Genomic DNA, 144,179 nt, shown 5'->3' on the forward strand with positions numbered 1-144,179 from the left:
CCATGACGGCGTAGAGGACTTGCAGGGAGCGGAAGCACTACTAGAGAGCTTCGGGAAGATGTCGGGCCTGAAAGTTAACTGGCCAAAGACGAGCTTGTTCCCGCTGCAGGAGGGCGCTGCCCAGCCGCAACACCGATCGGAAGCAGCTTGGGAGCCTGCCTGTATTAAGTACCTGGGGGTCCAAATTTACCATAAGGCGGAAGACTTGCTTGAGGGCAACCTGGGGTGATGTGTGCGTGGATTGAGGGGCTGCATGACCTTCTGGGCCACGTTGCCGTTATCGGTGGCTGGCCGGATCTCCTTGCTGAAGATGGTTGCACTGCCAAGATTATTGTATTACTTCCGGACGCTCCCGATCTGGCTACCTAGCTCCTTCTTTAGACTACTTCAATCTCTGATCACGACGTTTATTTGGGGAGCGGGACGATGTAGAGTGGCGCTGGCCACGCTCTCTCGCCCGAAAGATGAGGGGGGATTAGCGGTTCCGGACTTCGAGCTTTATTACCTAGCGGCCCAACTGCAGATCTTCACGCAGGAGGTGGCACGGGTGTTTCGGGGTCCGGAAGACGACATCTTGCGGGGAACGCCCAGGCACGTCCTGGCATATATCACTCTCCAACAGCGGCTGGACAATAGGGACTTATCGCTTGAGCAGCGCACGTACCGCCAATGCTGGAACCGGGCACAGAGGAGAGCCGGAATTCGGTGCCTGTATGCACCGGAGATCCCTCTGGGCATGTTAACAGCCCTACCGCATGGCGGGGACTGGTCGCATCTGCAAGGATGGGAAGAAGCGGGAGTGCAGGTGGTGGGGGACCTATACGAAAATGGCGCGCTGCTCCCGTTTCAGGAGTTAATGGAGCGCTTTGACATCCCAAGAGGGGGATTTTTGCTTCATGCAGCGGTAACCAGGGCAATGCAGGCCCACTGGGGCACGGGACTTGAGGAGCCTGAGACGGCAGCAGCGTGCCAGTACACTATGATGGCGGCGGGAACACTCAAGGCGGTAACATGCCTTTACAACCGGTTGATAAGAGAGAACATTCCTCCTCTTGCATCTCTGAAAGCCAAGTGGGAGGCGGACCTGGGCAAGGACATCCCAGACACGACATGGGCACAGTTGATCCGAAGGGCCCGCAACAGCACAAGAAACGCTAGATTCCAACTAATCCATTACTACATATTACATAGAGCATACATGACCCCGGGTAGGATCAGGCGATATTTTGGCGCGGACACAGCGTCCTGTCCCCGGTGTCGAGATGAGGGGGCCGAATTAGTGCACATGCTGTGGGCGTGCCCGGCCCTGCGGGGCTACTGGCAGGAAATAGGGGTGGTACTGAACGAGGTGACTGAAAGGACCATAGACTATGGCCCAGCGGAATGCATCCTGCACTGGTTTCCCCATACCCCCAAAAACAAACTCACGAGCAAGTTCATTGATATGGGACTGATGGTGGCTAAGAGGGAGATCACTAGGAACTGGAAGGCGACGGTGGGGCCAACTCCACGGAGGTGGCGGCAGGAATTCTTGAAGTGGGCGGCGGCTGACAGCTCTTACAGGTACCAGCGGCAGATACAGCGACCTCATGGGAAGTAATGGTACAGGCACTCAGGGACAGCGAGGAGGATGAGGATGAAGAGGCCCCCGAGGCGGGAAGGGCGACAGACACTAGCTGAGGCCCCGAGAATATCAGATAAACAGGGGAACAGGCACTAGTACTCCAGGAACGAACGCTATAAGTGCCTTAGACGGGTGGTGGTGAATGGGGTGGGATAAGGGGGGGAGTTTTAGTTTTTGCGCAGGGGTGGGAGTTGGGGGGTTAGCGCATAAGTTAAGTAGGACTGTAAAAGTAGTCATGTACACGATCCGGACACCGATTACTCCTTTGAACTGACCGTCAGGCATGTGAGCACAGAGATATCATCGCCGCCCGACCCCCGGGTTGTGGGCATAACGGCTGTGTACTGACCACCAATTACTATTGTATGCTTGCTCGATTTTATGAAGCTACTTGCACATGTATGGGCCTGTACAGGCATGACTGCAATAAAAATTATTTTAAAAAAAATCAAAAAAAAATGGGGTTCGGAATCACTCGACTCTTGATTAGCCGGCAACAGTGTTGCTGGATTCAATACATTGCATCTTTTGATCTGAATATGACTCGCTAGCAATGTCAGCTCGTAGCCAGATAATCTCGCACTAGTAAGGTATTGTGTCTTGGTTCTGTTCATGAGTGTATCCACAGCATGAGGAACCATGACCACTAGCATGTTATTCATCACCAAACCAGCAGATTGTTGAATGGAAGCCGCAGCTGCCGCTGTAGCTCTCAAACAACTAGGTAACGCTCTAGCTACCGGATCTAATGTTGATGAAAAATACGCACAAGGGCGTTGTTTATCACCAAATTTCTGTGTCAGAACACTCAACGCGCAACCTTCTCTCTCGTGAACATAGAGCGTGAATGGCTTGCTGTAATCGGGTGTGCCCAATACAGGAGCTGAACAAAGTGCATTTCGTAACTCAGAAAAACTCTCCTGACATTCAGCAGACCATGGCACCGGACTCGGAACATTTTTGCCAGTCAAAGCTACCAACGGTTTTGCTAAAAGAGAAAAATTTGGGATCCACTGCCTACAGTACGAGGTAATACCTAAAAAGGCACGTACTTCTCTCTGTGTGCGAGGAACACTCATCTGCGTAATTGCTTTTATTCTTTCTGGGGTCAACTTCCTTCCCTCCTTTGACAAGAGATGACCTAGGTAGGTCACTTCTTGGCAGCAATATTGCATTTTCGAAGGTGACACCTTGTGATTTAATTTAGACAAATGATGCAATAATGAAATTGTAGCTGCTTTGCAAGTTTCCTTGTCATCGGCAGCCACTAGAAGGTCATCTACATACTGTACTAGAGCAGAACCTGGAGGAAGTACAAAGGAATCTAACTGACTTTTTAATGCCTGACTGTAAATTGATGGGCTCTCACAATAGCCTTGTGGAGCGCGTTTAAATCTGAAGCTTCGACCTCCTAGACAGAAGCCGAAAATATCTCTGCTTTCCTCGGCTATCGGAATGCTGAAAAAGGCATTTTTCAAGTCAATGACTGAAAACCATGTGGCTGTAGCAGGAACCAATGTTAACAAGGCAGTAATATCTGGAACCACAGGAAACTGCGGAACCACAATTTTATTAACTTCTCTGAGGTCTATAACAAACCTATATACTGGAGGCTTTGTAGGATCAGTACGTTTCAAAATCGGTAATACAGGACTGTTACAGACATTTCCTCTAGTTTCTTCAACCACACCCTTCTTAATCAAATCTTGCACAATCAGTAAAAGTGCACGTTCACCTTCATTAAAGATCTTGTATTGAGGAATTCGTGGAAATTTTACATTTGCTTTCAAAGTGACTACATATGGTGGTATTTCTAAAAGGCCTACATCATTAGGACCAGTCGCCCAAAGAGTATCAGGGAGAGAACGCAGCTCTGGCGGGAGTGCATCCATTGACAAGTACATCGGAGAGGTGATTCTTTTACCCAACATAAGCTGTACTCCTTCCGGAGAACAGTACAATGTCGCATATAGGCGTTTTAACAAGTCTAAACCAAGCAGATTTTCATTACAACCTGTCGTCAAAATCAGGGGTGCTTTCAATTGACACGGTCCAACAGAAATAGACAAAGGACCAGATACAGGGTTGTAAACAGGGGCGCCTGAAAAACCTACAGAAACATTTGTTAAGCCGGACAAAGGTGCGCCAGGGAGTTTCGCATGCATGATCGAACTTTTTGCGACACTAGTATCCAACAGAAACGGTTCGACTACACCTGATGTTGCTACTGCGACATAAGGCCCACTCTGATCCACTGGAACTGATACTACTCCCTCTCTCTGTCCATGGCTGTCCTAGTACTCACTTTGTTGAAATCCCTCATCATTTTAACAATAGTCTTCAACATGGTACTGTTGAGATCTATTTTGTTGGGCAGACTGTCCATTTCGTTGATCAAAGTGATTGGAAGGGCGATCATTTGTCTGTGGAGGCATAGCACCTCGTCCTCGACCTCTAGAATTCTGCACAAAACCACCACGACCTCTCTGAGCTGCTGCTGCGTTATTTTGCGCTAAGACTGGACACTCATTTTTATAATGACCTTCTTTCTTACAATATGCACACTGATTCCACTGGTATTGTGGCCTAGGTGAACTATAATCTGTCCTTTGATACGATCCTTGCTGTGTATTAGTCTGATTCATGCGAGGCGGATATGCCTGTTGCAAAAGGACTTTAGTCTTTAAGTCTTTCGTCTTCTTATCTGATTTCTCTTTCTCCTCTTTATCCCTATTTTCATAATACTGTGCAGTTGCAAGTATTTGCGCAGTTGTAGAGACGGCCCACCCACTCTCGGAATCTTTTAATTTATTACAGAGCTCTGGTAGCAAATTGTGTACAAATTTATCGACAAAAAGTCTCTGTCCTCCTTCTGTGCTCATATCCTGACCACTATGATCTACAAAAGTCTCTTGAACCTCGTGAAAAAGTCGGAGACACTTTCGTCTTTCTTTTGCCTGCATGCGGACAACTTGTCCCAATTAACACGCAATGCGGGCATCAGAGTCTTCATTAAGTCGATTATTCTACCTGGAAGATTAGCAATTAGAGGTTCGGGCTTGGAACCACCTATTTGCTGACCATCCGCTGCAATGATAGCTGCCCAATCACCACCTAGGGCAACTGGATGATTCTCTTTACGAATTTTAGCCCAAATTGGTTGCGGAACTACATTCCCAAATAACATGTCAATGTCCGCCAGATTCATCACACAAGCCTCAACTGTTTGCGCTAATTCCTTATAGTATCCAGCAGGATTCTTACGCGGGTCTGGCAAGGCCTGCTTCACTGCTAACACTTCGGCTCGCTTCCACGGAATGTGTATCCACACTCTTTGGAATTGCGCCGGAGCGGCTGCAATACCACGGACTGCATCAGCTTGCACAGCATCGCGCCAAATTGGAGGAACCTCCCTCATTGGATATTGCCGATTCTGCTTCGTACTACCTTTCTCTAAGTCTCTCGGTGAACGAAGTGATAGATCATTCCTATAACTTAAAATCAGTTCCATCGCTTCTTTTATATTTTGACCTACTATCATTCCTGCAGCAAACTCTTTCTGAACCTTAATTAAGTCTTCTAAATTCAATTCAGAGTCATCTTCTTCTAGTTCCTCACGTAAAAGAGAGCACATCTCGTCAAAGACATATCGTTGCGTTGGTTCATTCCACTGCATAAATGTATCTAGTACATCTCTCGTGCTATATCTCCTACTTTTCGAAATCCATCTGAGAGCCGTGGAATCTAATATTCCCCGTTCCTCAGTACTTGGGAGCTGACTACGTCTTTGTACAGAGTCAGAAGTAGGAGTCTTAATTAAAGATTTATAGAAAGGAGATAGAATGTTAGAGACAGAATCGGTGATTCTTCGACGAACAGAAAGCGGAGTCAACATACTGGCAGATGCAGAGAACACAGTAGCAGTTGGAACAGATAGCAGGACAGTAGGAGTATCGTGGAAGATAGCTTGTGAAACAGTAGGTGTAAGCGATACAGGTATAGGTAGAGAAGTCGGCAACCCAGGAAGAGGAGGTGCCGTAGGAACATTTACATTAACCATAGGAGGTACAGGAACTTGATTCTGAGGGGCAGGATCAGGAATACCAGGTTGTCCAGCAACCAGCAATTGAACATTTGGTACAGGTGGAGCCGTAATACCCTGTGCATACGGTGGTGGTGACCGTAACAAGTAAGACAACAGAGGATCGTTTTTGGGATCCTCTACTATCTTAGTCGTACTCGATGGCAAGGCAGGATAGCACTTATCTATCGCTAAGTTACGCTCTCTAGTGGCTATCTCCATTGCCTTCTCAGACTCGTTATCTTGCAGCTGCTTAGCCGCTTGTTCTAAAGTTAACTCTTGCTCTTTCTGTTCTTTTTTCAACCTTTTAATCTCTCTCTGTTTAGATTCTTTTCGCCAATAACGGAAAGAATCAAACATTGCCGGCTGGGCTTTCTTCTTAAACAGTTTCACTTCTAAATTGTCAAGGATTTCGGGTTCAAAACTACCATGCAGTGGCCAACTAAGGACACCGTCCTTCTCAGTGTATCGGACCCATACCTCATTATACGATATAGGACCCACACCATGCTTACAGTAAAGATCATATAGAGGAGTCCCAATCGGAGGAACCAGACATGAGTCCTCCAATCGTTAATCACTGTTGCAACCAAAACACGACAACATACAATTTTTCCGACTTACCATTTTGTAATCCGGAACACAGAACAAACAACACAAACAAGAATGTGCACTTGAACCAAGAACTTAGGCCTACCAAAAGCGAACAAATGTATCGATACCCAAACTAAACCAAATAGATTATCGTAACCAGAACAACCAGTGATAATCTTACGAAACCAAACCAAACTAAGAACCAAAGAAGGATTTTAACAACCCTCACGAAATAACCAGCTAGCAACCACTAAATACTTAACTGAGGCACTGAAGACGTCACCAAGGAGAAACCCGTCACGTTTCGCCGTACTAAGGACTGCACCTCGGGTCCAAGACAGGGCGACGGTCAAGGCAACGGCCCACTGCAGCCGTCCTGAACGGGAACCCTCGTGGAAGAGAACGTCGGGCCACTTTTGCGATATGCCGGGATTGATGAAGTGGGGCGCCTCCCTCAGGAATCTTCACACGAAGCTTCTCGAACTCTTCAGGCTTTTGGACCGGTACCGAATGACGTCGCCCCACGTTGGGCGCCAATTGGAGTTCTGGACTTTTTGGTTCCGTCCAGAGGTGTCAGGGAACAACACCCGAAGACCCCGGAGTTCCACCTGTCTTGGTGCACAAATAAACAGAAACACGGGCTTCTCGATGGTGGCGTCAAAGACCAAAGGTTTATTACTGCAGGGACACAGAAGTCACAGAAACTACGCATGGGCAGTGTCTAGGAGCCTGTTCGATTTGTACAAAGAGGGTTGCTCCTTATATACTAAAAATTGGGCTTCAGGCAAATTCTTCACATGTTAGTACATTCCCAAACCTTTGTGTCCTAAACAATAAATATTTGGCGTTGCACAGGAATCGTCGACAATATCTGATGTCAAAACGTTACGAACGAGGGGTTCCCACTTTTCCATCATAATCTCATGTCAACTTTTCATTCAAGACCCGGACCGCCTCATCGTAAATTTCGTTACCTCCCCCTAATAAAGGCCCAGAAGGAAAGGAGCAGAGCCAGGTGCAGAAGATAGAAAAGCAGGATAAGGGATGTTTGTGGGTTGTAAATGGGCAAGGCTACCGGCTTCGGCCGCCTAATCGTGATCAGGCCAACGACCACAAGAACCAGTATAGCAGGACTGGCCTCGGGCAGAGGAGGCAGCCTTTGTCGAGTCATGCAGCTACAGCGTGTTCTGTTCCAAGGTGCACGTGTCACTAAAGAGGTGAATCACCGGCTAAGGCTACGTGTCCTTAATCGAAATGAAGTGATCAGAGGTTATTGCGTATGTGAGGGCAAGAAACACAAAATGGCTGCCATGATCTAAGATGGATGCCATGGGTAGATCGGAAATGTGTTTGTTACAGGAGTACTCTTGCTCGTAGCGTAGCGAAAACACCAGGATATGCTAAATGGATCATTTGCGGTTCGCTGATACCAATATTATGTATTTCCGACAATATTGAAAACACGGGTTCAAATCGTCACGGAACCTCACGCTCTTTCGCCCCTTCTATTCAATCTCTATATGCAACCTCTTCTAGCTTCCCTCCGTCACACCCCAGTTACCATCTTTAACTATGTGGATGACTTACAGTTAATTTTCACATTAGGAATTATTTATGAGCAAAAGTGAACAGTGAATAAGTGAGTAGCGCCATCTAGTGGGTAAAATCAGTATACATATATCTAATTAAGAAATAGGAGAGAATATATAAACCTGACTAATAAGGTGTTATTTCACTTTAGGAAAGAAGCTTTACTTTGATACAAGTTCACAGTTTGGGTGCACTCATTAACCAGAGCAGAGAGGTATTTTAATACACATAACTAAAGGTTTTTCATAACATTTTCTGAAAATCAAAATAGAGAAATGAGTATTGTCATGTTCTTTTGTTCTGTTTAGACATCACAGTTCAAGAATTCAGGCTGCATGAAGAAAAGCAACCAGTGAGGCTGTGTTTTGTTTCTCTGTTTGTTATTTTCTCCACTTCCCCCTTCCCTTGGGTTTCTTGATATCTTTGCACTGTTCTCATTCAGTGCGGAGGAGCAAGATATTCAGGGGCAGGTTAGAACTGTCTTCATCCTCCCAACAGAAGAACAGGATACTCAGGTAAACAAATTTTGACAATTGCAGAGAGGTGTAAAAAAGGGGGTGGCCTCATTACACCTCTCTGCAATGCAGCCCCCTGGCGCATACTGGAGGTTCCTGGTGGGCTAGTTGACACCCATGGACCCCCAATATGCAAGGGGATTTAGTTTATCTTCTGCAAACGCGCCCGGGAGCTGCATTGCAGAGAGGTGTAAAAAGTGGCGTGGCCTCATTACACCTCTCTGCAATGCAGCCTACTGGCGCATACTGGAGATTCCTGGTGGGCTAGTTGGCCCCCAGGGACCCCCAGTATGCAAGGGGAATTAGTTCTCCCTCTGCAAACACACCCGGGGACTGCGTTGCACAGAGCTGTAAAAAGGGGTGTGGCCTCATTACATCTCTCTGCAACGCAGCCTTCTGGAACATACTGGAGGTTCCAGGTGGGCTAGTTGGCCTCTAGGGGCCCCCAGTATGCAAGGGGACTTAATCCCCCAACTTAGAACACTCTAGAGGGCGCGTTTGCACAGTGGTGAAGGTAGGGGGTGGGGCTTGAGGTGATGTGAGTGCAAACATGCCCTGAGGCGCGTTTTAAGTTGGGGAATTAATTCCTGTTCAATCCAGAGGGTACCTAGGGGCAACTAGTCCAACAGGTATCTCCTACAGGTATCTCCAGAGCTGTGTTGCAGAGTGGTGCATACTGGAGGTACCTGGTGGGCTAGTTGGCTCACAGGGGACTTCAGGATTAAAGAGGAATTAATTCCCCAATCTAGCTCACTACTATTCCTGAAAGGTAAATTTAACTGACTAACCAGTAACTTGAATTTCCTTCCTTAGGATATCATTGCCTGATATACAAAACATTAAATAAAAAAAATAATACAATTTCAATATTTTTACAAACTTTTTTTTCAATTTATTTTAAAAATATGTAATTTAATGTAAAAAATAAAATATCTAAAAATAAATAATTAAAAAAAAATGTAGTAAATCAGTATAAAAAAATATAAAAATTAATACATTTAAAAATTATCAATTCAACACAATAGCTTTATTCGACAGGTGTGTCATAAAAGCACAACATAGACATTACAATCATACAGAATAAAATACATAAATATTCCAGACCGAAAAACATTTTTAAAAAGTATTAAACATTTGATAACTGCCGAATAAAAATAATCTGACAACAGTATTTTTGTTTAAAATATACAGTTCCATAAAAATCAACATTGAGCCATCAACAATTCATAACTCCAGTTTATTACTAATGATACAGGGTAACATTACTGATAATCATTTGGATGGGCCTAGGGAAACGCACTAGATTGGATAAACCAGGCCCAACCTAAAAAGTTGGCCATTGCGATTTATTTTGGTAGTGTTGGATCCGATGTAAGGACTCTCAGCGCCTCTTCATGCCTCCTAAAACCTAACAGCTTGCAAATGGGTATAACCCACATACAATGAGGTTTCTTGTATAATGGGCAAAAAAACAACAGGTGACTGATCTTCCTTGTCTATCTTGACACCTTGGGCATACATTCTCGGCGGCGCCAAGGCATTTGCTAGTGAATGCCCTAACAGGAAGGGTACCAACCCTCAACTCAATCAATCAGTAAAATGTGTATAGCGCGCTACTCACCCGTAAGGGTCTCAAGGCCCGGGGGGGGGGTCGCTACTGCTCGAACAGCCAGGTCTTGAGTTGTTTCCTAAGGAGAGATTGCCCAGGGTCAGCTGTAGGTGAGTGGGGAGGGAGTTCCATGTCTTGGCTGCCAGGTAGAAGAAGGATCTTTCTCCGACGGTGGATTTGCGGATTCGTGAGACGGAGGCGAGGGCGAGGCTGGCGGATCGGAGGTGGCGGGTGGGTGTGTAGAATGTGAGGCGGCTGTTGAGGTACTTCGGGCCCGTGTCGTGGAGAGCCTTGTGTGCGTGGGTGAGGAGTCTGAACGTGAACCTCTTGTTGACGGGGAGCCAGTGTAGGTCTTTCAGGTGGGCAGAGATGTGGCTGTGGTGAGGGATGTCCAGGATGAGTTGTGCTGAGGTGTTCTGAATGTGCTGGAGTCTTTTCTGGAGTTTGGCTGTGGTTCCAGCATAGAGGGTGTTCCCATAGTCCAGACGGCTGGTGACGAGGGCCTGGGTGACCGTCTTCCTGGTTTCGGTGGGGATCCATCGGAAGATCTTTCAGAGCACGCGCAGGCTGTTGAAGCAGGAGGACCAGATGGCGTTGACTTGCTTGGTCATCGTGAGGGAGGAGTCCAGGATGAAGCCCAGGTTGCATGCGTGGTCTGTTGGCTTGGGTGCGGTGCCCAGGGCAGAGGGCCACCAGGAGTCGTCCCAGGCAGAGGGAGATGGTTCGAGGATGAGGACTTCCGTCTTGTCTGAGTTCAGTTTCAGACGGCTGATCTTCATCCATTCCGTGACGTCTTTCATTCCTTCCTGGAGGTTGGCTTTGGCGATGGTGGGGTCGTTGGTGAGGGAGAGGATCAGCTGGGTGTCGTCGGCGTAGGAGATCATGTTGAGGTTGTGTTGGCGTGCGATGGCTGCGAGAGGGCTCATGTAGATGTTGAAGAGGGTGGGGCTGAGTGAGGATCCTTGCGGAACGCCGCAGATGACTTTGGTGGCCGCGGATCGGAATGAGGGGAGGCAGGCTCTCTGGGTTCTTCCGTCGAGGAACGAGATGATCCACTCCAGGGCCATTCCTTGGATTCCGGTGTTGCTGAGGCGCTGTATCAAGGACAGGGTGCGGTGGCATACGGTGTCGAAGGCTGTTGAGAAGTCCAGGCGGATGAGGGCAGCAGTTTCCCCCATTGTCGAGCAGGGACCTGATGTCGTCGGTGGCTGCGATGAGGGCGGTCTCGGTGCTGTGGTTTGCTCGGAAACCGGACTGTGAGGGGTCGAGGGATCAGTTGGTCTCGAGGAAGGCGGAGAGTTGTCTGTTGACGGTCTTCTCGATGTCTTTGGCTGTAAAGGGGAGGAGCGAGATGGGGTGGAAGTTCTTGAGGTCCGTGGGGTCCGTGGTGGGTTTCTTCAGGAGGGCGCTCAGCATGGCATATTTCCAACTCTCCGGGAAGGTGGCGGATGTGAAGGAGCTGTTGATGATGTTCCGGAGTTGGGGTGCGATGATGGAGTCAGCTTTGTTGAAGATGTGGTGTGGGCAGGGGTCGGTAGGGGAGCCGGAGTGGATGGGGTTCATTAGGTGGGTGGTTTCTTCCGTGCTGACCGGGGTCCAGGTGCAAAGGGTGGTGGTGGGGGCGCTGGTTCAGTGGTTGGGTGCATGGTCTGTGCGACAAAGCTGTTGTGTATGTAAGCGATCTTGCGGTGGAAGAACGAGGCAAGTGAGTCACAGAGGTCTTGCGAGGGTGTGATGTCGTTGTTGCAGGCGCTGGGGTTGGAGAGCTCTTTAACGATGCTGAAGAGTTCCTTGCTGTTGTGGGTGTTGTTGTCCAGTCGTTCTTTGAATGTTGTCTTCTTGGTGGTGCGGATCAGCTGGTGGTGTTTGCGGGTGGCGTTCTTGAGGGCGGTCGTGTGTTCTGCTTTCTGGTCGTGGCACCAGGCTTTCTCGAGGGTGCGGCAGGTTTTCTTGGAGTTTTTGAGGTCGTTGGTAAACCACGAGGCTTTCCTGATGCCGGGTCTGCGGGAAGGACTCTTCAGTGGTTCGAGTTCGTCGGCGCAGTTGGTGAGCCACTGTGTGAGGTTGTGGGCTGCTTCGTTGGGGTCTGTCGTGTTGGTGGGCGGGTTCTGGCTGAGGGCGGTGGTGAACTGGTCGGCCTTGCTCTTGCTCCAGCTTCTGCGAGGAACCTGTAGCGGGTGGTGGTGGGTCATGGTTCCCCTGAAGTTGAAGTGGATGCAGCTGTGATCTGTCCAGTGTAGTCCGATTGAGTGGCTGAAGGAGATGTGCTTGCTGGAGGAGTAGATGGGGTCAAGCGTGTGGCCGGCGTAATGGGTGGGGGTGTTCACCAGTTGCTTGAGTCGGAGGTTGGCGATGTTGTCCAGCAGTGCGGCAGTGTTGCAGTCCTTGTTGTTCTCCAGGTGGAAGTTGAGGTCCCCAAGGAGGATGTAGTCTGTGGAGGTTAGGGCGTGCGGGCTGACGAAGTCTGCGATGGCTTCGCTGAATTGTGTGCGTGGACCCGGGGGTCTGTAGATGAGAGTGCCTCTGAGGGTGGTCTAGGGGTCGGTGTGTATCTGGAAGTGAAGGTGCTCGGCGGCGGTGAGGGTGTCGTCGGAATTGGTTGTGATGCGGATGGTGTTCCTGTGGACGATGGCGATGCCTCCTCCGGTTTGGTTGATGCGGTCCCTCCGGGTGATCTTGTAGCCCTCCGGGATGGCTATTGTAATGTCGGGGGCTGAGGAGGCATTTATCCAGGTTTCGGTGAGGAAGGTGACATCTGGTGATGTTGTGTCGAGGAGGTTCCAGAGTACGACGGCGTGCCTGCCGACGGAGCAGGTGTTGAGCAGGATGCACTTGAGGCTGTTGTTGCAGGTGCTCAGTTTGGCGGTTGAGGTGCAGGTTCGAAGGCAGGTGAATTTGCAGGCTTGGCAGGTGAAGGGTCCGTGGGTGCTTTTCGGGGTGGCTCTGTAGCCGACGGGGTTCCGGCTGGCGTTGAGTGCGTGGAGGGTGGTGGCATCGTAAGTCCGTCGTGTGGGCTAGCTTCGTCGAGAACCAGGGGTCCTGGTGCTGGGCGCGGTCCAGGCGTGGACGGGCGTAGACGGGCTTGCCTTTGGCGCACAATCGGCGCACCCGCTGCACGTGAACGCTGCGCGTACACGTGGGCTCCCCCATAAATGGCGAAGTGGGAGGGAGGAGCAACTGGGAGTCAGGAGCGGGGCGGCGAATGGGGAGGGTTACAGAAAACCAAGGGGCGGGGCCGCAGAGGAGCAGCCGCGGAGAGCGGGGTGAAGAGCGAGAAGACGGAGGCGAGGGGGCAGTAACAAAGCAAAATAACAGTCACGGGCAGCAGAAAAAGTACAACAAAAAGAAACAAGCACAGCACAATAACAACCCAATAATCCTCAGCTGCAGGAGCAGCGGCGAATCATGGGCAGTGTAGACACGGAATACCGGACCCAGAATCCTCTGCTGCGGGCAGCGGCGAACTCGTGGCAGTAGCGGGGGACCTTGGGCACACTCACGGGGGTCTGCGCAGTGTGTGGAGCGACCTGCCCTGAAGCAGGGTCAGGGGTCTGGAAATACAGCTTCCTGTCAAAAGGTTTCTCAATGGCATACCAGTACTGTTCAAATGCCGGCCTTGACTTAAATTCTAAAAATCGGAATGTCAAATGCTTTACTGAACCACTAGAACATGCTATAACCATTATCAAATCCCAGTACATCTCCTTCAAAATCTTCTTTGAGGGAAAAGAAGCATTAATGGGATCATTCCATAGTTCGCTCAGGCCCAGGTTCACCAACAACAACCTAATCTCTCTCAGCCATTTAACCTTATGGAAGCGATCTGCATCCATTACATCTTTGATGCCCTTAGCATAGTGTGAGAGTTCAGCCGTACACCACAGTCTTCGCCAATATAAAAGGGGGTGAAGTTTCGCTAAATCCTTTACTGCTTTCCTACCCAGGTCTAGCAGTAACGGGCCCATTGGTGTACTTTTTGGAACACTTGTAACCTTCCGCAAAAAAGAATTTTTAGCTGCAGTTAGGGTGGATATGTTCGTAAACCCCCATAGCTCGGCTCCGTACAGAGCGGAGCTTAAAACCTTCATGCCATAGATCTCCATCAATGGGCTTGGAGAGGGAGGATTTGAATTTAGCTGCAAGGATCCCAGCCTGTTGTTTATGCTTTAATGTGGCCACATCAATTTGGTTTGACCACCTCATGTCTGCCTGTAACGTAACTCCCAGGTAGGTGAAGGCATCAACTTTTTTGAGAGGAGCATTATTCATGTATACCTTAACCTGAAATGATCTATGCTCATTAAAAGACATGAACTTTGACAGAATTCCTCAAACCTGCTTAAGGCTTTTCGCAGACCACTGGGAGTTTTGGCAATTATCAAAGTGTTGTCCGCGAACATGAGGATCGGTATGAGTTCTTCCACCAGCAAAGGGGCATTGGAGGGGACCACCAAGAGGAAATTGGCCATTCCGTTTACGAAGAGTGAGAACAGGGTAGGTGCAAGCACGCATCCCTGGCGCACTCCCCTGTTCACGGCAAATGACTCGGTAACCTCACCCCTGGCCCCCCACCGAACACGTGCATGGTTACCCTCATGTAGGTGGACAATCAAGGATAACAATTCAGAAGACATCCCCATCTCACTTAGGACACGCCACAGCCTGCATCACGGCACTAGGTCAAAGGCTGCCTTCAGGTCCACAATTACCGCATACAGGGCCCCTTTCCCCAGAACAATTGTCTTCCAGTAGATATTAATAAAACTGAAGACCTGGTCGATAGTGCTTGTGAGGGGTTGGCAACCCGCCTGCGGTGGGGTAAGGATATGCTCATCTTCCATCCATGACTGAAGTTTTTGTAAAATCAGTCTACCCATAATCTTTTGAATGGAGTTCATGAATGAATGAATAATTAGCTGCTACAGATTTGTCACCCTTCTTAAAAACTGGAATTATCTCAGCTCCTTTCCTGGAAGCGGGATTGGAGCACCACAAGCAATTGCATTCGCTATATGTCTAATATACAAACGCCAAGATTGCTTATGGTTTAGGAAAACATCCGTAGGGATGCTATCAGTTCCAGGGGCACGTCCTGGTGTGATGGTATCTAGCGTCCTATCCATATCCACTAGTGAAAATATCCCACTGGTAAAAAATGTATGTTCGAGCGGATCAGTGTTCCGCTCATCATCCAAGGAAACATACTGGGGTTTGAAGTATTCAACCCATAAGTGGTGGGCAACATTATACTGCGGGGGTTCTGGGCACTCCCCCTATCCCACTGATACATATCCCAAAATAATTTAGGGTTGCGAGACTTGCATGCTTCCTTCATCTCCTGCCATCTTGCCTGGTCCCAGAGTTTTTTGGCTTCCTTGACTGCTTTTCTATACGAGTCCCGTGCCAACCTTTCACTTACTGGATCCCCAGCACCTAAGGCTTCCCTCAATGCCCTCTATGAGTGCCGACATTTCACATTAAACCACCCCTCAGCTTTCTTGTTTCTGCCTTTCCTAGAATTAGCAGGTTTATAAAAGAATAGCTTTAATCGGTCAAAGAGCGTGGTATGCCTCTCGGTTATATAGGACAATGGGGCCTGGCTACCCTCACTAATTCCCCATGCTTCTACTACCTTGTCTACCTCATTATTCATAGCTAGCAAAGTTTCCGGATGTTCTAAAACATTACTCCATTTCAGATTGCGAGAGTCATTAGACAGTACCAAATAACTGGCCCCTGCCTCTACCCTGTTAGATGGGGCTTCTCCAAACAACCCAACCATTGTAACAATAAGTGGGTATGATCGCTTTCCACACGAGCGATAACGACCATATCCCTTAAAAACTGCCACAATGATAGACTCACTAGCACATAATCAATAGGGCTAGACCTGGGGCCGTTATTAAAGGTGTCAGCCCCCATCCTATCGGACAATGTTCACCCATTTGTGGCCCTCATCTGGTGACCTATACACATCCCCTTCATTTGAATGGTCGCCTCTGACCATTTTTTTATAAGCTCAATCATGAGGATAGGTATACCTCATTTTACATCTTCATCCTTCATGAAACACTGATCCTCGAGCCCTAGTGAGTCAAACATAGTGTTGAAGTCCTCCACGACTATCGGACCAATTTTCCTCGACATACCATCCAACAACCTCTCCACGTCAGCTAGAACTTCTGAACGTCGCCCACCAATAAGGCCTCTTGCATAGACATTAAAGATATACAAACTAGGACCCTGCTCTGGGATAATTCAAATCACAAGAATATCAATATTGTTAGTGGGAATTAGGGATACTTTACACAGCAGAGCCTGCCGTACCCAAATCACCAAACTCCCCATTGCACAGCCCTTTGCTTGTTTTACCGCTGGAACCTGGAAGGTAAGATACCCTGGGCCAAACACGGGCTCCACCGCCCATGTCTCTTGAAAGAGACATATGTCATAAGTTTCGGTGAAGTCTGACAATGCAGGAAGTGCTAGTTTAGAGCCCAGCCCTGCGATATTCCAGGATAAGAGTGACACTGTGTTAGACCTTTGGGTATAGAAATCTGCTATCAAAGGACAGCCTTCCTGGGTAGGGGGCAGTCCAGGGCTCAAAGTCAACTCCATGGTCAGTAACAGTTCATTAGCCCCAATTCTACCAGGAGATATTAAACTACCATCAACAGGGACTTTATCTGCATTCACTATACAGGATATGGTCCTGCTGGGTGGGAGATTGTTTGAGCTAGGATCACCATATACCAGATCATCCAATCTTTGACCGAAATTAAGGGGGTTCTCAACTTTCGGGGCACATACAGGAACCTGATGGTTGGGAGTGATTTGGACTGATGGAACAGGAACAAGATAACATAGGAGAGAAACCATAACATCAGAATACTACACTATGTGCTATTCAATTCTGCAGCATAAAAGACCTGATGCTACATCTGTGCCACGGCTCAGATGGGTAGTGTTAGATGACTATAAATGAATACACTTTCTTGAGTAATGAGCAAAGCAAGTTGAATTGCCTGTAAGAAATGCTAGAAATATTGTCCGCAACACAGGCACATAATTATTTCACTCAGAATCTCACAATTTAATAAAGTGGGGAAGCTGGGATTTATACATAACTATCCGGCTGCTTCCAGGGCATATAACTTTGTGCATTAACTGCATCTTCCACAATTCCACTTGTCAACTTTCCCTAGCATGACTGTTGTCAACCAAGAGCCTGTAGCATCCCATGTACCTAAAGTGAAGCCATGGCAAATAACAAAAGGCTAGTGCAACCCACAGATCCATGAGAGGACATTGCTCGATCATTATTTTATTTATTTTGTATACACCACGTGGCTGCTCTGAGACCATGAGGAAGGAAAGTCCGGACTGGGCTGAAACCCTGACCCGGGTCCTTAAAACCATAAATTAAACTACAAAGACAACTAAGTTTTAGCAGAACCATTTGAGAGATTAAAGAGACCACACTGTCTTTGAGCAGCCGGTACAGGTAGCACAGCGAATGTAGTCAATGGCAGATCAAGTGATGTAAGAGTGTCATGTGAGGGCGGGGGCCTACCAATGAGCATGCGAGACACTTATTCTCATCTCATGCTCCTTTCATGCTTTTCCCAGCAAATGTGGTCCCCAAAGAACCCCAACAGGCGGAAATGGTGCTGATTCCAGGCATGCTTTTTCTAGGGGCCGCATAGAATGGCCTGGCAGGACACATGTGGCCCGCGGGCCGTACTTTGATTTCTGCCAGTTTAGAACATCAGCCCGGAAGACAATCGTTTAGCTCAGTTGAATTAGTGGATGATATTGAACTTCAGCTGCAACAGTCCAATGTTTGCTCAATTTGTATCCCCATTTTTAATTTAGAGCATTCTACACACAATGGGTGGAACGTTCTAAGGCCATTCTAGTCCTGCTTTGGGCTATACCATTGATAAAAGCTCCATTCTTACTTCAGGTTCAGGGCATTTAACACCTTGGCTGCTGCTCGAATTCAGCTGTGGTGCTGGACATTCCATTCGCGGGCGTGACTTGGACGGCCCCCGGCCATCGTGTGCACACGCCCACCGTGACCAATGACGGCCGGGAGCCGTCATGAGCACGGAAGGGGTTAATAATCGATATAGCCTTCGACATCAGGCTACCATTCTATCTATAGTAAATGGTGTCTTTGATGCACCACATGAAAGTACATGGAACTACTCAAAGGTAAAGGGTAACATAATTTACAGTATCAAGTTCACAGTGTCTGACTAAACACAGAAGGAAAGGAGGATCAAGCTACTGCTCACTGACTGCCAATGTGAGGGAGAGTGTTTATTTTGTTTGACAAAAGTTCCCCACAGACTAAAATGCAATATCAGTTTTTAAATGCATTAATGAAAATAACCAACAATGTTATTATCATCCATCATTTACTTACATGTTCTATTATTGCATTTCTCATTTTTCTAGATATAATAATGTCAATATTATTTGTTTTTATCTGATTTCCAATTGGCGGTAATTTTGCATTTCATTAGGGAAAAGCTGTAACATTGAAAACTTTCTATTTAAAAATATAAACCAGCCTCTCCATTATTTTGTACAGTACATGCAGCACAAGCTAAGAAACCTGCTTGGTTGGACAAAACATTTTCATATGTGCACACATAAAATCTTGTGGACGAGTTTCTATGACAAAGGATTCTTTTTTGTTAATTTCAATATAATTTTTATTTTTTTTAACAACATATAACAAGTAATCTTCAACTCTTTGTCTTTACAGGGTAGCAGCCCACAATGGCTGAGTTAGTGGTGGTACAGTTACAGATTATATATGCTTGGCTGGCCCCCTATCCACTGTCACAGTAAGAGGAAGGGGAGGAGTGAAAGGGGAAGGGGTAGGAATTAAGGTAGAGAGAAAAAGTGCTAGCATACAAGAAGTTTACTTTCTTCTCGATAGTGTCTTGATTCAGTTGGGTGTGTGATTCCGAGCCGCTTGTTTTGTTTTGTTAGTACTGTTCAAGGAGGATCGTATGGGTCTAGGGCTCCCGGTTTTATGGTATATTTTTGTTGAGATTTTCACCTGATTTAATCCATATTTCTTTTTCTTATTTTACCTCTTTTCATCCTTGTTTATTTTGAAATTTTGTGAAAATTAAGTTGAAACTAGTATATTTCCACAATTATTTAAATGGCAAAAGTGCATTCATGCTTAAATTCCTGACACGTTTCAATTATATGAACACCGGCAGAAGATAGATGAATGCTCTTATAATAAAACATGCACATTTTTGTACCAGCCTGTGCATATTTACTGCTATGTATGCCTCGTTAACAAAATTACTTTCTTTTTTATATACTTTTCCACTTGCCAATCCACACAGCTATTGGCTTTGCAGTCATGACTGACAGCATTTAGAAGCAGTAAAAACAACCCAATTTCACTTTTTCACTTATTTAAAGTCAAATAGAAACACAAACATCAATGGTTTTCTGTCTGTATTTATCTATAAAAAAATCAGTAAAAACGGACAACAGGGAACCTTAAACCTATTGGTAAGATACACATCTCCAATCCACAAATATTTATAGTGGAACAAACGTACATACAAGTGAACATACATGTACTGTATTGTTCAGGCAATTTGGTAATGGTAAGAAATAATGTCATAATAGCTCCCAAAATTGTCACTCTTTCTGCAGTGTGAATTCCTGTTCTTCAGTGGGTGCTCTTGTCTGAACAAATGAGCTTCTGTACCCTGATTACCTAAATCACATACATCTTTCACTCTGTGTTTCAACTTGCACTAAATGGTGGGAATATCGTTTAACTTTGCTTTCAGCTCAAACAAGCAGTAGCAATGAAGTGGAAGTCATATATGCCTCTCGTGACTGCACAATGGAGATCAGAAGTGATCAGGTGGGCGCAGGCGTGAAGTAAGGACCACTGTACAGAGGAAAACAAAGCCCATCAATCAATCAATCTGGATTGGTAAAGCAAGGCTAATCACTCATGAGGGTATCCAGGCGGTGAGCCCATAGAAACGCCCCCTTTTGATTTATTGGGACACGATCTTTTACAGAACATACCAAAGAGGATGCCTGATCACTTGAGACATTTAGGATAGGTTGTTCATTATTTCTCCTAACATGTTCTAGGATCATTGGGGCATGCCGCCAGCTTTTTACCCCGCCATCTATACCACATTATACTCTTCTGCACTCCGATGATGCCCCGGGAGCTTCCCTGTGCAGCTTTTAAACCTTTGTAAATAATACACAAAATGCAACACATAAAGTATACACCACATGCAATCAATATTTTTGAGACCTGACAGTGATACGTGGTATTTTACAGAGCCTTTTGCCATTTAGTTCTGGGAAAACACAATAAACCTATTTGAGAGACATCATGATAAAATGTAATGGAAACACACGTTAATTTACAACACATTATAATTGGCCCATCTCCCAGGTTCAGGCCCTCAAACAAACTTTAGGCATGCAATCCAACGTAAGTTTGCTACAAATAAACTTAGCATAGGAGTTTCGTATGCGATAATTCAATGAGTGGAGCTACTGACAAAGTGCCTCTATAATGAAAGATATAAAAGACACGTTTGGCACGAGAAAAGATAATATATTCACTCACAATGTTTATCATAATCTCTCAAACCTGATAACTCCCAGATGTGTTGGTGTTTTATCAATCCTCGTTGTGGGAAACATAGTTGGCTTAGCCACATGGCTCACAAATGAAAAAGAATTGTACTGGCAGCCTGCGATGAATGTTGACACGTCTTCTAACAGTTGTCACAAACCGATATCCAGCTGAACAATTGCGTCATCCAATTTTGAAAGGGAATGCTCACAATCTGCGATGGACAGGTTGACTTCAGTCAATTAATAATTGTCCACTATTGTAGAGGTGCCCAACCAATTCTCCTTAGGGGGTGAGGGAAATATTGTGTAAGACCAAGACAGCAGGGGCCCGTGGGCCACACTGCAATCCAGCTACCTTCAAAGAAGCATCCTCTTTATTTCTGGAAAATCCAGTTAACACCTTTCTTTCGCTCATGTCGTGAGTCATTTATGATACTCTATATAAAACGGGAGCCCACTCCAATAAATAAAAATACTGATCCATAGCCTTACTAGATGTTGGTATGAAGTTGTCTGCCAGGGCCTCACTAACAGAGCTGGAGGCATGGGTTGAAAAAATGCCATCATCCTTTTATATCTGAGGGGCTTCAAACCTCAATGTGGTAGCATTGATAACATGCTAAAAGACTCATTGCATATAAGAGGCAAAACATACCGAACACAAACCTTTACTCCTGTTAATAGATTACAAATCTTTGTTTTGTGGTATGGTTGCTCTTCTCTGGGGAAAACTCAGTGTTTGTGGTATCCCGGGGGAAATAGCTAGAACCACTGAGACATTGAATATAGACACCTGGACCAACCTTAAGCTGGGCAAGGGGAACACTGTTTCTGAACAAATTGTAGCAAGAATGGGCCTAAAGAAAGGTTGTGTTTTAGCCCCCTTCTGTTCTGCCTTTATTCCCCCCCACATGTCAGCAAAAGGGCCATGCAAATACTCCAGTAAGCAGATTACCTTATTTTAGACAGTACCCACCTCGGTGTTCTTTATTTATTAGGTGCTCATCAGTGTAGCATTGCAAATAAGTTATAGGCCAACATGACCTAAACTAACATGATAACTTTAGCAGAACATGTGTTTTAATAAATAATTGATACCTGGGTAACATGGTAATTTCTTATTCTTCATCTTAAATTGGTTTGTGAGATGATTAATCTATGCTCATAGCAAATTTAAAACTTTATAGGACTTCATTAAATCCCATTTTAAATGTCTTCAGGACCAAGATGCTTCTATTCTTATCCTATGCTTTGTAAGCCTTTCTAGTTAGAGCTGCTCATATTCTTGTCATAATGTAGTGCTCTGGCTCTCAGGCAATCTTCACTCTTCCCAGGAGCTCAGCACAACGTAAAATGTGGTTGGAATTCGGGGCTACTAGGCAAGACCTGGCCTGTATAGCATATTTGTAACATGTTGCTTTCATATTAAGAGGGCGGAGCCATACACTTAAAAATATCTTCCTATGGACATTTTTGTCCAGTGATTATATCAATCGTGCGAATAATTGGGTAAAATATTTCAGTCTAGCTCTTTAGGAAATGCACTTGTTTCATTATGGCAACATTTGACAACACCAAGAAGTACTCTAGGAATGATGTATCATAAAGGGACTGCCTGTCTGATCTATCCCTGGTGTCTTAAGCAGATAACATTTCATTTTCATAGGATAAAAGACTGCACTTACCAATAGGTTGGCTTGCTTCAACATAGGGCTTCTCCTCACATTAGTCATTTTTCTACCACTGTGGCTCCTATCCTTAATTACGGGGAACTCTAAGGGGTCCATTAGATGAGTGTTGTGTCAGCCACCTTCTGCCATTTATTCCATTAAGTGTCATTCAGTGTCAATCATGTTTTGGATGAGACAACACAGCAAAGTGGGCAATGGGTAAATTCCAATTCAACCATTGTGTTGTTCACTGATTCACTTTTATGATTGCCTCCGCCAGCCACAGTCATTTGATGAATTGAGTATCAGGCATCATGAGTGTCTCAATTCGCTGCACAGTTAATGTTTTTTTATTGTTATAAAAAATACTTTATGGCACACACAACTAAATACTAAACAAGCAGCTACAAATACAGAATAGCAAGTGGCAATCAGATGAGATAGCCCTTTAACTGTACTCTCTACCCACAGCGCTAGTGGAACCTCTAACAGTCTGCGCACTAACATGACCTCAACCCTAAAACAACAATGCTTCCCCTGTGCTTAACATAGTGTAGTGGGTGCAGTTAACAAATGTAAGACTACTGGTTTTATCAGGGTATCAACAACATAAGATCATTTTAAGGTCAATCGTAAAAAATCAATCTGAAAACATTTCAGGATGGTACCACCTTCCAATGACATTTACTAATGTGTGCACCTTTACTACTGTTACGGCCAATACATAATTCACTGTTGAACACTGTGCAGCGTATATGCATTTATTCTACCATTACATATAGTGCAAATTCCAAAGTAGCTGCAAGACCTAGAAACAAAGGTCCCTGCACCCCTCAATCTTAAGACAAAAAATCCTAGCTTCACAGGTTCTTGCAAATATGCTTAAAATTCTCCCCATGCACTCTTGTAGCTTCTTATGAAACTTAGGGTTACGCAATATGTAATATGGCTCCTTAGGGGGTCAGCTGCAATAACTGGCAGAAACCAGAGTCAACAAACACTTTCCAGTTGTGCCTCTGCCTTCCTGGGGCACCACCAAGTTGGCGTGTTTTTTTCTTTTGCTTAAAGTAAATACGCGCACGGGCAACTTCTGATTTATTTTTGTCCAGGTTCCCTGTCCCCAACCAAAGCAGTCGTTGCAGTTTTGCTGGAGGCCTTGGGAGGCGCCACACAGGGTACAGGATGTGCCGAGGAGAATGCCGACTATCTTCACTCTCCTGCCCACATCTGTGGAGAGGGGTATCGAGCCGTGTGTGGTCCCTTCTCTCCAGGGCGTGGGCATAGGGAGAGGAGGAGGTACATATCAATGCTTGGAGGGCTCTGGCCTTCCTGGGAGCATAAGTAAAGGCACCGGGATGTCGCCTGCAGTAACCCCCTGGGTCCCTGGGGGTGATATTGGCAACAGTGAATGTACTCTGGGAACCATGCTTCTAAACTTCTCTTGTTGGTTTTCCCGGGGTGCTGGCATTCTCCTGGGGACTCATTATTTAACCGCAAAGCACGCTGGTAGAATTGGTTCCCTGGGGTGCTGGCATTCTCCTGGGGACTAATTATTGTCTGTGTGCAGTTTTTGAATACGTTATAAGAATGCTACCGGCTACAGCAGCGGGCATTTAAGTCGTGTCTGGCAGAAAAACACTCATTGTTGTATATTTTTTCTAGAAAGCTGAATTCAAAATCCATTTTTTTCCTGCTAATATGTCCCAAAAATGAAAAAGAAAACTTGCTGGAAACTGTTCTGACGTCGAAGCACTTAATTACCCGGATTTTACCTCACATTGCCAGGGTCCCAAGTGAATGAATGGCCTCCCTCTCCCACACTGTCTCACGTGAATGCTGTCCTGGAAGAAGCTGGGGACTTGGGAACAATTTGGACACCAAACATGATTTCTCTTATTGGACAGAGACATAAAGCACAAAAGAGACCGGTAATCTGTGGTGATGCAGATTACTAGGAGCTGCTGTAAGCAAGGCTCCAGGGGCCTTATTTATGAAGGCCTTGCGTCAGTTTTGCGCCGCTGGTGCGTCACTTTTTGTGACGCACCAGCGGTGTAAAAAATGCGCCTTGTTGCGCCATATTTAAAAAGTGACGCATCTAGGAAGATGCGTCACTTTTTAAACCCCTGCGACACATTATACCTGCGTCAGGTATAATGTATGCAGAGGGGGCGTTCCACCGCAAAAAGCCTCGTAATAGTGACGCAGTAAAATCTATGAGATTTCACTGCGTCACTTTTAGGACGCTGTTGCGTCAAAATCTTGCGCCTGCCTCACAGCAGGCGTAAGACTGACGCAGGCCCTTTCACATGGGGATTGCCCCATGTGAAAGGAAATATTGCTGGAGTTGCGTCACTTTTGTGACACACTCCAGCAATGCGATACTTTTGAGCTTACAGATACGTCAGAAATACTGACGTATCTGTAACTCCTTGCGACATGATGCGTTATACATTAAATATGACGCATCAGGAATGTCGTAAGGAGTGCGCAGTGAAAAGTGACGCATTGCTGTTTTCACGCAGCGATGCGTCACTTTTCATAAATGAGGCCCCGACCATTTACTCACATGTAGAGCAAAGAGGGAAGAATAGAGAAAATAGCAAAATATCTGGCTGAGAAGAGGAAGGGTTCACTTAGGATGTTAAGCGAGGGTGGCGGAATGCAAAGCATAAGAGGTAAAACAAGATCTGCTGGGCAGCCAAAGGGAATGGAAGGGTGACGGAGATTAGTGTCAGGGCAACTGGGATTCCATTTTCACATCTGGTCTAGAGAGATCTTCAGCATTTGACCAACCTAAAGTAATTTAAAAAATAATGCATCATAATTATACAAATAATAATCACATAAAAGAGCGTTATGCTTCTCTAACCACTGGAACGTTAGAGTATCAATCAAAGATCGCATTAGCTATACTTGCATGTGGATTTGTCAGTCCACGTTATTCATTAGTTGTTTTGACACTTTCAGTCCACAGTAGGGCAGGTATCAGTAAGGTGGTCGCACTTGAACTGTGGACAGGATTGTAGAGTATGATGTTAAAGTAATTGTGAGTTTTTATTTGTATGCAATTATTGATGGAAACAGAGATGTGCAGTCATCTAAATGTCTTTGCTAATGGGTGTACAGGTAAGCTTTGAAACCTGGATTTATATGAATCAAATCATTTCACAAAATCTTTTTGGTGTTGCATTACATGCCTTCAGTTTTACAAACAAAGCACTTGAGTAGTTTTTCAACTTTTACTATTATTTTCTTATGAGGGCACACCTTTGCTCAGGTCCCTTTGCTTCATGTGAACATGTTCAGCAGCTCATTTTGTAACTGAATACATGTATTTTGACATTATACTGTAAGACAATCAACTATTAATTAGAGTCAATAAGTAGTCCACCACAAGTAATAAAGTCACTTATCCGTTAGGTGCAGGCAAAGGTTACAATAATTTAAGTCTTAGCTCAACTCATGGTAGCTATGGCACAGAGACGGAAAACTTAACTTAGAAAAATGTGTAAAGCATTTCTGAGTATCAAAACAGTTAAGAGGTACAAAACACAACACAATAAAAATCCCATTTCAATTTATACATAAGGGGGAAAAATTGAATAAGCAAATTGACCCTAAAATAACAAAAGGTTAAAAAGTGGAACCAGACTTATGAATTTTTAAAGATGTATGAGAAAAAGCAGCAATCTGTAATCTCTGTTCGCAGGTAACTGCAACCTAGGCCCTATTTGAGGTCGACTGCAATGGAGCATGGGTCAGATACACCTGTAAGGGTTTTCCCAGTCAATGATTTTACCTTAGCACTTAGGGGTATATTTGCAAGGGCACTGTGCTACAGGAACGTCACTTTTCACGCTGTTCAAGTGGCGCAAGGCGCTGCTCCATATTTGCAAAATGACGTAAGCCACTTTTTGCGGTTTAAAACTACTTTGCATAAATTGTGCCCTTTCAAGCAGGTATCTGCATGAAAGGAGTGTGCAAGGGGGGACACAGCCGTGAGGGAAACGGCGTCCAGGCAACCAGGGACCGCAGAGACTCCAGCGCCGCGATAGATTGCTGCAGGGTCCGCCACCGTGCCGTGAAGGCAACGGCTAGCGGACTCCAACTCCCAGGTGCCCCGGCGGCGCACCTGTGACGCTAACAACAGTGCCCGAAGGCGCTATAAAACAGCGGGGCTCGCTGAGCTCTGTGGGGGACACAGCCGTGAGGGAAACAGCATCCAGGCAACCAGGGACCTCAGAGACTCCAGGGCCGCGATACATTGCTGCAGGGTCCGCCACTGCGCCCTGAGGGCAACAGCTAGCGGACTCCAACTCCCAGGTGCCCCAGCGGCGCACCTGTGACGCTAACAACAGCGCCCAGAGGCGCTACAAAACAAAGGTGCTTACCCCGCCATGCGGGACGCGCGCGGGCGGCGCCGGGAGAAGCCCGGGACAAGGGCGGGTCAGACTTCGTCAGTCATCGGCAGGAAGAGGCAGGGCGGGGCCACCCCCTTTGCATCCGACCAGATCATGGGTAAGCGCAAAAACACTACCTGTACTGATGCTGGGGGTAAAATACTGAAGGTGGCTAGACATTCGGAAAATATCATTTCCTATTTGACATCTGCAGTGGGGGCCCTATTTAAAGAGATAGAAACCGCACAACAGGAACTGGGATTACAAGTGAGTGTACCATTATCCCCAGAAACTAATCCTTATCAAGGCGCCCCCTTGGAACCTGAAATAATTATATTAAAACCACCATCAACATCAGGGCAAATAGATCCACAAGTTAGCAGTACACCAGCGAACCCACCTATTCCACCCACCCTGTCAATTAACCCGGCCACTCAAACTAAACCAACATCTAGAAAGAGGAAGAAAGGAGATGGGGTTCCCACCACTAAATATATTTCAGAGGACACACTTAAAGAACACCTTGAAGCCCTCTTTGAGGAACGGATTGAACCCCTCTTAGTGGGGATTGCTAAGGACATTGTCGATACCATGAACACATGTTTGGAAGGGTTATTAAAGAAATGTGTACTTATTGATAACTTAGTTAAGAAACTTGATACACCTGCTCCCTTACAACTACCGACATCCATGGGTCCTAGGGGTGGTACTCAATCTGCCCCTAAGCCTCTGCTAACTATCCCTACAAATAGATCTATGACTGTGCAGGGAACAGGGAGGAATATGGGCGAAAAGATCTGCAAAGTAGGCACCGGACAACCTTCTACAGTTATATCTAATAAAGCTGCAGAGCCAAAAACAATTGCATACTCTAAAGCACATCTACATCTCCCCCCGCTGTTGTACCTTTTGTAGCGGTTTTTGTAGGGGTACCACCACTATCTGAGGGGGAAGTAGAATCCACCAATAGCTTAATTGAAAAGGCAAAAGAATGGTGCGTAAACTATAGCTGTGGGGGTATAAATATTTCAAACAGTGTCATCTTTGCAAGAAGGGTGGGGTGGGTGGGCCGCCGATCAAAATCTGTGAGGGGTGACTGCGTGGTGGTAAATTTTGATAACATACAATGTGTAGATAGACTCCTTTGGGACGGATCAGAGATTCAAGAAGATGACATTATAAGACCAGTCCCACTAGGTTTCTTCTACCCACCCCACAAAGGCAGTTTTCCCCTAAGTACACAGCCACATTTATTCCCGAAGACTAGTAAAGGTGGTACTTCATGGCAAACGATACCCTTTAGGCGACAACAGGAAAGACGCGTTACTGAAAGTCCGCATTCCAATCTGGTACTGGCAAATAGTTTTACCCCCTTAGTGGACTTAGACCTAAATGACTGACAATCAACACCTATTCAGCCACCGTCACTAGTTTCACTAGGGGAAGGGGCACCCACCCCATGTCAGTTCCTTAGTTGGAACGTGGCGGGCACTAGAGCCAAAAGACTAGACCCCACCTGGATAGATTTTCTAACCAGTAACCACGTAATTGCACTTCAAGAAACATGGGATACTTCACCAACCTTCCGGGTCGATGGCTTTTCAAGTTTTACTATACCAGCAATACCAAGTAGTGCAGGAAGAGCGAAAGGGGGTCTAGTTCTGCTTTTTTCTCTTAAATTGGCAGGGACGTTTAGGCAACTAGAGTCTGGTTCCCCAAATATTTTAATTATAGAGTGGACTATTTCACCAGGTCGCATCCTTGTGGTAATACATTTTTATAACTCATGGGTCAGACAATCAGACACAGCCCACGTGGACCACCTGGAAAACGTCCTTAATGACTACAGTCAAAAAACACGCACTAATTTCGAACTTATAATATTAGGTGATTTTAACACCCACAAATGTGTTTTAAAATGTAACTTAGGCAAACAAGAGGGTCAGACCGACACTGGTAACCTACATTTTGCACACACCAAAGCGGGGGAGGCGCTTGATTTTTTCTTGCCAGCCTTAATATGTTTGAACCCCACAGCACAGGAAGTGGCAAAATGTTGCCCACTTACAAAGGCTCAGAAAGTGGGTCCGTGATAGATTATATTTTCATTTCTCAGGGACTAACCTCTAAGGTGAAAAAATACGAGGTAATTGCCTCACCACATAGTGACCACAACCCAGTGTCCGCTCAGAGTCACTGGAGTGACTTATGGAGCAAACACCTGGGTTTTCCTAGGGCTTGCACATCGACGGTGCCCAGTGATCAGGGCAGACGGCTCAAGTGGGGCAAGGTGGTCCAGGAAACCTATATGGCATCCCTGCTGCCCAAGATAGAGGAACCCATGTGTATCTGTCTAGACCAAAATGCCACCAATAGTGAAAATATTTTAGCCTTTAACTTTATTTGCTCGCAAACAGCTAAAGAACTCACAGTTCCCCAATCCCGACTGCCACTTAAGCCCCATAAATGGTTTGATACTAACTGTTCTAGAGCCCATAGAGACCTGAAAAATGCACTAAAAACAAAGCCGAGGGATAAAACTCTAATCTCCAAATTAAGACGGGATTATAAACTAGTTATTAAGACAAGAAAAAATACAATTAAAAATAATGCCTGGAATGACTTACTTGATGTGGATGTTCTACGTAATAGTAGGAGATTCTGGGACATTATAAATAACCAATTCTTCTCGGGGGAGATTAATATAATCTCCGATTGCATCATCAGTGATGAGAAATGGGTTAACCATTTTAAAAATATATATAGTAGTAATGACACTGCGGATGAAAATGGCAGAGGGTTAGGTTTGGGGCTATCGGCAGTAGAGTTTAACGAGGAGGAGGTGTATAAAGCTATAATGGACTTCACCAAAAATAAGGCTCTGGGACCAGATGGAGTCCCGGTGGACTTTTTCAGATATGCCCCAACTACCTGGTCCAAAGTCCTCACCAATGTGTTCAGGGCGACAAATGATGGATGCTTCCCAGATACTTGGGCAACATCTGTCATAGTGCCCATTTTTAAAAAAGGAGATAGGGAGGATCCGGGATGCTACCGACCAATCTCTTTAATAGACTCTGCCTTTAAAATCTTGGGCAGAGTACTATTAACTAAATTGAGAGCAAACCTGGAGCTTTGTGGGGGCCTCGCAGAGATACAATATGGCTTCAGGGAGAAACGGGGTACCCTGGAGCAATACTCAAACCTACATCTCCTAATATCTAAGTACACGGTGGCCGGGGAGGGTTCACTATATTTGGCTTTTATGGACCTCTCCTCGGCTTTCGACCTGGTAAATAGGTCCACGATTTGGTCCACATTCTGTGAGCTTGGTATTGAGGATTCCTTGGTGGCACTCATAGCAAGCTTGCACCAGGGGCTCTCTGCGAAGGTCCGGGTTTCTAGGGAAGGGGGATGCTCAGACAGCTTCAGGTCAAAGAAAGGGGTGCGCCAAGGTTGCATCTTGGCCCCCCTTCTATTTACTATCTATATAAATGCTTGGGGAAGTCCTTGTCAGAAGGTAATGCAGATGTCCCTCGGGTAGGTGGGAAGCAGATTCCGGCTCTCCTTTATGCAGACGACGCCGGTCTCATCGCCCGCACGGGCATTGGTCTACAGACTCTTTTGGAGCTATTTGGCTCTTTTATCGGTAACTTAGACCTAAAGATCAATCTAACCAAATCACATACAATGATTGTGGGCCCACAGAAAAACAAATTACACACAAAAACTTTTACTTGTAAGGGTGAGGTTCTCTCCAGGGTCTCTGTTTTCCCATACATAGGGGTCCTGTTTGATGAGAAAGGCTCCTGGGTCCCGCAGATTAAGGCCAAGAATATCGCTTTAGCTCGGTCCACAGCAGCCCTGATTGCCTACACGAAAAGATTAGGGGCCAAACCAATGGAAGCTGTGTTGAAAGTTCATAAAAGCAAATGCGTTTCCATTGCTTCATATGGTGCAGCTCTGTGGGGGTACGTTAATTTGGATAGTATTCAGAGGGTAGAAAACAAGCTTATTAGAGGAATTTTATCTGTCCCAATTTCTACACCTATCTACTCTATACATGAGGAAGTTGGCCTACCCTACATCACAGATGGACTGAAATTGGCTCCTTTACTTTTCTGGGCTAATATCTGGTTAAATACAGAGTTGTCTTTAAATCACAATATTCTTAAAGAAGTGACTGCAAGGGAGGGGGCAATGAAAATATTATGGCTGAAATACTTAAAGTTATCATTCACTGCCCTCGGGAGACCCGACCTATATACAACACCTTCAAATATTAGGAAAGCAGACATTGCATGGATCAAGAAGGAATTCCAGGGGAGGGCACGTTTAAAGAGAGAGGAGCTTGAAGTCAACAAACCATTAGTAAGAGCACATTTGGTCCTATCCTCTTCCCCCTCTATGGAACCATATTTGCAATTTGTCACCAAACCCTTGCATAGATTTGTATTAACCAGATTTAGAATGAACCTGATCCACTGCTCACTAGGTCCCTTTCCTGTGTGGGAAAAACCAGAGCATGCACCACCCTGTGAGTGCGACCAGTTCTCTAATCAGGACACTCTTCATTTTATGTTTTTCTGTGGGCTATACAATATGGAGAGGGGAAAATATCTAATACCTCTCCTGAAAACTATGGGCTTCATACAAGTGAGACCGGCCTTACTTTTCCTTCAACTGTTACCAGATGCACATGTCACTTTTTGCGTTGCAAGTTTTCTTACAGCCGCCTATAGAGGAAGAAACAAAATAATCCCTAGAACTGTATTATCTTAAACTAAAAGTGTACTAACATATTAATTTTTAACCTTCTTTTAACATATTATGGTGTTTAAATAACTGACTTTTTTAAGGATGATGTGTAAATAAATGTATTGTGGGTATTTTTAAAATGTTTTAAATGTATGTATTATCTTTGCCTTTTATGATTTTAACAAAAATAGAATAAAGTGTATTTTGACTGACTGACTGAGTGTGCAATGGGGGTCGCTGTGGCCAGTCCACAGCACAACACATTACTTTGTGGTGCTGCCCCAGATATATAAAGACCTGTAAATCTGAGGCAGCACCTAAATCTAATGCTATGGAAGAGCAGGTATTCGAATCCTTGTTTTTGCTTTTTCTATGTGTGCTGTATTCTGCAACACACACAGAAAGAGCCAAACACCATCAGTGATTGTTTATGTGCATGAAGATGTCTCTTCCTGCACATAAACAGTCATTAAATATTGACGATTTGCCACTTCTATGTGTGCTGTATTCTGCATCACAAATAGAAGTAACCAATAGCCGTTTTGGATTGTTTAGGTGCAGGAATGGACACCTTATTGCACATAAGTAATTATACCCTGCGAAGGCAGTCACCCCTGCACTATGGTGCAAGAGTGCCTGCGTTGGCGCCAGCCAGCTAATTGTAGTGGTAGTAGTAGGGAAAATACAGGGGTGCACCATTATAAATACGGCACATCCCTGCATTTTGGATATGTCGAAGCGCAGTGCTGCCAAATTTGGAGCAGGTCTGTGCTCTGACATTTTGTTGTAAATAAACCCCTTAGTCTCTGAAACGTAAGTCAAAATGTTCCAGAAGGGCCAGATTGCAGACTTGATCAAAGCAAGTACTCTCTAAGCAGGATAGTGGTTGAACAGCATCTCACTAAAGCTGTTGGTTTTTGAGGGTAAACTTCAAAGTGGGAAATCTCACATCAAGGGAAGTCCTCCCTTTGGTCAGTATTCTACATTTGGATATAGCTTTTTTTAGGAGTGTGGAATCCTCTTATGGGGTATGGGTGAAGGCTGTATCCAAAGATGAATGCCACAAGGCCATATACCTTCTCATTGAGGGCCTGCTGAAAAAGATGTGCTGCTGCAGAGAAGCTTCAAGTGGAAGAACCTTGGGGCATATCATCAACGAGGCGATAAAAAATGATCGCCGCTTTTGCGTCCGTTTTCGGGCAAAAAGCGGCGATAATTTTATTGCCTAACCAGCAAGGTCACGCTATTGGGCGAAACTTTGCATTAGCGCCTGTTTTCTGAGCGCCCAGCTTTGCATCTCTTATGAGATGCAAAGTGGGTGTTCCTGCCCTGACATAACTGGAGAAATGTCGCTAAGTGACATTTCTCCAATTATCAATGGGCACGCTAACCTGCAGAGCGACAAGCAAAGTACCAATAATCTCTGTTATCGCTACTTTCCTTACGCCTGCTTCAAGACTGACTTAGCCATGATATCCTATGTAAGGTGAATATCATGGCAAAGTATGCCTTGCCCTATCATCGAGCAATCACCAAACTTTGCGAGATTATCCCTGGATTTCCAGCGATAATCTCACATTTGGCAGTTAGCGCTTGGAATTTTATTGCTTTTGAGATAAGCGTTCTAATAGCACGCTATCTCAGCGATAAAATTCCATGTTACCCGGCGATAATTATCCTAGCGCTAAGTGCGCTTAGCGATAATTATCACTGGTCCTTGATGATATGCCCCCTTGTTTCTTCCGCTCAGAGATGTCTTACCTGATCAGCTTGGGTGATTGATCCAGGACGTTTGGTGGCTGCAAGTCTGACTTTTTCTAACACCCACAGGTTTTTCAGAAATTGTAGGAGAACTCCAGAAAGACACAGCCATGAACCCCAGGACCTAGGAGACAGCACTTAGGTATGGATCCTTTAATGCATAGGCCATCAGCAGGGTTCAGTCCGGGTCCAGTTGTAACTGGATAGATGTGCACATCAGGAAAAGACCTCTGGCAGCTTGTTCTGTCCCTTTAGCCAAAGAAGAGGTGAGCCAACTGACCCTTGGAATTCAGTTATTTTTCCTGGATAGAAGTGGGAGCAGGTTCAGACCTTCTGGTCTCTTTTCAGGTCTCAAACAGCAAGTGTAGTCCTATTTCTGTTCTCACACAGGCCCACAAAGTGTGCTGAGGAGGGTGCCCAGGAGTGCCACATTTATGTGCCTAATGGCTTACTTTTATATCCCACTTGATTTTCACTTGTACATAGTTGTTTTGTTTGATCTAATATAGAGAACTACAAATAGGTAACTTTAAATTAAAGGAATTGTTTTTACAAAGTGACATCAAGTAGACTACTAATGTAAAGCTCACATTGTCTATGATGTTTCTCAAAATCCAGAGATGAAAAACATTTCTGTTATTCACATTTTAACCATTTGTAGTTGTATATTTTATATGCAACCACCAAAATTATCGGCCCCTGATTCAAACATATAAGCAGGGGCAGAAGTGTAATGGGCAAGCCATAGATAGCATTTAAAACCTGGCCTCCGGCCATCCACCCCTACCACATGCAACATTCAGCCTATCAAATTGAAAAGAAAATACATGACCTCCTTCTACCTACCCCTGCCACTTTCTGACAAAAGACCACCCCTGAACAAACCCAAATGTAAAGAATAAATACCTGACATCCTGCCGCCCAACCCCTCTCACAGTAAGAGTGGTAAGCCAGCACCACACTGAGAAGTGGTTCTCATAGAACTGCTGTTAGCATAGTGGGCCTGCAGAGACCCGCACTGACAGGAGAAAGATCAGTTGGTGCAGGCACACATTACGCGATGTTTCCCTGCCTCCCTCGCTTTTAAGGAAACCCGGGAGAGGCGGAAGAAGGCAATGACACTACCAACCCCAATTCCGCTGCAGTACTCAGGTTTCTGGAGACCAGTGTGAGGCAATGGATTAAATGGAAAGTGAGTTCTTCCTGTTGTGTTGACACACAAGTATGTAATCACTTTAGCTGTATCACTGCAGAAAATAACCACATGTCTATCTGGTATTCACAACGGAGGCTTCCTATGGAGGCTACATATCATTACATTAAGTTTGTCTAGTAACACATTTCAATACTATATACCTATGGATTTCCATTGATCCTTTTCTCACAGTGCATGATGTGATTTTCACAAAGAACATTTTTCAGTCCCATAGCATTCTTCACTGCTATGAACCTTTGGCATTGCTTTCATATCATGTATGATGTCCACTTCAACACCTGATTTATTTGTGACACAATAAACAGCCTCACATTGAGAACTGTGATATTCACTAAGAATGCACTTCATTCCTGTTGCATGCCTCATTGCTACGTACCTTTTGGCTGGTTTTCACAGCCCACTTGATATCCACGTCAAAAGCATCTTTTGCAGTAACGTAATCAATGTACCCTCATAGTGTGCACAATGATTGTGATTACTCTCACAGAATGCGCAGTAATTTCACTAATACCTCTCTCAGTTGTGTTGCTCTTTTCATTACTATTACTTCCAGACTTGCTTTTAAACGCCACTTGAAGTCCACTTCTAAAGCAACTTTATGTGCAACCGAATAAACATGTCCCCACAGTCCGCACAGTGACTATCACTCGCAAATCATACTGCATGCAACACTTCATCGTGCTTATGGGTTTGCTTTCATATTGCTCTTGATGACCACTTCAACTGATAGCTTGTTGTGTGACCTCATCAATATGTTCTCACAGTGCACGCTTTCATGTTTACTGTACTGCACTGCTCTATGGTTCCCACAGTGTTCATCACAGAAGTGCAGCGCCTATTAGGCTGAAAGGGATTTAGGGGCGTATTATCAAGGACCGTTGTTAAAATTATCGCCATTTTTACGGCAGGAAATGGCCTTGATAATACGCCCTTGTTAATTCCCATAGAAGCCCATGTTAACACCAGAACATGGGCTTCTATGGGAATTAACAAGGGCGTACTATCAAGCCCATTATCGCTGTTTTATCTGCAGTTTCCTGCCGATAAAACAGCGATAATTTTAACACTTTTCCTTGATAATATGCCCCTTAGCCTCCCTCCCCCGTCCTCTGCCATAACCCGGTCTGTGGAGTGACAACAAAAATAGGGGCATATTATCAAGGAACTGAGTTAAAATTATCGCCGCTTTAGCGGCAGAAAACTGCAATCACACAGCTCTAAGTACACTCACACAGGTTCACCAGTCATCCTCCGCTCACAGGTTGATATTTTACTCTCCCCATCCACTCAGAAGAGCACAATGGACACCTGGGGGCATATTATCAACAACTAGCAATATTTATCGCTATATGAGCTCACCATCATTTTTTTTATCGCCGTGCATCGCTGGATTTTATCGAAGCGATAACGTACTATTAAAATATCCGGCTATAGCAGCAAAATACGTGAATATCGCTTGAAATACAGCGATATTCACGCATTATCGCTAATAGGGACTTAACCTGAATACCCAACTCCCATTTGATACACAGGCTAAGAAGTGGTCTGAGCAGGCGTTAGGTTTTGGCAATATTCTGGCTTAGCGAAAAAAAATTAATCACTGCGCCTGCGTTGATAATAGGTGATAGCGATGTTACTGACTGCTTTCAGTCGCTAACAGGTTGGGTACTCCCACTTTGCATCCCATTAACGATAAATATCGCTAACCTGCCCCAAACCGCTCGCTATCACTTATAAGCTGTCGCTAACTGATGTTAGCGACAGCTTGCTAATAAGGCGATGAAATTATTGCCGCTTTGCGGCCGAAAGCGGCCACAAAAGCGGCAAAAATTTAATTTCGCCTGCCTTGATAATATGCCCCAGAGTTCTCACACAGGCACACCACTCACCCTGCACTCAAAGCTCTCACCCTGCACTTACACAGGCATTCCTTACACCCTGCACTCACACTGTTCACTCTGCACATTCCCCACTCGCCATCAATCAGCACTTCTAGGTCACACTTCTAATACAGCAAACATTAAACTACTGAACACTTGTGAACATGAAAACATCTACAAATGCAGTCCCAGAATATCTGTCCTTCCAGCAGTACTAGATGCTTATTCAGTTCAGTTCCATCTGTAACTGGGGCAATGCAAGAGGGGGAAGTGTACTAAGAATGTAGGATGTTATGGTAAAGGAGAGTGAGCTGGGGCTGTCGGGGCTTGTGTGGCAGGTGGAATCAGTCTTGGGCTGTGGGGATCAGCCACAGGGAGTGATGAAAACAGGTAAAGGCAGCAGGATGGGGAGCTGCACAACAGGCTTGGGATGAAGCACTGAAACTGAGTCTGTGAGCTGGTGTTGGAGTTGACTGGGACTGTAGGCTAAGTGTGTGGTGAAAGTGGGGAAGAATTTACAGCTAACGCAGTACTTGTTGGCTTGGTAAATCACCTTCACAACAAAACTTTAATTCTGCATACCTTCACTCCGCATACCATTATCACAATAGTACCATTACTCCGTAATACTATAATAACGCATGCCATTACATCTTATATGCTTTTACCAGGCATGCTTTTACAACGAAATTCGTTGTAAAAGCATGAATGGTAAAAGCATATCTTTTTAATATTTAAGTCTAAGGTAAGTATATGGTTTCACTTTGGGGGTGTAGGGGTATAGGTTTTGAGGTTCAGGGGTATTTTAAGGGTTGAGGGTGTGTTTGGGTTATGGGGTGCACAGGGTATTTTTAGAGTATGGTGTCTTTAGAGTATAGGGTTGGTTTTGGGGTGCTTGGTTTTTTAGGGTTTAGGGGGTATTTAGGTTTTGGGGTGCAGGTGGTATTTTTAGGGTTCAGGGTGTGTGGAAGGTTTTGGGGTGCAGGGGGTATTATTAGGGTTCAGTGTGAGTTTTAGGGTGATGGGGTATTTTAAGGGTTAAGGGGATCTTTAGGTTTTGGGGTACAGGGGCATTTTTAGGGTTATGGGTGGGTTTGTGTTTTGGGGTGCAAGAGATATTTTTAGGGTTCAGGGATAGTATAGATTTTGAGGTACAAGTGTTTTTATAGTGTTCAGGGTGGGTTTAGGCTTTGGGGTACTGGGGAATTTTAATGGTTTAAGGGGAATTTAGTTTTTGGGGTACCGGGGTATTTTTAGGGTTTAGGGTGGGTTTGGGTTTTGGGGTGCAGGAGGTTTTTTGTAGGTTTCAGGATGTGTGGAATGTTTTGGGGTGCAGGGGGTATTATTTGAGTTCAGTGTGAGTTTAGGAATTTGGGGTGATGGGGTATTTTGAGGGTTAAGGGTTTTTTAGGTTTTGGGGTACAGGGGCATGTTTAGGGTTCAGGGTGGGTTTGGTTTTTGGGGTGCAGGAGATATTTTTAGGGTTCAGGGATAGTATAGATTTTGGGGTACAGGTTGTTTTTATGGGGCTCAGGGTGGTTTTGGGTTTTGGGGTACTGGGGTATTTTTAAGGTTTAAGGGGAATTTCGTTTTTGGGGTACTGGGGTACTTTTTGAGGTTTAGGGTGGGTTTGGGTTTTGGGGTGCAGCAGGTATTTTTCGTGTTCAGGGTCTGTGGAAGGTTTTGGGGTGCAGGGTCATTTTTAGGGGTAAGGGTGGGTTTGTTTTTTGGGGTAAACGAGGTGTATTAAAGGTTGTGGGTGGATTTAGTTTTTGGGGTACAGGGGCATTTTTAGGGTTTAGGCTGGGTTTGGGTTTTGGGGTGCAGGATGTATTTTTAGGCTTCAGGATAGGTTTGTGTTTTGGGGTGCAGGGTGTATTTTTAGGCCTCAGGATGGGTTTGGATTTTGGGGTTCTGAGGTTTATTAAGGGTTTAGAGGGTATTAAGGGAGCAAGGGTATTTTAAGGAGTAAGGGTGGGTTAGGTTTTTGGGTGCAGGGGTATTTTAAGGGACCAGGGTGGGATTCGTTTTTAGGGTGTACAGCGTAATTTAAAACATAAGTCAAAATAAATTAATTCCCCTTAAAAACAACTAAATTCAACATTCCAATAAAAGGAGCTACAGGAAAAAAGGACTAAACTCAAACACCACAATTATGAATTTTCTTTCTTTCTTGTTCCAAAATTCAGCTTTTTTCCTGTAGCTCCTTTTATTGGAATGTTGATTTTAGTTGATTTTACTTAACATTGTTTCGTCCTGTATATGTTTCCCTATTTTTTTATTTTTTTATTAAATGTGATGCATGTTAATAAACTGTCCAAAGATTTAATTTTACCAGAGTGTTTTCACGTGTATTGAATTTTTATTACCTTCATTACTTCCTTGTTACGTTGTTACGTTGCTATATTGTGAGTTTATTGTCCAACTGCTAGTGCTTATGTGTTTTTGCTAATTCGCCCAAGGGGAATTAATTTTTTTTGACTTGTGTCAACTTTGGAACCCTATCCCTTTGGTTTTGGGGTCCCTCTGTCTTTTATTAGTAATTTAAAACATATATATAAAAACAATATATATATATATATATGTATATATATTTATTTATATATACACATATTTATAAAAATATATATTTAAAATATTAATATCTATATATATACATATGTGAACAAAATTGTTTTATTTAAAAAAAATATATATATATAAATCTGCATATATAATATGTGTATATATATATATATATGGTTTTTTCAGTGAATTTCTAAGGTTTTTTAAATGCTAATTCCTAACTATAACGTGCCTGAAACCTATGGTTTTTTCAGTGAATTTCTAAGGTTTTTTAAATGCTAATTCCTAACTATCACATGCCTGAAACCTATGTTGTTTTCAGTGAATATATATATATGTATATATATATATATATATATATATATATATATATATATATATATATATATATATATATATTACCTACTGGCTATCGCTTTATTCCCTATGGGATTTTTGAAAATTCTATGTCTAATAACTTTGGCGTTTGTGGACGGAATCGGCTGAAATTTTCAGGAAAATGGCACATTTTGTTTCTGGGCAGCCCTTGAAAATTTGGGGGGGTTTTGTCGAGGGGGGGCCGAGAAAAAAGGGGGGTCCCAAAACGCATTTTTCCCATGTTAATTTCCATAGGGCGGTTGGACTCACTTTTAGCTCGAACGGCTGAATGGATTTGCACGAAACTTGGCAAAATTGTAGGGACTGTTAGCCCGATGTGCCTTTGCTAGGTCTCAATATATGTGCTCCAGTAGTTTTTGAGAAATTAACGTTCAAAACAAGATATATATCTGTAACAGCGCTCCGGACTGCTCTCCGGTTCGCTTACTTTTCGCGAAACGTAACTTTGCGCGCAGAAAGCTGATTGGCTCTCCGGTGTCTGTCAACATTCTAAACAGTCCGGAGCGGCCGCCATCTTATCTCTCGGTAGGATCGAGAGAGAAGAAGAGGTGAAAAACGAAGGGGGAATTTAATGAAAGGGGGCAAGGTATACCCCTCTTGACCCCCTAGGAATGTTGTTGGGGTTATTAAAGGGTCCCGTGGGGAAAATAAAAAAAAAATGATTTTTCACGGTAGAAGCGCTTCACGGGGCGCGAACTGGGCCGCAAACTGGTAGCGAAACGGGAATTCGCCATTTTGTGCTTCGTTTTAATTAAATTACTAGGTATAAGGGGGTGCGGGAGACGTATCCTAATCCCCTATGTTTCCTGAGGGTGGCTGAGGAGGCTCATATATGTTGATACATCTCTTCCAGCGGCTGTGCGTGAGCTTTTTTTTTTTTTTGCTGCGTGACGTCTGTTAACGTTCGATTCGATGGAAATCAGGAAGTGTTGACCGCCAATTTGTCACTGCGATAAAATATTTTGTTATAAATGAATCCTTATTGATAAACATTGTCTGCCCCATCTTGCCTTTTTTCCAATGCCACAATTTTGTCGTGCACGGCAGCCATTTTAGATGCCAGGCTGGTCCCAGGCTATCACCTACCCCTGCGCATGTAGTTTATGGCCCCAGCTGTAGAGAATCCAGACATGCCAACCCTCCCGATTCAGGCGTGAGACTACTGATTTCAGTGCTAGTCTCCCGCCTCCCGATTTCTGCAAGCAAAAACCCGGGGGCATATTACCAACAACTAGCGATAATTTTTGTCTCTAACTTGTTTAGAGACAAAAATTATCGCCGCACATCGGCGATTTTTATCGCAGATAAACCTTGCTATTAGCAAGGTTTATCGCAAATGCGATAAAAACGGCCGCAATGCATGAATATCGCAGAAAAGTCAGCGATATTCATGTATTATCGAGCAAATGCTCTTAGCCATGTTATCCACCTCCCATTGGATAACATGGCTAAGAACTGCTCGCAAATGCGGAAAAAAACGGCCGCAAGGCATGAATATCGCTGAAAAGTCAGCGATATTCATGCATTATCGAGCAAATGCTCTTAGCCATGTTATCCACCTCCCATTGGATAACATGGCTAAGAACTGCTCAGGTCAGGTGTTAGCTTTTGGAGATATTCGCGCTTAGCGCGAATATCTCCAAAAGTTGGTAATAGGAGATAGCGATGTTAGGGACTGTTTCCAGTCGCTAACATTTTGGCACGCCCACTTTGCATGTCATTAGTGATAAATATCACTGACATGCAAAGCGGGGCCCAAGATGGTCGCTATCTTCTTTTAGCTGTCACTAACTGGTGTTAGCGACAGCTTGGTAATAGGGAGATAATTTTATTTCCGCTTTTTGGCTTTTAAAGCCAAAAAAGCGGAGATAAACCCCCTTGATAATATGCCCCACGATTCCTCGGGGGTTTCAGCTGACAAGGCTTGGTATTGTGTTACGTGGTAATTCTTCCAGGAAACGTCAGAGGGTCGATGCAGGGGTTCTAGAAGGGGTGATAAACCATTTAAGCCTCATGAACAAGCGCATGGTCTTTTAAAGATCTGTGAAGTACTCGGGGCGGCGGTGTGTGTGTGTCCTCTTTCAGGAGCGGGCGGGGTGGGGGGGGCACTGCCAGCAACTTCCAGGCCAGGCAGTGTTCAATAGTTGCATCACCCTTTCTCTGCCTGCTATTGCGCTCCATGCTTCGGAAAGGTAAGAAAAAGAACGTGCATTTGAGTTTGAAATGTCCGATCCTGTAGCAGTACACTTGCAAAGCCCACACATGACAATAACCAGATTCAAGGCCCCATTCACCCGTTTTTAAAAAAATATATAACACTCCAACTAAGTAGGATTATAAAACTTTATTAACTTTTAAATATAACGAACGGAACAAAAACTGTAAAAACATTTAAACATTTTTCACAAAAAAAGCAACAATGGTCAGAAGCTGTCTTTTGTGCGAATAGTCCCAAGGCAGCACAACGTGCTGAGTTCTGGACGGCACCCAGGTGATGTCACCTGGGTGCCGCACTGGTTTTTGGGATCCTACAATGCAGCAAAGAAAAACAGCGTGGGGCGTCCAGGGTGGTGCGGAGGGAGGCCTCGTCAGTAGCGGTCTGTTGTGCGAATAGTCCCAAGGCAGCAGAACGCGCTGAGATGTTGATGGCACCCAGGTGATGTCCAGTAAACTGCCGCACTGGTTTTGGTATCCTACAATGCTGCTCCGAAAATTGGCGTGGGGCGGCCCGGGGGGGGGGGCGTGGGGGAGGCGGCGTGAACGGGCCTCCCTAGGAGGCGGCCATCCAGCTGAGTTGCGCCCGCTCTTGCGGCTACAGCGTCTCGCTCACCATGTTGTTGAGTTGCTCCCACTCTTGCAGTGCAGCGATAGGCGGCTGCCACATGACTCTTAATATGGCGGACGGCTCTTCGGTTTTGGGCCTGGTCCACTAAAATGGCCCTGGGACACCTTGGAACTCGGACGCTTGCCTGCTAGGGCTTGGGCTCCATTCTCGAAAAGCGTCCCCTCAGCCGTGAAGATTCTACAAAAGTCTTGGGGGCCCTCGACTCCTGCAGGCTTCCGGTGGGGAGCGGCTGCCATGATTGCTCGCGGAATGACCACGACGGAGCCACGAGATGGTGGTGCTCTCATGCTGACGCCAGCTTCAGTCTGAATCATCCAGAAACAAGGTGGGGCTTTCATCGTTTGGGAAAAAAAAATGTTCTAAACCAATGAAAAGTGTTATTTTTAGGTCATATGACCAAGCCTTCCATCTTTAGGAAACCAAAAGTAAAATGAACCAATGAAAAGTTTTATAAACAAGTCACATGACCTGTTATGCGGCATAGGGCCACAAAAAGCGTAGAAAATCCGTTGGCACGTGAGGCGGCGTCAGTAGCGGACCGATGTGCGAATAGGCCGAAGGCAGCACAACGCGCCGAGATCCGGATGGCACCGAGGTGGTGTCCAGCAAATTGCCGCACTGGTGTGGCCATCCTACAATGCTGCGCCGAAAGACGGCGTGTCCATGTGAGTTCCGGTCACTCTTGCGGTACAGTGACTCGAACGCGCCGAGATCCGGATGGCACCGAGGTTGTGTCCAGCAAGTTGCCGCACTGGTGTGGCCATCCTACAATGCTGTGCCGAAAGTCGGCGTGGGGTGCCCCGTTGGCTTATGAGGTGATGTCAGTAGTGGACCGATGTGTGAATAGGTCGGAACCAGCACAAGGCGCCAAGATTCGAATGGCAAGTCCTGGATGTTGAGTGCCATAGTTGAGAGTTCTGAGCAGTGCTTGTAAGACTATCTGAAGCTTATTTGCACCTGCTGCAGCTTCACTATTGCCCAAGGTGGTGTCCAGCAAATTGCTGCACTGGTGTGGCCATCCTACAATGCTGCGCTGAAAGAGGGCGTGTTCAGCTGAGTTCCGGTCACTCTTGCGGTACAGTGACTCGAATGCTCCGAGATCCGGATGGCACCGAGGTGGTGTCCAGCAAGTTGCCGCACTGGTATGGCCATCCTACAATGCTGCGCCGAAAGACGGCGTGACCAGCTGAGTTCCGGTCACTCTTGCGGTACAGTGACTCGAACGCTCCGAGATCCGGATGGCACCGAGGTGGTGTCCAGCAAGTTGCCGCACTGGTGTGGCCATCCTACAATGCTGCGCCGAAAGTCAGTGTGGGGTGCCCCGTTGGCTTATGAGGTGATGTCAGTAGTGGACCGATGTGTGAATAGGTCGGAACCAGCACAAGGCGCCCTGCACTGTTGAGCTTTTTTCAATGCCTGTTTTTTGTTGTTTCCCCTCCATCAAAAACAAAAAAATATATAAAACTGTGCAAAAATACAAAAAAATGTTTAGAAAAGCAGTGCTTGTAAGACTGTCTGAAGCTCTTTTGCACCTGCTGCAGCTTCACTATTGCCCTGGTGTGGTCAAAGATCGCCCATGACATAGGCGGCCGGCTCCCGAGGTCCGGCGGAACTTTTTTCCTTTTCCTTTCTGCTTCTTGTCCCACAATCCGTTTCACCTGAAGACACGACCAGGTTCCTGAATGTGTGCAGGGGGACGCTATTGATTGAATGAAAATGGCGGCTTGACACAAAGCTGACTCAAGCGTTGCTGTTGATGCTATACAGACAAAAATTGGTTTTCAGTTTGTACATTCTTCAGGATTTTTTTTTCCATCCAAGGCTGATTGAGAGTTTGTAGAAAAATGGCTTCAGATTTTCCACATATTACTCTTCAACATTCTTCCTAAATGTAACAATGTGAGACTCACTAGGAGAACGGCTGTTTATCTTTCCTTTCAAAATGCTGCCAACAATATTTTCTGAATGGAAGACACCATCTTGTAGCATAAAGGGCCGAAAGGGGTTCTGGTCTGGCCGATTGTTGGTGGAGACATTTTGACTATATCTTGGACCTGCCCGGCCTCGCCCAAAATGGCGCCGGTATAAATGGGACTCGTAACTCCTTGCCCGCAAATGTATATCTAGAAAATTTTATTGTAAGTGGCCCTGTCTTATTTTAATTACAAAATGTACGTCCACCAATTCCGCAACTGTTAGACACCTTAGTTCTTGCAACCTAATGGCCCGCTCGTTACGTTCCTCTACAGTGTAAATGTCTCCTCATCATATACGATTTCAGTTTGCTCCGTGGCCAGCCCACGTGGTTATAGGCCCGTATTTGTATACTGACATTTTCACAATAAAGGTTTTTAAAACAAAACACGGTAGTAGTATTTACATTGGTAAAGTTTTTACTTTTAGTCACTGTTTTCGAATCAGTAAAAGGCAAGTGAAATAAAGCAGTCCAATTACATGACGGATAAAAGGTATAATATGTAGGAACGTAGTAAAGATAAATGGTCAAGGGCAGTTGTGTTTTCCACTCCTGCAACATAAAGTGATCGATAAGAATCTGATAATCAGGCGTATCGGCGACTAAGACAGCAGGCCGAGTCTCTTTTACTCAACGGCTCCGTCATGGAACGAAGAAACGCCCTTTTTCTCGAAAAAGGAATATATTTTACTTGCAGGACAGTTGTAAATTTTCCGGGAAAGTACATTAGCCTGGAATATTATAACATATATGTTTAAAAAAAAAAATGTTCGAAAACAATAAAAAGCGTAATTTTTAGGTCGTATGACCAAGCTTTTCATCATTAAAATAACAAAAGTAAAATGAACCAATGAAAAGTTTTATTAACAAGTCACATGACCTGTTATGCTTACGTTACGCGCTGCGCACCGCGCCCCGGATCACTTCCGGGTGCGCTAACGCGGCGTGTCATATAACGCATTACGCGACAACGTAGGTCAAGAATATAGTCAAAATGTCTCCACCAACCAGCGTTCGGAACACAACCCCTTTCAGCAGTCCAAAAAGTTCTGTTAAATGACAACAGAGGGGACAGGCAACAAGAACCATCAGTCAAAGAGGGGAGGGCAAGTTCTTCTCTTCCGGGTCATGTTGGGGCGCTACCGGAACTGATCGAATTGGTAGTCTACAGTGTTTCTGGATGTTTCAGAATAAAGCTGGCGTCAGCATGAGAGCACTACCATCTCGTAGCTCCGTCGTGGCCATTCCACGAGCAGACATGGCAGCCGCTCCCCACCAGAAGCCTGCGGGAGTCGGGGGCCCCCAAGACTTTTGTAGAATCTTGACGGCTGAGGGGACGCTTTCGAGAATGGGACCCAAGCCCTATCAGGGAAGCGTCCGAGTTTCAAGGTGTCCCAGGGCCATTTTAGTGGACCAGGCCCAAAACCGAAGAGCCGGCCGCCATTTTGAGAGTCCTGTGGCAGCCGCCTATCGCTGCACCGCAAGAGCGGGAGCAACTTAACTACATGGTGAGCGAGACGCTGTAGTTGCAAGAGCGGGCGGAAAACAGCTGAATGGCGGAAGAGGCACAGTGTAGCAAAAGCGGGCGGAATGGCAACTAAAACGGTAAAGGGGCGCCCCACAACAGCGTGTCTTCAGGTCAAACGGATTGTGGGACAAAGTCCAGAATAGAAGAGTCATCAAAAGGCAAAAAGTTCTGCCGGACCCCGGGAGCCGGCCGCCTATGTCGAGGGCGATCTCAGGCTACACCAGTGCTATAAGACTTGGGGAGGGGGTCGGAGACAAGCGTCTTCTCCGAGTCCGTGCCATCACACCGCCCCTCGGGGGCCTCCGTCAAGCGGTTTAGGGAGGTACCATATAACATTGTTTTCAAATGCAGTCAGGTCCACAAACGACCCTCACTTACTTTGAGAATAGTAAAGCTGCAGTAGGTGGAAATAAGCTTCAGACAGTCTTACAAGCACTGCTTTTGTAAACATTTTTTGATTTTTTTGTATTTTTGTTGTTTTATATTTTTTTTTTGTTTTTGATGGAGGGGAAACAACAAAGCACAGGCATTGAAAAAGGCTCAAACTCAGAACTCTGAACTATGGCACCCAACATCCAGGACTTGCCATCCGGATCTTGGCGCCTTGTGCTGCTTCCGACCTATTCACACATCGGTCAACTACTGACATCATCTTATAAACCAACGTTATGTAAATAGTTATTTAATAAAATGTTTTACCCTGTTTCTTTGCTGGTGTGTTGTCTATATTTTTAATATTTGCATAGGGTTTGTCGTTATTTTGGGCGGGATGGGTGACGAAGCCGAGCTGTCTTGCAGCCCTCATGGTGTGGAGCTCAGTTCATCTCACTATTTTCGTATTTCTCATGAAGGGTTGTTTATAATATTTCTATTTTAGCGAGGTCAAAAAGAGATCCAATTAGTGGCCTACTGATTTTGCTCGATTACTTTTATTTTTTTACACGATTTTTCACGATCTGCAAAGACTAAACAGAGTATTGCGACTTTGTGCTTGTTTGTAAATAGAGAATGAACCAAAGAGAATCAATTGTAAAACAGTAAATGCTTGGATAATAATCAATCAAATGGAGAGACAAGCAGGCAGGACGGATTACAACGGGGGTAAAGGCCTGCGTTAACTACTCTTCACTATCTGCAAAGAGAGAGTACTACTAAGAGAAAAGAGGGGAGGGGGGCAGCGTTCAAAGCACATCAGCGTGCATAAACACGAAAAAGTTTTTATCTATCACGTACTTGACATTTTAAAGCTTTTCATATTTGCTATTAAAAAACCATTGAAATTCACTGAAAAAACCATAGGTTATAGTCGATATATAGTTAGGAATTTGCATTTACAAAACCTTGAAAATTCAATGAAAAAACCATTGGTTTTAGGCCATATATAGTTAGGGATTTGCATTTACAAAACCTTATTTTACTCGCATAAAACCATTGAAATTCCATATATAGTTAGATGCGCTAACTATATATCGCGCACCCGCAATCCACTGCTGATGATGTCACATATTACATCATTCATGACATGGTCAGTGACATCACTGATGACATCACTGATGACAACTCAAATGACATCACTGACAACATCACAGATGACATCATTCATGTGTTAATACGATGAACCTCTACAGACTCTGATATAACCTTAGATACGCTCAGTGAAAACAGACACTCACAGATTGTCACTCATCCATGGAGTTACTCATACACCTAGACAGTCATGCAAAGAATCAATCACACCTCCAATTCCTCAACTATACAGTTATACACACCTTACTTATTGAAACATATTCTAACACATATTTACTCTCTTATACAATCACTGATACAAGTTTTCAATGATCCATGCAGCTACTCACACATTCACTGGCTCTTAAACACAGTAATTTATATATGTCAACTCTCGCATGTACTGTGTTTTACATATGTACTTACTTTGACATGTAGCATTGAGATATCCAATCACTCACCAATACACTCATGCACACAGTCAACCACCCATACAGCTGTTTCCACATGCAGTTTTGAACCCATACATCTAGTGAATCAGCTGTTCACACATCTATGCACAGAGTCACACATTTCCCAGCCACTCACACACATACTCAGTCTCCCATACAAATACTTGGGCAACCAATCAATAACCCATATAGTTACTCATATAGCTACTGATCAACACATGCAGCAGTTTTCAGAACAACAGATATAATGATGCACAAATTAATACAGTTTAATCACTAACCCATGCACTCAGTGAGACACATTTAATCACTCCCTCATACAATCAGTTGCACCTACTAAATCCTTCATCCAGACATTTATACATCCACTCATTCTTCAATATGTAAGACATATTTTAACTTTACAGAAACATACAGTCACTGGATGTTGTCATCAGTGATGTCATCAGTGATGTCACTGACCATGTCATGAATGATGTAATATGTGACATCATCAGCAGTGGATTGCGGGTGCGCGATATATAGTTAGCGCATCTAACTATATATGGAATTTCAATGGTTTTATGCGAGTAAAATGAGGTTTTGTAAATGCAAATCCCTAACTATATATGGCCTAAAACCAATGGTTTTTTCATTGAATATATATATATATATATATATATATATATATATATATATATATATATATATATATATATATATATATATATATATATATATATATATAATATATATATATATATATGTATCCAGCCCGTCTACACCAGTGCTTAGCTGCACAGAAAGGCACACAGACCAGGAATCAGCACGCCCAGGCGAAATTCAGGTATCCAAAATGCTTTATTTTAATTCATCGTGCAGTGGAAAAGCTGCCATCAGACGCGTTTCGGGCAAGCCTGTGCCCTTGCTCACTGACAGTTTATAACTACAGAAGATCACATACGACTACATAGGCAGATCCATAACTCTCTTACTCAGCAGTAGTGGATCACATTGAGTTCTACACAAACTGTCAAGATACGAATGTTCTCAAACTGTGTGTAATCATGCCTGCACACTTCAGTACTAAACGCGCAAGTATAAGAGATGCCACAGCTGCATATTTCTTATGGCTCAAACGTGCGGTACAAAAGGGGGTGGAGATGGACGGAGCATCTGAACCAATCAAACACTCACACCCAGTCAACAGATCTGGGTTTAATCCATCACAGTTCTTTAGCCCACTCTGCCACCCCAGTTCAGACATGGCCATATGCAAATCAGTCTGACCCTGTGCCTTATGGGAACAGTCCAGCCCGAACTGCCAAGCCATGCCTTCCCTGGACCAGAAACAAGCTTCCTAGGACCGGTTTCTGGCATTCCAGCCGTCTTCAGCCAGGCTTGCTTAAATCCAGTGACAAAGTGAGCAAGGGACTCACGTCTGAGCATACCCTGCCAACTTATGGCGAACAAAGCGGTACAAAAGGGGGTGGTGATGGACAGAGCGTCTGAACCAATCAAACACTCACACCCAGTCAACAGATCAGGGTTTATTCCAACACCGTTCTTTAGCCCACTCTGCCACCCCAGTTCAGACATGGCCATATGCAAATCAGTCTGACCCTGTGCCTCATGGGAACAGTCCAGCCCGAACTGCCAAGCCATGCCTTCCCTGGACCGGAAACAAGCTTCCTAGGACCGGTTTCTGGTATCAAATGTGCGAACGTCATTCCGAATAACACACACAGTATCCAACATAACCTTGATGTTTCATGCTCTCACTATACACACTAAAGTAGCGAGACAGTCTACAAATGTAGTATATCAAATTATTCTCATATGATCAAAGTACTCAGCCTTCTCTAAATAATATTGCAAGTGCGTGTTGTGTACAAAACAGAGCAGGAAAACAAAAATGGCGTTTAAGGTTCTAATAAACCCATGCTAAATTAACACGGTGTGAGTGCAAGGCTCAGCTCACGACACATTTCCTTGACCAAAGCACATAATGTAAACGTGGGCAAATTACGAACGCAGACTCCAAGCCTAAAAGGCAGAGTCAAGTTGAATTTTGCAAAAAAAAATATTTGATCTTTGATAAAAAGCAGTAACTAAATAATAAAGAATAGGTAGAAAAATCAAACAGTCTTATTCCACCAGCATATAAGCACAGTATGTAGCAACAGCCTCCAACAGGAACTCATTGTTCTCATCTCAAAAATTTCAGCCATCCAATTCAATAGTGGGAATGAACATACATGTTCCGCAACAACCGGAGCCTCTATCAACATCGGAGGAAAACTCAGGTCATCTTCAATGTAACTGCGTGCCAAGAAGTCATGCGCCACTGCAAAAACATTCCAACATCCCATTATTCCATGTGTCGCTGCTAAGGCCATAATGCAGCAGCCAGAACAGAGCAAGTCATGAACCACTGAGGGGCTCATGAGCTGGTCATAATCCGCGTTGGGAGACAACGTACTGCAGAGACACAAATCCAGGGCCCAGTCGAAATCGCAGATCATTGCATGGAAGACAGGTTGAACGCATGTGAAAAATGAGAATCGAAACGATAATCCATAAGCTGCACTCAACGTTTCAAGAGGCAGCAATCCATAGTAAGTAAGCATTCGGTTGCGGACCAGCAACAACTGAGAAATATTGTTGTTTGCTGCAAAATGTGCATCCATATTTAAGTAAACAAATTAATACAAGCACACCGGCAACTAATGTGAGCATTAAGCACAATTCACCAAATATGCTGGAAAAAATCGAAGGAAAAACACCGACAAGACACCAAATATAGTTTCTACAGAAGTCACAAGGCCAATGCTTATAACTTTAAAAAAGTAAGCAAACCCCCTACTCGAGGACGCATTAAAGATAGTCTAAATTAACTCCCTAAAATTCCGGGGCACGTCTGTATTTAATAAAGCATACACTTCTGTGCGGGTGTTTACTACATGAAGGACAAATGTTTCTCTAGCAGATGTAAGAGCGACCTCTTTTTGAGACAATAGCGCTCTTATACGGCTCATTTGGTTGACTCTTCTTTCAAGGTCGGAATTGACAGCCAGATGGAAACATCCAGCTTCCCATACAGAGGACTAAACACAACTTTTTTATATATTAAACCACACGCTAAGTTACCGTAATCATGTAAGCGATGCCTGCTAACATCGCACAATAAGCCACACAGCTGAATCGGACCTCCAATAAATGACTACTTCCAACTAGTCTCATAGCGAGCCCTGTGCTCTGATTTGACAGAGAGAGAGTGATCGCACCATAGTTTCTACTGCTAATCATTCTCAGCATACTCTACGAATACGATAAAATGGCGATCATTTTAACACCGGTCCTTGATAATATGCCCCGAATTTCGTAGCTCGCCCTGTATAGCAAAATGTGATGCAGAGCACGGAACGAAGGGGCATATTATCAACAACATAAGGCGATACATTATCGCCAGTTTTATCGGCAGGAAACTGCAGATAAAGCGGCGATAATGGGCTTGATAATAGGCCCTTGTGAATTCCCATAGCAGCCCAGGTTCTGGCGTTAACCTGGGCTGCTATGGGAATTCAAAAGGGCATATTATCAAGGCCATTATTGCCGCTTTATCGGCAGTTTCCTGCTGATAAAACCGGCGATAATGTATCGCCTTATGTTGTTGATAATATGCCCCGAAATGTGTTTTATTAATTTAATTGTTTGCTTTCCTACAATCATCTAGAATGCGTTGTTTATCAACCCCACCGTGCCCCTTCCCCGCCACGCCTGTCCCACCCCAACTCCCTCCACGGGCCGCGTCTGGGCTTGATAATACGCCCTTGTAAATTCCCATAGAAGACCGTGTCAACACCAGAACATGGGCTTCTATGGGAATTTCAAGGGCGTATTATCAAGACCATTTTTGCTGTTTTATCTGCAGTTTCCTGCCCATAAAACGTCGATAATTTTAACACCGGTCCTTGATAATATGCCCATCAGTGCCATATTATCAGTAAAGGGCGATACATTATCGCCACTTTTATCGGCAGGAAACTGCAGCTAAAGCGGCGACAATGGGCTTGATAATAAACCCTTGTAAATTCCCATAGCAGCCCAGGTTGGAGAAGTGTGGCTCAATGATTAGAGCGGCAGACCCAGATGCAGAGGTCTAGCCCGGGACCAGGGTTCAATTCCCCACCTCGGCGGGTCTTGGGCTCAAAATTCCACGGACCTGATAATTCTCGCCTCGGTGCCTATTCCAATCATGGAGTCCTACTCTGCAACTCTGGGCAACAGCTTGCTTAATCTCCACAATGGCCCCCACAATGCTAAGTATGCCTGGCCTCCACCTTGGGGGTGCCCAGGAGTGGACGCCTCACAGGGAAAGCCAGGATGGGCTCCACAGCGGTATTCGTACAAGCGCCTTTAGACCCTTGCGGGTGAGTAGTGCGCTATACAAGTATCAATTTACAATTTCTTTTTACAGGTTCTATTGTTAACCTGGTCTTCTATGGCAATTCACAAGGACATATTATCAAGACCATTATCACCGCTTTACCGGCAGTTTCCTGCCGATAAAAGCTGTGATAATGTATCGCCCTTTATTGATAATATGGCCATAATCCCTTAATGTACAGAGACGCACAAACTGATATTAAACAAAAAAACATAACAGCAAGCATTATAGCAAAACACATTTACTACTATAAAACGTTTGACAACGGATGAATATAGGGGTATATTATCAAGACAGGCTATGACATTATCACCGCTTTATCAGCAGTTTTCTTCCCATAAAGCGGCAATAATATAATCGCCTGTCTTGATATACCCCATAATTCCTTAATGTACAAAGATGCACTGCACACACTTCCATACAACTTATCAACTCGCCTTTCAAATTGATTTGTAGATTAAGAAGAATACCACTCACACAGCGGATATTCTTGTACAGAATCTCTCTAGTTCCGTGTTTGCAGCAGAACCGTCAAATGGAACCAATCAATCAATCAGTGACACTTGTAGAGCGCGCTACATACCCGTAGGGTCTCAAGGCGCTGGGGGGGGGGTGCCGCTACTGCTCGAACAGCCAGGTCTTCAGCTTCTTCCTGAAGGAGAGGTGGTCTTGGGTCAGGCGCAGGTCGGTCGGGAGGGAGTTCCAGGTCTTGGCGGCCAGGTAGGAGAAGGACCTTCCTCCTGTAGTCGCTCTTCGGATGCGGGGGACGGCGGCGAGGGCGTGGTTGGCTGATCGGAGGTGGCGTTTGGGTGCGTAGAAGTTGATCCGGCTGTTGAGGTAGCTCGGGCCTTGGTCGTGTAGGGCTTTGTGTGCGTGGGTGAGGAGGCGGAAGGTGATTCTTTTGTTGACGGGGAGCCAGTGAAGGTCTCTCAGATGTCCGGTGATGTGGCTGGTTCGTGGGATGTCGAGAATGAGTCTGGCTGAGGCGTTCTGGATCCGCTGGAGTCTCTTCTGGAGCTTGGCGGTGGTACCGGCGTAGAGGGCGTTGCCGTAGTCCAGTCGGCTGGTGACGAGGGCCTGGGTGACGGTCTTCCTGGTCTCGGTGGGGATCCACCGGAAAAACTTCCGTAGCATGCGTAGGATGTTGAAGCACGCCGAGGAGACGTTGTTGACTTGTCTGGTCATGGAGAGGGAGGAGTCCAGGATGAAGCCCAGGTTGCGTGCATGGTCTGTCGGTTTGGGTGCGGTGCCCAGGGTGGGGGGCCACCAGGAGTCGTCCCAGGCTGAGGGGGAAGAGCCCAGGATGAGGACCTCCGTCTTGTCCGAGTTCAGTTTTAGGCGGCTGGTCGTCATCCACTCGGCTACCTCTCTCATTCCTTCGTGCAGGTTGGCTCTGGCAGAGGCGGGGTCGTTGGTCAGGGAGAGGATCAGCTGGGTGTCGTCGGCGTAGGAGATTATGCTGAGGTTGTGTTTGCGTACGATGGCCGCGAGGGGGCTCATGTAGACGTTGAAGAGAGTGGGGCTCAGAGATGATCCTTGAGGGACGACGCAGATGACTTCGGAGGCCTCTGACTTGTACGGTGGTAGGCGGACTCTCTGTGTTCTTCCGTCGAGGAAGGAGATGATCCATTCCAGCGCCTTGTCCTGGATTCCGATGTTGCTGAGGCGCTGTACTAGGGTGCGGTGGCAGACCGTGTCGAAGGCCGCGGAGAGGTCTAGGAGGATGAGGGCTGCTGTTTCTCCATTGTCCATCAGGGCTCGGATGTCATCAGTGGCGGCGATGAGGGCGGTCTCGGTGCTGTGATTGGCTCGGAAGCCGGACTGTGAGGGGTCGAGGGATCCGTTCGTCTCGAGGAAGGCGGCCATCTGCTTGTTGACGGTCTTCTCGATGACTTTGGCTGGAAACGGGAGGAGCGAGATGGGGCGGTAGTTCTTGAGTTCGGTGGGGTCCGCTGTTGGTTTCTTGAGTAGAGCGCTGAGTTCGGCGTGTTTCCAGCTCTCAGGGAAGGTGGCGGTGTCGAAGGATGTGTTGATGATGTCTCGCAGGTGGGGTGTGATGACAGCGTCGGCCTTGTTGAAGACGTGGTGAGGGCAGGGGTCGGTCGGTGATCCGGAGTGGATGGAGTTCATCGTGCGGATGGTGTCTTCGGTGCTGATCGGGGTCCAGGCGTGGAGGGTGGTGGTGGGGGGTGGTTGTTCGGTCATGGTGTGCGTTGGATGGTTGTTGAAGCTGTTGTGTATGTCCGCGATCTTGTTGTGGAAGTATGAAGCGAGGGAGTTGCAGAGGTCTTGCGATGGGGTGATGTCGTTGTTTCCTGCGCTGGGGTTGGAGAGCTCTTTCACGATGTTGAAGAGTTCCTTGCAGTTGTGTGCGTTGTTGTCCAGCCGTTCCTTGAAAGCTGTTTTCTTGGCGGCGCGGATCAGCTCGTGGTGCTTCCGGGTGGCAAGCTTGAAGGAGGTCCTGTTGTCCGGTGTAGGTTCCCTTCTCCAGACTTTCTCGAGGGCTCGGCAGTTCTTCTTGGAGCTCTTGAGTTCGTCGGTGAACCAAGGGGCTTTCTTGCTGCTGGGTCTGCTGGGCGGGGTCCTCAGCGGGGCGAGCTCGTCCGCGCAGATGGTGATCCACTTCTTGAGGTTGTTGGCGGCCTGGCTGGGGTCCGCTGAGCTGGCAGGAGGGTGCTGGCTCAGGGAGGTGGCGAGCTGGTCTGCTGTGATCTTGTTCCAGCTTCTGCGGGCGGCCTGTTGCTGGTGGTGGTGGGTCGTCGTTCTCTTGAAGGTGAAGTGGACGCAGCTGTGGTCCGTCCATTGAAGCTCTGTGGCGTGGCTGAAGTCGATGTCTGTGCTGGATGAGAAGACTGCGTCGAGTGTGTGTCCGGCGAGGTGGGTGGGGGTGGACACCAGTTGCTTGAGTCCCAGGTTGGCGAGGTTGTCCAGTAGGGTGGTGGTGTTGCGGTCGTTGTTGTTCTCCAGGTGGAAGTTGAGGTCCCCCAGGAGGATGTAGTCAGAGGAGGGGAGGGCAAGCGGGCTGACGAAGTCGGCGATGTCCTCGCTGAATTGTGTGCGTGGTCCAGGGGGTCGGTAGATCAGGGTGCCTCGGAGGGTGGTGTTCGGGTTGGTGTGGATCTGGAAGTGCAGGTGTTCGGCGGTGGTCAGGGTGTTGTCGGTGCTGGTCGTGAGACGGATGGTGTTCTTGTGGATGATGGCGATGCCTCCTCCCATCTGGTTGGCGTTGCGGTCCCTCAGGACGATCTTGTAGCCCTCTGGGATAGCGATGGCGATGTCGGGCGCTGAGGAGGCGTTCATCCAGGTCTCCGTGAGGAAGGCGACGTCAGGGGCTGTGGCGTCTAGGAGGTTCCAGAGTTCGATGGCGTGTCTGTGGACGGAGCGGGTGTTGAGCAGGATGCACTTGAGGTGGGTGCTGCTGGTGGTCGACTTGGCGGGTGCTGGTGCGGGGCAGGTCCGGATGCAGGTGAACTTGCAGGCGTGGCAGCTGAAAGGTCCGTGGGTGCGTCGTGGGGTTGCTTGAAGGCATTCTGGGAGTCGGCCGGAGTTGAGAGCGATGAGGGTGGCGGCGGAGTACGTCAGGCGGGTCGGTCGGGGTCTTCGGGGGCCAGGGGTCCTGGCGCTGGTCGCGATCCGGTCGCGGACGGGCGCAGACGGGCTTACCTTTGGCGCGCCTTCGGCGCACAATCGGCGCGCCCGCTGCGCGTGACCGCTGCGCGTTCGCACGGTCGCCATATAAAGGCGAAGTGCGCGGGTGGGCGGAGCAGCTGGGAGGCGGGAGCGGGGAGGGAACAGAATGAACATATTCCCCTCTCATTTTACACATACATACATATTCCCCTCTCATTTTACACATACATACATATAAATAACCATTTAAAATCCTGCACACATTCAGTCAGTCAGTCAAGGAAGTCTTTATTCGATATTTCATCATAAAAGACATGCTACACAACATGCTACATAACCAATAATATATCAAAATTACATATAAAATGTACAGATAAAAAAACTGTGTGCAGTGTGTTAAGACAATAAATAAATATACAATAAAGTACAAGCTAAGAATAGTATTAAATCACGGGCATCAGACTTCATTAACATGATAAAAATCCAGTTAGAAACCAGTTTAAAAAAGACAATATCATTCAGTGGCACAACAACTGCTGTTCCAAGTAGCAGTTTACGCAGCAGTCAAAAGAGACTTGATCAGCCTTGCCCGTAGGATCCATGCCCAGCCCAGGAATTTCGCAACTCCAATTACAACCGGTGGTGATGTATCTGTTTTTAAAATTCTACTGGCTGTTTTTGCTGAACGTGTGCCCAGTATTCTACATACTGGGCGTAACCACTTTGTCTTAGTGCATTGTACAATGGGCAGACAAAAAGAAGATGATCAACTGTTTCGCCCAACCCTAGACACAGTGGACAGTCGCCTAACCCACCATGGCTCCAAGACATTCATTCAAAACAAAACGCACATTTCTATTGATTTAACATTCCAAACCTTTCCAACTGACATGCCTTTCCACCCTACCCCCAACAGATCATGCAAAGTCAACTGTCAACCGAGGTCAAAAGTTCAGCACTGTATAAAACACTGCTCCTCAACAAATTTAGACTATGGATAAGAACTTACTGATAAGTACCAATAAAGCAAAAATGTCTCATTACAAGCAACAAAGATATACACACATAAACTTGTTAAATATTTGTAAAAGATGTATTTTTAATTCATTTTTCTTGCTTACTACGCTTATGGAACAACTTTCAAAATTCACATTGTACGCGCACAATAAATATACTGTAAAAAAGAAAATAGCATACATCACTCATTTTTTACAGTCACCGGACCGCCCATCCACCAAGCCTCAAATATAACGTTCAAGACTGTAGGTAGAGCCCCAAATCCACCACGGTACCAGCCGCCTCCCTGCATCATTCGGGAGCCGAAATTGCTTTTGGTCAGAGTAACTACCTTACATACTGCTCTCCAGGCCCGTTTCTAGCGGGTGGGCCGGGTGGGCCAGGCCCACCCAAACATTGGCCTTGCGAACCCAAACATAATCCTGGGCCCTGGCAGTGACGTCAGCAAGGCAAGCGGAAAATGGCCAATGCAATTTAAAACATTCTCTGAGCGTTATTTTTCTTCTTTCTTTAGGAGTTGTGTGATTGGGCGCTGGGCATGCACCCCCAATCACGTATCTCCTATTGGGAAGGTGGGCTTTGTCTCCGCCCACTCGTTCAGGTACAATTGGGGCATGGCGAAAGGGACAAATCCTTTCGTTGGCACTGGATTTATGGACCGTCCTGCTGCGTGGATACTTCATTCTTTTCAGCTGGTGGAGAGGACTTTGTTTTTGCCGATTCATTTTCCTGACCTTCCTGAACCCTTGAGCTGTTTATCTGATTGGGCTGTGCAGAGTTCGTAATTAGTAGGTAAGAGACTGTGTGGCTATTGTTGTGTTTTTAAACCTGTGAGCAAGACACAATCTTTGTGTGCATCGTATACTTCATTGTTTGTTTAAATCGTATCAATATCATTCATGACTTGTTCTGCCAAGGATGCACGGAAACTAAATGTCCAGATACCTCTGGGGATTAATATACTGCTGGCGAGCAATCTGTTTGTAGTTTTTAAATGCAGAGAAACTGCAGTTAACGTGGATAGCTCAGTGGGTTACTGCCTTTGTCACGGAGATCCTTTGATTATTTGCAGTTCAGAAGTTACAATCCTAACATAGGACAGTGACCTATGGACTGTCATCAAAGACCTGCATTCAAACCAGAATGGTATAATAAGATTTTTTTTGTTTGTTTTTGTATTGCTAGTTAGTTTGAATTTTCCCAGTCTTTCATTATTCTAATGTTGCAAAAAAGAGTTTGGCACATATACATTCTAATCAGTAAAGCCAACCATTGGGGTATGCTTTAAATCCTGTGTATGTGCTTCTCCAGACCCAACCCTCTTAAACATATTCCCCAGCAGCATAGATGACAAGTGATTCTTACACCTGCTAATCCTTATGTGACATTCCCTATAGGCTGATTTACATATTTTTATGAATCATTGTCCCTGCATAGTGTGTGTGATGTACAGTACTGTGACACCCTACACTATGAGTAGCACTATACAACAAATAAAATGCATATGAGAGAGGGGCTACAGAGAGATGATGGGCACAGTTGGAGGGTGGCAATTAAGGAATCCGAGGGGGACATCATGGAGGTGGGGCTTTGGAGAGATGAGGGGCACTGGTGGAGGGTGGCAATGAAGTAATGCCAGGAGGAGGTCATGGGGGGTGGAGATACGGAGAGATGAGGGGCACTGGTCGAGGTTGTTTGTGAGGGAATCTGAGGAGGGAGTCATGGGAAGGGGCTTTGGAGTGATGAGAGGCGCTGGTGGAGGGTGGTAGGGAGAGACTCTGAGGAGGAGGGGGGACTCTGATTAGAAGGTCATAGGGGAGAGGCTATGGAGCAATTAGAGGGGAGGGGCTTTGGAGCAATGAGGGGCACTGGTGGAGGGTTGTAGGGAGGAAGTCTGAGGAGGAGGTCATGAGGGGAAGGTCATGGGAAGATTTGGAGTGATGAGGGGCACTGGTGGTAGTGGGGGAGTCTGGGAGGAGGGTGGCAATGAGGGAATCCACAGAGGAGGTCATGAGGAGGTGTTGCTTTGGAGCGATGAGGGGCACTGGTAGAGGGTAACAGTGAGGAAATAAGAGGAGGAGGTCAATGGGGGAAGGGGCTACGGCGGGATGAGGGGCACTAGTGGATGGTGGTAGGGAGGAAGTCTGAGGAGGAGTGTGGCAGTGAGGGAATCAGAGGAGGAGGTCAATGGGGGAAGGGGCTATGGAGCAATGGGGGACGCTGGTAGAGGGTATTTGTGAGGATGTCTAAGGAGGAGGTCATGGGGAGGGGCTTTGGAGAGATGAAGTACACTGTTGCAGAGTGGTAGTAAAGGTGTCTACCGAGAAAGAGATCAGTGGTTGGACGCCAATAAATACTTTCGCACCATCGCTAAAATAGACCCTGTAATGGCCTTTCTGTTTTTGCTTATTTAATTAGCAGTTGGGTCATTAGGGCCACATTGTAACATAGTGTGTGCTAATTATATTTACTGCTATATTCACGGTTTTGAGTTTTAAGGTGATTTTACTAATGTTTATTTAGTGGGAAAAAGGAAAATGAAGCCGGGTGGTGGCTGATATGGGGCTGGGGACCAAGGTTAGCTGTGAGATAAGGTGCACGGTAGAGGGATGGTAGAAAATTGATAATCCGGCCATGAAGGGAGTGTGCTGGAGAGTGTGGGTCAGGTGGATGTATTAATGAAGAGAGATTATCTCTGAAGTCTGCCAACGAGGGAGGCTGAGTAGTGTTACTTGCCTGATACTCCCACCTCAGAAACCTCCTCTTCCCATCAAAGGGACCTTACATGGGGAACAAAACACTTTTTGACAGTGTTAACTATTAGAAAGATTTGCAAAATAATGCATTTTACTGGGCCTTGTAAGACTAAGGAGAGATAAAGAAGGGCCCTGAAGTAGGCCTTGCTAGATATATGGGCCCATCTCTAGGGGTGGGTGGGACAACAAATTAACAGGAAGAGCCGAGGCAGTTGAGCTATCTGTTTGGCTTGGTTCAAAGACCCTGGCAACAAGCCGAGAACTGAAAGTTTGCACTGTAAATTGTACAGCATACCGCCTGTGAAATCTCTTCAATATTAAAAAAGTCCATTCTTAAATGTTGAAAAGATTTTCCAGAGGGGTAACATCACTTCTCTGGAGGAAATACGTTCTCTGCATAGAGAGTACCAGCACTTCTAAGGAGCAAATAGGTTCTCCGGAAAGAGATTACTGCATGTTCTCAGGAGCAAATAGTTACTCTGAATAGAGAGAGTACTACACTTCTTTTGGGCAAATAAGTACTCAGAAAATAGAGCTCCTGCACTTCTAGATTCTTGAGCTCTTACAATGCATCTTAGTCCCGATTTGCAGCCCTGCTATTTCTGCATTAATAATCACTAAAGTCCTTTACATTACATTTAAATGGTGAATTGTAGTACTCCTGCTTTGCCGTCTTGAAAACTGCCTCCAGGCTGATTATTGCCCTACTGTTTTTGAACGTTTAAATACTCACATGTTAAACCTCACTCACAGTTCACTCGGTGCACATCAACTAGGATTCGTGCCATTTCTGTAATAATCAAATCTGAACTAAAAGGCCAGCTGTTATGTGTGACCTACTTGTGGCTTAGATTCTTAGTGTAGAAGAAGCATTTATAGTATACTAAATTAAACAGAAAAGGTGTTTTCTATGGTGCACTGCTAGAACACATGTATTTCAAGGTGCACTCTTATGTGATGATGAATAAAGGAGGCTGTTGGAAATAAATATTTGGCTCGGATCACACAATTGGGTCAAGCATGGAAGCCAGGATTGATACCAGGTTTTGTAGTTTCACATTTTTCAATTCACTCAATAGATAGGTGTCTCACTCCCCTGTTTTGCATTACAGATTAATGCTTTACCTTTCATACTTGGCATATGACATTACAGCCTGGGCAGCGGGCAGAAGCCAAATGAAAGCTAGGCTTGTTTTGGAGCACTAGGTTCAAAGAGGACATTGAGCTGAACCAGGCATCTGGCTCAAACCTTAAGTGACTCTTGAAGCAGAACTAACTGTTTCAAAACCATTGTTACAAAAGAAAGTCCCAGATGGTGCAGATGTTGCCACCATTTGTGAACTAGTACGTCATTATGCTGAAGCTTTCCCAGCACTTCATGAAATGTATGTATCTGCGCTGGTTATACAACTTTCAACCGCAGCCTGTGAGAGCTCCTTTTCAAACCTATCACCTTTCCGACGCACAATGAATCGTGATTGGAATCAGAATTTGACTATTTTAGCACATGAGAAAGAGCTCATGGCAAACCTATGTATGCATGAGTTTGTAAGGGAGTTTTCAAAGAACAATAGAGGATTACCTCTGACTGGAACTGGCAGTTTTGAAATGGTCGGTGTGAATACTGCTGGCAGTATTCAAAAATACTCCTTTCTCTTTTTTCAAATGTGTTACTGTTTTTCAAGAATTTTTATCTATGCAAAAAAATGACAAGAAAATAAAATGTATTAAGTTACATTTGTGCAGAGAAATAAGTGTTGGGCAAATTGCAACAAGTAAATTGCCAGCCTTTCTAGTGCAAAGGTATCAAGGCTTTCGTGTAGTAATAGGGACTTTCTTAATCTTGAATGCTTCATAATATGCTTAGCATTCAAGTACTTGTGTTGAAGCCAGGGAGCTGGAATTCGAGGGTTTGCAGTTAGGTCCAGAGATTGCTCTTACTCCCTGGCCAGCTGGAATTCGAGGGTTTGCAGTTAGGTCCACACATTGGTCTTACTTTCAAATAACTCTCCACATGCTCTGGGTACACACAGAAGCAATCCATTGTTCCATGCTGCCTGTTTGCAAGTGCATATGTTGTAATCTAGGGCTTGTAGGCTACCTCCCTCCCAATGAAATGATCTGCCATAGAATATTTCAATTTTTTTAAACATTTCTGGTTATTTATTAGAATTTCTGAATTTTAGTTTAGTTGGCATGTGTAATGTTTTGCCGATTGTTTAAGGTAGATTTTTGTATTTGTTATAAAGCATGCTCTTTTATTGTTTTGGTGTATTTTTGTGGACCTCCGTTGGAGTTCCGTAACAAATAAACAAATTGACTTGACTTGACTTGACTTGACCTCCAGAAGCGACAAATTGGGCCTGCAGTGGCCCACCCGAATGCGCCCTTGGCCCACCCAAATAAAAATTCATGTAGCCGGGCCTGCTGCTCTCTCAGACGAAAAACAATCTGCTTTCCTACTTCAAAGAGAACTCTCGCCCAACCATAGCAAACAGCAGACTCCAACAAATAGGCACCCTATAACACTACAAGAGCCGGCCCTCAGAGACGGTGCTCCCCAGGGCCATCAAAGGCTCAACAAAGGCCATCAAATATTTTGAACTTGGACATCATTGTAAATCCCCCTAAGCAGTCCTACGGGATCAGAAAATCCTATAGCAAATAGCAAACTTTTCCGATCAAACTACACACACAATTTACACACATATACAAATAAATAAAAAAATCAAATTTATTCCCACATTAAATTCAAAACGAAACACATTTATATTGCTTGAACTTTTGCACCCTTTCCAATTGACAAAACTTTGAATCCTTCCTCCATTCCACAATCTGCCAGTTGCCATAGAAACACTTCAGGGAACACCTAACTCAGCAGACAGGTGAAAAGTTCATCATACATTGTTGCAAATTAAAACAGGAAGTATGCTTCACTTGAGAATATACCAGCTTATTTAATGTAACGTTCTTTGCTAACACTTATTCTTAACCAATAAAAATCAGCCTTTTAAAACACAGAAACATTCATCATAGCTTAGTGCAGAATGTTCTCGAACAACTAATCAATCCTTTTCTTTTTTCAAAACTGCATGTTGTCCACCATTTTAGAAAAAATCTCACTTTTCAAACTGCCACTTCATTTACAGAGACATTCATAGTGCATCCAGACCTCTCTTCAAGATGCTTACAGTGTGGATTCCGAGGACCCCATCCCCCGGGGATCAAATCTAACGTTACGGACCGTGGGAACAGCCGCAAGGCCTCCACGATCCCAGCCGGCTCCCCACTTTCTGCGGGAGCCGGCATTGTTATTCCTCACAGAGAGCAGCTTACATGCTTCCATTCTAATTTCAAACATGATTTCAACAGTTTGTTATACATTTTATAAAATAATATAGTACTGCACGCTAAAGCAGAAAAGTCAGCACAATTCTGATAGAATAGAAAATAGAAAAACATATATATATTTCTACACTCAACAAACTCGTAACCAGAGTACACAGTTTAATTTAAAAAGCACCCTACCACAACTAGTTTTTCAAACGCATTGTACAATAAAATGCGTCACAAAATAGGTCACATACATGGTGACTCTATAACATCACATAGAAAAAAGAAGGCCACTCTTACGCTACCAGGAAAACACAACAAAAGTACAAGGCCCAAACTTCCATTGTAGTGATTTCTTAGTTGCAGGTCTAGTTGTCAGATCGACACACACACTACCTCATGGCTGGTATACACCCACACCACACCCATTCAGCACATCCATCACTACACACGTGACCCTATGTATAAAAAAGATGGAGCGCACGTGTTGTACGCCATTTTGGACTTGTTCCCAAAGCACCGAGCAAAGGGCCCACTACCACATGCGTGGCCTCTTTCATCACTGAGTTAGTAGTGCCCGAAGCACTGAGCGGGTGAAGAACCTGCGATGATGATGATGATGGGAGCAGGAGTATGTCGTGAGCCATAGAGGTATCAAGACTCGGCAACACATATGAGACTTCTTATTTGAAGATCGTTTCCACAAAAGGTGAGAAGTGACACTTGAGTACGCATAAGAAGGAGTCAAAGGGTTGTAGCTGTCTACATACAAAAATACGACCTAATATTTTAGACGAACACACTTCTATATAATGTATTAATTTACATATTTAAATTTTTTTCCCAATAGCAGTAACGTTTTTCTAATTGCTGAAATGTCCGTGATATATTCACGCAACTCAGTTTACGATAACTAATCAAAATGTCCTTTTGTTTCCTTCAGCAAACATCCTTCAGAAGCAACCACGGCCTATAGAGCAACAGCAATGGAATTGTCTGCAACGTATTGAATATACTTTGACGTTTAAAAGCAGAGTTCAAGTCGAGTGGTGAACTGTGGTTGCTGCACTTTTTATACAAGGTAAGCACAGCAGCCTACATATACAATGCCATCATAGCAATGCATTAGAAATAAGTCGGCATAACGGGCGTCAGTAACGCAGTAGGCACTTCCATATAGACACCAATTGAACGCGGCACTATAACAAGTGAAGGGTACCAGGTACACTGCACTCGTAAAACTGTAGTGTTACCTTTATTTGTGAAAGGAGAGAGGGCCATATTTTCAAGCCTTGGCGACAAAATTATCGCCACTTTATCAGCAGGAAAGTGCCGCTAAAGTGGCGATAATGGGTTTGATAATATGCTCTATGGAATTCCAATTGAAGCTCAGGTTAGATGTCCTTCACATCTAACATGAGCTTCGATTGGAATTCCATAGAGCATATTATCAAACCCATTATCGCCACTTTAACGGCACTTTCCTGACAATAAAGTGGCAATACTTTTTTTGCCCAGTCTTGATATTATGGCCCAGAGTGGGTAGTGTACAGCAGCTTCTCTGTAAAATCTATATTTACCTCCGAGTAGCGACAACAGATAGGTTAAAGTAAGTCTGACAAACAGATCCACAACCTTATTACGCCTCTTTTGAGTCACTTTTAACATGGGTAAAGTGAGGTAAAGAGCTTGTAAATCTACGTCTGACTTTTCAAGAAAAAATCTGAACTCCAGACTCTGCGACACAGTTTTAATGTTATTTTCTCTTTCTTTCTCTCCCTCACTCTCTGACATAATTTCTCTTTCTCTCTTAAACTTATAGACACTGCTGTCTGCTTGGACGTGTTGAAGAATTGTTCAAAAGAAGTTGTGGAATTAACTGGCCGAAGAGTTTGGCCGCAGTGTTTAAACAACGGTAAGCACAGAGGCCTAGATCTACAAAGCCTTTATAGCAATGCATTAGAAATAAGTCGGCATAACGGGCGTCAGTAACGCAGTAGGCACTTCCATATAGACACCACTTGAACGCGCCACTATAACAAGTGAAATGTACCAGGTACACTGCACTCGTAAAACTGTAGTGTACCTTTATTTGTGAAAGGAGAGAGGGCCATATTATTAAGCCTGGGCAACAAAATTATCGCCACTTTATCGGCAGGAAAGTGCCGCTAAAGTGGCGATAATGGGTTTGATAATATGCTCTATGGAATGCCAATCGAAGCTCATGTTAGATGTGAAGGACATCTAACATGATCTTCGATTGGAATTCCATAGAGCATATTATCAAACCCATTATCGCCACTTTAGCTGCACTTTCCTGCCGATAAAGTGACGATAATTTTGTCGCCCAGGCTTGATATTATGGCCCAGAGTGCGTAGTGTACAGCAGCTTCTCTGTAAAATCTATAATTACCTCCGAGCAGTGACAACAGATAGGTTACAACAGTATGACAAACAGATCCACAACCTTATTACCCTACTTTTGAGTCACTTTTAACATGGGTAAAGTGACGCAAGGAGCTTGTAAATGTACGTCTGACTTTTCAAGGAAAAATCTCAACTACAGACTCTGCAACACAGTTTTAATGTTCTTTTCTCTCTCTTTCTCTCTCTCACTCTCTGTGACATTATTTCTCTTTCTCTCTTAAACTTATAGACACTGCTGTCTGCTTGGACGTGTAGAAGAACAGCCCAACTCAAGTTGTGAATTCAACTGCCTGAAATGTTTGGCCGCAAGGTTTATACAATGGTAAGCAGAGAGGCCTAGATCTACAAAGCCTTCATAGCAATACATTAGAAATAAGTCGGCATAACGAGATTCAGTAATGCAGTAGCCACTTCCATATTGACACCACTTAAAGCAGCAGTATAACTGTACTGAAATGTACGAGGCACACTGCACACGTGAAACTGTAGAGTAACCAAATCTTTTAAAGCTTAAGCTCATTTACTGACATCTACATAATTCTACACTCTAATTTTCATTTTTGTTTTGCAGATTACGAATCGGACATCTTTTGGAGTCCATTTAACAATTTGTTTATAATGTTGTTTGTTGTTAAAGTTATTTTTCTAGTTGCTTCTAATATAGTTATAATTCAGTTTCGTTTCTATTATTGATTTAATAAAAGTTAATTAAAAAAAACTACATACTTTCTTTTATTTTGTGGGGGAGGGGTATGACGGTCCACAATAAAAATAATGTTGAAATACTATAGTAAAATATTCGAGACTAGGATTAAAAACTACTGAGTTCTAAGTAACAGATATAATAAAAATAACGATGAAAAGCTATTAAAATGGTGGTGGACGGAGTACGTAATCAACGTGTGGCGCGTCAACGCTACCTTTCAAATAAAAATAGAAAAAATATGATTATTAATATATTACAAAAGTACAGCAGAGGAAGACACACACGACCCGGGAAAAGAAAGCCACAAATGTACTACCTGAAATAAAGAAAGGTTTGCTTGTTGAACTTGAAGAAAAAGAAAAAAACGTGGGCTTCGAAACGAGGCTGCGCATGCATAGAGAGTACAACTGCTACACAAAAAAAGGAAAGTTTTACATACTATAATAGAAATTTAGGGGCATATTACCAAAAAAAGGCGATACATTATCCCCGCTTTTATAGGCAGGAAACTGCAGATAAAGCGGCAATAATGGGCTTGATAATAGGCCCTTGTAAATTCCCATAGCAGCCCAGGTTCTGATGTTAACCTGGGCTGCTATGGTTATTCACAAGGGCATATTATCAAGCCCATTATCGCCGCTTTATCGGCAGTTTCCTGCCTATAAAAGCGGCGATAATGTATCCCCTTTTGTTGATAATATGGCCCATTGCTCTTTTTTTGACCAGTAAACTTAGGTGCATATTATCAAGGACCAGTGTTAAAATTATCACCGTTTTATTGGCGGAAAACTGCTGATAAAATGGCGATAATGAGCTTGATAATACAGCCTTTTTATTTCCCATAGAAGCCCATGTTAACACCAGAACATGCGCTTCTATGGGAATTAACAAGGACATATTATCAAGCCCACCCTCCCAACATTAATAAAAAACTCCAGACAATGCAGGCATCCGGAGCTGGAAGGTCATTTTACATATTACTGCCCTAGAAAGGTGGCGTCCCCGCGACGTGTAGGGGGAGAAAGAGAGAGAGAGAGAGAGCTTAAAACATATTTTTTTTTAAAAAAGACCGAGGGGTGCCGCTCCCCAAGACTGCAGGGAGTAGGACCGTAACATCCCCTGCATACTTCAAAATAAAACCAGAGGAGTGCCGTTCCTCAGTGCTCGGGGCACCTTACAAGCCCCCATTATGCAAGAATAATTGCCCCTGTAATTTGCCCCCTCCCCAGGACCTAATGAATAAAACCGACTTCTAGTTTTTTTTCACCTTTTCCACCGCATACAAGTACTGCATGAGTACCCCACCATTTTTTATTTATAAAAATTGAGCCTAAACATCCATGTACGACCCCCTGAGCAAGCCTAGAGGTCCAGAATGTTTCTAGCCTGCCCCCTTCCCTTATTTCTCAACTTTGCTTTACTGTTTTCTTGTGGCTCGGGTTCTTCTGACGCACAAGATGGCCACCAACACTTCCTGGTTTTGAGTGTTGACAGACAGTTCACAGCCAATCAACATGCAGCTCGCGCTCGTAATTGAACCGATTTCTGTACGCGTGCTGCACTCCATCTCTAGATATAGCTATGATTTTACTTGTCATTTTCTCAGAAAATACTGAACGGATTTACACCATTTAACAAAAAGCACAATCTGCGAACCAAAATCTATCTCTCTGCCAAATTTCGTGTAATTCCGTTCAGCCGTTCGGGCTGTAGCCCTGGCTAAAAGTCCCTATGAAAAATTGCATCGGGAAAACACGTTTTGGGACCCCCTTTTTTCTCGGCCCCCTCTTGACGAATCACCCCCGAACTTTCGGGGAAGAAGCGGAACCGAGAAGGCCATTTTCTTGGAGAAATTCATGAATATTTGTCCACTGGTGCCAAAGTTATTCCAAATAGAATGTTGTGTATTTCCTATGGAAACTAGGTATAAATACCTACTAGCGAACGGCAGTAGGTAATATATATATATATATATATATATATATATATATATGAATTCCCGTTTTCTCGTTCAGAGAAGTTTTTTGCCTCATGCACTCCCGTGTCAACAAATAAAGTGCCAGCCACAGTGGTTTCACTCGATTGTAGTTTTAATCAGCAATCCGCAACCAGCAACACCTTACGCGTTGCGGTCTCAACGGAGACCTTGCTCACAAAACTTCTCTGAACGAGAAAACGGGAATTCATTTAACTGTAGCGGGTCCTGCTGCTCCTCGCGTGCACCGCCGGAGAGCACCCGGGAGCCTCCGACTTGGGCCAATTTTGAATGCATATATATATATATATATATTACCTACTGGCTATCGCCAGTAGGTATATATAGTTAGGATTAATTCCCTATGGGATTTTTGAAAATTCTATGTCTAATAACTTTGGCGTTTGAGGACGGAATCGGCTGAAATTTTCAGGAAAATTGCACATTTTGTTTCTGAGCAGCCCCTGAAAATTTGGTGGAGTTTCGTCAAAGGGGGGCTGAGAAAAAAGGGGGGTCCCAAAACGCGTTTTTCCCATTCATTTTTCCATAGGGCGGTTGGACTCACTTTTAGCTCGAACGGCTGAATGGATTTGCACGAAACTTGGCAAAATTGTAGGGACTGTTAGCCCGATGTGCCTTTGCTAGGTCTCAATATATGTGCTCCAGTAGTTTTTGAGAAATTAACGTTCAAAACAAGATATATATCTGTAACAGCGCTCCGGGCAGCGATCCGGTCCGCTTACTTTTCGCGAAACGGAACTTTGCGCGCAGAAAGCTGATTGGCTCTCCGGTGTCTGTCAACATTCTAAACAGTCCGGAGCGGCCGCCATCTTATCTCTCGGTAGGATCGAGAGAGAAGAGGTGAAAAACGAAGGGGGAATTTATTGAAAGGGTGCAAGGTATACCCCTCTTGACCCCCTAGGATTGTTGTTAGGGTTATTAAAGGGTCCCGTGGGGAAAATTAAAAAAAAATTATTTTTCACGGTAGAAGCGTTTCCCGGGCCGCGAACTGGGCCGCAAACTGGCAGCGAAACGGGAATTCGCCATTTTGTGCTTCGTTTTAATTGTTTAGAGACAAAAATTATCGCCGCACATCGGCCACAATGCATGAATATCGTTGAAAAGTCAGCGATATTCATGCATTATCCAGCAAATGCTCTTAGCCATGTTATCCACCTTCCATTGGATAACAGAAAGCTGATTGGCTCTCCGGTGTCTGTCAACATTCTAAACAGTCCGGAGCGGCCGCCATCTTATCTCTCGGTAGGATCGAGAGAGAAGAAGAGGTGAAAAACGAAGGGGGAATTTATTGAAAGGGGGCAAGGTATACCCCTCTTGACCCCCTAGGAATGTTGTTGGGGTTATTAAAGGGTCCCGTGGGGAAAATAAAAAAAAAATGATTTTTCACAGTAGAAGCGCTTTACGGGCCGCGAACTGGGCCGCAAACTGGTAGCGAAACGGGAATTCGCCATTTTTTGCTTCGTTTTAATTGTTTAGAGACAAAAATTATCGCCGCACATCGGCCACAATGCATGAATATCGTTGAAAAGTCAGCGTTATTCATGCATTATCCAGCAAATGCTCTTAGCCATGTTATCCACGTTCCATTGGATAACATGGCTAAAAACTGCTCTGTGCGTGAGCTTTTTTTTTTTTTTGCTGCGTGACGTTTGTTAACGTTCGATTCGGTGGAAATCAGGAAGTGTTGAACACCATTTTGTCACTGCGAGTAAATATTTTGTTATAAATGAATCCTTATTGATAAACATTGTCTGCGCCATCTTGCGTTTTTTTCCAATGCCACAATTTTGTCGTGCACGGCAGCCATTTTAGATGCCTTGACCAGGGCCACTCTCTGCACGCCGCCGATTCTCAGCATGGCTCCCCACCCTCGCACGCATCTCCCCCACGCAATGGTCACCCCCGCTCTCTCTCTCATGCATGGGCCATATACTTCCCCCATCTGCGCTGCTCTTCTCTGAGAATCACACCCTGTGCCCGCTCGACACCTCCCTTTCACCCTATTCACTACCGCACCCTCTGACACTCCTCTTCCTCTGTGTCCGATTGTCCAGGCCGGACCTAGGCTATCACCTAGCCCTGCGGATGTAGTTTATGGCCCCAGCTGTAGAGTATCCAGACATGCCAACCCTCCCGATTCAGGTGTGAGACTACTGATTTCAGTGCTAGTCTTTCGCTTCCCGATTCCTGCAAGGAAAAACCCGGGGGCATATTTCCAACAACTAGCGGTAATTTTTGTCTCTAACTTGTTTAGAGACAATAATTATCGCCGCACTTCGGCGAATTTTATCGCACATAAACCTTGCTATTAGCAAGGTTTATCGCAAATGCGATAAAAAACGGCCGCAATGCATGAATATCGCTGAAAAGTCAGCGATATCCATGCATTAGTCAGCAAATGCTCTTAGCCATGTTATCCACTTCCCATTGAACAAGCGCATGGTCTTTTAAAGATTTGTGAAGTACTCGGGGCGGCGGTGTGTGTGTGCCCTCTTTCAGGAGCGGGCGGGGGGGCACTGCCAGCAATTTGCAGGCCAGGCAGTGTTCAACACGTGCATCACCCTTTCTCTGTCTGCTATTGCGCTCCATGCTTCGGAAAGTTAAGAAAAAGAACGTGCATTTGAGTTTGAAATGTCCGATCTTGTAGCAGTACACTTGCAAAGCCCACACATGACAATAACCCGATTGAAGGCCCCATTCACCCGATTTTTAAAAAAAATATAGTACTCCAAGACAGTTACATTTTAAAACTTTATTAATATTTAAATATAACGAACGCAACAAAAACTGTAAATATATTTAACCATTTTTTGAAATTAACCAGAACTATAACGATAACAACAACAACAACAATAATATAACTTTTATGCCTAAATTACGCAAACATTTAGCTAATCTGCTAAAGGGGGGAGTCGCCATTTCTTTACAATAATCAATAATGAAAAATCCACATCAATAGGGTTGCCCGTTTTCTCGATGCAGCACTATAGTGCAATATACACAGCACCTGGGGTGTCAAGAGTGAACAGGTCTTTCTTTGTTCCTTAAGATGTTATCTCCGAGAATGCTGATGCATTGGTGTCTGTACACTTCTTTGTCAATTCTGTCAAGATGATAACTGCTTTATAAACAGACGATATCTTTGTTTAGTCATTAGTGTTAAGTGTGTCTGAAACTACAGTGCCCTTCTGTTTTTTTTTCTTCAGGCTCTACAGAGTTTTGTGTGTTGTTCTTTTGAGCGACAATTATTCCAGAGGTTTCAGGTTCACTTGTTTTGTTCTGCAGTGAGTTAACAGCTTTAGAGAGTTCATGTTTATTTGCTATGTCCTGCTGTTCGTCAACTGCTTCAGAGACGTCAGCCTCATTTTTTATGTTTCAGTAGATCCTGGACCTGCCCGGCCGCGCCCAAAATGGCGCCGGTGTAAATGGGACTCGTAACTGCTTGTTCTGTACTGGTTGCCCAACCTTGATATCACGAGATACATATGCAGTTTTGAAGCACATGGCGGAGGCTTGTCTGCTGTAGTGGGGCGCCCCTTTATCGTTTCAGTCGCCATTCCGCCCGCTTTTGCTACACTGTGCCTTTTCCGCCATTCAGCTGTTTAGCGCCCGCTCTTACGGCTACAGCGTCTCGCTCACCATGTAGTTGAGTTGCTCCCACTCTTGCGGTGCAGCGGTAGGCGGCTGCCACAGGACTCTTAAAATGGCGGCCGGCTCTTCGGATTTGGGCCTGGTCCAGTAAAATGGCCCTGGGACACCTTGGAACTCGGACGCTTGTCTGCCAGGGCTTGGGTTCCATTCTCGAAAGCGTCCCCTCAGCCTTGAAGATTGTACAAAAGTCTTGGGGGCCCTCGACTCCCGCAGGCTTCCGGTGGGGAGCGGCTGCCATGATTGCTTGCGGAATGGCCACGACGGAGCTACGAGATGGTGGTGCTCTCATGGTGACGCCAGCTTCAGTCTGAAACATCCAGAAACAAGGTGGGGCTTTCATCGTTTGGGAAACAAAATGTTTTAATCCAATGAAAAGTGTTATTTTTAGGTCACATGACCTAGTCTTACATAATTAGGAAAAGAAAAGTAAAATGAACCAATGAAAAGTTTTATTAACAAGTCACATGACTTGTTATGCTTACGTTACGCGCTGCGCGGCGCGCTCTGGATCGTTTCCGGGAAGCTGCGCCTTGCGCACCGGAGCACTTCCGGGTGCGCTAACGCGTTGCGTCATATGACGCATTACGCGACAATGCAGGTGCAGAATATAGTCAAAATGTCTCCACCAACCAGCGGTCGGAATTCCACCGCTTTCAGCAGTCCAAAAAGTTCGGTCAAATCTTAAGAGCGGGAGCAACTCAACTACATGGTGAGCGAGACGTTGTAGTCGCAAGAGCGAGCGGTAAACAGCTGAATGGCGGAAGAGGCACAGAGTACCAAAAGCGGGCGGAATGGCAACTAAAACGGTAAAGGGGCGCACTACGACAGCGTGTCTTCAGGTGAAACGGATTGTGGGACAAGGTCCAGAATGAAAGATTCTTTAAAAGGGAAAAAATTCCGCCGGACCCCGGGAGCCGGCCGCCTATGCCGGGGGCGATCTCAGGCCTCACCAGGGCAACACGACTTGGGGAGGGGGCAGGAGCCAAGCGCCCCCTCTCAGTCCGCGCCATCTCACCGCCCCTCGGGGGCCTCCGTCAAGCGGTTTAGGGAGGCACCGTATCACATTGTTTTCCAATGCAGTCAGGTCCACAAATGGACCCCACTTACTTTGAATAGTGAAGCTGCAGCAGGTGCAAATAAGGTTTAAACAGTGTTACAAGAGCTGCTTAGAACTCTGAAGTATGGCACTCAACAACCAGGACTTATGCCATTTATGTAAGGCAGTGACATGGAAGCAACTCAGGGACAAAAAGCATGAACGAACATTCACGTATGAAAATCTTATTTGGAGAAGGGGTAGAATCCAAACGCCCCCTGCCAGTTCGCGCCACTACACCGTATGTGGAAAATCTGAAGCCATCATTCTACAAACTCTCAACGCTTGTTATCAGTGCATGACTTTCATGCTCGATCGATTGAGCTAGCCGGATCGGGCAATAAAAAGTATAAAATAGTTATGTAAATAGTTATTTAATAAAATGTTTTACTCTGTTTCTTTGGTGGTGTGTTGTGTATATTTATAATATTTGCATAGGGTTTGCCGTTATTTTGGGCGGTGTGGGTGGCGGAGTCGAGCTGTTTTGCAGCCCTCATGGTGTGGAGCTCGATTCATTTCACTATTTTCGTATTTCTCATGAAGGGTTATTCCTAATGTTTGTATTTTACCGAGGTTAAAAAGAGATCGAATTAGTGGTCTACTGATTTTGCTCGATTACTTTTATTTTTTTACACGATTTTTCACTATCTGCAAAGACTAAACAGAGTATTGCGACTTTGTGCTTGTTTGTAAATAGAGAATGATCCAAAGAGAACCAATTGTAAAACAGTAAATGCTTGGATAATAATTAATCAAATGGAGAGACAAGCAGGTACGACGGATTACAACAGGGGTAAAGGTCTGAGTTAACTACCGTTCACTATCTGCAAAGAGAGAGTACTACTAAGAGAAAAGAGGGGAGTGGGGGGGGGGGCAGCGTTCAAAGCACATCAGCGTGCATAAACACGAAAACGTTTTTACCTATCACGTACTTGACATTTGACAGCTTTTGATATTTGCTATTAAAAAACCATTGAAATTCACAGAAAAAACCATAGGTTATACTCCATATATAGTTAGGAATTTGCATTTACAAAACCTTGAAAATTCAATAAAAAAACCATTGGTTTTAGGCCATATATAGTTAGGGATTTGCATTTAGAAAACCTTATTTTACTCGCATAAAACCATTGAAATTCCATATATAGTTATAAGCGCTAACTATATATCGCGCACCCGCAATCCACTGCTGATGATGTCACATATTACATCATTCATGACATGGTTAGTGACATCACTGATGACATCACTGATGACATCTCAAATGACATCACTGATGACATCACTGATTACAACATCCAGTGACTGTATGTTTCTGTAAAGTTAAAATATGTTTTACATATTGAAGAATGAGTGGATATATAAGTGTCTGGATGAAGGATTTACTAGGTGCATGACTGACTGATTGAGTGAGTGATTAAATGTGTCTCACTGAGTGCATGGGTTAGTGACTAAACTGTTTTAATTTGTGCATCATTATATCTGTTGTTCTACAAACTGCTGCATATGTTGATCAGTAGCTATATGAGTAACTGTATGGGTTATTGATTGGTTGTCCAAGTATTTGTATGGGAAACTGAGTGTGTGTGTATGGGTGGCTGGGAGGTGTGTGACTCTGTACATAGATGTGTGAGTAGTTGATTCACTATATGTATAGATTCAAAAGTGCATGTGCAAACAGCTGTATGGGCGGTTGACTGTGCATGAGTGTATTAGTGAGTGAATGGATATCTCAGTGCTACATGTCAAATTAAGTACATATGTAAAACACAGTACATGTGAGAGTTGACATCTATAAATAACTGTGCATAAGAGCCAGTGAATGTGTGAGTGGCTGTATGGATCATTGTGAACATGTATCAGAGATTGTATAAGAGAGTAAAGTAAATATGTGTTAGTATATGTTTGAATAAGTAAGGTGTGTATAACTGTATAGTTGAGAAAATGGAGGTGTGATTGATTTTTGGCATAACTGACTAGGTGTGTGAGTAACTCCATGGATGAGTGACAGTCTGTGACTGTCTGTTTACACTGATTGTATCTAAGGTTATATTAGAGTCTGAAGAGGTTCATGGTATTATCACATGAATGATATCATCAGTGATGTTATCAGTCATGTCAAATGAGATGTTTTCAGTGATGTCATCAGTGATGTCATTTGAGATGTCATCAGTGATGTCATCAGTGATGTCACTAACCATGTCATGAATGATGTAATATGTGACATCATCAGCAGTGGATTGCGGGTGCGCGATATATAGTTAGCGCTTATAACTATATATGGAATTTCAATGGTTTTATGCGAGTAAAATAAGGTTTTCTAAATGCAAATCCCTAACTATATATGGCCTAAAACCAATGGTTTTTTCATTGAATGTTCAAGGTTTTGTAAATGCAAATTCCTAACTATATATGGAGTATAACCTATGGTTTTTTCTGTGAATATATATATATATATATATATATATATATATATATATATATATATATATATATATATATTTAAATATATAAAATATTAATTCCAAAACCTCCAGGTATGGTGAGAAGGAACGAAGCAAACTCCTCTTTGCGGCAAAAAAAATATTTTTATTTTATCTCTCAACTGCCTGCCAAGGCGGTTACCAGTAGGTAGTTATAGTTAGAACCTATTATCCATAGGAAATCCGGAACATTCTATTTCGGGTTGATTTATCAAGTGGGGGCCGAGGAAAAATTGGGGGGCCCAAAACGTGTTTTCCCCCTGCAATTTTCCGTAGGACCTTTAGCCACAGCTACAGCCCGAACGGCTGAACGGAATTACGCCAAATTTGGCAAGGAGGTAGTCCTCAGTTCCGACTTGTGCCTTTTGCTTATATGGTGTCAATCTGTTCAGTAGTTCCTGAGAATATTACAGTTAAAATCATTTATATATCTAAGGGCGCGGTGGATCCGCAGAGGATGAGAGGATTGTCATCGTACCATAAGCGCACCGTACTGATCATGCGCTGAATGCTTATTGGCTGTCAAGTGGTTGTAAGCATTGAAAACCAGGAGCTGTTGGCAGCCATTTTGTGCGTCGGTAAAAGCGAGGCTGAGGAAGTCAGTGGAATATGTGTGCAAAACGAAGAAATGGGGCAGGGTAGAAAATATTTTACCCTCTAGACCTGCTTAGGGGGTCCCAGAAGGACCCCCAGGGCCCACAATTATTTTTTTTTTTTAAACCCGACAGGTGCGTGTAGGGTGCGCGGGCTGTGCCATAAAATAAATAAAATTAAACAGAGGTTTTTTTTATAATTAGTCCCGGGGACGTTAAATACCAGGGGCAAAATGTTTAAATCTTATGTGGGGCCCAGAGGGGCCCCCGAGTCTCGGGGATCATCACCCCCAGGGCTAAAAAGGAAAAAAGGGTGCGGGGAGGGGTCAAAGGTCCTCAAAGCTGAAGGGACCACCACCCCCTGGGCTTTATGTGTTGTGGGTAGGGGACTGCATGGCCCCCCTCCTGGAGCACTCGAGGGCCCCATCACCCCCCAGGACTACACAAAAAAACATGGCTGGGGGGCTGCAAGGTCTCCAAAGGCCCGAGGACCACCACTCCCTGGGGCTTTATGTATTGTGAGAGGGCCGGCTCCTGCAGTGTCCTGGGGTGTCCATCCCGCCCTCACATAGCAAGGAAATCTGTTCTCTCTTTCAAAATCTAAATCAGATTGCTTTTCCACATGAGGAGCTGCATTTTAGTAGCTCCCCATGTGGAAAAGTAATGCCGGCACCCAAACACATAGAAGTTGTGCACCAAAGGCGCTGGAGTCAGGCACCCTACAGATTATGGGTCGTGCATCCAGCGCGTGCACACCAGGGGGCCGCACTGAGTGCTGCACGACTTTTACAGTAAAAAAAAGCCCCTATCGGTCATTTCTAATATTCCCCGGCACTGTATCCCCCGGGTCTTATAAAAAATGTTGGGGACCGTGGGGGGAGCCACAATGCCCCCATGGTCCCGCCAGGTCCAGCGTCCTTCGGGAACCACCATTGCTTTTCTACCTGGGGAGATGTTAACTTGCATGTGGAAAAGTTATCTGGTTTGGATTTTGAAAATAAGAATAGATTTCAGTGCTCTGTCTTTCAAAATGCAAACCAAGTTCGCTATGGGAGGGCGGAAGCTGCGAGACTCCTGCCCTCTCATAGCAAACAGTAATGTCCCAGGGGTAGGCACCCCAGGACACTGCAGGAGCTGGCCCTGGGGGGTGGAGGTCTCCAGGGCCCTTGAGGGCTCCATCCAGGTGGAGGGCCACGCAGCCTCCCTCCCACAATACACAAAGCCTCAGATTGGTGGTTCCCAGGGCTTGAGGGGGGTCTTTGGGGCCCTTCCACTTCTAATTTTGCAGGTGGGGGGGGGCCTTGGAGTCCACTCCAACCATTTATTTTATAGCTCTGGGGGGTGGCTCTCACTGTTGCATAGCAAACAGCAATGTTGAGAAAATCTTCCGGTAAGATAACAAAGGATTTTGAAGTCCAAAAGTCCAATTTCAGCATTTTTGTTATAGGTTGCAGCCGTTAAAGCAGCAATAATTTTAACGCCATGTTTGTAAATATGCCCTTACGTTTTGTAATGTTGACAATCTTGACTCCCATTTAAATAGGCATGAAGTATTTTTTTAAGTGGATTGTGAATCATGAAGCAATACTGTCTAATTGTGATCGATAAATAATTGAAAGAGTTGTGTACTTCTTTTGCACATAATGTGCATAGGGGCAGATGTACAACTTCATTGCGTTACTGTTGCATCATTTTTAAGATGGGAAAAGTGACGCGAACGTGGCTCAAGGGGGTCGTAAATCTGCTACACAGTGTTCTGTCTTACTTTGCTTTCCTTTCTGTAGGGTAGAGGATCCTGGGTAAATATAACGGTTTCTGTACAGCCAGTACCTTTCAACCCTAACCCCAAACTGCTTACTGCCTGGTACCATAGTAACAGTTCATGGAACATTTAAGTGAGCTCAGAGGTTAGAAGTTCACCCCACTATGTTGTTTATCAAAACAGTTACTAAGCTGGAGTTTTAAAAGTTTTCCATAGGAACCGTTAGTCGTAGAAGAAGTCAGTGGAAAATATAATAAAAATAATAACGGGGGTTTACTGGGGCCACCACAGTCCCGGGGCTTCACTCATGTTGGGAGGGGGGTGCAGAAGGCTGTGTAAATTATATCGGGAAAACAACAATGCAGCCTATTGGGGCCTTTCTTTGATATAATGTGAAATAATGTTTATTTATTAGGCAGTGTTCACTTTTGTTACGGATAGAGTCACTTTGTTACAGGAAATGTTTTAATATGTAACACGGCGTGTTCTGTATGTGTGCGTGGAACAAATTTAATGTTTAATTGGCTAAGGTGTTCCAACAACATGCTTAATGTTCATTGGGTGTGAACTATTGAAAGTAGAAGGGTTTTCTACATTTCACATCTGCCCTGGAGAGTAGCAAGGACATCTGATTGGCTTACATGTTGTAATGAGGACTTTCCTGAGCTTTATGTTGGTTTGTTGCGAACTATTGAAAGTAGAAGTGTTTCCAGCTATTCACTTCTGCTCTGCGAAGTAGGAGGGACATCTGATTTGCTGACGTGCTCCAAGAAGGACTTTCCCAAGCTTAATGTTGTTTGGCTGTAAACTGTTGAAAGTAGAAGTGTTGTCAGCGATTTCTTCCCTCTTCGCGGAGTATTAGGGACATTTCATTGGGTAATGTGTTCCAAAAGGGACCTTATGCTTAATGTTCATTGGCTATGAAGCATTAAAAAGAGTAGTGTTGGCAGTCATTCCTTCCTCCTCTGTGGAAGAACATGGACATTTTTTGGCTGAAGTATTTCGAGCACAAGTTTGCTCCTTATTGGGTGGGAACGGTTCACTGTTGTGAGTGATTTTGTGACGCACTTCCGAAGTAGTATGGGGAAAGATAGTAGTAGAGGGGAGGTTAGGAACACTATTAACTCTGTATAGTGGTCACAAGGTGGTGGACAGAGATTGTGAAGGTAAAAATTGTTTTTATATGTTTTAAGGGCCATTTATATAATTGCCGTGTGCTGCACAAATCACGACGGAAAAGTGACAGTGTCTTGCGGTGTTTTTTTAATCAAGTTTGTGGGTGGGATACTTCACAGGAGCACTATTTACTTATAATGTGGTGTTTACTTTTCTGATGGGGAGGTGTGGTTACGCAGCAAAAATTTCAGTCTAGGTTTGAAACAGTTTTTATTTAGCAAATCCAAATAAACTTCCTTCAGAAACTGACGCTGCATATATATGAAAGGGGGTGACAATTAAAAATGCAATTTCAGAAAATATCAGTTAAGCGTGGCCATACCCTCCTTTTTTCTGCTATAGTTTGTAAAAGTGTTGCCCCATATTCTTGGTAATGTAAGAGGGCTTCAGTTACTTTTAGATAAAGTAGAATAGAAGTGCTACAACAATCACTCCTCCACTACATTATCTGAGATCAGGAGAACAAGTAAAAACAGTTAAATACAAGTGACTTCATGTTACATAGAAATGTATGCATTAATATTTTTCAAATGTGTATTCATAGAATTCAGGAACGTTCTGTAGTAGTGCTTAGTAACCCTGGGCGGAGTTCGCGGAGTGGGGCTTCGCGGAGCTACGCAAAGTGGGCGAGAAACTACGCCCACCTCCGCACTCCGCGTAGCCCCACTCCGCAAACACCACTGGCCGCCAGCCCCGCCACCCGCCTCCCTCCCGCCCTCCCTAACTACTTTGAAATAAAAGAATCAAATAATTTAAAAAGCACTTACCTTGCCGCCGCTGCCCGCCGCGTCCCCGGGGCTCACTATCTTCCGTTATCTATACTAATGCGCATGCGCGGGCGGCCGCGCATGCGCATTTTCTCGTGAAAATGCGCATGCGCGGCCGCCCGCGCATGCGCATTAGTATAGATGACGGAAGACGGAAGATAGTGAGCCCCGGGGACGCGGCGGGCAGCGGCGGCAAGGTAAGTGCTTTTTACATTATTTGATTCTTTTATTTCAAAGTATTTAGGGAGGGCGGGAGGGAGGCGGGTGGCGGCCAGCTACGCTCCGTCTGCGGAGCGTGCGTAGTGCCGCCTGGCTCCGCCAGCTCCGCAAAATGCGGAGTAGGCGGCACTACGCACACTCCGCAGACGGAGCGTAGCTGGCCGCCCACCGTTAGTGCTTAGAGGTCGCACACTATTCCGCTAACAAAGCACATTCTCAGTTAAGAATATATAGGATGGTACTATTATAATATACAGAACTGGTCCTATATATTCTTTAGGGAGAAGGTGAATAGGAACCGCAAATGAGAAGGATAAAATTTAGAAAATAACATTCAGAAATGTAGGGTTTATCAAATATTTAAAGTAACAAAGTATGTATGAAAGCTATATTTTTTATTCTGCAATTTCATAAAATATGCTCCCTGAAAAAAATATCTGATCAAGTATGTTGTTGTTTCCTAATATGTATTACAGATGGAGCCGAAAAATCTCCTATTCCTTCTTCTGTAACGATTGATACCATTGTTACAGTAAAAAGAAAATGAAAATAAAGTTATCTATTTAACAGAACATCCATAACGAAATACTTTCGAGCGGTAATTATTTTCTGAGCTTCTTTTATCCAGGAGGTCAAAAAGGTTGATCTTCGTGGCAACGGGTCATAAACTCCTCTGAGATCATGACTGTGATAATTATAATATATATATTCACAGTTCATTTTTGTCTTTATTTCGAATAAAATTCATAAAAGACAGCATACATGATATAGCAATAAAAAACATTTTAAAATAAGTACCCAATATAAAAGGAGTGTGACACAATCAATATACAATCATTCCAAAGTGATTAAAAAGGAGTTTTCAATTTCTTTGCACGGATCAGCCATGCCCACCCCAAAAATTTAGCTACACAGATCACAGAGATTTCAACACGTAAATCGCGTAATTTCAGCAGGGCTTCACGGTTTCCCCCACAATTCAAGGTTTTACAAATAGGTTTCAACCATTTCAGTCGAGGCAATCGATATGCTGGGCATGCAAAGAACAGATGACCAATACTTTCGACTTGGTCAGGACAAAAAATACATTTATTATTACTTGTCTTCTTCGCCCACTTCTCAGTGAAGGAGTTGGTTGGCAAAGTACCCACCCGAAACTGGTGATACAGCTTGTGGTCGAGGGTTTTGCAGATCAAGTCCCAATAAGGCTCAAGGGACGGTGTTACCTTATGTATTAAAAAGAGTCCCGTTAAGCTATTTTCTGACGACTGAGAGACCAGAGCAAATTTCTTTGCAGCCCAGAACTGATCTTTAAATTCTTGTTTGGATGGGAACCCAGAGCATTCTGGATGTAACCATAATTCGGGGAGGCCCATTGAATACAAGATTTCTTTAACTTCCCGGAGCCATTGGATTTTATGAGCGCCCCACAACAATTTGACCTCACCCAATTCATGAGCAAAAAGGCTAAGCTCTGGGGTCGTCCAAAGGCGACGCCAGAGAGCTACAAGACGATACTGCGCCATCTCGTTCAGAGGTCTACAGCCTAGATCTAAAAGCAATGGTTTTATAGGTGAGGATTGTGGAAGCCCCACCAGGTTCCGCAAGAACCTATTCTGTGGTTAATGCTGACAGATCTTTGTAGCCCCATATGTCCGCTCCATACAGGGTAGCAGCATTGGCCTTGGCCTCATAAATTTTAACCGCTGGTGTAATGCGTTTGGTCAAGGTTTTTTTTGTTCTTGCAATAGACATCCTGTAAGGCGAACAAATTTAAGTTTTAAGACCTCCAACTGGGGGCTCCAGGTGAATTGGTGATCGAGAGTCACACCCAAATAGGTCATGACTTTGACCTGTTCAATTGGGGCACCATTTAATGTTACCGAACTTTTGATTGGTTTGTTTTTAATTGTACAAAACTCAGCAAACCTATTCAGGGCTACCTGCAACCCGCTCCGGGTTTTAGAAAGGAGCAGGGTGTCGTCGGCGAATATTAACATGGGATACTTTGAACCCCCCAGGGTAGGTGCGTCTGTTTGCAGATCCCTAAAAATGGCAACCACCTGGTTGATAAACAGGAGAAACAGGGTAGGGGCCAACACACAGCCCTGTCGCACTTCTCGTTGGACTGGTAAGCTGTTGGTCACCTGACCCTGCTTCCCCCATCTTACCTGGGCAAAAGTATCCTCATGTAAACGCCTGACTAGCTCTAAAAGTTCAAGCGGGAGACCCATAAGTCTAAGGGCTTCCCATAGTTTTGCCCTAGGGACCAAGTCGAATGCCGACCTAAGATCTACAAAGGCGGCATAGATGACCCCACCGCCTAAAAAAACCACCTTCCAATACAGCATGGTCAGTCGGAAGACCTGATCTAAGGTGCTGGTGCCTGATCTAAACCCTGCCTGCATGGGGGAGAGTATGTTATTCTGCTCGATCCACCCCTGTATTCTTGCCAGGGCCATTCTTGATACAACTTTTTGAATAGTATCGATCAGGCTAATGGGGCGATAGTTTTTCGGTAATGACCGATCCCCTTTCTTATAAACTGGAAGTATCTCAGCACCTTTCCAGGAATGTGGTACCCTAGCCCCTGCTGCAATAGAATTTGCTAGGATTGTGATATATGGGACAGTATATATATATTCACAGTATATGATCAAAAGGGGAGAACAGGCTAAAAATCAAAAGCTGGTGACGTTGCTTACATATCTTTACTCTTTGTGAAGACGGGTTATGAACTCCACTGAGATTAGCATAACTGTTAATATTATAATATACATATTAACAGTATATAATCCATAGGGGAAAACACACTAACAAATGGAAGGTGGTGACGTTGATTGTAAATGTTTAGGGTTTGTGCCTACGGTTCAACAAAACCTCTGAAGCGAAGTATAATGTCAATATTATAATATAGAAAGTCACAATATATAAGCTGAAAGGAGCCAGAAAAGGAGCAATGTTTGTTGTAATCTATCTGTGTCTGAAAGCAAGCTGCTGGCGTTACAGATAAAAAGGGGAAACATGCAATAACACTTTTTTCTAGATATAAATATTTAAATATTGACAAATAGCCACAAATTATAACTATCTACTATGCTATAATGAAACAACGAACAACTCCGGAATATGTTTGTTGATGCAAAACAAGAATCCGATGCTAGAAAAGAGAACCTGCATCACATATTGGCGACGCAGAAATAACTTGCGAAAATAAAACTAAGCACACAATAGGTGTGGTTTATATAGTTTTTGGTTGTTTAGTAGTCTATGGAAGGAAGATTTGGCTCCGCCTATGTAGGTGTCACGTTTTACAGTTTACACATGCTCACATTTTAACTGTTTTACTTGTGCATGTGTTGGGAAACGTTACCAACTGTGAAGCTGTAAAGGTTTTGATTTCCATAGTATCACGTATAAGGTCCTTATTATCTACATACGTTGGAGAGTTTAAGAAGTGTTACCCGGTAAACTGTGTCCTTTGCATTGTCATGATTAAAAACATCTAAATAGAAGATATAAAAAAAATATCGATTACAATAGAAGAATAAAGTATTAATATTTGTTATCACTATGCTTTTTAATTAAAAAAAATTCAGCATTTGAAAAGCTTAAAGCTACCCCTGGAAAGGTGTGCTGGGCTTGGGGCATTAGGAACATTAAGCAAAGTGTTATCTACAGTGAGATAGTGGTGGGCTAAGATGCTGATGGACTTCGGAATCGAACTGAACGTTGTTCCTGAAAGTCAGGTATGATAGATGCTGCGTCGTACTTTTACCACACTTATATGTTAATTACTGCTAATTAAGTTGAAAATATTCTTAAATTACAAGTAGGGCTCCTTGATTTCTGTTTTTACTGATTTTTACAGATAAATACAGTTAGAAAAGTATTTATTTTCATCTCTGTATTTATTTTAAAGTCTGGGTAAATACAGAAATTGGGTTATTTTTGGAGCTCTTGTAAATGCTGTCAATGATGAGTAGTAGGTCAATAGGTCTGTCGTTTTAAAAGTAAAAGGGTAAAAACAATAAAATACTTTTAGTAAAGAGCCTTAAAGAGCAATATATATCCTCATATAACAAAACTTGCACATTTTAATATGAAGGTTGTGTATAGTTTATCATCTAAAAGTGTTTATATGAGTGAAAATGGTCAGTCTTTCAGCCATGAGTGCATATTTATCAGTAAAATGAATGTGAAAATATACTAATTTCATATTCATTTTTTAAAAAATCCGAAATACATATTGGTAAATACACATACAATTATTAGGTTATACTAAGGAATTATCTTTTAAGAAACCTTTGAAATTCACTAAAAAACTATAGGTTTCAGGCACGTTATAGTTAGAAATTAGCATTTAAAAAACCTTTTCTAATTCACTGAAAAAAACATAAGTTTCAGGGGTTTTATAGTTAACTGGACATTTTACTCATACAAAACCATTGAAATTCCTCTGGTATAGTTGACCAGATCTGATGAGTCAAATGCGGTAATTAAGGCAAACATGTGGGAGGAGCCACTCTGAAGGTCGTGTGTCTTAACGCTTTTGTTGCTGGGGACGTAATGGTTAAGTCCTCGGCAGTGGTTCTGCTGTGCAGAGGGAATTAACCTTTACAGCCTGATAACTACCCACTTGACTTCTCTGGGGATGGCACCTCAAGCCCCTCTACCGATCTGATGACATGCGCGCGCTCATGTCATCAAGTCGGGGACACGCTGGAAGCTATTTACTTCCAGCACAACCAGGGAGAGGATGTCCTACTCTGGGGGGAGTGGTTTCAGGAATACAGTAACCATTAAGGTTATCCAAAAGAGCTGGTTTGGAAAAAAACTTGTGAATTGACAGTACAGTGCCTTGGGTAGTGATGAACTTCTAGCTGTGAAATTTTCAGACAGGATAGATGTCTGTATTCTGACTACACTCCATGATGAAAGTACTTCCCCTGTGAGGTGTTTGAAGTTAGATTGCTGAAGTGCCCAAACCTGTGTGCATTTTAGACCACAATAAGCACATGGGTGGTTTAGATGGAGTAGATTAGATGTTGGAACCTTACACTGCTGTTCATAGGGCATATGTTCGGTATAAGAAGTTGTTTATCCATTTATTCCATTTAGCAAGCTACAATGCCTTTTTTGTATTTAAAAATTGCTCTTCGGAGTCAACGATGACATTTGTTCAGTTTTAGCAGTCTCTCATAGGCATCTTCGTTTTAGTGGGACAGGCAGGAGTTCCTAGAGAAGCAGTGGCGGAGGATGTGGCTAGATTGAATGATAGCCACTTTCCGGATCACCTTCCTCCCATGGCCAAAAAAGACTTTTCCACGAAGAAATGGAGGAGTTTCTTACAACAGAATGGAGAAGTATGGCATTAAGCAGACATTGCTAATGCCACACTTTTCCATTCTGAAATTCAGGGATGCAACATACTCACAAGAATGTGGTGCACCCCTGCATTTCCCCTAGCGCATGGATTTCAGCTGCCTAGCGCCCATGCAGGCACCCTTGCACCACAGTGCAAGGGTGGCTGTGTTGGGGTAAATTATTGTTTATGTACAGGAAGGTCTCCCTACCTGCACATAAACAATCATTCATGACGTTTTGAAACGTCTATGTGTGTTGCTTAATGCAGCAAACATAGAAGTTACAAAACTTCAAATTTTTGGGATTCTTTATATGCTGAAGGATCACCTTCCTGCATATAAACAATTGTTGGCAATTTGCTGTTTCTATGTGTGCTACATAAGGCATAACACATGGAAATAGCAAAAATGAAAAGAAATAAAGCATTTTTCCTAGTTTTGCCTGTTTAAGACCAGGTTTTCCCTGGTCCTAATATTGGTGCTCTCTTTTATTTACACCACCCTTGTAAATAGGGGGCCGGGTCAAAATCAATGGATATTGCTGTGGAATGCCTACTGCAACACCCATTGCCCTCCCCTTTCGTGCTAAGTACAGCGTGAAAGGGTGCCTTATTTACAAGGCAGCATTTAGCCACGTTAACTGGCTGAATGATGCCTTGTAAATAAGGTGAAGTCGCTATCCCCAACACAACATTACTTTTAGTGATGTTGTGGTGGCAATAGAGGCTTGTAAATATTCCCTGTAGAGTCTGTTCCCGGAGAATTGTGTTGAAGGAGAGTTGTCTGTACAGTCCCTATTATCCTCTTAATCCTGGGGAGTGTGTTCCCACATGTTTTAAATTGTACCACACACAACTGAGTTTTTGGTTGCAACAGTGAGTATAAAGAAAACTGACTGGTCTGTATCATTTTATATTTTTGTTCAGATTTCATGCTTTGCATAAGCGTGATGTATTTAGTTAGAGCTGTTGTGTTCGTAGTTATAGTTTTGTTTCTATTGTCAATTTTGCATAGAAATGCTATTGCGGTGTGTGTGGACTGGCTTTTGGTGTTTTGCTTGAACTTGCGCTTGGCTGGCGGTGTGAATGGACTTGCACTTTGCTGGTGGTTTGTGTGAACTGGCGCTCGGTTGATGGTGTGCGTGGACTGGCACTTGGTTGGCGGTGTGTGTGGACTTGCACTTGCCTGGCAGTGTGTGTGGACTGGCACTTGGCTGGTGGTGTGTATGGACTGATGCTTGGCTGACAGTCTGTGTAGACTGGTGCTTGGCTGGTTGAAACATCGTTGACCCTTAAGCGCAACTCTTGGCGTACATCAAATTGACAGTTTTCTATAATGTTTGTAACAAATTATTTTGAACCAAAATGTTCCTTCTTGTATATATTGTAATTACTGTATATCCTGTGCCACTCTCCGCTGCCTCACTTGTCCCATGCGCTGTTCACCTTGTTTTTCACAAGCACATATGTGCACTAGCTTTGGTACTGGTTACTTTCACATTAGTTGTATGTAGTTGTAAATAGTGCTGGAACAGCTCTTTTTTCCTTGTTTGCTAAATAAATACAGTGTGCGCCTTGCACGCTTTAAACCGTTAATCAAGTCCCCCTGTCTCCCCTTCTTGAGCAATTTTTGTGCATGCTTTATTTAACGGTCCTTTAGATAATTCCTGTTGAGACACTGTTATTTATTAAAACCGTCATGATAAGCATTGCCTTCTACTAATTTTACAATGCTAAAGTGGTCAGGTTTTGGACTTGTAGGTACAGGAAATGGCAGTATCTGGCCTCATTACCATGTACCATGTGCATATGAAGACAGATTCTGAACAGTGATGCTGTGTACACATGGAATGATACACATGGTCCATCACGTACTCCCTGGGAATTGTCATGCAACATGCAAAAGGTCTAAATCTGTGGCCATTCACCTATGTTAAATGAGTGATGTGTAGCAAGTACACATATTGTGCTTCAACAATGATTCAGTGGTATGGCATAGACACAAAGTCTACACATATAGCAGCATAGATTGGCTCTTTGCCAGTTAGTTTAACCACTTCCATGCTAATGACAAGGTCAACTCGTCATGGGTTTTACCTGCCCTGTGCTTATGGCAGGTTGACCTTGTCATGAACAATGGGAAAACTCATAGTCCAGCACCGGGGGGGGGGGGGGGAAACGCCTTAGCATCCAAGGTTTTAAACATAAATGGAGTGTGGCTAGCTACCTCCATTTAACAGACCTGTTGGGAACGTCTCCAAGAATGACACATGGACATACTTGGAATACTTTAACATATACCACATAATGAAAATAAACCAAGAGCATGTCGTCCTTTACATACCCAATAGTCTGTACATACATTTCTGTACGGATTATTATATAGATGTACATACTTAATCCATGTGATAACACTTCTCTGGACTCCCCCAGGTGTCTAGTTTTCAAAAATTTCTTTCATTGGTAGGTTTCCCTAGCTGGCCTCCGAGCCTGGGACCAAAAGCGCATGTGCCCCCCCTTGCAAAACCAGGTTGTTTTGTGATAGGGAATTTTGATGTTTTGGGCCCATGCCTGTTGTGGGTACTTAGCCCACACACAGAAGTCTGGTACCATTTTTATCAGGAGACCTCGATGAATGCTGGGTGGTAGGAAATTTGCGTCAGCCCAGTGAGCTCACAACTTTCCCACAAAGAAATGTGAGAATAATGTGATTGTTTTCAGATAAATTTGAGGTTTTCAGGGAATTCTGGGCAGAAAAACTTTGGGGGAGCCACACAAGTCACACCTCTCTAGTCTTCCCCGGCTGTCTAGTTATCAGAAATGTCTGAGATTGGTAGGTTTCCCTAGATGGCCGCCAAGACTGGGATCAAAAACATAGGTGACTCCCTTGTAAAACAAGATTTTTTCATAATCAATAATCAATAATTTTGAAGTCTCCACAGTGTGTTTTAGGGTATTGCCTGTCGGGGGTACTAGGCCTACCCACACAAGTAAGGTACCATTTTTGTTGGGAACTTTGGGACCCTTTGGGTAATGCTGGGTGGGTGGAAGTTTGTGGATCCATGTAGAATCCATAACTTTCCATCACATAAATGTGAGGTTAATGTGTTTTTTAACAAAGTTTGAGGTTTGCAAGGGATTCTGGGTTACAGAAACTAGTCAGAGCCACATTAGTCACACCATCATGTATTTCCCCGGGTATCTAGTTTTTGGAAATTAATAGGTTTGCTAGGTTTCTCTAGGTGTCAGCTGAGCTAGTGTCCAAATTCTACAGCTAGGTACATTGCAAAAAAGTGTCAGTTTTCACTGAAAAGATGTAATGTGTCCACAGTGTGTTTTCGGCCGTTTTCTGTTACAGCCCATATGGGATATACCCCCACGTACCATGGTTGAGGTATTATCTGCCCTAGCAAAGCTACAACCTAATAAAGCACCAGGATTGGATAGAATCCCTGGGAACTTGTACAAAAACGAACAGGTAGTGTGGGCCCCATATCTATTATTACTTGTTAATGAAGTTCTTCAAGGCCTTCCAGTCCCGTCTACATGGTGCGGAGCAGAGATCATTCCGATCTATAAAAAAGGGTCCCCCATCGAACCTGGAAGTTATAGGACAATTAGCCTCATTGATGTTACACAAAAAAATTTGCAAGGATGTTACTAGGAAGATTACAGGATTGGATGGAAGACTGTGATGTTTTAACCCTGTTGCAAGCAGGCTTCAGAGCCAAAACTTCAACTGTAGACCAGTTGTTTAGGCTTCAATTGATCTATTAGAAGCATGTGGTTCTGGAAGGTGGGAGCCTGTATCTTACCTTCGTGGATTTGAAATCAGCGTTTGATATGGTTGACCGTGACCAGCTGTGGAGTATCCTGTTGGACATGGGTGTCCCACCATATCTCTGTTTCCAGCTTAAATGCGTCCACGAGGGTGCATACGCTAGAGTAAGGTATGGCAAGAATGGGCAACTAACGGCTCCTTTCCCGGTTTGTAAGGGGATGAGGCAGAGTTGCGTGCTTGCACCGACCCTCTTTTCCCTCTTCCTAAATGAACTAATTGAAGATCTACTTGCCGTCAAGGATATAGACTCCCCCAAAATAACATTCCATAAATTCCCCGCACTAATGTTTGCGGATGACACCCTGCTCCTCTTGAAATCACCAATGGGGTTGCAGCGAGAGTTAAAGGAATTTAGCCAGTTTTGCAAGAAGAGGAACCTTGCAGTAAATATTAATAAAACAAAATACATGGTTTTCAATGCCAATTCCACTAACTGCCACCATCCAATGATGGACGATAGGCCTCTCGAACAGGTACATATTTTTGATTATTTGGACCTTTCCTTAAACAACAAAAGGGGGTGGGGTCCCCAAATGAATAAGACCAATTTAAAGCTGACCCAGGCAATTGGGGGAATTCAAAAAGTCCATCACAGTTGTGCTTTAAAGGTTATAAGCCCACCGCTTGAAATATACAGTGTACAAGCCCGGTCGGCTTCATTACATGGGGCAGAATTATGGGGGCACAGTCCATCTAATGTCCTGACCCTAACTGAAAATATGTTTATTAGACAAATCCTGGCTCTCCCAAAAAAAAGACCCCTAGTACCTCTAAGGATGGATTTGGGTATCCTCCCAATGGTGGATCTCATCTTATCACGTCCACTGCTTTAATGGCGACGGCTGTAGAGTACACCAGAGCTGAGTCACTATAGGGAGGAACTAAAAGCAGTAATGTCATCACTGGGGCTGGGGGTAGTATACCCTGTTTGTCTTTTGTTAGGGATCATTTCTGTGCAATGGGTTGGGAGGATTTATGGACCACTGCTGAAGAATCCTGCTTAGGTATCTCTAAAAAAGCACTAGCTAATGCAGTGAAAGAGTTTAAAGTGACTAGTTTACTACGGGTAGTCAAACCCATGAGTTCAACATACGGGTTCTTGGATTTTAAGTCACAATACCAATTTGTGCATTTGTTAGATTCAATACAACCGCCATCAGCAATGAATTTGTTTCTGCAATTCAGATATGGGACGCTCCCGCTTTATGCAATAACCAATAAGTGGGGGGGCGCAACCCATTCCCTTTGCCCTGGATGCTTAGTGGAGGAGGAAACAGTAAATCCTGTATTATTCTTCTGCTCGGCATACAAACAGGGTAGGTTTAATGGGTTATACAATTATGTAGAAATTTGGGTATTAGGAACTATCGTGAATTCTTTAGGATCCTAAAATCTGATACTGACCCAGTTTATGTTGCTGTAATTTCGAAATTCCTCTTTGCTATGTGGTCTAAATGAAGGTATTTGTTAAAAACTGATCTGACCTCAAGTATCATTTAGTTGTGTACTTCTTTCCTGCTGTGAATATCCATTCTGTAATAATTAATCCCGTAGCTAGGCATCGGGTGCTAACCCTATGTGAGAGATAGAGTTACCTCTATGATGGCTGGTGCATTGACCAATGGACATTTTAAAAGATATCCAACGTGTTTAATTATGTTCTTATATGCTTTTACTGTAAATTATATTTTTAATGTATGTCTTAATATTATGAATATCGCTCCTATGACGATTTTGTACTTTCCAAATTTTACTGTGGTTTGTGTATCCCTACATTTGTATATTATCAGTGTCCCCTACGATTGTGTATCTTATCCCTCTGTCATGTATCTTATTTTATTGTGTTGTAAATTTAAACGTGCTTTTATGGCTGTAATAGCCGAAATAAAGTCTTTGATGATGAAGATGATGATGATGTTACAGGGACTAGGTCTACCAACACAAGTGAGGTACCATTTTTTATCAGGAGACTTTGGGGAATGCTGTGTGGGTGGATGTTTGTGGGTCCACACAGATTCCAGACCTTGCCATCACTGAAATAATAGGGAAATGTGTTTTTTAACAAAGTTTGAGGTTTGCAAGAGATTCAGGGTAACAGAAACTAGTCAGAGCCACATAAATCACACCATCCAGGATTTCCCCGGGCGTCTAGTTCTCAAAAATGTATAGGTTTGGTAGGTTTCCTTAGATGCCGGCTAAGCAAGGGTCGAATATCCACAGCTAGGCATATAAAAAAGGGTCAGTTTTCACGGCAAAAATGTGATGTGTCCATGTTGCATTTTGGGACGTTGCCTCCCACGTGCACTAGGCCTACCCACACAAGTGAGGTATCATTTGTATTGGGAAACTTTGGGGAATGTTAGGTGGGTGAAAGCTTGTGGATCCTCCCAGATTCCAGAACTCTCCAGCACAGAAATTTGAGGAACATTTTTTTTTTTACAAAGTTTGAGGTTTGCAAGGATCTCTGGGTAACAGAACCTGGTGAGAGCCACACACCACAAGTCACCCTATCCTGGATTGCCCTGGGTTTCTAGTTTTAAAAAATGTATAGGTGTGCAGGGTTTCCATAGGTGGCGGCAGACCTAGGGTCCAAAATCCACAGATAGGCACATCACGAAAAAATGGTCAGTTTTCAGTTGAAAAATTTGATGTGTCTATGTTGCATTTTGGGACATTTCCTGCTGTTGGTACTAAGACTTTCTATACAGGTGAGGTACCATTTGGAAATGCTGGATGGGTGGAAGTTTGTGGATCCACACAGATGCCAGAACTTACCATCACAGAAATGGGGTAGAGAAGATGATGAGAGATACACAGGGCACCCCATACTAGATTTCCCTGGTTGTCTAGTTTTCAAAAATGTATAGGTTTAATAGGTTTCCTTAGTTTTTCGGCAGAGCTAGGGTCCAAAACCCACAACTAGGCACATTGCAAAAAAGGGTCTGTTTTTACTGGAAAAAGGTGATGTGTCCAAGTTGTATTTTGGGCTGTTTCCTGTCGTGGTTACTAGTCCTACCCACACAAGTGAGGTACCAATTTTATCAGAAGGCTTTGCGGTATACTGGGTATATGAAATTTTGTGGCCACCCTCAGATTCCAGAACTTTTCATTACAGAAATGTATGGAAAATGTGTTTTTGTTTTTAAAAAGTTTGAGATTTGCAAGGGATTCTGGGTAACAAAACCTACTGAGAGCCGTACAAGTCACCCTACCCTGGATTACCCATGGGTGTCTAGTTTTCAAAAATATATAGGTTTGCTAAGTTTCCCTAGGCGCAGGCTGAACTAGGGTCCAAATTCCACAGCTAGGCACATTGTAAAGAAAGGGGTCAGTTTCACTGGAAACTTTTGAGGCATCCACATTGTGTGTTGTGCTGTTTCCTGTCGCAGACACTAGGCCTACCCAAACAAGTGAGGTGCCATTGTTATCAAGACACTTAGAGGAACACAGAACAGTATAACAAGTGTTATTACCTATTGACTTTCTTTGCATTTCTGCCTGCCAAATGTAGGGCAATGTGTAGAAAAGAAGTCAGTTTTACAAAATGTCCTCTAATTCACTTGCTTCTATTGGTACCCACAATTTCAGAGATATGCTAATAACCATTGTTTCTTAAGTCTATATTTTGTTCCCATTTCATAAATGTATAGGATTCCTTAGTACCTATTTTCCAGTATTTAAATGTTACCAAAGGATTTGCTATATAACCGGTACACAATGAAAAATCATTGTCAGATGCAGCTCGATTACTGGTTCTACGCACCTTGGGTTCTTGGTGAACCTACAAGTTCTATATATCCCTGCAACCGGAAGGAACCAGTGGACATACTGGTATATTGCTTTAAATAATCTGCTATACTTAAAAGGAGTTACTGGTGAAACGCTGGCACAAATGGCTGATCTTTCCAACTCAATTTCAATTTGTTTTTATTTCAATTGTACGTTTCTATAGAAGAATCTTTAAGGATCTGCACAAATGACCCCTTGCTGAATTCAGAATGTTGTCTACTTTTCAGTAATGTTTAGTCCCACAAACCCTTTGTTGATACCTTTTGCGGGGAAAAACCAGAAGCTTTCTTCTGTAGTACTTTACTATTTTTCCTAAAAAAAAAGAATTAGCTGTCTTTTGGCCAATGTATTGGTCACCTCCAGGGAAATCCACAAACCCTGAGTTCCCTTTAGAACTCTCATGATGTTGAAAGAAAAGGATGGAAATTTGGCATTGATACCTTATGTGGACAAGACGTTACAGGGACCTAAGCACAAACTACCTACAATAGCCCGGGTGAGGCACAGCAGCGAAGGGGTTAACAGGGAAAAACCCCACAGAGGCATATGTAAAAGGAGTTAATGCCGCCATAGCATCAGTTTTCTGACACTCCGGCTTCTTTTTTTTTGTTATTGCTGTATTTACAAGTTGCAGCTAACCGCGTTAGCGGCAATTTACTGGCAATATCGTCCGTTTTACTGATTGCCACTACTTTTAGCGCCAAAATTCAGATGCACTAACCCCACTTCGCGATCTTTTACAATGATCGCCCCGTCCGGCGATAGGTTAAAATAAACAGCAGCTAAGGTCTGTTAGCAACTGGTTTCTAAGACAAGAAAAAAGGTGGTCTTAAAAATGGAGATAAAAAAACAGTACATAAGGGCGAGTAGCCCAGAACCACATTTGACAAGCTACTGATCCCATCGTGGTTCTACTCATGCAGCTTGGATCACCAAGTAGACTCCAACAACCACCGCCACCGCGGAGGCAGGAACACTACAAAGGCAGCGCCAAAGAAGACAGCTGGTCTATCGTTAACGCATCACCCTGATAGACCTAACGCCAGAGGATGTGATAGCTGAAAAGCTGAAAAGGTTGGCCTCAGGTACCTTGCCAGCCAACCACTGCTAGAGTTGGGGGAGTCTCCCAGTCACCCTTTCAAGGTTCATCCCAAATGTCTTGGATGCCATCATCAGCCTGAGGATACAGCACCTATGCTCCCCCAACACTGCTCAAGAACAGCTTGAAACCAAACAAGGCTTCTATGCCATTCCTGGCTTTCCCCAAGTGTTGGGGGCAAATGACTGCTCCTATGTCCTACTTGTGCCTCTTGCGGACACTGCACACATTTACCGGAACAGGAAGCACACACACTCCATGAACTTTCAGGCAATCGTGGACCACCTTGGCTTGTTCGCCAATGTCATTGCCAAGTTTCCAGGGAGTGTGCATGTCTCCTACATCTTCCGGCAATCCATCATCAGCCAGTGGTTTGAGAATGGCACTTATGGAAATGGACTGCTTGTAGGAAAGTACCAACTGAAAACACCACATACCTCAAGTCCGCAAACATGTAGCTAACACATGTGAGAATGAACATGTAGCAAATGTCATACAACATGCCTTATAATATGTCCATCCACCACACACAAGAACCCAAGGGACTGCGGTCACTGGAGGTAGCCTTGTAGACAAACTTCAATCCAAGGTCCTGCTCCTCTGTCACACATCTGCAAATGATGGGAGAGGTGGGAACTAAGTAGGTGTGATGGAGGGACAGGACCTATGAGGAAAGTGTGGACACAATCACGAGTGTGGTGGCGGTGTTCTACATAGTCAAGAGCTTGCGGAGCAGAGACTGTTTCATGCCCATGCAGAGGGCTGTCTGTATCCCAGCCTGCTGTAAATTAGTGCATTGGTGACTGTCTTTTTGGACTTGGGGGGGGGTCTATTTGAAGCTCTTACAGAGGATGTGGAGGGTGTTGAAGTAGCTGGAGGTGACGGCGGTGACCTGCGGGTACATGGAGAGGGAGGAGTTGAGTACGATGGCCAGGTCTCTGGCATAACCGTGTGGGTTGGGGGCTGCCGAGGGCGGTGGGCCACCAGGGGTTGGTACATGCTGCTATGGTGGTTCCAAGGACGATGACTTATGTCATCTCTGCTTAGAGTTTCATGCAGATGTTGCTCATCCAGGTTGCAACTTCCTGCATTCCTTCCTGGAAGTTGAGTCTGGTGGTGGAGGGCTCCTTGGTGAGGGAGAGGATGAGATGGGTGTCCTTGCTGTAGGATGCCATTCTGAGGCTGTGTTGTTGGACGATGGCAGCGAGGGGGGCCATGTGGATGTTGAAGAGTGTTGGGCTGAGCAATGATCCCCGGTGCACTCTCCAGTAGAATTTGTGTGGGTTCTGAGAGGAAGGGTGGCAGTCTGATCCCTTGGCTCTTGCTGGTGATGAATGATCGGATACAGTCAAGAATGGTTCCTTGTATGCCTGCTTCATGTAGTCTGCCTGCTAGTGTGTGGTGGGAGGCGATGTGGAATGATGTTGACAGGTCAAGTAGAATCAGGGCTGCAGTGTGGCCTTGGTCGAAGAGGGTGTGGATGTTGTCCGTGGCAGCGAGTAGGGCGGTGTTGGTGCCGTGGTTGCTTGGGAATCCGGATTGAGACGTGTCCAGAATGGCGTTGTCCATGGTTTATCCATTGGGGGTCTTGGTGAATTCATGGATGATGTTAAAGAGGTCTTTGAAGTTGATGGAGTATGCGACTATATTGTTGTGGATGAAGGTCCTTTCAGTGCTACTGATGTGTTGGTGGTATTTGGTCATGGTGTTCTTGTATGTTTTAAAAGTTTATGTGTGTCTTGCAGTTTCTTCTGTTCTTGTCCAGGGGTCTGCATGTGCATATGTAATCTTTGAGTTTGGTGGTGAACGAAGCGGCTTAGCTGGTGCATTGCCTGTTGGAGTTGCGTGGTGGGGTGAGTTTATCTGTGCAGTTGGGGATCCATGTGTGGGATTCCCTGGCAGCGCGTTTTGCATCTGCTGCAGCGTTGGGGGTGTTGCAGTTGAGGGTAGATTTCAGCTGCTCATCTGTGACTCAGCTCCAGTTCCTTTGCGTGGTGTGGTTTGAGGTGCGTGTTTGGCTGGCTTGGTTTTGTTGCCATGGAAGTGTACACAGTGGTGGTCAGTCCATGGCTGTTGTGTTATGTGGCTGAGGTGTATGCTGTTGTGTCTTGCGAAGATGGGCTCCACGGTGTGTACTGCCTTGTGGGTCAGTGTGGTTAAGAGTTGTTTCAGTCCCATGTTGGTGAGCTCTTCATCCGGAGGGTAGTGGAGTTGGGGTCATTGGTGGTGTTGAGGTGGAAATCCAGGTCTCTGAAGAGTATGTAGTCTATGGATGCGATGGCTTGGGGTGCGATGATGTCATTGAAAGTGATGGCGAAGCGGTCCAGGTATCTGGAGGTTCTGTAGGCAAGTGTGCCGCAGAGTGTGGAGTTGGGGCTGGTCTGGACCAAGAAGTGCAGGTCTTCTGTGGCAGGTAATGTGTTGCTGGAGGTGGAGAGGCAGAGGGAGACTTCATTTGCGATGGCGAGGACTCCTGCTGGTTGTTTGGGGCAGTACTCCCTCTGGATCTTGTATTTGTCTGGGATTGTGAGAGCAATGTCAGGGGCAGAAGAGTTTGTAGTCCAGCTGTCCGTAAAGAAGGTGATGTTGGGTGAGAGTGTGTCCCTGAGGTACCACATTTCCACGGTGTGTCTGTGCATGGAGCACATGGTGAAGAGGATGCATCTCAGTGCGTTGGCAGTGTTGGCGGCCGTGGCAGTGGTGAAGGTCTCGAGGCAGTGGTGGCAGGGGAACTTCCCATGGGTCATGTGCAGTGTGGCCTGTTGTCAGGTATATTTCCTTCTGGGGTTGAGTGCAAGGACAGCAGATGAGTCGTAGTGGTAGACATTATGAGATCCAGGGTCCCTGGCACGGGTTGTGGTTGGGGCACAGACAGACGTGTTCTGCAAATAAAAATATATATTATATATATATAGTAGTAAATCGGGTGTAAATATACCTTACATAAATCACCCCACGTAAAGTAAAACCAATCCCCCAGTCACTGAACTTACCCGCAAAGGGTATCACTCCAGTCAGTCAAAAACGGTGTTCTACACGGCCACCATATTAGACTTCCTATATATAGTACAAATCCATGAGCGCCATCTTGTATATAATTTTATTTGCAGAACACGAACATCTGTTATGGCAAAATAGAATTTTGGATTACGGGAGATATTACTGAGGATTTACGAGATATACATATTAAATTGAGGTGAGAAATGTTTATTCATTGTAAACCCCCTAGACTTATTGGGTACTTTGGTGTGACTCGACATGGTGTGCTGAATAGTTGGGGTCATTCGTGACCTTTTGATGACAAGGGATAATGGAAAAGATGGGAGGGAGACCAGTCATAGAGTGTGGGATTTGACTTATGTGATATAAAGAATGGATTGATTGTTACTTCTGTCTAGAGTAGTGTATCTCTATTACTATTCATATGGAGTTTTTGCACATGTTTTATAGATTTGATGATTATGGGCCAGCCCACTTGAATATGCTTACCTAACTTGACTTCAACTGTAATTTTATTGAGGTTGGAAGTTGGTAGTTGTCTCTAAGCATGTATTCTACTATACTTATTTATTATATATTTTCTCTTGAATTTGTGGATTTCTTCTTTTTAATAGTAATCATTGGTTTTACACATACTTGGGTGTACCCAGTTGGAATTTGGTGTGGCTCTATCTTTCTTTTCTTTACTATTGCACTGATGTATGGTGTGGTTTGAGGGTGTATCCCTTATTGGAATTTTATAGTAACTTTGTGGTATAATGGTATACCACATTATGTATTATTATTGTTTTTACTTTGCCTTATACTTGTTATTTGGGTTGCAGCCCTGAAGAAGTTGAATGTCGTATATTGACTAGACGAAACACGTGTTGGCTGTGCTTGTTTATTGAACTGAGCTGGATCATATTTTCTTTGGAGGAATAAACTTGGACATTTCAACTGACGATTAACAATTGGAGGACTTCCATTTATTATTACGGACTTGAAAAACATTTTCTATATTGTGTAACTCACCTTCGTGGGTTAAGTTTGGGGTTGTGGTAACCGACCCTTATCTTCTTGGAGCACCTTAATTTACTCTCGCAATATTGACTACCTTGATTTGCTGTGCGCTCTATTTCTAGCAACTGTTACCATTTGCTATTGGCCTTAGGAATGTGTCACACAAGTCGTCCATGCAAAATGTGTGCATGTGCAAGCATGATTGTCTTGTTTGGCCTAACTCTGCATTATCATGTCTTGTGTGAATAACAGACAAACTTAACACAATCATGTATGCAGCATGAACTGCAACAGTACAGTTACAGAGCATTGACCTTGATGGTGATGAGTTTGATGATGAATAGGACACATGCAAATTATTGTTTTGGTTACCAACACACGCTTTGTTTTATGTCTCACAACTGGAAGACCACTCATCACACAGGGGGAATATTGACCCCTTCAGGGACCCGCAAATATTGTCAATGTGAGATGTGATGAATGTCTGGATCAAATCATGTCCTTAGTACTTTGCAGTATGGGTGTGTATCACAAGTACCTTGACTCCAGTGTGATGGGGTTTTGTGGAAGTGTGAAGGGTGTACAAATTAGTAAGATGGAGGAATGCATATGTCTTCCAGATTTATGTTTGCACATCCCCAGTCAGTGATACCCATGCAATAAATATCAATGTGTTCTGTCAATACAGCACATGCATGGGGATTCCAGAGTGTACAGAAAGAAGTAGAGACATGTGAGTGGTGTTGGTGATGAATATGACCAGACATGGAATGTGTGTACATCCTTGACTGAAATTACTGTGCAAGTGGGCCAGTTAATGTACAAGTAGGTAGTGTTTTTCTGGCTATGCGGTGTCAGACACAGTTCTGGACAGTACTATCGTAGGTATGCTGCATACCGTCTTTCACAAATTACCAGTGCCTAGCTTTAAGCCAAGGCTACCAATGGCACGTTCACCCACCACCTACCAAAGATGGGCCTATGTATGAAATTAGCATTTTTTGGCACTGCAATGGTGTTGTCAAGCCGTCTCCTTGGGCTCATTCCACTTATTTGACTCATGGTCAAATGTTCAAGCCCCTCTTGCCCAATATGTGACGTTACCACACATTTATTTTCCACGCATGCTTTTACTTCACATGTTTTACTACACAATACCTTTTACAATGCAGGGCTTTACAACAATATGCCGATCAAATGTGCACAGCACAAGGCAGAACACAGTTCTGCAGAAAACAGGAGGGGAAATAATTCATTGATCCCTATGGTGCCAGTGCCATACCCACTTTTCCCAGCTGTTTTTTTCACAGCGCTTTATATAGCGTGAACTTGACCCGGTACCGGGTATCAGAGCGCTTTACATGGCACCAGTTGCGTTACATGAGGACACATTAATTTTTGTTAGGCACAGGGAGATTAAGTGATTTGCCCAGAATCACAGGATGTTCAGGGTCATTGCCGAGACCTAAACCCGGTTCCCCAGATTCGAGGTCGGCCGCCCTAGCCGTTAGGCCAACTCCTTTCCCCAGCTGTCACTTCTGTCATTTCCTAATAGTGATTCCACACTTGAAATAGTGGTACAGCATCTGACTATGTGCTAAGGGCAGTGCACTAAACATCCCTGGACACATTGCCCTATCCTTTCACAGTGACCACAGCATGAAAGGGTTCCTTATTTCCAAGGCATTGTTAAGCCACAGGAAGTTTATGACTGAGGACTTGCACTTTAGGATAGGTCCCTAATACCACCACAACTTCACTGAAAGAGACATTGTGATTCCAATAGCGGCTGGTCAATACAAATCTTCATCTATGTGCATATGGTGTGCTCTATCTTGGAATGTGACATGCAATGACCACCATCACAACAATCTTTGGCCACCCCGTGGAGTATGAGTAGATCTGTAAAGTGAGCATTGTTTTCAAAGCTAAATAGAGACACTACTTGTGGCATGCAACAGAGTTGGACCTATTTCCACACATGCCTATCGCCATCATGTACGGAGGGTAATGTTGGGATGTTGCTAGTAGGTTGTATTTGATCAATGAGAGCACAGCTAGTTCTCACACTCCCAGTCATCTCACTGCCTATCTGTGACACAGTTGAACATGAACATTTGTCATATGTCCCTCGGAGTACATTTTTATGGATTTACTGCTCAAACATTATTGAAGACTTCTATACCTAAATGGTCATGAGATAGGCACATCAATGTAAATTAAAGTTTTTAATGTGCATGTGCATTGACTTTGGTGAAGACTGACACAGTACTTGGTAAAACAACCCCCACATTGCATATATGACTGGTGAAGGGCTTGCCAGAGTCCTTTGGGTGGAACAAGTCCAGAGGAAGAAGCAGAGTTCAGTCAGCAGGCTGATTGCAGTGTCTTTAGGAACAACACAAATTATGGCAGTCCATGTCGAGGTCCAAGATGAGTGTTGCAGTGTGTAGCTGAGGACATTGGAAGATGTTGTTCCGGGGCATTATGCTAAACACAGATCCAAGGCAAAACAGTCCATTGTCATAGATAAATTCTACTGCTTTCTTCTTAGCAATAATGCTGAATCATCAACATCTTCATCCTCTGATGTGTCATGTGCCTCCTGTGTGTGTGGTGGTAGATTGTCAGTGGCACTGAGAGGCACTGACACATCAGGGGGCAGAGATGTGGATGTTGAAGCAGCAGCAGCATTCGCCTGTGCCAAACCTTGATGCATCACTGCTGTGATGAGCAGCTGCAGGGCATGAAAGACTCCAGCAATGTTACTGTGGTGTTCAACAGTGGCTCGCATTAGCGAGGCTTGCATCCGCTCCATGTTCTCCATGATCATTCACATGTGACGCAACTCCTTGCTGACATCGCTGAAGCCATTCGGACTGACAGTTGTTCTTGTCTCTGAGTCAGTACTCCAGAGACATCAGCCATAGAATGCTGGAGAGCATGGAGTGGACTGTGGGTGTATGTGATGGTCTGTAGGTGGGTCCTGAATGGGACTGAGATGCCCACGTAACCCATCTAATTTGGCAGCCAGGCTGTCATACCCCACCCGCACCTGACCTGCCATCTACTGCTGGACCTCTACCTCATGATATTTAAATGCCAAAAGTGGGTCCTTAAGGTCCAGGGAGACAGCTGTGGTGGTCGATGCTTGCTTCTGGGTTGTTTGTGCAGGGGTTGTTGTTTCCACAACGTTGCTGGATGGCCCTGCTTCCGAAGATGGGGTGCTAATTGAGTTGAGCAGATGTTGGAGTGTGTCCTGGTCAATGGTTGCTAGGTCTTCCTCTTCATCATTGAAGAGTGGGACAGGCAGCTGTACAGGAGGTGATGTTTCTCCCTCCGCAATGTAAAGGTGAGGTGCAGATGTATGTGTGTTTCTAGTATGATCATGCATTGAATTAGTGTATGAATTTATCGTGTTGAGCATAGACGGCGATGGTGAAAGTAATTAATTTGGGTGATTAGGTCCAATCTATATGTATATATAATTTGGGGGGAAAAAGAAAGGTAAAAGGGTTTAAAAAAGAAAAAAAAACAATGTATATAAGGTTGTTTATTCTGTAAGTCTATTATGATAGTTATATTTAATTTAGCACTGGTCAGGAGACGCACTTTTATCAAATAGACTCTTATGGAGTCTACATGCCTCATTTGGGGTTTTGGGTGGGGGGAGGAGGGGGGAGGGTGGAGGGGCGGGGTTTGGGTTTGGAGAAATAGGGTGAAAACACAGTAATAAAGCAACTCCAAATGTACAGTGAATATGCAAATGATAGAAAAGTTTCTGCTAAAGGCTAAGACGAAAAGAATATATATCATAAATCTATCATCTAACCAAGAAATACCAAGGGGAGGTTGAAATTATGTTCCTGGAATGTGGCGCGACTCAATGATAAGGGTAAGAGTGTCCGCTTACACAAAATAATCAGACAAAGCTCTTACGATGTACTTTGTTTCCAGGAGACTCATATACCTTGGGATGAAAGAGATATACTAAGGGTTCCTGGATATAATCTACTTGCGGCTACAACGCAGACATCTAGAACCCGTGGGACAGCTATTTTAGCCAGAGGTTTCCTGGGACAGGATATACGTAAGACAGTTGATACCCTTGGAAGGTGGGCTATTATAGAACTAAAACTTGGCATTACAATTTGCACAGTGTATGCTTCTAATCAGGATGACCCATTCGAAGAACTAGAACTAGAATTAGCATCTTGGCCTAAAACATTAATATTCTGCGGGGATTTTAATATCTCCCTGGGGCGTATAGGGATAAGACAAGAACAAGACATTAATATATATACTGGACGTAAACCGAAAGTGTTCAGAGCTAATTCTCAACTTAGAGAGAGCTTGGATCTAATAGATATCTGGGACTCTAAACACAGATTGGACCCCGGTTACACCTATTTTTCATTTCCCCACAAAAAATATGTGTGGATTGATTATATATGGACAACTAGAGATCAATTTCCTGATGCAGAAATTCATAAATGTCCAAAGATAATTTCAGATCATAACTTGTTAGTCCTTACAATCGATATAGCCAACCTCAACAGGCCTTGCTTTACTTGGTCGTTTGATAGAAAACTTCTGGCAAATAAAGACTATATAAAATATATTAAGACCTGGACTCAAGGATTTTTTTATTGTAATCGTTATAGCTCATCCAGGGGTATAGTATGGGACTGCTTTAAAGCTACCCTTAGGGGGTAGACAATCAGTTTTGTGGCAAAACGTAAGAAAGAACTAGATAAAATCAACCACCAACAGATGCAAAACAGATGCAACTGGCTAAAGTAGAAGAAGAGCATACCACTCTAATAATGCGGGGTGAAGATGGGTGAATAACTCTACGTAAAATGCTAATCCTTAAAACTGAGCTAAATAGCAGGCTTACCCAGAAAGCAGCAGAGACCTTCCAATCAAGCCGGAATAAAATATACGAAGACGGTGGAAGAGTGGGGAAACAGCTAACCTTACGTACTCGCCAGAAACAATCTCTCAATACGATTGTTTCTATTGAAGTGGAGGGTTAGGAGCAGGAGCATACAGCACTGGGAGATATTTTGGAAGCTTTCAGGCAATATTATCAAAAACTATATAAAAATGAAGGTTTGATTGATCAGGATGAAATTAAAGAGAACCTGAGGTCATGGCTAACTGAGATTAGATTGAACAGGACCATTGATGATATTACCAGAGAGATCTGGAAAAATATATTACACTCATTTAACTGCAACTGGCCCTGTCTGACCTGGCATCATGGAAAGCTGCAGGCCCAGAAAAACTCCCATTAGAATTGTATAAAATCCTCGGAGAGCATATAACATCTTATTTGCTAGATCTATTTTTAGGTATTCAAGGGAGCGACACCCCACCAGAATCCTGAAAGGAAACAAATATAATCATTATCCATAAAAAGGGAAAGCCCCCAGAACTCTCATCCTCATACCGCCCAATTTCTTTGATAAACTTGGATTCAAAGCTATACTCAAAGATCTTGGCCAATCGGCTCGGGAGGGTCATCGAACATCTGGTTTCCACTTGGCAGCACGGATTTATTCCTGGTAAGGGCACCACGGATCACACCCGCAGGGTCATCACGCTATTTGATATTATGAGTGTGATGGGGGCCAGATGTCGATGATCTTCCTCGACGCCGAGAAGGCTTTTGATTGCGTTTCTTGGAAGTTTTTATGGGCGGTGCTCGATCAAAATAATTTTGGGCCCGGCTTTGTTAAATCAATTCAGGCAATGTATCAGGAGGCAAAGGCCAAAGTACAGGTAATGGGCCTTGAATCCAGATCGTTTAGTATATTAAGAGGTACAAGGAAGGGATGTCCATGCTCTCCGATATTGCTTGCCATGTATATAAATATCCTGATCCTGAAATTAATATCAAGTGACGCAATAAAACCCATCACTGTTGGTACCGATGAAACTAAGATACTCGCATATGCCGATGACGTGGCGGTTGTAACACCTAACCCCTCCGAAGCAATCGTAAAAATAGAATGCATTACTCAGGCCTTTGGTCAGTTTTCTGGGTATTCACTTAACCAAGACAAAAGAGTGGTTATTTGCACCGATAATATTCAGTTTGATGATCCAAAGAATGCAGATAATGCAGTATATCTTGGAATATGTATATCCCCTAGAGTTGAAAATATTAACAAATTGAATTATGAACCCTTAACAAAGGCTATGAAGAAAGATCTAAGGAGGGTTAACAGTCTTCACCTCTCAATTATTGGCAGAGGGAATTTTCTAAAAATGAATATTCTTCCTAGGCTGTTATATCTATTCCGTGCTATTCCCTTAATAGTGGAAGATAACATTATTAAAGATTTGGAATCTCAAATGTCTAACTTTATTTGGAATTATGGAAAGTTAGGAGGGCTATGAATTACCTCTCTTTACCGCTACAATGAGGTGGGTTGGCTACTCCCAACATAATGTTTTACCTGTGGGCCACTTTCCTCCAGCAAATGTCACCTTAATTTAACTTAAATCCATCAAGTGTAAATACCGAGGACAACGAGATACCATTGATATATGAACTAGCAGTAGGAAACAAAGCAAAAGGTCTTCTGTTAAGACAGGTAGAACCGTCTTATTATAAGAAAGTCAAGTTCAAGGTCATAAATAGTGCTTGGAAAATATGGAGGACATCTTGCAATTCCAAAGTTTAACAAATATACACCACTATGGCATTCCTCTGTATAATCTAGACAAGTTAATGATGACATTGCCAAGAGATGGGAAAATATGGGGGTTGTAACTCTGGGGGACTTTCTTTATTGGAGATCCGGATACTAGGCTTTTGAACCTTCAAAACAATTTTTCTATTCTGAATACCGATTTTTTTAAGTTTATCCAAGTTAATACAATCCTTAGTTTAAAAATTCCAAGTATCTCGCTGGCAAACATTTCCTTATTAGAACATATAGGGAAACGATCAACCAGGATAGGTACTTTATATGACAAGCTAATGGAAAAACAGAAAGATGATCTAGAACATATAGAGAATGCATGGGCGAGTAAATTTAACAATCCCAATGTTGACATTGATATGTCTCTGTTGCTCACATCTAAGTTATTTTTATCAACTAATTTAAAGGCTCAGTTATATAAAACCATATATAACCTATATTGTACACCTGCCAAGTTATAAACCTGGGGAAAAAGAGCCAATGATGAATGCCCTAGATGTGGAACAGGCCCCGCGCACTTGGTTCATATATTTTATGAATGTGTTAAGCTAATATCCTTTAGACAAATGATATCTGAATTTTGGGAGGAAGTATTTGGCCACAAAGTAGTGGTATCAACCACCCTTTATCTACTAGGATATGATAACACTCTTAGGCATAAGGAAGAGGAAACATGTCTGTTCGTGGGCACCGCAGTTTATAGAATAATTCAGGCAGCTCGCTGGAAGGAGGCTGATCCCCCAAATTTTCAAATATGGTTAACTCGCTTTTTGGGGATCCATAATCAGGAAAAAGAATTTATGCAGCTAGAGGGAAAAAGGCCAGAATACATGGTTGCCAAATTTGGCTGCCAATCGCTGCTTGGAATAATGATTTAAGAAATGCGTAATGATGAACTGTTCCTCCCCTTTTTGATTTTAAAATCTTTTGATGTATGACATTCTATCTGATAGTATGATGTTTTAGCTTTTTAAACCAGTACTATGAATTATTTATGCCGATTTGTATTACTATTGATATATGTGATATATGTGAACATTATTTATCTTTTGTACAATTTTTGGAGTTGCTTCATAAAATATAAAGAAAAAAATGAATTAGTGTACAAACAGATAGCATGACAATGTACATTCATAATGTTTTAGGAGGATATGCCTATTACATGGTGGATAGTGTTTCATTATACAGCTTCATGGATGTGAGGTTAGAGTTGTACATTCTCATCTCACAGTTTACAAGTATGCCAAATGTGAGTGACCAATTTCTACATACGTACTGCAGCTGTTGTGTCCTCTGCTCAGTAGTGACTGTGATACAGTTTGTACCACATTGTTGTCAATTTTGATTAGCTCAGATTTATGTGTCTGTGCACTGCATAGTGGGAGAGTCGCCCCTACTCAGTACACCCTGATACTTTTTAAAGATTGCTATTTTGTGGAGGGGTGGATTACATGGTGCTGTTGGCAATGCAACATGATTGTTGTTGTGCCATGATTAGGTCTATCCCACAGTTGTGATCTTGGTTGATGTGATGTGCCACATGGTATGGTCAGGGAGGTATGCTTGATTTGCCATGATACACACAGTGTAGATACTTGGGCATTTTGTTAAGTCAAGGGGGGTGATGACATCTTAATGGGTGCATGTTGAGCTGCAGGTATGGTACAGCTTTGGCTTTACTTCCCCTTATCCTTTTCAGCCAGTGACCCCTTCACTTATGTGCATTTCCATTGGTGAACTGTTGCAAGCTTTATGAAAAAATTGGTATGGGTCACAGTTGGGACACTTGTGCACTGTTGGCCAGCAGATGTCTTTCTTACATCAGGGTTTGTATGAACATGAGGAAGTGACAGAGTGTGAGCTCCTCCTTTAAGGATGAACTCCAAACTCAGCCACTTCACTGACCATGGCCTACACCATGTTAACATGTTTATGATGCAGGCAGGCATTTCATCATGCACTGTCACTTGCCGTGTCAGTGTTGCTCACAGACAGGCATCTCTGCTGGGTAGTGCACATGTGCATGTGTTTGGTGCGAGAATGTAAATGTGTGAGGAGGGACCCCTTCAGGCACATTGGCAATGATGTGCTACTTGCTGTTCCTATCTGTGCTGCTCAATGCCGTGCACATGTACATACAAATAGCTTTGGCTCTTGTGATTTCTCTTGTGTGCATGACGTAATGCATATTTGTCCATGCATGCATTGCTTGCTGCCCTCCTGTTGGCTTAACCGTTGTGAGACTGGTGCAGCGTGACTTTCTATTGTTGTTGCAGGCTGAACAGACAGTAATGACACACATTACCCTCAATGTTGACATCCCGTGTAGTGTGTAAGTGGGTCTAGATTTCTGGGCTGTGGATTCCAAAAGACTTATTAGTGCTGCTCAGCCCTTTCAGCGGGCACCCAAATCACATCATGTGTGATTGGCAGGGAGATGTGTGTTTGGGAATATAGCATGCAGATGCTCACATGGATTATACATGCTGTACTATTTCAGAATTGTTGCTGACAGTGTTTGTGTGTAGATCATAACAGTCATGACTGCATAGTTGTTCACTGACACTGCTGATGCCCAAAATCCTTGTTTCCATCCACATCAATGTGGAATGGGCAAGTCACACCAGGACTAATGTGTAAAAAAGTCTCAGGTATGGCACAGGTGTGCACTTGCGAGTATAGCAGTGCATTTTGAGCTAATGGGTGATGGTGCCATTTTTTTTAATTAGATGTTATTTGTTGCTAAATTCCTATTCTTGCTTGGTGTCATACTTGACTTGTCATACTTATCTACAGGGACTTTTTACTTCTGTGAGTATGGGAAGCAGACAAGACACAAAGTAGAAAATTATGGTGACACATTCCTGATATGCGCACTCCATGCACTGTACTGTTGAAGGCATGACCCCCCTGCTTATGGTATGACATCACATTTTGACTCAACTGTGCTGAATGTGTGCATTGTTAGCTATTCAACTTTTAGACAGAAGGCTGCATGATCACTATTTTTTAACAAAGCATGTGTTCATGATATGCAGACTTACTACATGCTTTCCCACTTGGTGTACGCAGGGCTGTTTCTAATGAACAAGGAAAGGGGCACGTTGCCTGGATATGCAGTAGGTTGTCAAAATGGCCCCCTTGCCTCAACATCATGCACATACAATTTGTCTGCACAGGGCTGCATCTCTTTGACAACAATATGGGGATGCTCTGTTAATGTGACAGATTATGTGCATAAGTGAGCATGCCACCACCAATGTCAGCACACATGCACCATTGTGCAAGGGTGTCTGAATTGATTTGAAGATTGTATATGTGCATGAAAGGGGACCTTACTGCACATACACATTCTTGCACACAACTCAAACATCGATGCACAACGGTGCATGTGTGCTGACATTGGTGGTGATATGCTCCCGATGACATTCCCAAGACAGAGGCCGCTTGGGCTGTTAAACTGAGAGATCCAGACATCGACTTGGATAGATCTATCCTAATGGATAAAAGGTTCTTACGCTCCTCAAATTTAGGAGCACATCACTTTAAGACCCTCTTCAACTTATACTACACTCCGGCTAAATTGTATGAATGGGGAAAAAGGGCGGATAGCAACTGCCCTAGATGTGGAAATGGGCCTGCTGATGCTCTTCACATGTTTTGTAGTTGTGGAAAATTAGGAACTATTAAAAATGAAATTGAAAAGTTCTTAGAGGGGCTGCTAGCTGTCAAAATAGACCTATCCCCTACACTTTTAATAATTGGGTGTGACGCTAAACTGGGCTTAAGTACATAATCCGAGGCACTTGTTTTTATAGCGACAGCTGTTCTTAGAATTTTAAATTCTGCTGCATGGAAGGACATTGAGGCCCCAACCTTTCAAATGTGGATGTGCAGGATGCTTGGGATCCATAACATCGAGTCAGAGCTGTACGCTCTAAAGGGAGTGAAATCCAGGGAAATGGGATTAAGGATTTGGGCGCCCGTGGCATCATGGAGGTAGCTAAAAAGCGGGGTTCCATAGCTCCTCAAACATCTATTGTAGCCACTACTATCATATTTATTGTATTCATTACCCCATGTTTTATCAGCTGAGCTTTTCACTCTTAATCATGTGTATTTATCTTCATGTATGTATATTTATATTCCTGTATTAATATCTACTGTTTTGTATAGAGTATATTATATTGTCATGAACTTTCATTAAAATAAAAAAAAAAATTTAAAAAGCTGGTGATATGCTCACCTATGCACATAATCTGTCGCATTCACAGTGCATCCTCATGTTGTCGTCAAAGGGATGCAACCCTGTGCAGACAAATTGTATGTGCATGGTGTCGAGAAAAGGGGGGCATTTTGACAGCCTGCCACATCTCCAGGCAATGTGCTCCTTTGCTCTTTCATGTTGGCCATATATTGTGGTCTGATATAAATCTTGGGCTATGTTTAGAATTACTTTTCTGTGCAGATTTCCAAGTCTATGACCCCTCCAATATGTGTCTTGCAACATATTTGTTGACTAGGGTGATATATGTCTATACCCCACGGACAAGAGTATCTAGGACAAGATCTGCTGTCATTGTGGGTGTGTACTGGTAGATTTTTAATTGTGCATGAGTGACATTGGGACCATCCACCCCTGTCCACCCATTCCTGCTTGTTAGTCAATGTGTTACTGATGTGGCTGGTCAAGTTCAGCAGCATCCCATCACTGGACTCTTACCACTGCCTCCTGTTCCTCCAACGCATCCAGCTCCTCCTGTGGCGCTGGACTCCCACCTCCGCTCTGCAGTGCTGCATTGCGATTGGCCAACAGTTTCTCCTTGGTCTTGCGCTTAGCATCATGCCAGCGCTTCTTGTAGTCGGACACTGTCTTCCTCACCTCTCCGACAGCATTCACCTTGGCTGTGATGGACTGCCATATTGCATTATTGGTCCCCAATGACACAGTGGAGCTGACAAACAGCCAGGGATGTTTTTCTGTCACCTCGGCAATCAAGACCTGGTTTTCCTGCTGACTGAACCTGGTTTTCCTCTTCCCCCTCCCCTTGCCCTTCTCCTGGCTCTCTGGCTGGTCCTCCTGGCTGTTTGGGGGGTTGTTGTCTCCTGCAGTACTGGGTGCAGCTTCATCTATGGTTCTTCAGGTTTTTTTATTTTTCTCAGTTTGTGATACTTTGCGGGCATTTTGTAGTCGCTTTTCCCGCCTAATGTGAAAAAAGTGCCATCAAGCTAATTTGCAGGCAGTTTCTGGCTGCTGACTGGCCTGCCACCACTTTTTTCATGTTTGCGGCAAGATTTTTATCGCTGTGACGCTGTTGTTAACGTTGACAATTTCTGCAGACATTATAAACTATCTCCATGTAGCGTCGGCTTGTCCATACAACGCTAATGTGGCGATTGTTTGCGGCGGTACCCAGCGATAAAAAAATTGCAGCTAACTCACATTAGCGATATTTTACGCCAGTCCTTGTACATATCCCCCACAGTTCTTACAAGCATGCAGATTTTAATGCGTTTTTTAATTTAGGTTTTTTTAATATTTGGAATCTGACTTTTCTAAACTGCTGCTAATCCTTCGCTTCTTTGCACACTTACCTACCCTGCCTCGAGGCTTCCCCGGTCACCACAGCTTTGCCGATTGTTGCAGAGGGAAGACCTCATTCCTCCTCACTTCCGGGCGCCTTCTTCCGCCCAGGTCAGCGTTCTAGCGACCAGGCACGACTATTTATAGGCGTGCTGGACCGGGCGCTCTGCGGTCTCCTACTGCTGGCTAGCAAATCGAATTTGGCACACATCTGTTTTAATGAATTTTAGGGGGAATCTGTACTTGTTATTTGCACAAAGTATAATTGCTGCTTGGTGTTTTTTAAAAAAGCAAAACGATTTTGTTTTTTTTTAATCTTTAGAATCTGACTCTTCTAAACTGCTGCTAATCCTTTGCTTCTTTGCACACTTACCTACCCTGCCTCGAGGCTTCCCCGGTCCACCACGGCTTTGCCGATTGTTGCGGAGGGAAGACCTCATTCCACCTCACTTCCGGGCGCCTTCTTCCGCCCAGGTCACCGTTCTAGCGGCCAGGTGCGACTATATAGAGCCGCGCTGGACCGGACGCGCAGCGGACGCTCGCAGCGGGTGCGCCGAAGGCACGCCTAAGGCAAGCCGGTCTGCGCCCGTCCGCGCCTGGTCCAGGCCTAGGGCCGGTTATGCTGCCATTTCTGATCAGGGCATTGAGGGCAGTCGCTCCTATAGTCGGGCAGCGCTACTTTCTCTGAATCCTGGTATCCATGCAGGCCAGAAGTGTTGTGTCATGAGCTCCGGCCCCGACTGGGGTTGTCCCAACTGTAACTTTCACTTTTGTATGGACCAGGCCAGGGCGCGCAATTCGGAGGATCAAGAGCTGCCCGTGCTGCCAGCCCTCATCAATGCTCGGTCAATGGTGAAACATGCAGCACATATTTATGAGTTCATAGAGGACTATATTTTGGATGTCCTGTTTATTATGGAAACTTGGCTCATGGAGTCCTGCGAGCCGGTTGTTGAGCTCACCGTACCCAGAGGATACCGTTTGGCCCGTGCAGATCGTAAAACGGGGAGAGGTGGGGGCACTGCTGTGGTGTTTAGGGAATCCTGGGCCTTTGTCTGTGCACCCTCCACGGATGTTTTGGAAGGGGAGGCTCTGGATTTCTCTTTCACCTTATCACTCCATTTTACGCTAGGGGGCACACTGATTTATCGCCCCCCTGGGCAGCCTGGGACATTTCTAAAGTCCCTGGGCGAGTCCATGGCAGAGCGAGTCTTACGCTTTCCCAAATTTCTTCTTTTAGGAGACTTCAATATCCACTTAGATATCCCGGGGGCTCCAGACTCATCGGCCTTATTGGACCTCCTGGGTTTAACTCAGCTGACCCAGTGGGTCTCTAAGTCCACTCACTCAAGGGGCCACCTAATAGATTTGGTGTGTTCCAACTTTGAATTACATGTGAAAGAACCCCTGCCTATGTCTTGGTCTGACCATGCCTTGATTGTCTTTTCCTGGGCTATGGGAAAGTCGTCCCGCCGTCCACTTCCACCTCAGGGCCCAATAGCTCGTAGGATTAATATTCCGGGGCTGGCTGAGGCCTTGACCCACCGCAAGTAGCACTTAATGCAGATTTGGAGGGCGCAGTCGACCAGTTCAACATCTGGGTTAGACAAGGGGTTGAATCCACATGTAAACCTCTGCCTAGAGAGTCCCCTCGTGAGTCGCCCTCTCAACCTTGGTACTCCACTGTGCTCAAAGAACTGAAATTGGGCTGTAGTTGGAACGTCTCTGAAGGGTGGCTAATTGCCCTTTAGCTAAATCTAAATTGCGGTCGATGCAGAGAATCCACTACACCGCCGTGAGGAAAGCCAAAAGTGAGTACTTTGCGACCAGGCTCATGAAAGCCAACAACAACAGCAAAGAGATTTTTTCTATTGTCCAGAGCTTTATGTCACCTTGAGCAGAGCATAAGTCCATCCCCGCCTCCCCAGAGTGGTGCGAGGAGCTTTCAGCATTCTTTATTAACAAAATCAAAATAATTGAAGAAAGTCTAGCTTTGTCTGTTACTTCTCCAGGCTCTCTCCCAGTACCCACTATTTGTTCCCCTTCTAAAAGGATATTTTCTCAGTTCACCTTGGTGGAGCTACCAGATATTCTATCCATTCTTAAATCGTTAAAATCGGGTTCTCCATCAGACCCCTGCCCGGCCAGAGTTCTAGCCAGGGTGGCAGAGACGGTAGGCTTGGAAGTTACATCCATTGTTAACTGGTCGCTGCAGTCAGCGATGGTGCCCAGGTAATGGAAGCAGGCTAAGCTCCTTCCGCTCCTAAAGAAACTGACAGCGGATACTTTGAAACCGGCCAATTACCGGCCTATATCTCTATTACCAGCACTGGCCAAAGTTTGCGAGAAGATGACTTTTTGCCAATTGAATGCATTTATTGAAACCTCGGATGCTTTACATTCGGCACAGTCAGGCTTCAGATCATCCTACAGTACGGAGACAGCACTGGTAGAGGTGACTGAGGCTATCAGGGAATGCCTGGACGGGGGCGGCAGAGCAGCTCTGATTTTATTGGACCTCTCTGCCGCCTTCGATACGGTCCCTCACCAGCTTCTTCTTTCCCGCCTGTCATCTCTTGGCCTCTCGGGTACTGTGTGGGCTTGGCTGGAATCTTTTTTGAAGTTCCGCTCCCAGCAAGTCTGGATGCCTCCCTTCTCATCCTCTGCCAGGGAGGGTTCGACGGGAGTCCCGCAGGGCTAGACCCTGAGCCCATTACTTTTTAACATCTATCTGACCCCATTGATCTCCCTGGCAGAAGAGCTGGGTGCCAAAATTATGGCCTACGCCGATGACACCCAGCTTTTGATCACTTGGGACGACTCTGATGTATGCACTGATATGGCGCAAAGATGCCTAGCCGCTGTGTTTACGTGGCTCGCACAGGCCAAACTGAAGTACAACGAGGTGAAATCAGAAATTATACAATATGGGCAATTTCCCCCTCTTTTCACAGAAGCTCTGTGGCCCTCTGATTTCCCCCGCCCATTATCTGAGGGTGGCCCGGCTAAGAACCTAGGAATTTGGTTTGGAGATGACCTTAGGTTCGCGGAACACATCAAGAGATTAACGGCCGTGTGCTTTGGGACTCTTAAATCCTTAAGCAGATTTTTCCCCCTGCTCCCCCAGCCGGCTAAGGAGATGGTCACTCGGGCGCTTATTCTATCACGCCTGGACTATGCCAATGCGATTTTTCTTGGCATCCCTGCATATCTGGTAAATAAATTACAACTAATCCAGAATGCAGTGGCTAGACTTCTTCTTGGCATTTCTAAGAGATCCAGCATCAGATTTCAAATGAGTGCTCTTCACTGGCTGCCCGTTACTCAGCGGGTGCAGTTTAAGGCTCTCGCTCTAGCGCACAGAGCTTTACACGATTCGGGTCCCCCATATATCAGGAAAAGAATGGCCTTCTACATACCTAGATGAACCTTAAGGTCAGCTGCACATCGATTGATGACCATTCCTCGCTTTTGTCGGGCCAGGATGGGTGGCCAGTCTCTTTCAGTTAAAGTAGCCGTTCTTTGGAATGCCCTTCACACAGTGCTGCGCCACATTCAAGATCTCAGGTGCTTTAAGAAGCTACTTAAAACTCACCTTTTTAAGCAGGCCTTTTAAATTTCTTTCTAGCCTTTGTTTGAGACCGCATCCCGCCAGGGTACTGAAGAGTAGTTGCGCACGGTACAAATTCTCATATAACATATAACATAAACACCACAATCCACATATTATTTCCCAACAAATCAGAATATATGCTATTTAACACACCTGATAAACAACATACCTTGGAGTATAGTTATTTTTCAATTGCAATGAGTAGGGCCTTGATTCCTACAAGCTCAGAATTGGAGTTGGGGCCTGCGAAATTGAAAATCATTTTTCCCTCGCAACTTGTATAAGTATAAAAGGAAACAAATGTTCTTCGCAAAAGTGTCAGTTTTTTCTTTGTGGAAAACAACAAGCAAAATGTTGGCAACCACATGAATCATGGTCAACATAACCCCAAGTTAAATTTAAACGTTCTTGTCTGTTGTGCTTTCAAGGGAATTCTGGACAGAAATTATAATTTATAAAGTTCATAGCCTGGATTTGTTTCTCAACAGCACCAAAAGAGCTAACGAAGTAGCAATTTAATTTCACTTTATCAAACTCGTGTGCAGTTCAAATAATCTAGGATTGATTTAGCCATTGCCATTGACATTGCTGAAAATGCCCATTTGGTTTTAACATGAATATTTGATGTATCGCTTCTGTTGTGGAACATGAAAGCGTAAGGTGCAATTCTGGTAAGTTTATTGAACAGGAACATTACTTTGAAGTTCAATTATCATTTTTTATTAAAGTAGCATATCAAGCATAGCATGCTTAATTAGCCATTCCTATTCAATGAGTTGTTCTGATTACACCAGGCTTTGATTGCAAAGCTGATAATTGTTATAAAACAGGGAAACAGATGCATTTAGTACTTACCATTAACAGGATGTAGTTAAAAAAACTAATTACAAGCATTAATAATGACTTTAAAGAATGCATAGAAGCAATGTATAACTTATCAACATTACACCTACTGATTACAAGACGTTTATCCATTGACTGCCAACACACCACTTGATGTAAAACAGCGTGTATCATGTCTTTCAAAAACATAATTTCTGGTCAATGTCTATGTGTGGATGTACACATGATTATACAATGTCAGAGTTTATCAAACACCTTTGAGAAACCTCAGGCTCACTTAAACATCCCTACTCGAACAGATGGTCTTTTTAGCTGGTTGAACGCTAAGAGGGAAAAACAATCATAATTTAATCTCAATATAGTGCAACCAATTTGGCTACACAACAACAATTTAACAACTAAAAATGAAATTAGTGAGTTTTATTATAAATTCGAGAATAGATTGATATAAATAAGTCTCAGCATCGAAGTATATAAATATAGGGCAAACAGTATGAGTCCAGATCTCCTAAAGAGATTTGCCTGTTATATAACAAAAAAGCACTTAATTCAGTTATAGCAATGCAAGAAATAATGAAAAAGAATTGAATGTAAAATTACATCAATTGATTATCAAAGGTAAGCATGAGCATGATATTGCTCCCTACACTACCTCAAAAGGACCAACCCTGAGCTAAGAAGCATTCAGTAAGATCGAAGATTATAAAGGTGTCAGCTGTCAGAGGTCAGAGTCTTCAGTAGAAAAAACTCTAACCAATGAACCAAAACAAAGGAGAAGAAGAGGTCAGTACCTCATGAAGTCCTCAGATGTCTCTCACTGTCCAGCTGCCCAGTTACAGCATAAGATGTTAGGAGCCAGATGTATGACCCTCCAACATGCGACTCACAAATTGCGTCGCATTAGCAACTCACAATTTTCAACTCGCAAATTGGGATGCACAACAGTGTCTCAGACACTGTTTGTGATTTCTAATGGGGTTGCAAATCGCATGCCTCGTTAATATTAATGAGGCACGCGCTATTTGTGACCCCATTTGTAATGGCTAGCTCTCACAGGGATGGTGGCCTGCTGAGGTCAGCAGACCACCATGTCTGTGACTGCTTTTTTCAAAATTAGCAAGTTTTTTTTTAATTCAGCCCGTTTTCCTTTAAAGAAAATGAAACTTTTCTGTTTAATGTTTTTTAAGGGCAGGTAGTGGTTTTTGGGACCACTGCCTGCTCTTAAAAAATGTTTTCTCACATACTCACAAAAGGGAAGGGGTCCCCTTGGTCGTTTACCACCTACTTGATGTAGGTGGTAAACTACAAGTGTTTTGCAGTCGCAAATGCGGTTATAAAACAATAGTACATGGCATGGTGACTTGCTATTAGGAAGGGATGCTCTGCAAATGCTATTTTGCGAGTCAGTGTCTCGTGAAATGGCATTTGTACATGCCATCACCCTTTTTTGCAGACACAAACAGGAGGATCTCCCGTTTGCGGCTGCAAGAAGGGGTTGTATATCTGGCCCTAGTTGCACAAAAGGTAAATCACGTGATTAGCTCCGGTTTATTCACCACGATTCCAGCACAAATTGGCTACTGGCACTACCTTTCCGATATCGATAAGTTGCTACTTTATTCACCCTTGGCAATTCTTCTCCTCCTCCATGGGAACTCTTCCCTTTGCCCGTTGCCTAATCAGTCTTCACATACCTTGCTATCTCACTGAAGCACAAACCCGTCTTTTACTAACTTATGAAGATTTGTCTGCACCTGCAGTGGAAACAAAATTATGCAAGCAAACACATTCTACATTGAAGGTTAAAAAGGAATTGGATGTTGGACTTAAATGTGAGCTTGTGCTGAAATTCTACTTGAGGCCTAAAAATCATGTCAATTTAATAGTGCACCAGGTTGCAAATGAGTGCACATTACTAGACACATAACAAATGCTGTTTATGAACAAATGGATACAATGCAGATTACAAACATAAGGATGTCATTTTAAAACATATTAGTATGAATATATTTCTTGTTACAATTATAAATGTCTAAACATTAGTCCACACATACATATCATATGATTTGCTTCATAATGAGACACATGACAAGCTTTGTTTTTTTCTTTGAGTATTATTATATAAGTATAGCATGAAAATCTATTAGTCACATTTCTATGCACACAATGTATAAATCCCATTAGTTTCACAGGGGAACTTTAAACATACAATCCCCCATCTTCTCTTGATAGCAATACTCACACAGAGTATATTTGAGTGCTGACTACAAATGGTTAAAGTGCGGTATCTTAAGGTGGAGTCAAAATGACCCTGTTCCATCAGTATTTAGATCTTAAATACAAAAAATACGATGAATGGGTGAAACTGCTGTGAAAGTCAGATTCAATTATGGACTATTTTCCTCTATTAGTTTACAGTGCAAATGTGGTCTGATAACTCCATTAAATTTTAGAATGTGTACCTACTGGAATGATTTGTCTTTTTTGGTGGTCTCTCTGAGTTTTTATTTTCATTTTTGCAGTGTTGCTAAAATGAACATTAACCAGCATTGAATACCATGCTCCACAGAGTCAAACCTTGCACATGACTGAAAGGCTTTTGTGTCAATTCCAGTTTCCTTGCTTCTATTTGTTGCTTTCCTCCCTTTCTGTGTTTGGCCAGACCACAGGGGCTTTGTGGTTTTGCATCAGTAGATTAATCATTCTTCCTCCCTTATTCTGCATTGTACTAGACTATTTTTTAAACAGTACCAGTTTTTGCCTTTCAGTTCCACCTTTTGGTCACTAGAAAATTTGCAACATAAATATGGATGATACAGCATCCATCTTTATAGACTGTATTACCAAGCATTGGCACTGCCAATTGGTTTTGCTTTTATGTAAAGGTAAGCATGTGAAATTTGCATTTCACATTGCTCGTTGTGGATTGACATGATGGTGTATCTGGGCCTCTGTGTACAGGTAGACTACTAAACAACCCCTGCTGCATGGGATCTACCTAAAAAATATTATAATTGCCAAACATTAATATGCTAACTTGAATTTAGATACGTCAACAGTACAGTTGTGCCTAAACTCTGCAAGAGGCATAAAAGTTGCATGTTAAATGTGGGTCACTGAATGACCTTGCACAACTCACAGAAGAGGAATTAAAACATATTGTTATGTCTGCCAAGCAAATCTGAGTGTCCGCATACCTAGATTTAGCCTTCATGTGTTAAAAAAATAAAGTTCTTTTTGTTTCTCATGTATCTTTATTGTTTATAACTCAAATACAACATATTAACAAATAAATATTCCATGATATAGGGCGAGGAAGCAGCCGCACACCACATGGTACAAAGACTATCCATTAAGTTGCTTTTCTCAGTTTACAATCAATACTTAGGCCTGATTACGAGTTGTGTTTAAAATCTTGAAGAATTATTGCATCCGTTGAATACCGATAGACTGGTGTAAATATAATTTGATTATAAGTATATATCATACCCTGCTATATTGTTATTTACTGTGTGTGTAAATTGCTCCATGTGATAAATATCGCATCATACGAATAGGTATTTAATGTATTGGATATTTTCCATATGAGTAAAGTTATGAGCATGCACTAAAATAAAGTAATTAGTGATTTCACGAGGCACAGAGCGTAAGGACTGAGTATAAGTATAATTCCCCTCGAGAAATAACTGGCCATAGCAAAAATAAATCCCCAATGCACAGATGTGTTCAGCATATCGAGTCTGTAGAAACATTTAACACCAACTGGAGAGTTAATAGTAGATGGATGCCGCCCGTTTGTCCACCCATGTTTGATAAAAGAAGATGATTTGCAATCTACAAGTTTTCTGAGCTGGAGCTTGATGCACTTGCTGATGGTGTACTGAAGCACCGCAATCGAACTTTGGGCCTCCTGATGCTAAAGAGGAGTCCCAAATTCTGAACACATCTATGGAAAGATACCACAGGCAATGTGAATGTTGTTCCATCATTCCCACGTGAGGTGGAGGTTGTAAAAAAATGTTATCAGGACCAGAAGAGACGGTATGTGAAAAAGGGTTGTGAAAAAAGAAGCATGCCATGGCAACTGGTGGGGAACACCCCACACATTACCCTCTCAAACCTTTGGAGGACACAGTACTGTCTACAATGGAAACGTCCGGTGTCCAAGTTATCAGTGATGGATTAGAGGTTGGAGGCTCCAAAGAAAATACAGGTATGTGAATATATCATCTGGTAAAAATAATGTATGGTTGTAGTCATGTATGAATGTACATGCAGAATAGCAACCATAAAGCATCCAATAGTTCCTCCATGGTCACTTAGGGTGCAGTAATTAGTAGGAAGAAGTGTGCCTCAGGTTTGGGCTGCATTGAATCTTGCAATTGTGTACTCAAGCTGTACAATGAACAATTGTTGGGTGATTGAGGTATACATTTGCAAATCATAACACTCTGGCTAAACATGTGGAAGAAATGTATCATGATCTTAGACCACAATTTAAAATATTTACGACTGATGAGCGGGAGTTGATGGTGCCGGCATTGGTAGGTCAAGGATGCGGTGCGGGATGAGGGTGGTGCGATGTGACTCTTTACAAGAATGCCCTTAAACCACGGTGCATGAAGCAGCGTCGATTTTGGCATGGAGCGGCGGCGTCGGGGAGGCCAAAGCATTGTCGTGAAGCAAGGCGGTGCCAAAGTGCGGTGCCCACAGGTCGCAGTGCGAGCAACGGCTTGGTGGCGGCATCATCAGGCATCGTCGGTGAAACCAGGGTCGCAGTTTAGCATTGCGGCGGTGCTCTCTGCGGTGTCCAGGCTCAGCGTGAAGCGAGGCAGTGGGGAGTGCGGTGCCCACTGGTCACGATGAGAGCAGTGGCTCAGTGGTGGTGTCAGCAGGCATCGCCGGTGAGACCAGAGTCTCGTTGCGGCATTGCGGCTTTGCCCTCTGTGGTACCTTCAGGACAAGGAGTCAGCAGCGGTCTCATAGACGTCTTCAAGTTGCTTTCCTTCTGTCACAGCACAAAACACACAGTCTTCAGTGCTGAGGGCAGAAGAGCTTGAAGTCTTTTCTGTTCCTGTGACTTCTTGATATGGGGGCAAGCTCTACCTCCAGCCCTTGGAGAAACTCAGAAAAGTAGATTGCAGAGAGTTCAGTCCAGTCCTTTCACTACCCAAGACAGAAGCAGCCACTGTAGACCACACAGCAAAGCGGTAGTCCCTTCTCACAGCTTCCCCAGCTCTTCTTCTTGGCAGGGATGTATGTCGTTACAACGCATACTTTTACTCCGCATACCATTACAACGCGGTATTTACAACGCATACCGCTACAACGCATAGCGCTTTGGGGTGCTGGATAGTGGTAAGTATAATTTACTATTCTAACTCCAGTCCCCGTGGACCCTAGGGAAGGTGTTGGATAGTAAATTAAACTTACCTCTTATCCTAGAGCGCCCCCCAGCGCAATGCGTTGTAACGGTATGCGTTGTAATGCCTGCGTTGTAGTGGTAGTGCAGAGTAAAAAATGCGTTGTAACAGGTGCATACCTCTTGGCAGTCTTCTTAATCCAAAGAGTCCTAAAGTTCAGGGGTCTGGGATCAGTATTTGTGTCCAAAAATCCTTTGATCCTCTAGGCAGAGGGTGTCTGTGCCCAGCCAGAACCAGTTCTGCCTTCTTTGGTGTGATTTCCCGGCAGGGGGTGGAAACAGCATTGTCAGACGCAGACCAGGCCCTTTGAGGTGCAAGGAAATCTCCTCCCTCTTCGTCCATCATAGCCCAGGTCTATTCTGCCCTTTCCCGACCTACCTAGACTATCAGGAGCCACCCGTGCTTCTTAGCCATCAGTGGTCCAAAACCCAGACAGGCAATCCACGTTCCAGCAGAGGCACACGCGATGACTGAGCAAGATAATACCTACTTCCTAATAGTGATATTTTCAAACACAGAATGTAAAAATCACTTTTCCTAAAAGATGCATAATTATATTCTGTGGTCAGGCATACTAAATTTTATTTTCTCACCTTGTTCCCAGGGCCAATTATGTTTATAAGATGTTATAAACAAACTTCCCGTTCTTCCCATTCTGTCCCATGGGGAACAGATAGCCTTGCAATAGTGAAAAAATGAAATGGGCTGTAATTCACTATGCCACACACACCGGGGCATGGCCTACCTTTCACATATACTCTTCCCTGCCCACAGGGTTACTTTGGGCCTACTTTAGGGGTGCCTTACATGTAAGAAAAGGGAAAGTTAGGGACTGGCCAGTGTGTGCACGGGCCAAGTCAACATGATAGTTACAAACTGCGTGCAGACTCTGCGATGGCAGGTTTGAGTTACCTTTCCGGCCTACTCACGTGGGTGGCACAATCCGTGCTGCAGGCCCATGTGTAGCATTTGGTTCCCAGGCCCTGGCACATTCAGTGCACTTTACTAGGGTCTGATGCGCAGAAACACTATGCCAGCAAAAACAGAGTCAAACCCAGGAGGGCAGAAAGCAAACGCTCATGGGAAACATGCCAAAAGATGCCAAGTCTAACACTTGTACCATGACACATAGCACTGCATCCAATGTGACTATAACATTTGAAGAAATATGGCACGTAAAGTGCATCCAACAAGTTTGTTCTACACATTTGGTTCATCAATACTATCCACAGTGGCATATTTATGTACATATGGAGCATCAATTCTCAATCCCTTTCATGTAGAACAGCATTGCAGAACAAAATCATGAGCCTACTTTGCTCATGTTTAGTCTTTCCCTTTCCTTCTGCAATGATTATAGTGATGTAGTAAATTCACGTGGTACTACATGTATGGTAACAATGATGTTTCCCTATGAAAAATGTGCACTTACACATACTTACAATCATTCATTCTGTATGAAGCTGTGCATTGTTTAATTCATTTGTTATCAGCCATTAGGTGTGTAAATGTGGTATGAGAAAATGAGTCTCTTCTTTTACAGACACAGAACACTGTCCCCCTGAAGGCAAGGATGAAGAAGACAATTGTGGGTCAACATCCACAGTGCACCATCTTTATCTCCAGTTACATCTGGCTCTACAAGTAAAATCATTTCACCAAAACAGACAACTGCCACTTCAGCCCCCACCTCCAAAATAACAGTAAGTATAAATCATCCAGTGCAATTGGTAAGAAAACAAACAAGGACGGTGCAAGAGAAGGCGCCGCCATGTCCCCAGGTTAGCTCCCCAATGGTGCTGCAGATTGAGCGCTCCACTGGAGCTCACACCAAACCATTTGTGCCAACTTTCAAATAATTTTTGCCAACTTTTGTCTCCTTCTAACTCATTTTCCCCCAAGTTTTGCCTCCTTCAAACTAGTTTCCCCCCAACTTTGCCTCCTTCTGACTCATTTTCCTCCTAATTTTTGCCTCCTTCTAACTCCTTTTATCCCACTTTTGCCTCCTTCTAACTCATTTTTCGTCCAACCTTTGCCGCCTTCTAACTATTTTTCTTTCAATTTTTGCCTCCTTCTAACTCATTTTGCCAACTTTTTGCCTCCTTTTAATTCATTTTCTCCCAACTTTGCCTTCCCTTAAACTGCATTTTATCCTCGTTTTTTCGCTACGATTTCCCAACTCACTTTAGCACCTTCAGTGCCCCCCTCCCTCCAGATTCCCACCTCCTCATGAACCCACCAAGAGCTTCTCTCCCTCCTGGGAACCTCCTTAATGAAGGCCACACTGTGCTCCCATTGAGGAGGTCCCATGCAAGCTCCCCACTGCTGCTGCTGCTGCAGCTTGAGCGCGCTGCTCTAGCTCACACATCAGCCCATTTCTGCCAACTTTCAAATTGTATTTGTCAACTTTTACTTCCTTCTATCTCGTTTTTCTCCCAACTTTTGTCTTCTTCTAACTCATTTTACTCCCCTCTTTGGCTCCTTCTGACTATGTTTTCTCCCAACTTTTTCCCCTTTCTAACTCGTTTTTCTCACAACTTTTGCCTCCTTCTAATTTGTTTTTTCCCCAGCTTTTGCCTCCTCCTAACCCTTTTTGCCAACTTTTTGCCTCATTCTAATTAGTTTTCTCCAAACTTTTGCCTCCCTTTAAAGGGCATTTTCTCCTTGTTTTTTACACGCTTTCCACGCTTGCTCTTGCACATTCAGCACTGCTCTCCAGCCTACTTTCCACTGGCACAGCTCAGTGCCACTTCCGGGAAGCTACTTAGTGGAGGTTGCAGCGCAACCCCATTGAGCAGGTCCCCGGCCAGCTCCCCTAGGCTGCAGCTTGAGCGCTCGGCTTAAGCTCACACATCGGACTGTTTATGCCAACTTTCAAATCATTTTTGCCAACTTTTGCCTACTTCTAACTTATTTATTCCACAATTTTTGACTCCTTCTAGCTCATTTCCTCCCAACTTTACCTCCTTCAGACGCATTTTTTCCCAACTTTGCCTCCTCCAACTGATTTTTCTCTCAACTTTTGTCTCTTTCTAACATGTTTTCCTCCCAACTTTTGCCTCATTCTAACCTGTTTTTCAACCAACTTTCGCTCCCTTCTAACTCATTTTACTCCCACCTGTGCTTCCTCCTAACTCATTTTACCAACTTTTTGCCTCCTTCTAACTTGTTTTCTTTCAAAATTTTGCCTACCTCTAAAATACGTTTTCTCATCTTTTTCCCACACTTTTCACACTCACTTTGGTGCTTTCAGTGCTTCTCTCCCTCCCACTTCTTATGGAACCTGCTAGGGCCCTTCTCAGGAGCCTACTCAAAGAAGGCCGCAGGCATGCCAAAGGCAAGCCGGTCTGCACCATTCTATGCCTGGATGGCACCCAGGATGGTACCTTGGATCGCCACCCACCCAGAGGTACACCAGCAGAGACTACAAACCTGAATCCCCGACCGCGCAACCATAACTGCAGCCGTCCATCCCCATGAATATATGATGTTACAACGCAAATAATTACAACACATGCTCTTACAACACTGTTTTTACATTGCAACTGCCATTACATCACATGATTTTACAATACATGCCATTACAATGCATTTTTTGAAACTACCAGGACTGGTGGCCTTCAGAACTGGGGGAGTGCCCTGTCCCAAAAGAATCAGTCCGCAACCTAGGGTTCCACATGGACAACAAGTTATCCATGAGGGACCAAGTAAATCATAATGTGGTCACCTGCTTTGGAATCATGCAGAGTCTACGCAAGGTCTTTAAATGGATACCAACCGAAGCACGCAGAATTCTGGTTCAGGGCCTTATCGTAAATAGGCTAGATTATGGCAATTCACTCTTCCTTGCCATTAACGAGTGCCATATCAGGAAACTGCAGGTTGTACAAAATACGGCTGCTCGTCTGATTCTAGGCCTACCCAGACGATCCCCCTCATTGCCATGTTTGAGAATCCTACATTGGCTCCCTATAAATAAAAGAACTATTTTCAAGACCCTATGTCTGGTTCACAAACACATGTACGGACGAGGACCAAAATACTGGACTCAGAAATTGACATGATACATGCCTGGCCGACAGCTGAGATCAAGCACTAAGTTACAGCTCATGCCGCTCAGAGTTCAAACTGCCAGAAATGGTGGTCGTGCCTTTTCTTTCATGGCACCATCCCTATGGAACAAACTTCCTCTGAGCCTACGTACAACTACTGAACTTATGAGCTTTCGAAAAAAACTGAAAACCTGGCTCTTCTGCTAGTTTTATCCTCTGGCTCATCTTCCCATCTCTTGACTGTCTGCATGCGCCATGAGACTCCCTCGGGATGTGATATGTGCGCAATACAAGTGTCCAGACTAGACTAGACTAGACATAACAATGCATTCCATTACAATGCATACCATTACAATGCATACCATTACAACACATAATACTTTCAGGGCAACAGTAGGGTAAGTACAGGGGTATACATTACTATTCCCACGCCAGTGAGTGTAACAGTAGGTTAAGTGTTGGATAGTGTAATGGTAAAAAGTACAATTCCCATTTACCTCAAAATCCATACCCACCTTAAAACAAAATAATCTCCATTACTTACTTTATAATGCGTTGTAATGGCATGTGTTGTAATGGCATGCAGTGTAAAGGTAGTGCATTGTAATGACTGTATTCTAATGGATGTTTCCCATCCCCATGCTCTACAATAGGACCCTTCTCCTGCTGCCACTGCTTCTTCTCCTGCAAGATTGAACTTCCACCCATTGGGCCCGCCCACCAGCACTGATCCTGGACAACTCCCATCCCTCCTGATAAACACCCGATCACTCTACAAACACTCCACTGACATATGGGACACCATAATCTCCCTCACCCCCAAACCTCGACTTCCTCACCGAAACCTGGCTCAACCCTAATCAGCACCCAACCTTGCCGCCATCACCACAACCAATAGATACAAGATCATTCATAGGGACTGTACCAACACACACAGCGGTGGAATGGCCATCAATCGCAAAGCATCCCTCCACTGATTAATCACCACTGACTACACACCACCAACAATGAACACCTCCATTTCAAACTCAACACAGACAGCAAAATCACCTTCTGAGGATCTGTCACCTACAGATTGCCAGGACAATGCCCCTCCTTCTGGACGGCCATTCTTGACTTATCTGACTATCAACTCCAAGAATGTAATCTTCCTCAGAAACCTCAACTTTCACCACGATGACCCCAACAACAACAACATAGCCAACTTACTTCAGAGCATGAACAATCTTGGCCTCTCCCAACTTGAAGGCAACCCCACTTACATCACCAGGCACATGCTAGACCCCTTATTTACAGCCAGCAACAAGTCAGATACAGCCATGTCACCAAACTCACATTATGTGACCACTCAATCAGCCACTTCTCCATTTCAATCAGCCTTGAACCCCACTATCTAGCCCAGCACCTCCCACAGAAGATGGAACAAGATACCTGATGAGCTATATACCAAACACTCAGCTCCTCCTTTCCAGACACTACTTCCAACTTCGAAGTGGCTGTCAACAACTTCAACACATAGATCACCAAATGCACCAACATAATCGATCCATCAAAGCTGCAAAACCAGGCAGACCCAGCAAGCACACCTCTGGGTACACTCCAGAACTAAAAACCACCAAACGCAACTGCAAAAGACTGTAGAGGTTTCGCATGCTAGCAAAGAGCCAAATGACTAAGCTACTTTCAAACGGTCTTTCAAACAAACTGCCACCAGTGCTTGAAAGACACTAAAAGAGATGACCTGGATGCTCCCCTTAAAGCCAGCTCTAACCACAGCAAAGAACTCTTAAACATTTCTAACCCCTGAGCAACGGAGAACGCTGTCACTCCTTCCCAAGATCTCTTCAACACCCTAGCAAACTTCTTTCACAATAGAATCTCCACCATCTATGAATGAACACTTTGACTCCCAACCGCCCACCCCCAGCATTCACAGCCTCCTCTACCTCTATGACTCCTACTTAAACCTCTGGATTGCAACATGGAACCGACTCACCACGTAGGCCACCTCTGCCATCATGAGCTCCATCCACTCAAAATAACCAAGAGACCTCTTCCCCCACCATATGTTCAACCTGAGGAACAATACCATCAGCAAAAACTAACCACCATCATCAGCACCTCTGCCACCTTCCCAGAGGAATAGAAATGCGCAAAAGTCAAAGCACTCCTCCAAAAACCACCCACAGACCCAATAGATCTCAAGAACTACTGGCCCATTCCCATGCTCCTGTTCCCTGCCAAAGTTCTGGAAATAGCCATCAACTGCCAACTAACCAATTATCTAGAGACCAAAGATCACCTGGGCCATCCCAATCTGCACTGCGCTCAAATTACAGCATGAAAACCTCTCGATTCGCAGCCACCAATGACATCAGGGCTCTCCTAGACCAGGGAAAATCGCCTCCCTGATCCTCATCGACCACTCTGCAGTTTTTGACACCATGTCCCACTAAATTCTCCTTAAAAGACTCCATCAGATGGTGATCGCACCCTTATCATGGGAAGAACTCAGAGCATCTGCCTTCCACCCTACACCTCAGGCCCCAAGGACATCATCTGCACCTCACTCAGCCCTACCCTGTTCAACACCTATATGGCCCCACTGGCAATCCTGTTCAGGACCTATGGAATGAGCACCATATCATGTGCTGACAACACACTGCTCATCCACTCTCTATCCGCAGACTCCATCACCACCAAAGCCAACTTCCAACGGTGCATGACCAGCGTTGCCCACTGGATGCAAAACAACTGCCTCAAACTCAACATGACAAAACAAAGGTAATCATCCTCAAAAGCAACATACCCCCTTAGGGCACCTCGTGGTAACCAACAGAACTGGGACCCTCACCCACATCCACAGAATACGTCAGAAACATAGGCATCATACTGGACAGCAAACTCACCATGAAACACCTGATCAACCCAAAATCCTCAGCCTGCCTCCTCACTGGACGCATGCTCTGAAAAATCTTCAAGTGGCTCCCTACCACCACCAGATGCACCGTCACCCAGGCCTGTGTCACCAGTCGCCTGGACTACGACAACATCCTCTGTGTAGAAATTGCCACACACCTGCTAAAAGACTACAGACCATTCAGAACTCAGTTGACAGACTCAACCTTGACCTACTGAGATGGGCCAATATCACCCTTGACCTCAGAAAGCTTCCATGGTTCTCCATCCACAAGAGTTGCTGGGTCAAACTGCTAATCTACGCCTACAAGGTCCTTCACAATCAGGGACCAGCGTACATTACCCACTGGGTGATCTTCCAACAACGTCCCATAAAACAGCGCTCCTCCTCCCTCTCTCTCGCCCAGACTTCCTGTATTTACTGAAGCAAGAGCGCCGGCTGCTCTTTCTCCTACCTAGCTGTCAAGACCTGGAATGGACTCCCTCTCCACCTCTGGACCTCATCCTGAAGGAATTCAGAAAGGGTCTGACAACCTGGATGTTTGACTGACTACACCCAGCAGCAAAACACCCCAGCACCTGGATACCCTGACAGGTGAAAGGCAGCGTTATACAAATCCCATTTAAGTTGATGATTTGATTTGATGTCAAACAAAAATGTGCTATCTACTGATAAATATGGGAGTCAGTTGAGATCAAATACCAAGCATTTGAAAATAAATATAACTATATCCGCTACCACTTCAACATCTTTGGAGTTTGCAGCAGAAGGTAGTGTTATGAAACGTGTGAGAACACCAACATGTCACAAGAGACAGTTTGTGCCACTCCTGATTAAATGGTGATTGTGGCCACATCACCACTAGCAATCAGTACAGGAGTAGTGGGGCTAATTCCTACTGAGGATCCCAGTATAATTAATTGACAGTGATAAAAACAAAGAATGCACCATCTCTTCTAATCAACATTTGAATATACAACATCAAATAAAATGTATGAAGTGCTATGCCAATACATATCAAAACTGAAGAAGGGCAAGAACAATTACTAGAAGCTTCCCAGAAACAGATAGCATCACATTCTTCTATTCCTCAGATCATGGATACCCTAAAGGAACAGCTACAGCGCATGAAGGATTCCGATGCACAACATAGACGTCTACTGCATTCCAATACCCATGCCATGAAATGCATGACTGAGGCTATACTCACTAACAGTTACCAGTTGGTGGCTGGACAGACTACAACTGGGACAGCCCTAAATACCCTGGGTTAGCTGCTGGAATGACAGGAAAAGACATTGTCACAAATTGCACTATTTGCAGCTAGGGAAATGACTACTCATCAATTCCATCTACTACGCACACCTCTCCATTGTCTCAAATATCTCCACAAAGGAAACTTAGGCGTGCAACCCGTAATACAGTATCTTTTGACTGGACTGACTCATGGAGCCGGCTCTGAACAACTGATTAATGACCATGTTGTTTATATTGTTTCAAATAATTTGCATGCGATATGTGCCAAAGATAATGTGCTTGCAAGTGTTTTAATGCATGAACCTCAGGTATGATGTAATGACTGTTATGAATTGATTCACAATGAGAACAATTGTGTCAATGTTTTGGTGCAGGATAATGCCACTAATTGCACGTTATTGCACATTTAAATAAATGTTTGCAGCAGTATTTGAATAATATGAAATTTTTTATTGTGGTATGTATTATGAGGATATGTGTTACAGCACAATAGGACCGTATGTTTTGGGTGCATTCACAAAACTCAAATTGTTTTACAAATATTCACCCAGCAGTGTACAAATGAATGGTCTTTAGTGTACAAATACATTTATATGAATTGTAGGGTACACAACTCACTTTTATACAACAGATGTAAATGTTTTAAGATTTATCACCTGGTCAAAGTTGGTGTTATTTTTTCACACTAATTTTCGAACGATTTCCCCCATTCTGTCTCATGTATGTTAGGTGTATATTACCACATTTGTTAATATGACATATCTTTTTTTCTACATATGGTAAACATTGCATGTGGTATCTTAAAAATGTTTTTTAATGGACATGATACTTTACACATGTGATAATAAAAGCTTGTAATTGTGCCTAGTGTTTAGCGTATGCAAATTTTAACAAAACATGCAGTAATGTTGCTATGACACAACTCGTAATCAGTGCCATAGACTGACACTAGAAGGGGAGGGGTAGTTATGTGCTAATTATAAATGTTAATTGTAACATCGACAACATTTGCATTAAAATATCAAGTCAAAGCTTTTCAGTCTGTACTGTACATCATATCTCTAAGGCATGTGGATAGTGCATTATAGATGTGTCAGGATTTCAGTCCAGGAGCATGGAGGAAAGGATTTAAGTCAGAAGGGCCTCATTTACAAGTTTTTAACGCAGGGAATCACAGCAAGTCAACAAGTCACTTTGTTGTGCTGCCCTGAGTCAGAAGGAAAGGGCAGGAATGTGTTGTTTCTAAGATATATGTCATATTCCTGCCCTTGCAGCCAGCCCTGGCTCACAATTTGTTACCTAGCAGCAATGTAGGCACCCTTCCATCATTGGTCAAGGGTGTCTGCGTTGTTGGTAGAATTTTTGTTTGTGCCAGAAAAGGCACCTTATTGCACAAAAACAACCATTGGAGGCTTTTTCCTCTTTCTATGTGTGCTGTAGACGGCAGTACACATGGAAAGAAGACATATTATGGAGAAATAGAAACATTTCTCCTTGTTACGCCTACTTTGGAGAATGTGCAAGGTTTTTGCCCCAGGTTTATTTGATTTTGTAAATCTGAGGCAACGTCAAAATCCATGGATGTTGTTAGGGAACACCAACTGCAATGCCCATGGAATCCCACCTTTAGGCAGAGTGAGGCAAGGCATTGCTTTGTGCTGCCTTGCCCTGTTCTATATCTATGAAGCCATGCAAAGCCACGAAGGCTGGCTTTGCGTCACCTCAAAGATATGATTGAGAGGCCTGCCCCAGCAGAACGCCTACAAAAGTGATGCTCTGACGGCGTGAGCTTCTTGTAAACGACGCCTTAAGTGTTTTTCCCATCATGTTAATTTCAACCACACTCTATGCAGACATGGAGGAGAAAAGAGAGAAAGCTAGACCCCAAATCACCGCAGGTGAGGAAACATCCCTCTAATCAAATGAACATCTTAGAAACTCATGAATGATAGAGCATATTTACCCAAACTAAATACAGGTCTTTTTGGCAATGATTCATAGTTGTATTGACTCTCTGCTTTACTCCATCCAACTCTGCATTCCACACCTTTGTTATTTTCCTTTTCTCTCCCTTCTTGTAGTCCGTACCTAGAAACCCCTTCTTTCTCTTACATTTTTGCTGCTTGACCACTTTCATCAACAGATATTTGTTGGAATTTAATGTAGGGACCCTGGTCGATGTTTGTTTTCATAATCCTACCATCCCCCAGGACTTGCGTAGGCTTCATAGTTTTGTGGTGGTAAAGATCTCCTTACACATTAATATATTTAAGTAGTACATTCTTATTGCCCTCTACTTCTTTCTTGCAGTCATTTTGTCTTTGCTCCAAACACAACCTGAGAATGAACCAGTAGGCAAATCAGTGAGTAAACCCTACAACACCCCATATCTGGAAAAGACCAACCTGCAAACAGCAAGCTGTCCTGTGTCTACTTTCTCCTTTCCCAATTTCTCTTCTTTCTTTTGTAAAACATCCAACTGTTATCCAAAGTGCCATCTCCAGAGAGTCTTCGGGACAGCTGGGGCTTTCAGAAGATCTACATTATCCAAAACTTGGCAATTGTAAAGATTAAGGTACTCATTTACAGTTTCAGGGATGGGATTATCTGCAAAAACGTGATTTATATCCTGCCGACCAAAGATTTGGTTCCCCGCTCTATTTCGAGTCAGGAAAGCAATTACGGGGTCAATTTACTCAGATTTAATGCAGTGTTTGTATTAAAAGAAGAGACCCAAAACGACTCAAACTCTTTTTTTAAGTATTTACTTTCCAGTGTAAAACATATTTCACGCTGGTGAATCACTTGGAAGTAACGTAAAGCAGCACATAGAGCTGCTTTGCATTAATTAGCAGGTATTAGTATACAAGGGAACCCGTAAAAATGGCCAAGGACCACGGGTAGAGCTACTTATTTTTATTTTACAAAGGTCCTAGGTTTTAGTAATACTTAGAGAAATAATTTACACAGGCTCGAGATAAAGACTGTGTGTTTTCTTCTTCAGTGTCCAGCCGGACCTAGAAGCGTTTATTTGGAAAACAATTTTTAGTATAGGCAGAGTAGGGCGAGACAAGTCGCACATTAGTAACTGGGCACAAGCCTGTACCTAGTCAGAGGAAGACAATACAAGGGAAAAAGAAAAAGAGTTTAGAGGCAAACAAGGAGAGCAGGGTGGCTTATAATGCAATGCAAACAATTTTTGAATAAGCACAAACCCACAGTAACTGCCGTGAAAATTGCAAATCATGAAACGAGCAGTACTGCAAAACAGTCGACGAACGTTTCGATCCCTATCTCCAACAATATAGTGGGATCATCTTCAGGACTAAAATGGGCTTTGCCTGATTGGTCGAGTGAGCCTGTAGGGTTTAAACAGGGAGGAAAAAGGGGAAAGAAGATTCTGCATCAATTCGTTACATAGTGAGGGCTAAAAAGCTAGTCAGTAACCACTCTTGACATGCAGGGTGCAACACGTGCACATGCAGTTGCTTGTTCCAAAGGGCACGGGTGGCTATATGCTCGTATTTGGAGTGTGAAGAAGACCGAGTAAAGTGGGACATACCGCGTTTGCTCATTGAAAGTAGTGCTCGGTGACGGGATGCATGGTGTTTGGTGAAAAATTGTCATGGTGAGGGAGTGTTGGCCAGAAGGTCGTCAAGGATGTGAGTTTAACCTTAATATAAAAATATCTAATTACCACGAGCGAGGCAAGGTGGGCCGGACGTGGCTGAAGACACTTCAGGGGGCAATCAGGTTCCGATGTAGCTGATGCCTATAAGAAGGTATCTTTGTCATAAACTTGGCGAATAACAGGTTAAGAAAAAACAGATTAAAGAAATAGGATTACCGGGTTTACCGTTTTCGCCTAGCAATTTTGTGCGCGGCGTCAGAGAAGATGTTGGTATCAACCCAGTTTGGTCGATTCAATTTAGACCTGAAAAAGGGTTTTTTTTGGCAAAAAAATTAAGACCTACTGGGTGAAGCCGAGGTGGCGAGTTAAGTGCAGTGAAGGAAAAGAATATTACCGTTAAAGCCTAGCATCTCTAGCGTGGGCTTGACGGGGAACTTCAATGGAAGTTTAGCCTGTGAACAAAACATGAGCGATTGAAGGTTGGAAGTGAGTAAGGGTGAAAGTGAAGGCGGCAAGTGCAGGCAGGTAATTACCGTAATTTGCGGTTTTGTGATCTCCGCAGGGCGCTCAATAGCGTGGGCCTTTTCCGTGCGAGCCTGCAAGGGAGGAATATAGAGGGCGCACATAAGGCATACTGGACTGAGAGGGGCCCTCAAGGGAGCCGGGGTAGTGCATCAAGTCAAGGCTTACCGTAATATGCTCGTAGTGGGGCCGCAATGGGTTCCCGTCTAGAGGCTCAATGGCCTAGTGCTTAGCGTCTGCATGCAGCGGTGCCTAATGTGGTCCGTGATTGTGGTGATGGAAAGTGTGAAAGGACTAGTCGGGGGTGACAGTGATTCCGATATTGGGCGCCATCTTGGAATGGTCAACCCGGCGAGTGAGTGAGATGAGTGCATACATGACGAGGTTTCTAACATAAAAGATCATAGAAACCCAACTGGTGATAAAAAAGGGGGTATGAAGGGAGCACATACAGTTGTATGGGTTCATGCCAAAGTGCGGTTCTCAGGATAACACGGTCTCAAGCTATTTAAAAACAACTGACATTTGGAAAAGTTAAAAATGAACACAAACAATTATATAGGCTCATGCAGAAGAAAGAAAACCAATTAATAGCCAGCTTATATTAAGCTAGTCCAATCCTCTGTTCTGTTGAGGCCATCCTGGATAGAGTTGAACTGTATGATGGACTTCAGCTCTTCTTTATCGAGTAACTGTCCCATGTTGCCACCTCTCGGTGGGAGTCTCAGTACTTTCAGGACAGTCCATTTCAAATCACTGTCAGAATGTTTTTGGGCTGCAAAATGTTCCACCAGCGGTGCATTTAGAGTGCCGCACCGGATGCGACTTCTGTGTTGCCCAATGCAAATTTTTACCTTCTGGCTGGTTTGTCCAATGTACACTTTTTGGCATGGGCATAGGATTAAATAGATGACATTGCAGGTGTTGCAGTTGGAGAAGGAACGACATTGTATGGTAACATTGTTAAAGGTAAAACTTTTTCCTTCTATAGTGCTGTCACAGTTATTACATCCACCACATTTAGCATGCCCAACAATGGGGGACAGATCCCATACATTATCAAGTGTAGCCGGAGGTAGAGAATTGGGTAAAGCAGCCCTAACAAGGTGGTCTATGAGGTTCTTACTCTTTTTGAAGGCAAAAACTGTTTTTTCAATGGAGAGGACACCTGTGTTTAGTATTGGCCAGTGCTTGAGAATAGTCTTTCTCAGTTGATTGGAAATTGGTGAGAAAGTCGATACACAAGGTATGCGTTTAGAGTCAGTCTTTTCTTTCGGTGTGAGTAAGACTTCCCTAGGGCAATACCAGGCCCGCTTGGTAGCGTTTTTACCTAGTTTCTTTGGATACCCCCTATCTTTAAGTTTGGATGCTAGGGTGGCAGCTTCTCGGAAATAGTCATCCTTACAGGAGCAATTACGCCTGATTCGCAGAAATTGCGAGTACAGGAGTGAATCGCGTAGTGCTCTCGGATGGTTACTATTGTAGGCCAAAAGAGTGGTTTTTTCAGTGGGCTTACGATAGAGACGTGTCAGTAAGGAGCCTTCGCTGTGATAAATTGTTAGATCCAAAAAGGAAATAGAGTCAATGTTGGTGGTAATGGTGAAAGTGAGCCCCACACAGTTATTGTTCAGCCAGTGTAAGAATTGGCGTAGGCAATCGTCGCTTCCATTCCAAATGATGAAAATGTCATTGATATACCTGCGCCAAAACTTTATCCCTGAGAGGAAAGGATTGGTAGGATTGATGATCACATTGGTCTCTATCTCATCCATAAAAAGTATCGCCAAATTCGGAGCAAAAATTGCGCCCATGGCAGTCCCCTTAATTTGTTCATAAAAAATGCCATCAAAAAGGAAAAAGTTCCTTGTGAGGCATATTTCTAGAAGCTGAAGGATAAACATGCTAGGTACAGCATGGGGTCGAGGTCGTGAGTCCAGAATCTTTTTTATCACTAAGAGTGCTGTGGTCTGTGGGATATTAGTGTAAAGGGACTCAATGTCCATGGTAACCAGAGTTTCAATCATTGGGTTGTACGGGTGATGCTCGATCATATTGATCATGTGCATCGAGTCCTTTATGTAGCATTGCGTTGAGGGGACAAAGTCTTTAATAAAGAAGTCTACATAAGATCCCAATGGTTCTAAGATAGATCCACAGGCTGAAACAATGGGACGGCCTGGGGGATTTTTCTCATCTTTGTGCACTTTGGGCAGCGTATATATTACCGGGATTCTGGGCGTTTTGACATTTAAGAAGTTGTACTCTTTTTTGGATAGATATCCTGCCTCAAGGCCTTCTTTTGTAATTTTTTGTATTAGGCTCTGTATTTCTTTAGTAGGGTTATGACTCAATCTTTTGTAGTGTCCTCTATTCTCAAGTTGTCGCATTATTTCTGAGATATATGCGTTTTTTTCTTGTAATACGATGCCTCCGCCTTTGTCGACGCTCTTGATTATGAGATTGTTATTAGTTTTCAGTTGGGAAATGGCATTTTTCTCTTCCCTAGAGATATTATAGGGAATAAACATTTTCTTACTTTGGAGGTTCTGCAGTTCCTTGACATCCTTGACGACTTTCTGGCCAACACTCCCTCACCATGACAATTTTTCACCAAACACCATGCATCCCGTCACCGAGCACTACTTTCAATGAGCAAACGCGGTATGTCCCACTTTACTCGGTCTTCTTCACACTCCAAATACGAGCACATAGCCACCCGTGCCCTTTGGAACAAGCAACTGCATGTGCACGTGTTGCACCCTGCATGTCAATAGTGGTTACTGACTAGCTTTTTAGCCCTCACTATGTAACGAATTGATGCAGAATCTTCTTTCCCCTTTTTCCTCCCTGTTTAAACCCTACAGGCTCACTCGACCAATCAGGCAAAGCCCATTTTAGTCCTGAAAATGATCCCACTATATTGTTGGAGATAGGGATCGAAACGTTCGTCGACTGTTTTGCAGTACTGCTTGTTTCATGATTTGCAATTTTCACGGCAGTTACTGTGGGTTTGTGCTTATTCAAAAAAAATTTGCATTGCATTATAAGCCACCCTGCTCTCCTTGTTTGCCTGTAAACTCTTTTTCTTTTTCCCTTGTATTGTCTTCCTCTGACTAGGTACAGGCTTGTGCCCAGTTACTAATGTGCGACTTGTCTCGCCCTACTCTGCCTATACTAAAAATTGTTTTCCAAATAAACGCTTCTAGGTCCGGCTGGACACTGAAGAAGGAAACACACAGTCTTTATCTCGAGCCTGTGTAAATTATTTCTCTAAGTATTACTAAAACGTAGGACCTTTGTAAAATAAAAATAAGTTGCATTAATTAGCGACAAGAGAGCATACCATCGGTGGCCCATGCACGTTCCCATGCAAACACTCTAGGTTTCCTACAATAATCTCTATTTACTTAAAAAAGTAGACAAGGTTTAGTGCCATAAAATAGTGCCCATTTCAGATAGGATCTATGAAGGAGAAATGCTTTTATTTCTTCTTTCTTTTCCGACTTTGCATGTGTACTACAATGTACAGCATACATGCATGGTGGGAACAAGTTTAAAATTAGTCTAAGCAAGGCATGTTATATGGAAGGGTATCCTTCCAGTGCAAAACCTTTGCTAGACTCAAGGAGACAACCTTGCATTATGGCGCAAAGGTGTGTTTGTGGCACACAGCAGCATATTTCATAGCCGGTGCAAGTGACAGGATAGTGGCATATTTCTGTAAATATAGTGTTCTCTTGCTCTCACTTTCTCATTCAGGTCCGATTTGTGGAAACTGGTAAATTGGGCCCTATGTTTCCATCAGTAGTGCAAATCTAGTGTAAACTTTGACTGTCGGCTATTGGTCAGTTGGTCAAAGTAGCTCAGACCATCCCCCATATTTGGGGTGGAAGTTTTAAAACGATTTTGTACTTTTAGGGGTCACCAGTGGAAGCCTGATTTCCCCAAATATAAAAAGAAATGGTGACTTGCATACACTAGGAGGAAAATACAGCCGCATGAAGGACATTTTTTTTGTTAGTTTTATCTTCAACTTCAAACTCAAGCCATTTCAGTGGCTCTGTTGAAGATACTGAAGCTTGGCAACAGAGCTAAATTGCAGTCCCTTCTACAGAGCCACTGCAACAGATATTTTGCAGAAAGCATTCACATTTCTGCCTGCCTGGTTGCTACCTCTATGTATGGTGGTCACCTATTAGATCAGAATACCACCTTCCATATGCAAAAGGTGGATCTAAATTCAAAACATCAGAGGTACTTTCTCCATTACCCTTTATTCTCTGTGTTGTTTGTCTTATACATTCATCTGGCAACCATTTTATCATACGAATTAACCACAACAATTTTGTAGGACTCCCCAGTTACTTCCAACCTATCACAAGCCATCTATTGGCTATTGAAGTCCACAAGCAATGAGTCTTGTGTTTTTTTTTAACCTATCTTTTTAGAAGAAATACCCCAAGCAAATAGACTTTGCTGCCAGATTTATAATTTTTAGCGCAGTACAACAACCAAAGTTCATGTGCTGCATTGTGCAAGGAGGGGAAAGCAGCACAGAGCTGTATATATTAACAAAGGCCTGCTGCTGCTCACTCCCCCTGCATAGGTTCACAATTAGGCTGCTTAGCATCATGCATAACCTTCGCACCATTGTGCATAGGTGTATCTACCGTTTAGCATCAAATTTGTACTGGAAGCATACATTTCCAGTTTAAATTCAATGCGTAGACACATGCTTTCACTTTCCACACGTGAGCTGCACAGTGCAGCACACACACAATGTAAGAGTGCTTCCAGAAGGTGTTACTTTTCGACACAAAGCCCAGTCTTGCTGCCTTAGTACATCAGGCTTTTCATCAAAACCTATTGGTGTATTTGCTGATCCCCCAAGTTATACCCAGGTAACCACCCCCTTGACACAAAGTGGTGCTGAGCAGCACAAAGTGCTATTTGTATTGAGTAAAGCGCGCCTTTCTAATGTAAAATATTAGTTGCTCTCGAAAGTAAATTCCTATGCCCGAGTTTGTGATTCTTTGGGTGATATTGTGTAACGTTATCCCACCAAAAACCTTAAGTAAATCGGGTCCTCTGTGTTATTGCAATATACCATCTTAATAAATCCTTCAGTGCATTTACAACTTTACCCCAAAGATATGTTACAACAATACAGTTCCAACATATACGAGAATATGTGTCACCTCTGTACCAAATTTAAGACATATGTCACTAACTACTATGACTATTGATTTTACAAGTTCTTTTTTGACCTAATATCCACATATATAATTGATCCTTTTTATCCCACCATTTTGAGTGACTGCTCCAGATGAGTCAGGGCAAAGCTTCCACCTGATGGCAATCATGAATGTGGAGAGCCCAGTGAGACCAGAAATATGCTATGCTGATTGGCAGTCAGCAATCCACAAAGTGTTTAAGGGGCCGCAATGTCTGCGGCAGAGGCCCGTTACACTTGCCTATTCAGCTTGAGGGCTGGAGGGGGCTGTGGTGGGACATGCACCGGAAGAACACATAGTGGAGAGTGAACAATGGTGATTACCCATTGGCATTGCTCTGAACATTGTGGTGTGGCATGCACTGCATGGACCGTGCCAGAGCACCCCTCAAGAACTCACACCTTCATCCACAACAGTCAGGGGTGCCTTGTAGAGCAAGGAAGGGTAGTCCGTACAGGAGCCAATTTGCTTCAGTGCCCCCCAAGTCCGAGCGGGGAGGGGGGTGCTCCAAAGTTCTCATAACTCCAAATGGAAGATTTGTCAGTCTGAGTGACCAGATTTGAACTGCCTATTTTTGAGTACACAAAATTGGGCTTTATATATGATGTTAGTGGTGGGTGCCCAAAGTCCCTTGGCATCCTGCAGCTCTCTATGAGCTGCACAGGAATGCAAACTAGAAATTAAAATATATTGAGCCATTTTTCATGAGGCTGGTGTAAACATCCTCCTAGTGGTGGGCTGCTGACTCCTAGATTTCAAAGGACAACACTTCTACCTTCCTGTAGAATCTACTTTTTCTTCCTTGGCAACAACAAACCCGTAGAGCTCTATGCTTGTCTTCCTGTACAGTCCTGATGAGTTTCTGATATTGAGTCTCCCTAAAAGTCAGCCCAAGATCTTCACAGTAGACTACTCTCATTCTCTACACTCCCCAGCTACCTTAGACTTGTGGTATTAACACAGAGTGAGTGAGCACAACCACAAGAGTATATGGTGCCCACTCCCAAGGGATTTAAATAGGTCCACTCTAATAGACGTCCAAGGAGCCCTCCTCCTTTAGATAGCTTGACAGGGAGAGAGGTAACTAGTGGAATTATTCCTGGAGAGATCTACCTAGTCCAGATTACAAGCCTGCAGTGGTTTACCCCAAAACTCCATAAAGGTGAATCTGGTCTAACAACACAGGCCACAGCCTGCTGATTTTGCCCAGGCTTAGTTCAGGATGGTGTAAACACGGACAATGATTTATAGCCCTAGTCAGTATTTACTAGCATGCAACAGACCAAAACCACACTATGCATTAAAGTACACATTGTTTGTGGCTCTAGACCACAACTGAGGAATGATTATTTATTTCTAGGCATGCAAACTACAGCATTCTTCCAACTTAAATGGATTAAGACACCCTGGCAGCTCAGAATCAGAGCAGACCAACTTTGCTCGTTTGAATGACAGTGTGCACAAACCTGCAAATTAATTTTTTATATTGTCGCACTGGTACAGATTTCAAGCCTTGAAAATGCTCCAGGCCTCAGAGTCACTTAGGGGGCAAAACATGAGCTAGTTGACCTAATTGGTGATGTCATCACTCACTATTGATGAAAAAATTGTTGCTTACTTTTAAAGAGATGATACCATTTACTATTGAAAAGAATATGTCCTTCCATGTTTAAAACCTTCAAAGATTATTTTGTTTGATAGATCAACACTTAAAGGTGTGTAACATTCCACTGTATAACATTTACTGGACCTGTGTAAGAAACTCTCTACATGGATCAGCATCTGCTCACCGGTTTTCACAATACAGGTCCCTCAAATATGCACCATAAACAAATGTCAGTCCATTTCTGGAGAGCAATAAGTGTGGACTATGCCCATGATAACAGTCTAACCTTTTCACAGAATTAAAATACCCTCCCCTAGCACTCAATTCACAATTATATGAGTCAACGTCCATATATTTATTCTTCTTCTGTTTGAAAATGTTCTCAAACCGGTACAGTTCTCTGATCCGTATGTCCAAAGCAAACAATGTAGAATGTACGTGTTCATCCAACAAAACAAAATCCATAGCAGCCAACAAGTGTTTAGTCCTGCTATATCAAGCAACTTGACTTCTTCAGGGCCGCAATCCGAAATAAACAATATATAAACAAAAGATATAATTGTGTCATGCATACTCATATAGAGTATGATACCTCATTAATAGAGCAATGACTAAAGTGTATAAACAGAGACAGCTCAAAGCAACCAACACCCAGTGTCACAAAGAAAAAGACAAAGTCTTAAGAGATCCTGACCCAAAGTGTGTTCAAGTCACTATAACGTTGAGGTATCGTACTCTACATGAGTGTGTATGACACAATTATATCTTTTGTTTATATATTTGATGTTTTTGAATAAATGGAATAACATATACAAAAGGACTTTGGCTCTACTATTCTTTCTTAAAGAGAAAACTTGTTGAAGATATGTGTGATGCTATTGTTACCGTTGATATGCAACTACTGTGACTAATAGGTCAGAATTTTGACACCATACATAGGACAGTGCTTATTCGACCCCTTTACTGCTTGTTAAAATTAAAGAAGTTTTTTGTGAATGCTCCAGTAAAATTTAAGCATGATAATACGAAATGGGATGTTAGCAGTTTGACAATACAAGACATACATGATATGAGAGTGCTTTTGTCATTAACTGAGAATGAGGAAGATCAAGTGACTGTTCCGAACCTAATGGAAGATCTGGAGGTTAGCCATTATTTGAGTACCAGTAGTGGACTAAAAACTAGATCCAAGTGGACCCCCCCCCCCAACTTACAGCTGGTAACACGATTGATGCTTTTTATAAAGCAGTTAATTATGATCTGGATCGAGTTATAGATAGGGGTAAGAAAATTAATCCTGGTAGAAAATTTGACAATCTAACGATGAGAGAAAGATAGGCTTTGAAGGAATTGACTAGTAATCAGGATGTGACAATACGTATGGCAGACAAGGGTGGTAACATTGTTGTTATGAATACTAAGGATTATAATGATGAAATCCTCACACAACTTAATAATGAAAAGTATTATGAATGTAATCCCTTAGGAGAACTGAAAGATAAGATCAATAAGAATCTTAAGGAGTGGTATGATCAAACTTTTATTGATTATGATGACTATATATATCTATTGGTTGACTGCCCCAGATCGCCCTGTATGTACAGCTTACCTAAAATTCATAAGAATAGGGAGAAGCCAAGTGGGAGACTGATATTTTTGGGTATAGGGGGACCCACGGAGAGACTCACATTTCATAAATACATTTTAAAGACCTTACGTTCAGAATTTAGCTTCCTATATACAGGATACAAAACAGGTTCTAAATATCACGAGTGACATAGCATGGGAAACAGAAATGACTATGGTAACCTTAGATGTAGATTCACTGTATAGTAATATTCACCATCATTTAGGATTTCAGGCATTAGAAACCTTTTTAAACAAGCGACCAGCTGAATATTACAATCACACATTGATGCTACTGCAAATGACGGACATTGTTTTACAAAACAATGTCTTTTTGTTTGATAACAAACGTTACAGGCAATGCCTTGGTACTGCGATGGGTTTCAGGTTTGCTCCATCTTTTGCTAACCTATTTATCGGTTGGTTTGAGGCGGAGTGGATCTGGGGCCCGAGGGGCAATAAATGGATTGATAACATCTTTTATTGGGGACGGTTTATTGATGACTGTCTCCTGATCTGGACAGGAACTATTAAGTACTTGGAGGATTTCTTTGGCTATTTGAATACCAACAATCTGAATGTTAGTTTTACCATGCACCATGACAATAACGGTATTGTGTTCTTGGATGTAGAGTTATTTGTTGAAAAAGACAGATTGTGCAGCAAAATGTACTGGAAAGAGGCCAGCTGCAATGCACTATTACATGCAGAAAGCTACCATCCCAGGAGTCAGATTAACGCAATACCATATGGTGAAATTGTGAGGGCGAGAAGGAACTGTTCAGTCCAGAAGGACTTCAAAAATAATTTGGAGGATATGACATGGAGATTTGTAGCTAGAGGTTACAAACAAAAAGTGATTATTGATGCAAAGAAAAGGGCACAAATACTGAGTCACACTTGAGACAAAGAATAAGGATCGTAAGAGTAAAGTTACTGATAAGGTAAGACTGATCACCAACTTTAATAGTGACAGTCATAAATTATATTCAATATTAAACAAATACTGGCACTTGCTTAAAGTTGATAAAGATATATTGCCCTTTGTGAATGACAGACCTAGTTTGACTTTCCGGAGGGGTTTGACATTAGCGAATATAGTAAGTCCTAGTTACCGGAGAACGAGAGACAATGTGACCTGGCTGGGTAATCAATTAAAAGGCTTTGACAAATGTGGACTTTGTAGCTCATGTAGGTGGGCTATGAATAAGGTAACATCTTTCAGCTACAATGATATGTGGACACATATGATTAACATGTTCATTAACTGTGATACAAATTATGTTATATATGTGATAGTGTGTTCCTGTAAATTGATCTATGTCGGAAGCACAATAAGACGACTACGTGATAGGATGACTGAGCACTTTAGGGCCTGGAAGAACGGGGACACATGCTAACCTATTGCGTCTCATGCAGTACAGAATTATGATAAAAAGGATAATCACAAAATAAGCTTCCATGGCATAGATCATGTGAAACAGGATTAAAGAGGTGGTAACAGGCAATTACAATTAAGACGTAGAGAAGTGCTTTGGATAATGAAATTAAGAGCAGTAAAAATGGGAATGAATATAGATAGTGAATTTCAGTACTTTCTGGGACAATGAATTACTCTAAGATATATAGCACTTCTGTATATGGAAGATACATGAACTGTGAAAATTAGAACAATGTGTGGGTTGAAATATGGAGATGTTGGTTTAGTATTTACAATTTAGAAAGTCATTTTTTGTAATGTTAACCATACTTTCTTTTAATGTATTGTGCTCCAGGTATTGTGAATTGACATGCTATTTATGATGAATAGTTACTTGGATCATACCTTCAATTTATGTGTGATTTGAGGTTGGGGTACATTGAAATAAGATATTGAATCTGACCATATATGTTGCGTATTAACCTATGAATTACCCTGTTTGGAGTAATAGGAACAGATAAGAGATATGACTATGATTTACATAGGATGTGGCAGTTTATACATTTGATGTTTAGATGGATTTAATAATTCTGATCCCTGGGAGCATATCTTGAGAAATATTATAATGTTAGGATATAATTATGCTATTTTTATTTCCCTCTACCTTTCCCTTTTCCTTCTCTTCCCATTTTTTGACAACTAATTAGATATTCTCAGTTGATAACTTCTTGTTCTTTTTAACAGTATGGAGGAGGTTTCACTTTCATATTGCATTTAAATCGTAATTTATTATTATTCTTTGGATATGTTGGAATACTGAGATAGTTTGTTTTAAAGTAGGTTGTAACCTAAGGATAATAGTGAGCTCATGAAGCACGAATATCTAGTGAGTAGGAGGTTTTATGAATGGATCAGCAATTTTTGATTGAATGTTAAGAAACTTTATTGATGCGATGTATGACAATGGCTGAACACGTAGGTAATTATAAATGTACTGATTTTACAGCGGCTATATATAATGATAACTAAAAGACGTACTGGTCCAACAGTGGATAAGAATATATGATACATGAGGATTACAGACGCAGTTCTAATGATTACAAGGACCCTATAGATTCAGTGGATGTACATTGCAAGAAGGAGGGGATTCACGACTCACAAAATAACTTGAATTATATACACATTGGATTTCTCTTCATTGATTAGGATTGGGATTTAGGATTTATATAATTGACGTCTACTAGGGCGTCTCAATATGTAAAAAGTCATAATCGGGAATCGCAACGGGTTTATTTTGAATACTTAAACACAAAAAGTTTTAGGGAAGGACGCGTGATTAGGTAATATGGAGGCGTGGACAATTATTATTTTGATTAAGGATGAGTAGTTAGAAATCCAGTTGCTACTGTTTTATACGCAATAAGTGTACTACGATAGTCTTGGCTCGGGGGGATATAATACTGTTTAGACCTTTCAAGATGGTGCTCAAGGAGCTTTGAAATAAATAGGATTGACAATATGGCGCCTGAGCAGTACCTCGTGTTCCCATTTTGATTAGAATGGATACCACGGATTCTTGATGAGTGGGGGATTGTGTTTCTTCTGTCTGTGGATGGTTACGTCGCATTGGAATACATGGAGTGTGTGACTTTTGTACAACAGGTCTTTTTCTTTAGATTCCGTACTTTTGGGATCGGAAAACTATTACTTAGAGAACAAAGACTGAAGTCATGGATACAGAGGAAATGGGATGAGAGTTTGCATTACTTCTTGACGGGGTTTCGTAAGTAGGAAAAATAGGCTGTTCCTTATAAGTACCCTAAGGAGTGAATATGTATTATTATTATGTATGTAGATTGATGGTTTTGGTTGTTTCTGATGTGTATTAAGCGTGGTTTACTTGTTTTTTTGTGTTGCTTGCAGAGATCGTAATACTCAACAATATGAATACATGTATGACTGAAGTCAATGAATATATCCTTTGAGTGACGG

This window comes from Lissotriton vulgaris, chromosome 2_1, assembly GCF_964263255.1.
Source record: "Lissotriton vulgaris chromosome 2_1, aLisVul1.2, whole genome shotgun sequence".
NCBI classification, from domain to species: domain Eukaryota; kingdom Metazoa; phylum Chordata; class Amphibia; order Caudata; family Salamandridae; genus Lissotriton; species Lissotriton vulgaris.